Below are 144,179 nucleotides of genomic sequence, written 5' to 3'. Positions count from 1 at the left end.
GAAAGGGTCCCGATGCCTGCACCCTCAGACCCAGGAAAGGGTCCCGATGCCTGCACCCTCAGACCCAGGAAAGGGTCCCGATGCCTGCACCCTCAGACCCAAAAAAGGGTCCCGATGCCTGCACCCTCAGACCCAGGGAAGGGTCCCGATGCCTGCACCCTCAGACCCAGGGAAGGGTCCCGATGCCTGCACCCTCAGACCCAAAAAAGGGTCCCGATGCCTGCACCCTCAGACCCAAAAAAGGGTCCCGATGCCTGCACCCTCAGACCCAGGGAAGGGTCCCGATGCCTGCACCCTCAGACCCAGGGAAGGGTCCCGATGCCTGCACCCTCAGACCCAAAAAAGGGTCCCGATGCCTGCACCCTCAGACCCAGGGAAGGGTCCCGATGCCTGCACCCTCAGACCCAGGGAAGGGTCCCGATGCCTGCACCCTCAGACCCAAAAAAGGGTCCCGATGCCTGCACCCTCAGACCCAAAAAAGGGTCCCGATGCCTGCACCCTCAGACCCAGGGAAGGGTCCCGATGCCTGCACCCTCAGACCCAGGGAAGGGTCCCGATGCCTGCACCCTCAGACCCAGGGAAGGGTCCCGATGCCTGAACCCTCAGACCCAGGGAAGGGTCCCGATGCCTGCACCCTCAGACCCAGGGAAGGGTCCCGATGCCTGCACCCTCAGACCCAGGGAAGGGTCCCGATGCCTGCACGCTCAGACCCAGGGAAGGGTCCCGATGCCTGCACCCTCAGACCCAGGGAAGGGTCCCGATGCCTGCACCCTCAGACCCAGGGAAGGGTCCCGATGCCTGCACCCTCAGACCCAGGGAAGGGTCCCGATGCCTGCACCCTCAGACCCAGGGAAGGGTCCCGATGCCTGCACCCTCAGACCCAGGGAAGGGTCCCGATGCCTGCACCCTCAGACCCAGGGAAGGGTCCCGATGCCTGCACGCTCAGACCCAGGGAAGGGTCCCGATGCCTGCACGCTCAGACCCCGGGAAGGGTCCCGATGCCTGCACGCTCAGACCCCGGGAAGGGTCCCGATGCCTGCACCCTCAGACCCAAGGTGGGTCCCCCGATGCCTGCACCCTCAATCCCAAGGTGGGTCCCGATGCCTGCACCCTCAGACCCAAGGTGGGTCCCGATGCCTGCACCCTCAGACCCAAGGTGGGTCCCGATGCCTGCACCCTCAGACCCAAAAAAGGGTCCCGATGCCTGCACCCTCAGACCCAGGGAAAGGGTCCCGATGCCTGCACCCTCAGACCCCGGGAAGGGTCCCGATGCCTGCACCCTCAGACCCCGGGAAGGGTCCCGATGCCTGCACCCTCAGACCCCGGGAAGGATCCCGATGCCTGCACCCTCAGACCCAAGGTGGGTCCCGATGCCTGCACCCTCAGACCCAAGGTGGGTCCCGATGCCTGCACCCTCAGACCCAAGGTGGGTCCCGATGCCTGCACCCTCAGACCCAAGGTGGGTCCCGATGCCTGCACCCTCAGACCCAAGGTGGGTCCCGATGCCTGCACCCTCAGACCCAAGGTGGGTCCCGATGCCTGCACCCTCAGACCCAAGGTGGGTCCCGATGCCTGCACCCTCAGACCCAGAAAAGGGTCCCGGATGCTTGCACCCTCAGACCCAGAAAAGGGTCCCGATGCCTGCACCCTCAGACCCAAAAAAGGGTCCCGATGCCTGCACCCTCAGACCCAACGTGGGTCCCGATGCCTGCACCCTCAGACCCCGGGAAGGGTCCCGATGCCTGCACCCTCAGACCCGGGAAAGGATCCCGATGCCTGCACCCTCAAACCCAAAAAAGGGTCCCGATGCCTGCACCCTCAGACCCAGGGAAGGGTCCCGATGCCTGCACCCTCAGACCCAGGGAAGGGTCCCGATGCCTGCACCCTCAGACCCAGGGAAGGGTCCCGATGCCTGCACCCTCAGACCCAGGGAAGGGTCCCGATGCCTGCACCCTCAGACCCAGGGAAGGGTCCCGATGCCTGCACCCTCAGACCCAGGGAAGGGTCCCGATGCCTGCACCCTCAGACCCAGGGAAGGGTCCCGATGCCTGCACCCTCAGACCCAGGGAAGGGTCCCGATGCCTGCACCCTCAGACCCAGGGAAGGGTCCCGATGCCTGCACCCTCAGACCCAGGGAAGGGTCCCGATGCCTGCACCCTCAGACCCAGGGAAGGGTCCCGATGCCTGCACCCTCAGACCCAGGGAAGGGTCCCGATGCCTGCACCCTCAGACCCAGGGAAGGGTCCCGATGCCTGCACCCTCAGACCCAGGGAAGGGTCCCGATGCCTGCACCCTCAGACCCAGGGAAGGGTCCCGATGCCTGCACCCTCAGACCAAGGGAAGGGTCCCGATGCCTGCACCCTCAGACCCAGGGAAGGGTCCCGATGCCTGCACCCTCAGACCCAGGGAAGGGTCACGATGCCTGCACCCTCAGACCCAGGGAAGGTTCCCGATGCCTGCACCCTCAGACCCAAGGTGGGTCCCGGAGCCTGCACCCTCAGACCCGGGAAAGGGTCCCGATGGCAGCACCCTCAGACCCGGGAAAGGGTCCCGATGGCAGCACCCTCAGACCCGGGAAAGGGTCCCGATGGCAGCACCCTCAGACCCGGGAAAGGGTCCCGATGCCAGCACCCTCAGACCCGGGAAAGGGTCCCGATGCCTGCACCCTCAGACCCGGGAAAGGGTCCCGATGCCTGCACCCTCAGACCCAGGGAAGGGTCCCGATGCCTGCACCCTCAGACCAAGGGAAGGGTCCCGATGCCTGCAACCTCAGACCCAGGAAAGGGTCCCGATGCCTGCACCCTCAAACCAGGGAAAGGGTCCCGATGCCTGCACCCTCAGACCCAAAAAAGGGTCCCGATGCCTGCACCCTCAGACCCGGGAAAGGGTGCCGATGGCAGCACCCTCAGACCCGGGAAAGGGTCCCGATGGCAGCACCCTCAGACCCGGGAAAGGGTCCCGATGGCAGCACCCTCAGACCCTGGAAAGGGTCCCGATGGCAGCACCCTCAGACCCTGGAAAGGGTCCCGATGCCTGCACCCTCAGACCCTGGAAAGGGTCCCGATGCCTGCACCCTCAGACCCGGGAAAGGGTCCCGATGCCTGCACCCTCAGACCCGGGAAAGGGTCCCGATGCCTGCACCCTCAGACCCGGGAAAGGGTCCCGATGCCTGCACCCTCAGACCCGGGAAAGGGTCCCGATGCCTGAACCCTCAGACCCGGGAAAGGGTCCCGATGCCTGCACCCTCAGACCCGGGAAAGGGTCCCGATGCCTGCACCCTCAGACCCGGGAAAGGGTCCCGATGCCTGCACCCTCAGACCCGGGAAAGGGTCCCGATGCCTGCACCCTCAGACCCGGGAAAGGGTCCCGATGCCTGCACCCTCAGACCCAGGGAAGGGTCCCGATGCCTGCACCCTCAGACCCAGGGAAGGGTCCCGATGCCTGCACCCTCAGACCCAGTGAAGGGTCCCGATGCCTGCACCCTCAGACCCAGGGAAGGGTCCCGATGCCTGCACCCTAAGACCCAGGGAAGGGTCCCGATGCCTGCACCCTCAGACCCAGGGAAGGGTCCCGATGCCTGCACCCTCAGACCCAGGGAAGGGTCCCGATGCCTGCACCCTCAGACCCAGGGAAGGGTCCCGATGCCTGCACCCTAAGACCCAAGGTGGGTCCCGATGCCTGCACCCTCAGACCCAAGGTGGGTCCCGATGCCTGCACCCTCAGACCCAAGGTGGGTCCCGATGCCTGCACCCTCACACCCGGGAAAGAGTCCCGATGCCTGCAACCTCAGACCCGGGAAAGGGTCCCGATGCCTGCAACCTCAGACCCAAAAAAGGGTCCCAATGCCTGCACCCTCAGACCCAACGTGGGTCCCGATGCCTGCACCCTCAGACCCCGGGAAGGGTCCCGATGCCTGCACCCTCAGACCCGGGAAAGGATCCCGATGCCTGCACCCTCAGACCCAGGGAAGGGTCCCGATGCCTGCACCCTCAGACCCAGGGAAGGGTCCCGATGCCTGCACCCTCAGACCCAGGGAAGGGTCCCGATGCCTGCACCCTCAGACCCAGGGAAGGGTCCCGATGCCTGCACCCTCAGACCCAGGGAAGGGACCCGATGCCTGCACCCTCAGACCCAGGGAAGGGTCCCGATGCCTGCACCCTCAGACCCAGGGAAGGGTCCCGATGCCTGCACCCTCAGATCCAGGGAAGGGTCCCGATGCCTGCACCCTCAGACCCAGGGAAGGGTCCCGATGCCTGCACCCTCAGACCCAGGGAAGGGTCCCGATGCCTGCACCCTCAGACCCAGGGAAGGGTCCCGATGCCTGCACCCTCAGACCCAGGGAAGGGTCCCGATGCCTGCACCCTCAGACCCAGGGAAGGGTCCCGATGCCTGCACCCTCAGACCCAGGGAAGGGTCCTGAAGCCTGAACCCTCAGACCCAGGGAAGGGTCCCGATGCCTGCACCCTCAGACCCAAGGTGGGTCCCGATGCCTGCACCCTCAGACCCGGGAAAGGGTCCCGATGCCAGCACCCTCAGACCCGGGAAAGGGTCCCGATGCCAGCACCCTCAGACCCGGGAAAGGGTCCCGATGCCAGCACCCTCAGACCCGGGAAAGGGTCCCGATGCCTGCACCCTCAGACCTCGGGAAGGGTCCCGATGCCTGCACCCTCAGACCCCGGGAAAGGGTCCCGATGGCAGCACCCTCAGACCCGGGAAAGGGTCCCGATGGCAGCACCCTCAGACCCGGGAAAGGGTCCCGATGGCAGCACCCTCAGACCCGGGAAAGGGTCCCGATGCCTGCACCCTCAGACCCGGGAAAGGGTCCCGATGCCTGCACCCTCAGACCCGGGAAAGGGTCCCGATGCCTGAACCCTCAGACCCGGGAAAGGGTCCCGATGCCTGCACCCTCAGACCCGGGAAAGGGTCCCGATGCCTGCACCCTCAGACCCGGGAAAGGGTCCCGATGCCTGCACCCTCAGACCCGGGAAAGGGTCCCGATGCCTGCACCCTCAGACCCGGGAAAGGGTCCCGATGCCTGCACCCTCAGACCCGGGAAAGGGTCCCGATGCCTGCACCCTCAGACCCAGGGAAGGGTCCCGATGCCTGCACCCTCAGACCCAGGGAAGGGTCCCGATGCCTGCACCCTCAGACCCAGGGAAGGGTCCCGATGCCTGCACCCTCAGACCCAGGGAAGGGTCCCGATGCCTGCACCCTCAGACCCAGGGAAGGGTCCCGATGCCTGCACCCTCAGACCCAGGGAAGGGTCCCGATGCCTGCACCCTAAGACCCAGGGAAGGGTCCCGATGCCTGCACCCTCAGACCCAGGAAAGGGTCCCGATTCCTGCACCCTCAGACCCAGGGAAGGGTCCCGATGCCTGCACCCTCAGACCCAAGGTGGGTCCCGATGCCTGCACCCTCAGACCCAGGGAAAGGGTCCCGATGCCTGCACCCTCAAACCCGGGAAAGGGTCCCGATGCCTGCAACCTCAGACCCGGGAAAGGGTCCCGATGCCTGCAACCTCAGACCCAAAAAAGGGTCCCAATGCCTGCACCCTCAGACCCAACGTGGGTCCCGATGCCTGCACCCTCAGACCCCGGGAAGGGTCCCGATGCCTGCACCCTCAGACCCCGGGAAAGGATCACGATGCCTGCACCCTCAGACCCAGGGAAGGGTCCCGATGCCTGCACCCTCAGACCCAGGGAAGGGTCCCGATGCCTGCACCCTCAGACCCAGGGAAGGGTCCCGATGCCTGCACCCTCAGACCCAGGGAAGGGTCCCGATGCCTGCACCCTCAGACCCAGGGAAGGGTCCCGATGCCTGCACCCTCAGACCAAGGGAAGGGTCCCGATGCCTGCAACCTCAGACCCAGGAAAGGGTCCCGATGCCTGCACCCTCAAACCAGGGAAAGGGTCCCGATGCCTGCACCCTCAGACCCAAAAAAGGGTCCCGATGCCTGCACCCTCAGACCCGGGAAAGGGTGCCGATGGCAGCACCCTCAGACCCGGGAAAAGGTGCCGATGGCAGCACCCTCAGACCCGGGAAAGGGTCCCAATGGCAGCACCCTCAGACCCTGGAAAGGGTCCCGATGCCTGCACCCTCAGACCCGGGAAAGGGTCCCGATGCCTGCACCCTCAGACCCGGGAAAGGGTCCCGATGCCTGCACCCTCAGACCCGGGAAAGGGTCCCGATGCCTGAACCCTCAGACCCCGGGAAAGGATCCCGATGCCTGCACCCTCAGACCCAGGGAAGGGTCCCGATGCCTGCACCCTCAGACCCAGGGAAGGGTCCCGATGCCTGCACCCTCAGACCCAGGGAAGGGTCCCGATGCCTGCACCCTCAGACCAAGGGAAGGGTCCCGATGCCTGCAACCTCAGACCCAGGAAAGGGTCCCGATGCCTGCACCCTCAAACCAGGGAAAGGGTCCCGATGCCTGCACCCTCAGACCCAAAAAAGGGTCCGGATGCCTGCACCCTCAGACCCGGGAAAGGGTGCCGATGGCAGCACCCTCAGTCCCGGGAAAGGGTCCCGATGGCAGCACCCTCAGACCCGGGAAAGGGTCCCAATGGCAGCACCCTCAGACCCTGGAAAGGGTCCCGATGCCTGCACCCTCAGACCCGGGAAAGGGTCCCGATGCCTGCACCCTCAGACCCGGGAAAGGGTCCCGATGCCTGCACCCTCAGACCCGGGAAAGGGTCCCGATGCCTGCACCCTCAGACCCAGGGAAGGGTCACGATGCCTGCACCCTCAGACCCAGGGAAGGTTCCCGATGCCTGCACCCTCAGACCCAAGGTGGGTCCCGATGCCTGCACCCTCAAACCCGGGAAAGGGTCCCGATGCCTGCAACCTCAGACCCGGGAAAGGGTCCCGATGCCTGCAACCTCAGACCCAAAAAAGGGTCCCAATGCCTGCACCCTCAGACCCAACGTGGGTCCCGATGCCTGCACCCTCAGACCCCGGGAAGGGTCCCGATGCCTGCACCCTCAGACCCGGGAAAGGATCCCGATGCCTGCACCCTCAGACCCAGGGAAGGGTCCCGATGCCTGCACCCTCAGACCCAGGGAAGGGTCCCGATGCCTGCACCCTCAGACCCAGGGAAGGGTCCCGATGCCTGCACCCTCAGACCCAGGGAAGGGTCCCGATGCCTGCACCCTCAGACCCAGGGAAGGGTCCCGATGCCTGCACCCTCAGACCCAGGGAAGGGTCCCGATGCCTGCACCCTCAGACCCAAGGAAGGGTCCCGATGCCTGCACCCTCAGACCCAGGGAAGGGTCCCGATGCCTGCACCCTCAGACCCAGGGAAGGGTCCCGATGCCTGCACCCTCAGACCCAGGGAAGGGTCCTGAAGCCTGCACCCTCAGACCCAGGGAAGGGTCCCGATGCCTGCACCCTCAGACCCAAGGTGGGTCCCGATGCCTGCACCCTCAAACCCGGGAAAGGGTCCCGATGCCTGCATCCTCAGACCCGGGAAAGGGTCCCGATGCCTGCAACCTCAGACCCAAAAAAGGGTCCCGATGCCTGCAACCTCAGACCCAAAAAAGGGTCCCGATGCCTGCACCCTCAGACCCAACGTGGATCCCGATGCCTGCACCCTCAGACCCAGGGAAGGGTCCCGATGCCTGCACCCTCAGACCCAGGGAAGGGTCCCGATGCCTGCACCCTCAGACCCAGGGAAGGGTCCCGATGCCTGCACCCTCAGACCCAGGGAAGGGTCCCGATGCCTGCACCCTCAGACCCAGGGAAGGGTCCCGATGCCTGCACCCTCAGACCCAGGGAAGGGTCCCGATGCCTGCACCTTCAGACCCAGGGAAGGGTCCCGATGCCTGCACCCTCAGACCCAGGGAAGGGTCCCGATGCCTGCACCCTCAGACCCAGGGAAGGGTCCCGATGCCTGCACCCTCAGACCCAGGGAAGGGTCCCGATGCCTGCACCCTCAGACCCAGGGAAGGGTCCCGAAGCCTGCACCCTCAGACCCAGGGAAGGGTCCCGATGCCTGCACCCTCAGACCCAAGGTGGGTCCCGATGCCTGCACCCTCAAACCCGGGAAAGGGTCCCGATGCCTGCAACCTCAGACCCGGGAAAGGGTCCCGATGCCTGCAACCTCAGACCCAAAAAAGGGTCCCGATGCCTGCACCCTCAGACCCAACGTGGGTCCCGATGCCTGCACCCTCAGACCCCGGGAAGGGTCCCGATGCCTGCACCCTCAGACCCCGGGAAAGGATCCCGATGCCTGCACCCTCAGACCCAGGGAAGGGTCCCGATGCCTGCACCCTCAGACCCAGGGAAGGGTCCCGATGCCTGCACCCTCAGACCCAGGGAAGGGTCCCGATGCCTGCACCCTCAGACCCAGGGAAGGGTCCCGATGCCTGCACCCTCAGACCCAGGGAAGGGTCCCGATGCCTGCACCCTCAGACCCAGGGAAGGGTCCCGATGCCTGCACCCTCAGACCCAGGGAAGGGTCCTGAAGCCTGCACCCTCAGACCCAGGGAAGGGTCCCGATGCCTGCACCCTCAGACCCAAGGTGGGTCCCGATGCCTGCACCCTCAGACCCGGGAAAGGGTCCCGATGCCAGCACCCTCAGACCCGGGAAAGGGTCCCGATGCCAGCACCCTCAGACCCGGGAAAAAGTCCCGATGCCAGCACCCTCAGACCCGGGAAAGGGTCCCGATGCCTGCACCCTCAGACCTCGGGAAGGGTCCCGATGCCTGCACCCTCAGACCCCGGGAAAGGGTCCCGATGGCAGCACCCTCAGACCCGGGAAAGGGTCCCGATGGCAGCACCCTCAGACCCGGGAAAGGGTCCCGATGCCTGCACCCTCAGACCCGGGAAAGGGTCCCGATGCCTGCACCCTCAGACCCGGGAAAGGGTCCCGATGCCTGAACCCTCAGACCCGGGAAAGGGTCCCGATGCCTGCACCCTCAGACCCGGGAAAGGGTCCCGATGCCTGCACCCTCAGACCCGGGAAAGGGTCCCGATGCCTGCACCCTCAGACCCGGGAAAGGGTCCCGATGCCTGCACCCTCAGACCCGGGAAAGGGTCCCGATGCCTGCACCCTCAGACCCGGGAAAGGGTCCCGATGCCTGCACCCTCAGACCCAGGGAAGGGTCCCGATGCCTGCACCCTCAGACCCAGGGAAGGGTCCCGATGCCTGCACCCTCAGACCCAGGGAAGGGTCCCGATGCCTGCACCCTCAGACCCAGGGAAGGGTCCCGATGCCTGCACCCTCAGACCCAGGGAAGGGTCCCGATGCCTGCACCCTCAGACCCAGGGAAGGGTCCCGATGCCTGCACCCTAAGACCCAGGGAAGGGTCCCGATGCCTGCACCCTCAGACCCAGGGAAGGGTCCCGATGCCTGCACCCTCAGACCCAGGGAAGGGTCCCGATGCCTGCACCCTAAGACCCAAGGTGGGTCCCGATGCCTGCACCCTCAGACCCAAGGTGGGTCCCGATGCCTGCACCCTCAGACCCAAGGTGGGTCCCGATGCCTGCACCCTCAGACCCAGGGAAAGGGTCCCGATGCCTGCACCCTCAGACCCAGGGAAAGGGTCCCGATGCCTGCAACCTCAGACCCGGGAAAGGGTCCCGATGCCTGCAACCTCAGACCCAAAACAGGGTCCCAATGCCTGCACCCTCAGACCCAACGTGGGTCCCGATGCCTGCACCCTCAGACCCCGGGAAGGGTCCCGATGCCTGCACCCTCAGACCCCGGGAAGGGTCCCGATGCCTGCACCCTCAGACCCGGGAAAGGATCCCGATGCCTGCACCCTCAGACCCAGGGAAGGGTCCCGATGCCTGCACCCTCAGACCCAGGGAAGGGTCCCGATGCCTGCACCCTCAGACCCAGGGAAGGGTCCCGATGCCTGCACCCTCAGACCCAGGGAAGGGTCCCGATGCCTGCACCCTCAGACCCAGGGAAGGGTCCCGATGCCTGCACCCTCAGACCCAGGGAAGGGTCCCGATGCCTGCACCCTCAGACCAAGGGAAGGGTCCCGATGCCTGCACCCTCAGACCCAGGGAAGGGTCCTGAAGCCTGCACCCTCAGACCCAGGGAAGGGTCCCGATGCCTGCACCCTCAGACCCAAGGTGGGTCCCGATGCCTGCACCCTCAGACCCGGGAAAGGGTCCCGATGCCAGCACCCTCAGACCCGGGAAAGGGTCCCGATGCCAGCACCCTCAGACCCGGGAAAGGGTCCCGATGCCTGCATCCTCAGACCCCGGAAAGGGTCCCGATGCCTGCACCCTCAGACCTCGGGAAGGGTCCCGATGCCTGCACCCTCAGACCCCGGGAAGGGTCCCGATGCCTGCACCCTCAGACCCCGGGAAGGGTCCCGATGATGCACCCTCAGACCCAAGGTGGGTCCCGATGCCTGCACCCTCAGACCAAAGGTGGGTCCCGATGCCTGCACCCTCAGACCCGGGAAAGGGTCCCGATGCCTGCACCCTCAGACAAGTGAAAGGGTCCCAATGCCTGCACCCTAAGACCCAGGGAAGGGTCCCGATGCCTGCACCCTCAGACCCAGGGAAGGGTCCCGATGCCTGCAATCTCAGACCCCGGGAAGGGTCCCGATGCCTGCACCCTCAGACCCCGGGAAGGGTCCCGATGCCTGCACCCTCAGACCCCGGGAAGGGTCCCGATGCCTGAACCCTCAGACCCCGGGAAGGGTCCCGATGCCTGCACCTTCAGACCCAGGGAAGGGTCCCGATGCCTGCAACCTCAGACCCAGGGAAGGGTCCCGATGCCTGCACCCTCAGATCCAGGGAAGGGTCCCGATGCCTGCACCCTCAGACCCAGGGAAGGGTCCCGATGCCTGCACCCTCAGACCCAGGGAAGGGTCCCGATGCCTGCACCCTCAGACCCAAGGTGGTTCCCGATGCCTGCACCCTCAGACCCCGGGAAGGGTCCCGATGCCTGCACCCTCAGACCCCGGGAAGGGTCCCGATGCCTGCACCCTCAGACCCAAAAAAGGGTCCCCATGCCTGCACCCTCAGACCCAGGGAAGGGTCCCGATGCCTGCACCCTCAGACCCAGGGAAGGGTCCCGATGCCTGCACCCTCAGACCCGGGAAAGGGTCCCGATGCCTGCACCCTCAGACCCGGGAAAGGGTCCCGATGCCAGCACCCTCAGACCCGGGAAAGGGTCCCGATGCCTGAACCCTCAGACACGGGAAAGGGTCCCGATGCCTGAACCCTCAGACACGGGAAAGGGTCCCGATGCCTGAACCCTCAGACACGGGAAAGGTTCCCGATGCCTGCACACTCAGACCCGGGAAAGGGTCCCGATGCCTGCACCCTCAGACCCGGGAAAGGGTCCCGATGCCTGCACCCTCAGACCCGGGAAAGGGTCCCGATGCCTGTACCCTCAGACCCAAGGAGGGTCCCGATGCCTGCACCCTCAGACCCAAGGTGGGTCCCGATGCCTGCACCCTCAGACCCGGGAAAGGGTCCCGATGCCTGCACCCTCAGACCCGGGAAAGGGTCCCGATGCCAACACCCTCAGACCCGGGAAAGGGTCCCGATGCCAGCACCCTCAGACCCGGGAAAGGGTCCCGATGCCAGCACCCTCAGACCCGGGAAAGGGTGCCGATGCCAGCACCCTCAGACCCGGGAAAGGGTCCCGATGCCTGCACCCTCAGACCCGGGAAAGGGTCCCGATGCCTGCACCCTCAGACCCGGGAAAGGGTCCCGATGCCTGCACCCTCAGACCCGGGAAAGGGTCCCGATGCCTGCACCCTCAGACCCGGGAAAGGTTCCCGATGCCTGCACCCTCAGACCCGGGAAAGGGTCCCGATGCCTGTACCCTCAGACCCAAGGTGGGTCCCCATGCTTGCAATCTCAGACCCAAGGTGAGTCCCGATGCCTGCACCCTCAGACCCAAAGTGGGTCCCGATGCCTGCACCCTCAGACCCGGGAAAGGGTCCCGATGCCTGCAACCTCAGACCCGGGAAAGGGTCCCGATGCCTACACCCTCAGACCCAACGTGGGTCCCGATGCCTGCACCCTCAGACCCGGGAAAGGGTCCCGATGCCTGCACCCTCAGACCACGGGAAGGGTCCCGATGCCTGCACCTTCAGACCCCGGGAAGGGTCCCGATGCCTGCACCCTCAGACCCAAAAAAGGGTCCCGATGCCTGCACCCTCAAACCCAAAAAAAGGGTCCCGATGCCTGCACCCTCAGACCCAAAAAAGGGTCCCGATGCCTGCACCCTCAGACCCAGGGAAGGGTCCCGATGCCTGCACCCTCAGACCCAGGGAAGGGTCCCGATGCCTGCACGCTCAGACCCCGGGAAGGGTCCCGATGCCTGCACCCTCAGACCCAAGGTGGGTCCCGATGCCTGCACCCTCAGACCCAGGGAAGGGTCCCGATGCCTGCACCCTCAGACCCAGGGAAGGGTCCCGATGCCTGCACCCTCAGACCCAGGGAAGGGTCCCGATGCCTGCACCCTCAGACCCAGGGAAAGGGTCCCGATGCCTGCACCCTCAGACCCAGGGAAAGGGTCCCGATGCCTGCACCCTCAGACCCAGGGAAAGGGTCCCGATGCCTGCACCCTCAGACCCAGGGAAAGGGTCCCGATGCCTGCACCCTCAGACCCAGGGAAAGGGTCCCGATGCCTGCACCCTCAGACCCAGGGAAAGGGTCCCGATGCCTGCACCCTCAGACCCAGGGAAAGGGTCCCGATGCCTGCACCCTCAGACCCAGGGAAAGGGTCCCGATGCCTGCACCCTCAGACCCCGGGAAAGGGTCCCGATGCCTGCACCCTCAGACCCCGGGAAGGGTCCCGATGCCTGCACCCTCAGACCCCGGGAAGGGTCCCGATGCCTGCACCCTCAGACCTAAGGTGGGTCACGATGCCTGCACCCTCAGACCCAAGATGGGTCACGATGCCTGCACCCTCAGACCCAAGATGGGTCCCGATGCCTGCACCCGCAGACCCAGGGAAAGGGTCCCGATGCCTGCACCCGCAGACCCAGGGAAAGGGTCCCGATGCTTGCACCCGCAGACCCAGGGAAAGGGTCCCGATGCCTGCACCCTCAGACCCAGGGAAAGGGTCCCGATGCCTGCACCCTCAGACCCAGGGAAAGGGTCCCGATGCCTGCACCCTCAGACCCAGGGAAAGGGTCCCGATGCCTGCACCCTCAGACCCAGGGAAAGGGTCCCGATGCCTGCACCCTCAGACCCAAGGTGGGTCCCGATGCCTGCACCCTCAGACCCAGAAAAGGGTCCCGGATGGTGGCACCCTCAGACACAGGGAAAGGGTCCCGATGCCTGCACCCTCAGACCCAGGGAAAGGGTCCCGATGCCTGCACCCTCAGACCCAGGGAAAGGGTCCCGATGCCTGCACCCTCAGACCCAGGGAAAGGGTCCCGATGCCTGCACCCTCAGACCCAGGGAAAGGGTCCCGATGCCTGCACCCTCAGACCCAGGGAAAGGGTCCCGATGCCTGCACCCTCAGACCCAGGGAAAGGGTCCCGATGCCTGCACCCTCAGACCCAGGGAAAGGGTCCCGATGCCTGCACCCTCAGACCCAGGGAAAGGGTCCCGATGCCTGCACCCTCAGACCCAGGGAAAGGGTCCCGATGCCTGCACCCTCAGACCCAGGGAAAGGGTCCCGATGCCTGCACCCTCAGACCCAAGCTGGGTCCCGATGCCTGCACCCTCAGACCCAAGCTGGGTCCCGATGCCTGCACCCTCAGACCCAAGCTGGGTCCCGATGCCTGCACCCTCAGACCCAAGCTGGGTCCCGATGCCTGCACCCTCAGACCCAAGCTGGGTCCCGATGCCTGCACCCTCAGACCCAAGCTGGGTCCCGATGCCTGCACCCTCAGACCCAAGCTGGGTCCCGATGCCTGCACCCTCAGACCCAAGCTGGGTCCCGATGCCTGCACCCTCAGACCCAAGCTGGGTCCCGATGCCTGCACCCTCAAATCCAAAAAAGGGTCCCGATGCCTGCACCCTCAGACCCAGGGAAGGGTCCCGATGCCTGCACCCTCAGACCCAGGGAAGGGTCCCGATGCCTGCACCCTCAGACCCAGGGAAGGGTCCCGATGCCTGCACCCTCAGACCCAGGGAAGGGTCCCGATGCCTGCACCCTCAGACCCAGGGGAGGGTCCCGATGCCTGCACCCTCAGACCCAGGGAAGGTTCCCGATGCCTGCACCCTCAGACCCAAGGTGGGTCCCGGTGCCTGCACCCTCAGACCCGGGAAAGGGTCCCGATGCCAGCACCCTCAGACCCGGGAAAGGGTCCCGATGCCAGCACCCTCAGACCCGGGAAAGGGTCCCGATGCCAGCACCCTCAGACCCGGGAAAGGGTCCCGATGCCAGCACCCTCAGACCCGGGAAAGGGTCCCGATGCCAGCACCCTCAGACCCGGGAAATGGTCCCGATGCCAGCACCCTCAGACCCGGGAAAGGGTCCCGATGCCTACACCCTCAGACCCGGGAAAGGGTCCCGATGCCAGCACCCTCAGACCCGGGAAAGGGTACCGATGGCAGCACCCTCAGACCCGGGAAAGGGTCCCGATGCCTGCACCCTCAGACCCGGGAAAGGGTCCCGATGCCTGCACCCTCAGACCCGGGAAAGGGTCCCGATGCCTGCACCCTCAGACCCGGGAAAGGGTCCCGATGCCTGCACCCTCAGACCCGGGGAAGGGTCCCGATGGCTGCACCCTCAGACCCGGGGAAGGGTCCCGATGCCTGCACCCTCAGACCCGGGGAAGGGTCCCGATGCCTGCACCCTCAGACCCGGGGAAGGGTCCCGATGCCTGCACCCTCAGACCCGGGGAAGGGTCCCGATGCCTGCACCCTCAGACCCAGGGAAGGGTCCCGATGCCTGCACCCTCAGACCCAAGGAAGGGTCCCGATGCCTGCACCCTCAGACCCAAGGAGGGTGCCGATGCCTGCAACCTCAGACCCGGGAAAGGGTCCCGATGCCTGCACCCTCAAACCCGGGAAAGGGTCACGATGCCTGCACCCTCAGACCCAAGATGGGTCCCGATGCCTGCAGCCTCAGACCCAGGGAAAGGGTCCCGATGCCTGCACCCGCAGACCCAGGGAAAGGGTCCCGATGCCTACACCCGCAGACCCAGGGAAAGGGTCCCGATGCCTGCACCCTCAGACCCAGGGAAAGGGTCCCGATGCCTGCACCCTCAGACCCAGGGAAAGGGTCCCGATGCCTGCACCCTCAGACCCAAAGTGGGTCCCGATGCCTGCACCCTCAGACCCAGAAAAGGGTCCCGGATGGTGGCACCCTCAGACCCAGGGAAAGGGTCCCGATGCCTGCACCCTCAGACCCAGGGAAAGGGTCCCGATGCCTGCACCCTCAGACCCAGGGAAAGGGTCCCGATGCCTGCACCCTCAGACCCAGGGAAAGGGTCCCGATGCCTGCACCCTCAGACCCAGGGAAAGGGTCCCGATGCCTGCACCCTCAGACCCAGGGAAAGGGTCCCGATGCCTGCACCCTCAGACCCAGGGAAAGGGTCCCGATGCCTGCACCCACAGACCCAGGGAAAGGGTCCCGATGCCTGCACCCTCAGACCCAGGGAAAGGGTCCCGATGCCTGCACCCTCAGACCCAGGGAAAGGGTCCCGATGCCTGCACCCTCAGACCCAGGGAAAGGGTCCCGATGCCTGCACCCTCAGACCCAGGGAAAGGGTCCCGATGCCTGCACCCTCAGACCCAGGGAAAGGGTCCCGATGCCTGCACCCTCAGACCCAGGGAAAGGGTCCCGATGCCTGCACCCTCAGACCCAGGGAAAGGGTCCCGATGCCTGCACCCTCAGACCCAGGGAAAGGGTCCCGATGCCTGCACCCTCAGACCCAAGCTTGGTCCCGATGCCTGCAACCTCAGACCCAAGCTGGGTCCCGATGCCTGCACCCTCAGACCCAAGCTGGGTCCCGATGCCTGCACCCTCAGACCCAAGCTGGGTCCCGATGCCTGCACCCTCAGACCCAAGCTGGGTCCCGATGCCTGCACCCTCAGACCCAAGCTGGGTCCCGATGCCTGCACCCTCAGACCCAAGCTGGGTCCCGATGCCTGCACCCTCAAATCCAAAAAAGGGTCCCGATGCCTGCACCCTCAGACCCAGGGAAGGGTCCCGATGCCTGCACCCTCAGACCCAGGGAAGGGTCCCGATGCCTGCACCCTCAGACCCAGGGAAGGGTCCCGATGCCTGCACCCTCAGACCCAGGGAAGGGTCCCGATGCCTGCACCCTCAGACCCAGGGGAGGGTCCCGATGCCTGCACCCTCAGACCAAGGGAAGGTTCCCGATGCCTGCCCCCTCAGACCCAAGGTGGGTCCCGGTGCCTGCACCCTCAGACCCGGGAAAGGGTCCCGATGCCAGCACCCTCAGACCCGGGAAAGGGTCCCGATGCCAGCACCCTCAGACCCGGGAAAGGGTCCCGATGCCAGCACCCTCAGACCCGGGAAAGGGTCCCGATGCCAGCACCCTCAGACCCGGGAAAGGGTCCCGATGCCAGCACCCTCAGACCCGGGAAAGGGTCCCGATGCCAGCACCCTCAGACCCGGGAAAGGGTCCCGATGCCAGCACCCTCAGACCCGGGAAATGGTCCCGATGCCAGCACCCTCAGACCCGGGAAAGGGTCCCGATGCCTACACCCTCAGACCCGGGAAAGGGTCCCGATGCCAGCACCCTCAGACCCGGGAAAAGGTACCGATGGCTGCACCCTCAGACCCGGGAAAGGGTCCCGATGCCTGCACCCTCAGACCCGGGAAAGGGTCCCGATGCCTGCACCCTCAGACCCGGGAAAGGGTCCCGATGCCTGCACCCTCAGACCCGGGAAAGGGTCCCGATGCCTGCACCCTCAGACCCGGGAAAGGGTCCCGATGCCTGCACCCTCAGACCCGGGAAAGGGTCCCGATGCCTGCACCCTCAGACCCGGGAAAGGGTCCCGATGCCTGCACCCTCAGACCCGGGAAAGGGTCCCGATGCCTGCACCCTCAGACCCGGGAAAGGGTCCCGATGCCTGCACCCTCAGACCCGGGGAAGGGTCCCGATGCCTGCACCCTCAGACCCGGGGAAGGGTCCCGATGCCTGCACCCTCAGACCCGGGGAAGGGTCCCGATGCCTGCACCCTCAGACCCAAGGAAGGGTCCCGATGCCTGCACCCTCAGACCCAAGGAAGGGTCCCGATGCCTGCACCCTCAGACCCAAGGAGGGTGCCGATGCCTGCAACCTCAGACCCAAGGAGGGTGCCGATGCCTGCACCCTCAGACCCGGGAAAGGGTCCCGATGGCTGCACCCTCAGACCCGGGAAAGGGTCCCGATGCCTGCACCCTCAGACCCGGGAAAGGGTCCCGATGCCTGCACCCTCAGACCCGGGAAAGGGTCCCGATGCCTGCACCCTCAGACCCGGGAAAGGGTCCCGATGCCTGCACCCTCAGACCCGGGAAAGGGTCCCGATGCCTGCACCCTCAGACCCGGGAAAGGGTCCCGATGCCTGCACCCTCAGACCCGGGGAAGGGTCCCGATGCCTGCACCCTCAGACCCGGGGAAGGGTCCCGATGCCTGCACCCTCAGACCCGGGGAAGGGTCCCGATGCCTGCACCCTCAGACCCAGGGAAGGGTCCCGATGCCTGCACCCTCAGACCCAGGGAAGGGTCCCGATGCCTGCACCCTCAGACCCAGGGAAGGGTCCCGATGCCTGCACCCTCAGACCCAGGGAAGGGTCCCGATGCCTGCACCCTCAGACCCAGGGAAGGGTCCCGATGCCTGCACCCTCAGACCCAGGGAAGGGTCCCGATGCCTGCACCCTCAGACCCAGGGAAGGGTCCCGATGCTTGCACCCTCAGACCCAGGGAAGGGTCCCGATGCCTGCACCCTCAGACCCAAGGTGGGTCCCGATGCCTGCACCCTCAGACCCAAGGTGGGTCCCGATGCCTGCACCCTCAGACCCAAGGTGGGTCCCGATGCCTGCACCCTCAGACCCGGGAAAGGGTCCCGATGCCTGCACCCTCAAACCCGGGAAAGGGTCCCGATGCCTGCAACCTCAGACCCGGGAAAGGGTCCCAATGCCTGCACCCTCAGACCCAACGTGGGTCCCGATGCCTGCACCCTCAGACCCCGGGAAGGGTCCCGATGCCTGCACCCTCAGACCCGGGAAAGGATCCCGATACCTGCACCCTCAGACCCAGGGAAGGATCCCGATGCCTGCACCCTCAGACCCAGGGAAGGGTCCCGATGCCTGCACCCTCAGACCCAGGGAAGGGTCCCGATGCCTGCACCCTCAGACCCGGGGAAGGGTCCCGATGCCTGCACCCTCAGACCCGGGGAAGGGTCCCGATGCCTGCACCCTCAGACCCGGGGAAGGGTCCCGATGCCTGCACCCTCAGACCCGGGAAAGGATCCCGATGCCTGCACCCTCAGACCCAGGGAAGGGTCCCGATGCCTGCACCCTCAGACCCAGGGAAGGGTCCCGATGCCTGCACCCTCAGACCCAGGGAAGGGTCCCGATGCCTGCACCCTCAGACCCAGGGAAGGGTCCCGATGCCTGCACCCTCAGACCCAAGGTGGGTCCCGATGCCTGCACCCTCAGACCCGGGAAAGGGTCCCGATGCCAGCACCCTCAGACCCGGGAAAGGGTCCCGATACCTGCACCCTCAGACCCCGGGAAGGGTCCCGATGCCTGCACCCTCAGACCCCGGGAAGGGTCCCGATGCCTGCACCCTCAGACCCCGGGAAGGGTCCCGATGCCTGCACCCTCAGACCCCGGGAAGGGTCCCGATGATGCACCCTCAGACCCAAGGTGGGTCCCGATGCCTGCACCCTCAGACCAAAGGTGGGTCCCGATGCCTGCACCCTCAGACCCGGGAAAGGGTCCCGATGCCTGCACCCTCAGACACGGGAAAGGGTCCCGATGCCTGCACCCTCAGACCCAGGGAAGGGTCCCGATGCCTGCACCCTCAGACCCCGGGAAGGGTCCCGATGCCTGCACTCTCAGACCCAGGGAAGGGTCCCGATGCCTGCACCCTCAGTCCCAAGGTGGGTCCCGATGCCTGCACCCTCAGACCCGGGAAAGGGTCCCGATGCCAGCACCCTCAGACCCGGGAAAGGGTCCCGATGCCTGCACCCTCAGACCCGGGGAAGGGTCCCGATGCCTGCACCCTCAGACCCGGGGAAGGGTCCCGATGCCTGCACCCTCAGACCCGGGAAAGGATCCCGATGCCTGCACCCTCAGACCCGGGAAAGGATCCCGATGCCTGCACCCTCAGACCCAGGGAAGGGTCCCGATGCCTGCACCCTCAGACCCAGGGAAGGGTCCCGATGCCTGCACCCTCAGACCCAGGGAAGGGTCCCGATGCCTGCACCCTCAGACCCAGGGAAGGGTCCCGATGCCTGCACCCTCAGACCCAGGGAAGGGTCCCGATGCCTGCACCCTCAGACCCAGGGAAGGGTCCCGATGCCTGCACCCTCAGACCCAGGGAAGGGTCCCGATGCCTGCACCCTCAGACCCAGGGAAGGGTCCCGATGCCTGCACCCTCAGACCCAGGGAAGGGTCCCGATGCCTGCACCCTCAGACCCAGGGAAGGGTCCCGATGCCTGCACCCTCAGACCCAGGGAAGGGTCCCGATGCCTGCACCCTCAGTCCCAAGGTGGGTCCCGATGCCTGCACCCTCAGACCCGGGAAAGGGTCCCGATGCCAGCACCCTCAGACCCGGGAAAGGGTCCCGATGCCTGCACCCTCAGACCCGGGGAAGGGTCCCGATGCCTGCACCCTCAGACCCGGGGAAGGGTCCCGATGCCTGCACCCTCAGACCCGGGAAAGGTTCCCGATGCCTGCACCCTCAGACCCGGGAAAGGATCCCGATGCCTGCACCCTCAGACCCAGGGAAGGGTCCCGATGCCTGCACCCTCAGACCCAGGGAAGGGTCCCGATGCCTGCACCCTCAGACCCAGGGAAGGGTCCCGATGCCTGCACCCTCAGACCCAGGGAAGGGTCCCGATGCCTGCACCCTCAGACCCAGGGAAGGGTCCCGATGCCTGCACCCTCAGACCCAGGGAAGGGTCCCGATGCCTGCACCCTCAGACCCAGGGAAGGGTCCCGATGCCTGCACCCTCAGACCCAGGGAAGGGTCCCGATGCCTGCACCCTCAGACCCAGGGAAGGGTCCCGATGCCTGCACCCTCAGACCCAGGGAAGGGTCCCGATGCCTGCACCCTCAGACCCAGGGAAGGGTCCCGATGCCTGCACCCTCAGACCCAGGGAAGGGTCCCGATGCCTGCACCCTCAGACCCAGGGAAGGGTCCCGATGCCTGCACCCTCAGACCCAGGGAAGGGTCCCGATGCCTGCACCCTCAGACCCAAGGTGGGTCCCGATGCCTGCACCCTCAGACCCGGGAAAGGGTCCCGATGCCAGCACCCTCAGACCCGGGAAAGGGTCCCGATGCCTGCACCCTCAGACCCGGGAAAGGGTCCCGATGCCTGCACCCTCAGACCCGGGAAAGGGTCCCGATGCCTGCACCCTCAGACCCGGGAAAGGGTCCCGATGCCTGCACCCTCAGACCCCGGGAAGGGTCCCGATGCCTGCACCCTCAGACCCCGGGAAGGGTCCCGATGCCTGCACCCTCAGACCCCGGGAAGGGTCCCGATGCCTGCACCCTCAGACCCCGGGAAGGGTCCCGATGCCTGCACCCTCAGACCCCGGGAAGGGTCCCGATGCCTGCACCCTCAGACCCCGGGAAGGGTCCCGATGCCTGCACCCTCAGACCCCGGGAAGGGTCCCGATGCCTGCACCCTCAGACCCCGGGAAGGGTCCCGATGCCTGCACCCTCAGACCCCGGGAAGGGTCCCGATGCCTGCACCCTCTGACCCCGGGAAGGGTCCCGATGCCTGCACCCTCAGACCAAAGGTGGGTCCCGATGCCTGCACCCTCAGACCCGGGAAAGGGTCCCGATGCCTGCACCCTCAGACACGGGAAAGGGTCCCGATGCCTGCACCCTCAGACACGGGAAAGGGTCCCGATGCCTGCACCCTCAGACCCCGGGAAGGGTCCCGATGCCTGCACCCTCAGACCCCGGGAAGGGTCCCGATGCCTGCACCCTCAGACCCCGGGAAGGGTCCCGATGCCTGCACTCTCAGACCCCGGGAAGGGTCCCGATGCCTGCACCCTCAGACCCCGGGAAGGGTCCCGATGCCTGAACCCTCAGACCCCGAGAAGGGTCCCGATGATGCACCCTCAGACCCAAGGTGGGTCCCGATGCCTGCACCCTCAGACCCAAGGTGGGTCCCGATGCCTGCACCCTCAGACGCGGAAAAGGGTCCCGATGCCTGCACCCTCAGACCCGTGAAAGGGTCCCGATGCCTGCACCTTCAGACCCAGGGAAGGGTCCCGATGCCTGCACCCTCAGACCCAGGGAAGGGTCCCGATGCCTGCACCCTCAGACCCCGGGAAGGGTCCCGATGCCTGCACCCTCAGACCCAAGGTGGGTCCCGATGCCTGCACCCTCAGACCGAAGGTGGGTCCCGATGCCTGCACCCTCAAACCCGGGAAAGGGTCCCGATGCCTGCACCCTCAGACCAAAAAAAAGGTCCCAATACCTGCACCCTCAGACCCAACGTGGGTCCCGATGCCTGCACCCTCAGACCCCGGGAAGGGTCCCGATGCCTGCACCCTCAGACCCCGGGAAGGGTCCCGATGCCTGCACCCTCAGACCCCGGGAAGGGTCCCGATGCCTGCACCCTCAGACCCCGGGAAAGGATCCCGATGCCTGCACCCTCAGACCCAAAAAAGGGTCCCGATGCCTGCACCCTCAGACCACGGAAAGGGTCCCGATGCCTGCACCCTCAGACCCCGGGAAGGGTCCCGATGCCTGCACCCTCAGACCCCGGGAAGGGTCCCGATGCCTGCACCCTCAGACCCCGGGAAGGGTCCCGATGCCTGCACCCTCAGACCCCGGGAAGGGTCCCGATGCCTGCACCCTCAGACCCCGGGAAGGGTCCCGATGCCTGCACCCTCAGACCCCGGGAAGGGTCCCGATGCCTGCACCCTCAGACCCCGGGAAGGGTCCCGATGCCTGCACCCTCAGACCCCGGGAAGGGTCCCGATGCCTGCACCCTCAGACCCCGGGAAGGGTCCCGATGCCTGCACCCTCAGACCCCGGGAAGGGTCCCGATGCCTGCACCCTCAGACCCCGGGAAGGGTCCCGATGCCTGCACCCTCAGACCCCGGGAAGGGTCCCGATGCCTGCACCCTCAGACCCCGGGAAGGGTCCCGATGCCTGCACCCTCAGACCCCGGGAAGGGTCCCGATGCCTGCACCCTCAGACCCCGGGAAGGGTCCCGATGCCTGCACCCTCAGACCCCGGGAAGGGTCCCGATGCCTGCACCCTCAGACCCCGGGAAGGGTCCCGATGCCTGCACCCTCAGACCCCGGGAAGGGTCCCGATGCCTGCACCCTCAGACCCCGGGAAGGGTCCCGATGCCTGCACCCTCAGACCCCGGGAAGGGTCCCGATGCCTGAACCCTCAGACCCCGGGAAGGGTCCCGATGCCTGAACCCTCAGACCCCGGGAAGGGTCCCGATGCCTGCACCCTCAGACCCAAGGTGGGTCCCGATGCCTGCACCCTCAGACCAAAGGTGGGTCCCGATGCCTGCACCCTCAGACCCGGGAAAGGGTCCCGATGCCTGCACCCTCAGACCCGGGAAAGGGTCCCGATGCCTGCACCCTCAGACCCAAGGTGGGTCCCGATGCCTGCACCCTCAGACCCAAGGTGGGTCCCGATGCCTGCACCCTCAGACCCAAGGTGGGTCCCGATGCCTGCACCTTCAGATCCAAGGTGGGTCCCGATGCCTGCACCCTCAGACCCAAGGTGGGTCCCGATGCCTGCACCCTCAGACCCAAAAAAGGGTCCCGATGCCAGCACCCTCAGACCCAAAAAAGGGTCCCGATGCCAGCACCCTCAGACCCAAAAAAGGGTCCCGATGCCTGCACCCTCAGACCCAAAAAAGGGTCCCGATGCCTGCACCCTCAGACCCAAAAAAGGGTCCCGATGCTTGCACCCTCAGACCCAAAAAAGGGTCCCGATGCCTGCACCCTCAGACCCAAAAAAGGGTCCCGATGCCTGCACCCTCAGACCCAAAAAAGGGTCCCGATGCCTGCACCCTCAGACCCGGGAAAGGGTCCCGATGCCTGCACCCTCAGACCCAAAAAAGGGTCCCGATGCCTGCACCCTCAGACCCAAGGTGGGTCCCGATGCCTGCACCCTCAGACCCGGGAAAGGGTCCCGATGCCTGCACCCTCAGACCCGGGAAAGAGTCCCGATGCCTGCACCCTCAGACCCAAGGTGGGTCCCGATGCCTGCACCCTCAGACCCAAAAAAGGGTCCCGATGCCTGCATCCTCAGACCCGGGAAAGGGTCCCGATGCCTGCACCCTCAGACCCGGGAAAGGGTCCCGATGCCTGCACCCTCAGACCCGGGAAAGGGTCCCGATGCCTGCACCCTCAGACCCAAAAAAGGGTCCCGATGCCTGCACCCTCAGACCCAAAAAAGGGTCCCGATGCCTGCACCCTCAGACCCAAAAAAGGGTCCCGATGCCTGCACCCTCAGACCCAAAAAAGGGTCCCGATGCCTGCACCCTCAGACCCAAAAAAGGGTCCCGATGCCTGCACCCTCAGACCCAAAAAAGGGTCCCGATGCCTGCACCGTCAGACCCAAAAAAGGGTCCCGATGCCTGCACCCTCAGACCCAAAAAAGGGTCCCGATGCCTGCACCCTCAGACCCAAAAAAGGGTCCCGATGCCTGCACCCTCAGACCCAAAAAAGGGTCCCGATGCCTGCACCCTCAGACCCAAGGTGGGTCCCGATGCCTGCACCCTCAGACCCGGGAAAGGGTCCCGATGCCTGCACCCTCAGACCCGGGAAAGGGTCCCGATGCCTGCACCCTCAGACCCGGGAAAGGGTCCCGATGCCTGCACCCTCAGACCCGGGAAAGGGTCCCGATGCCTGCACCCTCAGACCCAAGGTGGGTCCCGATGCCTGCACCCTCAGACCCAAGGTGGGTCCCGATGCCTGCACCCTCAGACCCAAGAAAGGGTCCCGATGCCTGCACCCTCAGACCCCGGGAAGGGTCCCGATGCCTGCACCCTCAGACCCAAACTGGGTCTCGATGCCTGCACCCTCAGACCCAAGGTGGGTCCCGATGCCTGCACCCTCAGACCCGGGAAAGGGTCCCGATGCCTGCACCCTCAGACCCGGGAAAGGGTCCCGATGCCTGCACCCTCAGACCCGGGAAAGGGTCCCGATGCCTGCACCCTCAGACCCAAAAAAGGGTCCCGATGCCTGCACCCTCAGACCCAAAAAAGGGTCCCGATGCCTGCACCCTCAGACCCAAAAAAGGGTCCCGATGCCTGCACCCTCAGACCCGGGAAAGGGTCCCGATGCCTGCACCCTCAGACCCGGGAAAGGGTCCCGATGCCTGCACCCTCAGACCCGGGAAAGGGTCCCGATGCCTGCACCCTCAGACCCGGGAAAGGGTCCCGATGCCTGCACCCTCAGACCCGGGAAAGGGTCCCGATGCCTGCACCCTCAGACCCGGGAAAGGGTCCCGATGCCTGCACCCTCAGACCCGGGAAAGGGTCCCGATGCCTGCACCCTCAGACCCGGGAAAGGGTCCGGATGCCTGCACCCTCAGACCCGGGAAAGGGTCCCGATGCCTGCACCCTCAGACCCGGGAAAGGGTCCCGATGCCTGCACCCTCAGACCCGGGAAAGGGTCCCGATGCCTGCACCCTCAGACCCGGGAAAGGGTCCCGATGCCTGCACCCTCAGACCCAAAAAAGGGTCCCGATGCCTGCACCCTCAGACCCAAAAAAGGGTCCCGATGCCTGCACCCTCAGACCCAAAAAAGGGTCCCGATGCCTGCACCCTCAGACCCAAAAAAGGGTCCCGATGCCTGCACCCTCAGACCCAAAAAAGGGTCCCGATGCCTGCACCCTCAGACCCAAAAAAGGGTCCCGATGCCTGCACCCTCAGACCCAAAAAAGGGTCCCGATGCCTGCACCCTCAGACCCGGGAAAGGGTCCCGATGCCTGCACCCTAAGACCCGGGAAAAGGTCCCGATGCCTGCACCCTCAGACCACAGGAGGGGTCCCGATGCTTGCACCCTCAGACCCAAGCTGGGTCCCGATGCCTGCACCCTCAGACCCAAGGTGGGTCCCGATGCCTGCACCCTCAGACCCGGGAAAGGGTCCCGATGCCTGCACCCTCAGACCCGGGAAAGGGTCCCGATGCCTGCACCCTCAGACCCGGGAAAGGGTCCCGATGCCTGCACCCTCAGACCCAAGGTGGGTCCCGATGCCTGCACCCTCAGACCCAAGGTGGGTCCCGATGCCTGCACCCTCAGACCCAAGGTGGGTCCCGATGCCTGCACCGTCAGACCCAAGAAAGGGTCCCGATGCCTGCACCCTCAGACCCCGGGAAGGGTCCCGATGCCTGCACCCTCAGACCCAAACTGGGTCTCGATGCCTGCACCCTCAGACCCAAGGTGGGTCCCGATGCCTGCACCCTCAGACCCGGGAAAGGGTCCCGATGCCTGCACCCTCAGACCCGGGAAAGGGTCCCGATGCCTGCACCCTCAGACCCGGGAAAGGGTCCCGATGCCTGCACCCTCAGACCCGGGAAAGGGTCCCGATGCCTGCACCCTCAGACCCGGGAAAGGGTCCCGATGCCTGCACCCTCAGACCCGGGAAAGGGTCCCGATGCCTGCACCCTCAGACCCGGGAAAGAGTCCCGATGCCTGCACCCTCAGACCCGGGAAAGGGTCCCGATGCCTGCACCCTCAGACCCGGGAAAGGGTCCCGATGCCTGCACCCTCAGACCCAAGGTGGGTCCCGATGCCTGCACCCTCAGACCCAAGGTGGGTCCCGATGCCTGCACCCTCAGACCCAAGAAAGGGTCCCGATGCCTGCACCCTCAGTCCCCGGGAAGGGTCCCGATGCCTGCACCCTCAGACCCAAACTGGGTCTCGATGCCTGCACCCTCAGACCCAAGGTGGGTCCCGATGCCTGCACCCTCAGACCCGGGAAAGGGTCCCGATGCCTGCACCCTCAGACCCAAAAAAGGGTCCCGATGCCTGCACCCTCAGACCCAAAAAAGGGTCCCGATGCCTGCACCCTCAGACCCAAAAAAGGGTCCCGATGCCTGCACCCTCAGACCCAAAAAAGGGTCCCGATGCCTGCACCCTCAGACCCAAAAAAGGGTCCCGATGCCTGCACCCTCAGACCCAAAAAAGGGTCCCGATGCCTGCACCCTCAGACCCAAAAAAGGGTCCCGATGCCTGCACCCTCAGACCCAAAAAAGGGTCCCGATGCCTGCACCCTCAGACCCAAAAAAGGGTCCCGATGCCTGCACCCTCAGACCCAAAAAAGGGTCCCGATGCCTGCACCCTCAGACCCGGGAAAGGGCTCCGATGCCTGCACCCTCAGACCCGGGAAAGGGCTCCGATGCCTGCACCCTCAGACCCGGGAAAAGGTCCCGATGCATGCACCCTCAGACCCGGGAAAGGGTCCCGATGCCTGCACCCTCAGACCCGGGAAAGGGTCCCGATGCCTGCACCCTCAGACCCGGGAAAGGGTCCCGATGCCTGCACCCTCAGACCCGGGAAAGGGTCCCGATGCCTGCACCCTCAGACCCGGGAAAGGGTCCCGATGCCTGCACCCTCAGACCCGGGAAAGGGTCCCGATGCCTGCACCCTCAGACCCGGGAAAGGGTCCCGATGCCTGCACCCTCAGACCCGGGAAAGGGTCCCGATGCCTGCACCCTCAGACCCGGGAAAGGGTCCCGATGCCTGCACCCTCAGACCCGGGAAAGGGTCCCGATGCCTGCACCCTCAGACCCGGGAAAGGGTCCCGATGCCTGCACCCTCAGACCCGGGAAAGGGTCCCGATGCCTGCACCCTCAGACCCGGGAAAGGGTCCCGATGCCTGCACCCTCAGACCCGGGAAAGGGTCCCGATGCCTGCACCCTCAGACCCGGGAAAGGGTCCCGATGCCTGCACCCTCAGACCCGGGAAAGGGTCCCGATGCCTGCACCCTCAGACCCGGGAAAGGGTCCCGATGCCTGCACCCTCAGACCCGGGGAAGGGTCCCGATGCCTGCACCCGCAGGCCCCGTGCGGGGTCCCGCCGATGCCTGCACCCGCAGGCCCCGAGAGGGGTCTGTGCGATGCCTGCACCCGCAGGCCCCGAGCGGGGTCTGTGCGATGCCTGCACCCGCAGGCCCCGAGCGGGGTCTGTGCGATGCCTGCACCCGCAGGCCCCGTGTGGGGTCTGTGCGATGCCTGCACCCGCAGGCCCCGAGAGGGGTCTGTGCGATGCCTGCACCCGCAGGCCCCGTGCGGGGTCCCGCCGATGCCTGCACCCGCAGGCCCCGTGCGCGGTCTGTGCGATGCCTGCACCCACAGGCCCCGTGCGCGGTCTGTGCGATGCCTGCACCCACAGGCCCCGTGCGCGGTCTGTGCGATGCCTGCACCCACAGGCCCCGTGCGCGGTCTGAGCGATGCCTGCACCCACAGGCCCCGTGCGCGGTCTGAGCGATGCCTGCACCCACAGGCCCCGTGCGCGGTCTGAGCGATGCCTGCACCCACAGGCCCCGTGCGCGGTCTGTGCGATGCCTGCACCCACAGGCCCCGTGCGCGGTCTGTGCGATGCCTGCACCCACAGGCCCCGTGCGCGGTCTGTGCGATGCCTGCACCCACAGGCCCCGTGCGCGGTCTGTGCGATGCCTGCACCCACAGGCCCCGTGCGCGGTCTGTGCGATGCCTGCACCCACAGGCCCCGTGCGCGGTCTGTGCGATGCCTGCACCCACAGGCCCCGTGCGCGGTCTGTGCGATGCCTGCACCCACAGGCCCCGTGCGCGGTCTGTGCGATGCCTGCAACCACAGGCCCCGTGCGCGGTCTGTGCGATGCCTGCACCCACAGGCCCCGTGCGCGGTCTGTGCGATGCCTGCACACACAGGCCCCGTGCGCGGTCTGTGCGATGCCTGCACACACAGGCCCCGAGCGCGGTCTGTGCGATGCCTGCACACACAGGCCCCGAGCGCGGTCTGTGCGATGCCTGCACACACAGGCCCCGAGCGCGGTCTGTGCGATGCCTGCACCCACAGGCCCCGAGCGCGGTCTGTGCGATGCCTGCACCCACAGGCCCCGTGCGGGGTCTGTGCGATGCCTGCACCCACAGGCCCCGTGCGGGGTCTGTGCGATGCCTGCACCCACAGGCCCCGTGCGGGGTCTGTGCGATGCCTGCACCCACAGGCCCCGAGAGTGGTCTGTGCGATGCCTGCACCCACAGGCCCCGAGAGTGGTCTGTGCGATGCCTGCACCCACAGGCCCCGAGAAGGGTCCCGCCGATGCCTGCACCAACAGGCCCCGAGAGGGTCCTGAAGCCTGCACCCTCAGGCCCCGAGAGGGTCCTGAAGCCTGCACCCTCAGGCCCCGAGAGGGTCCTGAAGCCTGCACCCTCAGGCCCCGAGAGGGTCCTGAAGCCTGCACCCTCAGGCCCCGAGAGGGTCCTGAAGCCTGCACCCTCAGGCCCCGAGAGGGTCCTGAAGCCTGCACCCTCAGGCCCCGAGAGGGTCCTCTGCGATGCCTGCACCCACAGGCCCCGAGAGGATCCTCTGCGATGCCTGCACCCACAGGCCCCGAGAGGGTCCTCTGCGATGCCTGCACCCACAGGCCCCGAGAGGGTCCTCTGCGATGCCTGCACCCACAGGCCCCGAGAGGGTCCTCTGCGATGCCTGCACCCACAGGCCCCGAGAGGGTCCTCTGCGATGCCTGCACCCACAGGCCCCGAGAGGGTCCTCTGCGATGCCTGCACCCACAGGCCCCGAGAGGGTCCTCTGCGATGCCTGCACCCACAGGCCCCGAGAGGGTCCTCTGCGATGCCTGCACCCACAGGCCCCGAGAGGGTCCTCTGCGATGCCTGCACCCACAGGCCCCGAGAGGGTCCTCTGCGATGCCTGCACCCACAGGCCCCGAGAGGGTCCTCTGCGATGCCTGCACCCACAGGCCCCGAGAGGGTCCTCTGCGATGCCTGCACCCACAGGCCCCGAGAGGGTCCTCTGCGATGCCTGCACCCACAGGCCCCGAGAGGGTCCTCTGCGATGCCTGCACCCACAGGCCCCGAGAGGGTCCTCTGCGATGCCTGCACCCACAGGCCCCGAGAGGGTCCTCTGCGATGCCTGCACCCACAGGCCCCGAGAGGGGTCTGTGCCATGCCTGAACCCACAGGCCCCGAGAGGGGTCTGTGCCATGCCTGCTGCCTTAGAGATCATGTGGGTCCCAATGCCGTTGTAACGGCAAGAGGAGTTCCCCCACGAAGATGTGTGTCTCTGATACATCTGCGCATGTCACGGTTTTCGGCAGCAGTAGATGATCGCCGATCACCATCCAATGCACAGAACTGCCACATTTAACCACTTGCCGCCCAGCCACTGTAGATATACGGCGGCACTCGCAGGCAAAACCACGTTTTAAAATGTGTGTTTTGTAAACAAATACGCGAGGCGCACCGCCGCCCTATCTGTCCCGCCGATCACCGCCGCAGATGTGAGTCGCTGGGTCACAGCCGGTCCTTAGCGGCTGTTTCCCGGCGATCGGCGGCAAACAGTGACAGACAGCACAGCTGCAGTAGCTGTGCTGTCTGTCACTTCCCTGTCAGCTCGAGGATGTGCTGATCGAGAAAGAACAGTTTCTCTTTCCCCATCAGCCTTGTCCAGTCCAGCACACACCCCCGCCCCCTAGTAAAACACTCCGCCTCACTCCTATAACCCTTCCCTGCAAAATAAAGTTAACCCCTTCCTCCCCATTGCCATTAGTACAGTGTCAGTGGTTTTTTTTGCACTGATCACTGTATTAGTGTTTTTGGGGATGTCAGTGACCCCAAGTCAGTACCCCCTAATGTCAGAATGTCCGCCGCAGTCCCGCCATAAGTCGCTGCCATAAGTCCCTGATCGCCGCCATAAATCGCTGATCGGCGCCATTATTAGTATAAAAAAACCTAAAAATCCCAGTATCTTTCCCGCCATTTTTAAACGCTATAACTTTCACGTAAACCAATTAATTTACAGGTATTGGGTTTTTTTTTTTAGCAAAGACATGTCGCAGAATGCATTTTGGCAGAAATTTATGACTAAATTTGATTTTTGCATTTTTTTTTTTACTGGACATGTTTTATAGCAAAAAGTCCAAAATATTGTTTTTTTTTCCTCAAAATTGTCAGCCTTTTTTATAGCGCAAAAAATAAAAACAGCACAGGCGATCAAATACCACCGAAAGAAAGCTCAATTTGTGGGGGAAAAAAAGATGTAAATTTAATTTATGTACCATATTGCATGACCGCGCAATTGTCCGTTAAACTAGCACAGCGCTGTATAGCAGAAAAATGGCGTAAATTGCAGTATATACCAGTTTGTAGACGCTATAACTTCCACACAAAGCAATCAATATACACTTATTGGGATTTTTCTTACCAAAAACATGGAGCAGAATACATTTTGGCCTAAATTTATAACGAACTTTGAGTTTACTATATATTTCTTATAGCTGAAAGTAAAAAAATATTGTTTTTCTTCAAAATTTTTGGCCTTTTTTTTGTTTATAGCGTGAAAAATAAAAAGCGCACAGGTGATAAAATTACACCGAAAGAAAGCTCTATTTGTGTGAAAAAAGGACGTAAATTTCGTTTGGGTGCAGCATTGCATGACCGCGCTATTATCAGTTGAATTAGTCCAGCGCCGAGTAGCAAAAAAAGGCCTGGTCATTAAGGGGGGTAAATCCTCTGGAGCTCAAGTGGTTAAGAAATTATTAGACCCCAGTGGTGGAGGTGGGGCTTAGTGTTGTGGTAGGTGTGGCAAAGCAGCAAGTCAGAATGAAGTCAAAGCCATATGCCCAGCCTGGTGCTGGGATATCTACTACCGATTACATTGTACTAGGCCCCACAGTCGGCTTGTCTATGGACATCGGCGATTTGACAGCTTTGGTCAATAGGTGATTTATTAACCAATCACTGCACTATGGCAGATATATTGCTACAGGGCGGCTGCTCTGCGCAAAATCACATGAATAGACGCGATTTTGCAGTTCTGGGTACAGAACAGCCCCGTCCGAATCGCCAGCTCTCATCTTCTGCAGGGAGAACCATACAGGGCGCTCCCAGTAATTCTACTGTCTTTTTCCACCTCCGCTCCCATCCACCCAGAGACTAGATCAACCCCGCTCATATGTTCGTGGCTCCTCCTACCTGTGCAGGCTTCGTAGTCCATTGGTCTGTCTGTATGACACTCCACTGCGCCACATACGTGTTGATCCCAGCAGTGACAGCACTCCACTGAGAGAAAGCGACGCAGAGCGCTGAAAGACACTGATTGGTTGCTAGGGACGCGGCGTCCTTAGCAACCCATGCCACGCCCCTTTCCAAACGTAAAGCCACGCCCCTGCCGAGTGTATTAGGCCACGCCCCTTACCCTTGCTTGCCCGTTTGTGCTGACTATCTGTAAAATCATTGTAATTGTAGATGATCAGTGTGTCACCAATAGTGCCGCTGATCTGAGTAGGAGGGAGGTACTGCTAATGAGTTGTTCCTCCTCCTTTTCAGTCAGCACAGCACTGTAACCCGCCCCTTTCTCAGCCCGCCATATTTGACTCTAAAGACGCTGGCCTCCAAAGTGGGGCTGGAGGGAGAGTAGACAGGAAGTGCAGGCCCCCTAGAAGGAGTAAACGAATCACATCACTGTACACAAGGAGCTCTGCACAGGCAGCTGACAATCATCATCAACACACTGACATGTTACCTGCAGCATCTTCAAGAAGGCCACTGATCAGTGTGTTCCCGCTTCCAGCCTGCACTGTGCAGCTCAGGTAATGATCACTGATTAGGGAACAACTCCCCTGGCTCTTGTCCCGCTGGGTTCCTTGTTTCTGTGTGTACTCTAGCACTGCACTCCGGAGGGGGACTACCGATCAGGAGACTTGTAGAAGACGCTGCAGCTGGCATTCCATGTGAGGGGGTCACACATCTCTACTGATGACTTTCAGCTGTTTATGTCCTGTGTGAGCCCTCCATGATTTATTTCATGCTTTCCTTTATGTTGCCTTTGCACCATTTAGACTGGTCAGGCTGGCAGCTTCACAGACGTGTTAACCATTTACTGCCCTCCAAAATGTGCTTGAGCAATTGACTGGAAGATAGAAATTTCAACTGCTGCAGATTTCTGCCACTTTCTTATATTTTGTAAAACTCTGTCCACATATGTGCTGACTGGTGCAGTCTGTAGCATGTCCGCGGCCCCTGGCAGTCTCCCGCGCCGTGTCCGCAGCCCCTGGCAGTCTCCCGCGCCGTGTCCGCGGCCCCTGGCGGTCTCCCGCGCCGTGTCCGCAGCCCCTGGCAGTCTCCCGCGCCGTGTCCGCAGCCCCTGGCAGTCTCCCGCGCCGTGTCCGCGGCATCTGAATGTCTCCCGCACCGTGTCCTCGGCATCTGAATGTCTCCCGCACCGTGTCCGCAGCATCTGTCTCCTATACTGTAACATGTCCGTAGTCCCTGACCATTTCTTGTACCATGTCCGCAGCCTCTGAATGTCTCCTATATCACAGTATGTTGCAGTTCTGACCTGTGAAACGCCTAGGTCGGATCGCCAGCGCAGTAGCCAGCTATATACTGTGCAGAAAGTGGCTGTGTAAGGGAATCCAATTTCAGCTATCTGCTTTGTAGGGAGGAGGAGATCTGTTGCATATACTCTGGCTCTGCCCTGTCACCAGTGACCCCTGTTCGTGACTCTGATGAACCCTGTACACTGCTCTTCTGAACACAGTCCTCTGCCCTATGGGCCCCTGTACATTGCCCTACTGATTCCTATACACTCTTCTGCTGACTTCCCATCCTTTGCCCTTCTGCCCCATCCTCTGCCCTGCTGACCCCTGTACAGTAACCTGCAAACTGCTGACCCTATCTTCTGCCCTGCTAACATTTTTTACTGCACCCCCACATCAGACCAGCTACATCCGGCCCTGCTGCAGACTGGAGCTCCACTTCACAGGAAACTTGGCTTCTTGTTTTTTACGTTATTTAAAAAATGTTGGAATGGAGGTCATGTTGAGTGGAGCTCCAGTCTGCAGCCATTGGTTGTTTGTTACATTAAAGTTCTTTAAAAAAAAAAAGTGGACTGGAGGTCACGTGTTTCCTGTTGAAAGTGGAGCGCCAGTCTGCAGTCAGAGCCTCTTGGGTGAACGAAAACGTACACTAGTCGCTACACGTGTGAGCTTCAGGGACACCACTTCCGGGGTAGCTGTGCTTTTCTGGTTTTGACTTGTGCTGTTTACATGGAGACGGAAAGGATGCTGTACAGGGGCTCAGAGAAGAAGAGCCCAACATCCCATATATCCAGTCTAGAATACCATTGCAGACATCTGCCTGAGCCTCTCATTCACGTTAGGATCCATTCACACTTCATCATGTTAATGACTGCAGGTCTCCGGGTTATGATTCTGAGGCATAGAAATAACATTGACTTACTGAGGATGCAGTTGCTTTGTTCCTTCGCTGTCATCCAGTTTAACCACTTGCCTGCCGGGCACTTCTGGGTCAATCAAAGGGTTAACTATGTGCTGTTTTACTATGCGTGCTGTGTGTTTTACTAGGGAAGCATGCTGCTTTGTATTGCTCTGCTATGCTATGCAGAGCAATACAAAGCAGCATGTTTGTGCTGACGGGTGAGACCTGTGTTGTTTACATAAAGACCTCTCGCCTGTCAGTGTTTCTTGGTGATCGCCAGGTGCTGGTGGGGAATCTCCGTCCAGGACCCGGTGATCGACAACTGTAGCTGCCAATGACGGCGCGGGTAGGGTGTGGCGCACGTGCATGCCCCCTACCCGGAAATTCAAAATCACGTCTATATACGTGATTTTGCGCAGCCCTGCAGCAGCAGTTTTGCTTTAGGGTGGCGGGGAAGCAGTTAACAGACCCTCATCAAATGTATGAGGTTTCTTTTGATATTTCCAATTTAATGAATAGATATGCTCCACTATAACCATCAAAAACCATTCCTTTGGTAAAGCAAAAGGAGAATATTTATGAAGCACCCTAAGACAGATATAAGTATATAGGTTAGGGGTCAATGTAGTAAAATAAAGGTGATGTGTTGTCCCAAGTGAATGGCAGTAGTGTTTTCTAATTTCCATGTGTGTAACTTGAAATTTATCATCCAGAATGTTTCTGTGGCCAACTGATGTTACAATCATTTCTACAGACTGCATTATACTGAACACGTTTATGGTTTTCAATGTCATGGAAGGACAATCCCACAAGGTTTGGAAAAGAGTGTGTGAAGAACATCTCAGGTAAGACTTTAAGAATGAAGACAGGTAAGTATGTAGCCTACGTAAGATCACCGAGCCAATCATTTTTATTTGCAGCAGATTGTGGTAAATGTCATCTCCAGCAATTGCCACCCAGAATAGCATTTTAATCTTCCGTTAACATATACCTCTATGAATCTCCACCAACTCTAAACCACCTTGAGGACCAATACCAAAATGTCAGCAGTTTCCATCAGTCACCAGAAAAAATGTCAGTATCCTTAACATCTGCCAGCAATCAGCAACAACATTTTAGCATCTTTAACATTTTCCAGCAGTCTCCATCAGTCACCAGCAAAATCTCTGCATCCTTAACATCTTCCAGTAGTCTCCATCAGTCACCAGCAAAATCTCTGCATTGTTAACATCTGCCAGCAGTCTCCAACCATTGCCAGCAAAATGTTCAGCATCCTTAACATCTTCCAGCAGTCATCAGTCACCAGCAAAATCTCAGTATCCATAACATCTTGGCAACCTCTGGGAACATGCCAGCACCCACAAAAACTCTAAGCAACATCTGAATAGTCCCTAAAAATCCTATGTCAACACAGCACTGCTTCTAGGGACAAGCCAGCAACAATTTTATACATGTTAGTGATTACATCAACAATTTACTGGCTGCCTGGCTGTGTAGAGTAACGTAGTATAGTATAGTGTAGCAATGTAATGTGTAGAACAGAGCATAGTAATGAAATGTAGTGTAGTATACTGTAAAGGAGTAGAGTAGTGTGGTACAGTTGTGTAGAATAAAGTAGAGTTGTGTAGAGTATTACAGAATAGAGTATTTGCAGTATAGTGTAGAGTTGTATGGAGAAGAGAAGTGTAAAGTAGAGTAGTAAAGAGTAGAGCAGAGTATTGTAGTGTAGAGTAATGTAAAGTAGTGTAGGACCTGGCCAGAAAGGGATTACTTTGACGCAGTAGGCCAGCTTAAATATGTATTGCAATGCATGCAAACTAAAAATCCCCGTTTGTATTCAGAAGTTACTAGAAAGGGCATATATTGGTGTCTATTGTATGGTGCAGCTCTGTGACCAGATCTGAACCTGTAGCTCTCCTACACTATATCCAGTGAAGTACACTATAAGTAAGTATTTTGAATTGTGCAGAACAGATTAAGGACTGGGCAGAAAGGGATTACTGTGATGCATTTGGTCATCTTAAACATGTATGGCAATGTATGTGAACTAAAAATCCCTGTTTTTATACATAGTTTGATAGGGTGTATAGCAGTGTTCAGTGGGTGCTTTAAAAATGTTTAGTGTTAACATGTAGTCGCATCCTTTTAGCGTCTGATTTGAGAAAATGTCTATCTTATTTTTATTGTATGGATTTCCTAGGGGGCAGCACACTTAGTTTGTCTGCATGAGGTACCCAAGTAAACTTCATACTGGACTCAAAGCATCCGGTATGGATTTTGGGTGGACTTTTATGCAAATGGTTTATCATGCTTGCCATAGAACATGCTACAGCTAAAGTGACATTTACAAGAAAATAAATGGTACAGTTCAAATTGCTGGCATTTTCCTTTTAAAGAAAATAACACAGCGCACAAACCACTCCAAAGTTCCCCATAATACTTAACAGACCCTAAAGGGTCTATGTACAGTGAAGGAAATAAGTATTTGATCCCCTGTTGATTTTGAATGTTTGCCCACTCACAAAGAAATGATCAGTTTAAAAATCGAATGGTAGGTGTATTGTAACACTGAGAGACAGAATAGCAACAAAAAAATTCAAAAGAAATGCATGTCTAACAAATTATGCACCGATTTGCATGTTCATGAGGGAAATAAGTATTTAACCCCCTACCATTCAACAGGATTTCAGGCTACCAGGTGTCTTTCATAGAGGTAACAAGCTGAGATTAGAAGCAGTCTCTTAAAAGGAGTGTTGCTAATCTCATTTTGTTGCCTGTATAAAAGACACCTGTCCACAGGAGCAATCAAACAATCAGATTCCAAACTCTCCACCATGGCAAAGACCAAAGAGCTGTCCAAGGATGTCAGGGACAAGATTGTAGACCTACACAAGGCTGGACAGGGCTACCAAATTATCGCCAAGCAGCTTAGTGAGAAGGTGACAACAGTTGGTGCAATCATTCGCAAATGGAAGGAACACAAAACAACTGTCAGTCTCCCTAGATCTGGTGCACCATACAAGATCTCGCCTCGTGGAGTGTCAATGATCATGGGAACAGTGAGGAATCATCCCAGAACTGCACGTGAGGATCTTGATCTCCAGGCAGCTGGGACCAAAGTCACCAAGAAAACAATTAGTAACACAATACGCCGACAAGGATTGAAATCCTGCAGTGCCCGCAAGGTCCATCTGCTCAAGAAAGCACATGTCCAGGCCCATCTGAAGTTTTCCACTGAACATCTGAATGATGCAGAACAGGACTGGTTGAAAGTGTTGTGGTCAGACGAGACCAAAATCGAGCATCAACTCGACTCGCCGTGTTTGGAGGAGGAGGAATGCTGCCTATGACTCCAAGAAAACCATCCCAACTGTCAAACATGGTGGTAGAAACATTCTGCTTTGGAGGTGTTTTTCTGCTAAGAGGACAGGACAACTATACCACATCAAAGGGACAAGGCAATGTACCGTCAAATCTTGGGTGAGAACCTTCTTCCCTCAGCCAGGGCATTGAAAATGGGTCGTGGATGGGTGTTCCAGCATGACAATGACTCAAAACACACATCCAAGGCAACAAAAGAGTGGCTCAAGAAGAACCACATTAAGGTCCTGGAGTGGCCTAGCCAGTCTCCAGACTTTAATCTGATTGAAAATCTGTGGAGGGAGCTGAAAGTTTGAGTTGCCAAACATCAGCCACCAAACCTTAAGGACTTGGAGAGGATCTGCTAAGAGGAGTGGGCCAAAATCCTTCCTGAGATGTGTGCAAACCTGGTGGCCAACTACAGGAAACGTCTGGCCTCTGTGATTGCCAACAAGGGATTTGCCACCAAGTACTAAGTCATGTTTTGTGAAGGGGATCAAATACTTATTTCCCTCATGAACATGCAAATCAGTGCATAATTTGTTAGATATGCATTTCTTTTGAATTTTTTGCTTTTCTGTTACAATACACTTCCCATTCAATTTTTCGATTTTTAGACTGATTTTTTTGTGAGTGGGCAAACTTCAAAATCAGGGCTTTTTTTTCTCAGAGAATAGGTGCAGGAATTCCCCACCTTTTGAGTCACCCCTTGTCTCCACTCCCAAGAACCAAGTATAATTTTTTTGGTGCTACGTAATTTGAATGTAATGTGTCAATGATAACAAGAAAAGCTGTAAAATACAGTAGACCCCTTGCAGCCAGCAACAATTAATCCCCCACTCAATAGACACCCCCCCCCCCCCCCCGCAACAATGGACCCCCCACAACAAAATACCACCCCAGTAATTATAGACCCCCCCACAACAACAACAGATCTCCCAGCAGCTAGCAACAATAGACTCCTCCCTCAACAGGAGATTTCACCCAGCAACAACAGACACTCCAGCACACCTCAGCACTCCTTGCCATTACATACATTCAGTGCTGGAACTGTGTTCCCGCTTAAAAAAGCCCTGTTTACCTGTTAAGGCCAGTTGTGGCAGAAGTGTGTGAAAATACAAGTCCCAGCTGACACTCATGACTTAGATCAGGGGATTAGACCTCCAGGCGTCAGATGTTTGTTTACATGTTTAGGCAAGTTGTGGCTGGAGAGTGTGGGACTACAAGTCCCAGGCCGTACTCAGTACTCTGATCAGGGGATTACACCTACAATAGCAGGTGTTTACATATATAGGCCGCCTGTGGCTGGAGAGTGTGGGACTACAAGTCCCAGCCAGGACTCACTACTTACTGGCCTCCAGGGTGTGCAGCTCCGGTGTCTCAGCAGTGGTGAGATCTTTGGCTCGTAGATTGACCAAACAGATTTTGGCTGGTAAGTTCATCAGGATCACCCAAGTGCTGTGACGTGTGAGGGGTTGGCTGATTGTGTATAACTGATCAGTTATCCAGGTCCTCACTCTGTGTGTTGGTACATTTATCAGACAAATACAAATCTGTATTACCAATTTTAAGATCTGTAACACTTTTTCATCAGCTATTACCAACTTTACATGACAGTTTTTAAAGCCTATTCACAGTAATTTTTTAGTTTTGGACATAATAGGGAAAGTTAAAGTGTATCTACTGCCAATCTTTATTTTTTCTAGTTGGAATAGAGTGGAGAAGGTTAGATTCCCTGTCAGGTTTTTACTGCTGTCTGGGGCTCCACTAGAGAGATTTCCCTTCCTGTCCTGGGGACACCTTCTTCCTCTTCTTCTTTTTCCTCTTCCTCTTCTTTTTCCTTTTTTTTTTTTTTTTTTTTTTTTACTAGACAGGAAGTGAGGGAAAATCTACAACATGGAAACAGACAGCAATACAAATCTGACAGGGGTTCTAGCATTCTCCTACGTAATAAAAAAAAAAAAAATTTTTGCTACTGTCTATTTGGCTAGCTCTCACTTCCTCACACAGTAAACTGTGTCACCTGAATAGTAGGTGAGGGGAAGTCTCTCCAACAGTGGCCCATATAGCAGTAAGTCATCGGTCATACCGTTGCGATTTGTGTGCAATTTCAGCACCATTTCTGAAGACTTTATTGCTACTTTTGCAACAATTTCTTGCAATTAGCAGTGCAATTTCCATTATATTCTATGTATGTGAAATCTCAACAAAACTGTAGAAAAAGTAATGCAAGAACTACTTTAGAAATTGCACTGCAGCAAATCGCAAACATTAAGACACTGACATTCTCTAGATGCGATTTCAATTCCCAAATCACACCGGTATGTCTGGGCACTAAGGTGAGCGTGCACACCTGATGGTGAAGGAGCACAGTGGTGTAGTATACTGAAGATATATTGAGAAGTGGGATTATCTTATGCACTTGGATCCAACACATAGGAATGGACTCACTGTCTTTGGACTTTTTTATTATTTATTTCAGGTACTTATATAGCGCCGTCAATTTACACAGCACTTTACATATATATTGTACATTCACATCAGTCCCTAACCCTCAAGGGGTGTACAATCTAAGGTCCCTAACTTACATTCATACATATACTAGGGCCAATTTAGATAAGAGCCAAGTAACCTACCAGCATGTCTTTGGAGTGTAGGGGGAAACCGGTGTACCCAGAGGAAACCCACGCAAGCACAGGGAGAACATGCAAACTCCAGGCAGGTGGTGCCGTGGTTGGGATTTGAACCAGCAACTCTAGCACTGCCAGGCAGAAATGCTAACCATTTAGCCACTGTGTTGCCCCTTTTTTTAACTATATGTGCTATATACATTTATTTTCTACTTATTCTAGCACACCTTTTGTTTTTATTTGCATGTGTGTTAGTAGGACAGCACGTGTGTATTTGTGTCTTTGATTTACGTATACACACGTATGCTTTATATTGTAGGGTGGCACTATGTTGATATACATACTTTTGCATAACTGGTATTAGTGATTATATTGTGTCACATTGTTATACTGTGCTAGTAGGGCAGCAAGTTGTTTGTGTTTTATTTATGCCTTAGAGATCCTGTTGGTACTGTGTTTAATATATTTATTTTGCATAATTTTATATCTTCGATCACATTTTTATTGGGGAATGTATTAGCAGTGCAGCATTGTTTTGATTCATTTTTGCCATTTTTCGATGTGGGAATACATTTGGGTGCGTGCACAGCTTAAATTGGCAATTATTATCATTTAGATATTTTTTTGGCATGGGATTAAATGCTTTTTTTCTTAGGCTCACATCATTGCTTGTCCCAGCTTGATACTCTACACTAGTGTTCTCCAAACTGCAGCCCTTTTCTTGCTTTTATCAGTCCCTTGGGCACTATTCCTCCCACTGATACCAACAATGGAGCGTTATTCTTCCCACTGACATCAGTGATGGGGCACTATGTCAATGTATGTGAAATCTCAACAAAACTGTAGAAAAAGTAATGCACGAACTACTTTAGATATCACGGTGCAGCAAATTGCAAATGTCTGACATTCACATTCATTAGATGCAATTTCAGGTGCAATTTCAATTCACAAATCGCACCGGTTTGACTGGGCATTAAAACAAGAGTTCTATTTCTTCCCCACTCCATCCAAAGCTAGAAAAAAGGCTATAGATACAATCACATTTTTATCAGGTCTTTATTTTTGATCGTCATGCCAGTACAAGGAATGGGGTTGTCACCAGAACAGGAAGGCACAAATAGCAATGAAAACATTGTCAGAAGTTCTGACCCCTTCTCACTTTATAGAAAGTGTCCCTGTTTGAAAAGTTTCCCATCACTTCCTGTCCTGACTAAAAAAAGAGGAAAAAACCCCCAGCAGAGACGCAGGCAGCAGTAAACCATTTCCAGAGGCTGTATCCCTCTCTTGCACTGTGATAAAACTAAAAGGCTTTGTCCTGTAGTTGGGATATGTGATACAGACACATGAGAGCTGCTATTGCTGGCCTCCTCCTAACAGATTAGTTACATGGGTTATAGTGCCGCTGTACTGCAGGAACAAGGTACACTTCATTATAACCTAAAGCTGGCCATACACTATACAATCAGATTGTCAATCTCCTTTAGACTGAACAAAACTATGTAACATGGGGCAAACCTTAAACAACTCATTGAACTTGTATCAAATCAGGCCGGCATTTGCACTGCATGGTTGATGGTAGATCTAATAGGTATTATACAATCAGATTGTATTGTGTATGGTCACCGTAACAGTTTTACTACAAAGTCCAGTCTTAGACTTGTCTAGTAGAAGACGCTTCAGTGGGAGGATTGTACATTGTAGTGCAACATGGACCCTTAGCAATATCCTGCATATATGTTTAGTTGCTGCCATGGATCCTAAACCAGAAGAGAAAGATGAAGTCATGGACCATTTTATAGATAAATTCCACAACCACAAATACAAGGGAGCCTTTAATGAAGAACAATGGGAGGAGGTAAGATTCGGGGTTTTGTTTGATAACGAGGAGGTGTACTAAAGGAAAGAAGCCAATGACAAATCTTCTTCCTATGTTCCTGCTGCCCAAGTAATAATGAAATCTGATTGGCTATTATTTGCAGAGAAACTCTTCGTTTGGAGGATTTCTAATAAGTAAGCAGTGTAGAGGCACAAATATGATTTACACCTTGTATGCTGTGTTATAGACAAGTCTGTATGGCATGGCTAAAGCTGAATTTCAGGTATGGCTTATTTTGCATAGTTACATTGGCCCAGCTTGGACCAATGTACGTATGGGTTGTGCCAATACGTAGCTAACCACTGGAGTAGGCACCGCTACCTCAATGATGTTCCACTAGCTTTCAGGTCCCATGCCAAGTGGCTGCCCTGCTGCATTGTGAACATGGGTTGCTAGCTCGGCATCGACCCAGGTTCCACAGGGATTGGCCAGGTATGGCACCTACCTACTTACATTGTTCCTGGCTGGATCAATGTAACTGTGGAAATAATAGCCATACATGGAGCTCAGCTTTAAAGAGGAACTCTCCAAAAAAATAATCCAGATATGAATTCCGTACATAAATCTTAAATGATGCTTTCAAAGGGTAAGTTCACCCTTTTCAGTAAAAATTAAAGGGTGAACGAACACCCCCACACCCTTCAGATCAGAGCAATTCTCTGTGCTGGCCCTGAGCAGTCAGAATCACTCTGATCCATTGCAGAAGCCCTGCAGAGAGAAGGGGAAGAAGAGCAGCTGCATGGGCACTGGCAGCTCATCACCTCTAAAGGGGGAACCCTTTACCAAATGGGTGTCAAAATCACCTGTATGTGTCTTAAGCTGGCCATACTCTACAAGAATTTTGTTCATCAACTTGTTTCAGGAACTCTCATTTGATTTTCAAATTCTTAGTGGGTTCAAATTGATTTTCATTTTCAACCCCAGTTGATTTGAAGGAGCAGTGAATGTCATTTTCAATCAGGAAATTGCATTCATTCCAAAATCGAATGTTACAAGCAAAAATGAGAAGTACGTTTGAATGGCATCTGTCAGGTCATTGAATGTACTGATGAGAATTTTTTTGTAAAGCTGTTCATACAAACATTTGTTCGGAAATGTACTGGTGCATGGCCAACTTTGCTATTGTCCTAATTTCTTGGGTAGCAGGACTACTTCTGGGAAGGAAAAAGGCAGCTGTGTCATTCAGTCTGTACATCAGCCTTTCCTAAATGTTTAACATGTGGAGAGATTTAAGCCAGGCATACATGGGTCGAATTCCAAAAGAATTTTCTTTAGAAAGTCATTTCTAAGAATTTTTGTTCGAATATCGCACTATTAGTAGGGCCACAGCAATGGGCGATTTTCAAGTGACCATCGAATTTGAGTGACTGGGTGTGTTGAAAATTTTTTGAAAAACTAACAAATTTCTAATCAATGATGGGAGAATCATGCAAGAAATGTAATTGAAAAAGAAATGAGCGTGAGCTGTGATCTGGATAGAAAAGAAGATTCCCAGCCACGAAAATTCTTATCTGTAGCAACATGAGGTAAAATTAAAGGCTTGGTTGGCTGAATTTCAAATCAATGGTGGCACCATCTGATTACAAAACGCAAAAATTTCCGATTTTCTAAAGAAAATTCTTTCGGAATTCGACCCATGTATGGCCTGCATTACTGAAACTGGTGCACACAGAATCTGGTGCAGCTGTGCATAGTAACCAATCAGCTGCTAACTTCAGCTTGTTCAATTAAGCTTTGGCAATGAAACCTAGAAGCTGATTGATTACTATGCACAGTTGCACCTCTTTCTGTGTGCACTAGTTTTAGTAAATCTCCCCCATGGTGTTTCCAGTGCCAGGGAACCCCTTTTATGGATTACTCTATCTACAACCTGCAGACCGAACAAAAGAAATCTAACCGAATCCTCCATCCCTGCTAAATGACATGGATAGACAAATCCCCTGCTATGGACTATTTTATTCTTACAGCCAGTGTCAGAATACCTAAACAGTGACTGCATCTGATTGGATGCAGCTGCTGTTCATCCACCAATTTTCCACTCTGCTCCTTCAAACAAAAATTGTGGACATTTCAGCAGAAATTGGTGGAGCTGTGTATGGCAGCCAGAGAGGTCATTGAATACATAAATATAAATAAAGTAATAAATATTCTATATAATATAAATCTATTCTATAATGGCATAAAGTGCTTTACTGTGGGATTTATGAGTGTTTTCTGCATTCCTGGAAGGAATTTGATAAGATGCCCATATTCATGAAGAAGGCTCCTGATGAAGTCAATGGAGAGAAAACGCTGGAGCTGGCTTGTCTGCAGTCAGTTTTGACTGACAATCCTGAAGGTAGTATAATAAGTTTAAGAGGCATTTACCTTAACCAATTCAATACCGGGCACTTTTACCCCCTTCCTGCCCAGGCCATTTTTCAGGTTTCAGCGCTCACACTTTGAATGACAATTGCGCGGTCATACAACATTGTACCAAAACTAAAATTTTATCATTTTCTTCACACTAGAGCTTTATTTTGGTGGTATTTAATCACTGCTGGGATTTTAATTTTTTGCTAAATTGACAAAAAATGACCGAATATTTTTTTTTAAAAAAAACACGTTTTTCTTTGTTTCTGTTATAAAAGTTTGCAAATAAATAATTTTTCTTCATAAATTTAGGCCGAGATGTATTCTGCTACATGTCTTTGAAAATAACCCAAATTAGGATGTATTTTTTAGTTTGTAGGAAAGTTATAGAGTTCACAAACTATGGGATAGATCTGAATATTGATCAATCCTGAAGTACTGACAGCCAATCTAATTTCTTGAGGTCCAAGAATGTCAGAACAGTACAGATATCCCCCAAATGACCACTTTTTGCAAAGTAGACAGTCCGACGTACTTCATAAGAGGCATGGCAAGTTTTTTGAAGTTGTATTTTTTTTGTCATAATTTTTTGGAATATTAAAAAATTTATAAAATAATTTTCACTTTTATTTATTTATTTTTTTTTTTTACATACTGTCACCAGTGCAGTACAGCGTCATCATATAACTGGCATGGCGGTGATCAGGGACACTGACAGTATAAAAAAAAATATAATTTTTTTTTTTTTAAGACTTTTTTTCATATTTCACTATGTCCAAAGTAGTACAATGTTACCATAGTAATATTGTACTACTTTGGGAAAGTGTGTAAAAAAAAAAAAAAAATCAATTTGCTTATAGCAAAGATTTACTTTGCTATAAGCAAGCATTTACCTGAATGACATCGATTCATTCAGGGTTTGTTTTTTTTTTTTGTTTGTTTTTTTTTTGGTGCTTAGCTGTGATTTGGCCACAGCTAATCACATGACATGTGCATGTGATCACTCTGACCATTCACAGCTAGACACTAGTATACAATGGATGGCATGAATGAAGCCATCCATTGTATACAACTGTCATGTGACCTGCTGTGATTGGTCACAGCAGGTCACATGGTACCGTCAACGGGGGCCGGTACTCAGATCTGTCATCGGCCGTGTCTGAGGTAAACTGCTGGTGACAGATCGTGCCGCTGTGCGGCTCTGCAAGCGCGAAAACTGCGCTTGCCTGGGAGGACGCCTGTCAGGAATGGACTTGCCAATAATGGTGGGACTCACCTGCCTTGTGGGCTGCAGTACCAGGGCTGGCCAGCGGGTGCTCTCAGCAATCAGAGACTCAACCCTGCAGTCAGCCAAACACCTGAAGCTGAATACACGGAGGTGTATTTAAGGGATGGCCAGACCTACAGTCTGGGCCTTGGTGTGTGTTTTTCCATGGGCCCCTGTATCTTGTTACCTGCATTCCTGTTTCTGTTCCTGTTCCTGCCTGACTGACTCGTTGCCGACCCTGCCTGATCCTGACCTCTGCTGACTTCTCCTGTTTGATCCCTGACTTGTGACCCCGACCATTCTCTGCCTGACCCCCTGTACCTACCTGTCCGTTAGTTGCTGTACCCGGCTCGTGACCTGACTACTCTCTGCCTGCTCCTCCTGTTCCTACCTGCCCGATTGTTATTGACCCGGCCTGCCTGACTACGCTTGCATCGTATGTATTGTTATCTGTGGGTGGTTTGGTTCGTTTGCACTGTGTTTATGTTTTAGTATTGCACTGCGTTTTGTATTGTTAGTATTAATAAATTATATTGTTTATAACATATCTGAAGCCTGTGTTTCCCTGCGTCAGTTCACATACCTCTGGTCATACCCGGAGCCCTGACAACGCCATTTGGCATCCACCCCGGAAATCTAGAGCATTTTGCCGGCTGCCAAATGGCTATTGGCCGGGCATCTTTTGGTTAAAGACAGCCTGCCATCAACCTAAAATACATTACAGAAAATTCAAGTATTTTAAATGCTTACTTGCAGCAGTTTCCTTTCCTTAAAGCGGAGCTCCACCCAAAAGGGGAAGTTACACTTTAAGGCTTTGTCTCCCGCTCCCTGTTAAGGATTGGCACTTTTGGGGAGTGAGGGGGGGAAGAGGGTACCCAAATTTGACAGGTGTTGGCTCCCACTTCCACTGCGATCGCCTAGGCAATCAGAAGTGGAAGTTGTCCTCCTCCCTCCCTCCCTGTTATCTTCTGGGACATGTGACAGGTCCCTGAAGACTACTGGACCATTCACAAAGCTCAGTGCTACTCGTGCATACGCAGTGGAAACCAGGTTATGAAGCCGCAACTGCCCACACTGAAGATGCTGGGGATACAGGATAGCTGGTGAACCCGGCTGGTGTGAACACACACACACCGCTGGATTGAAGGATAGGTGAGTGTCTGTGTTTTTTTATTTTGACTGTAGCTCTGCTATAAATTATTTTTTATTAAAGAGGAATTCCAGGTATGGATATTTTATACATAGTTACATTGGTCCAGCTCTAATGTGACCTGTAAACTGTACAGCTCAATTGAAAAACAAACTGAAATCTTTGGGGGGGAGTAAACAAAAAAAATGATGTGGTTGCATAAGTGTGCACACCCTCTAACTGGAGATGTAGCTGTGTTCAGAATTAAGCAATCGCATTCAAAATCATGTTAAATAGGAGTCAGTACACATCTGCCATCATTTAAAGTGCCTCTGATTAACCCCAAATAAAGTTCAGCTGTTCTAGTAGGTCTTTCCAGACATTTTCTTAGTCTCATCCTACAGCAGAGGGATCTCATTGTTAAAAGGTATCAGTCAGGAGTAGAATATCCAAGGCATTAGATATACCATGGAACACATTGAAGAAAGTCATCAAGTGTAGAAAATATGGTGCAACAGTGACATTACCAAGAACTGGATGTCCCTCCAAAATTGATGAAAAGACCAGAAGAAAACTGGTCTGGAAGGCTGCCAAGATGCCTACAGCAAAATTTAAGGAGCTGCAGGAATATCTGGCAAGTACTGGCTGTGTGGTACATGTGACAACAATCTCCTGTATTCTTTATAAGTCTGGGCTATGGGGTAGAGTGGCAAGACGGAAGTCTTTTCCTACAAAGAAAAACATTCATTTCTGGCTAAATTTTGCAAAAACATCTGAAGTCTCCCAAAAGCATGTGAGAAAATGTGTTCTGATCTGATGAAACCAAGGTTTAACTTTTTGGCCATAATTCCAAAAGATATATGTTTGGCGCAAAAACAACACTGCACATCACCAATAGAACACCATACCCACAGAGAAGCATGGTGGTGGCAGCATCATGCTTTGGGGCTCTTTTTCTTCAGCTGGAACTGGGGCCTTAGTCAAGGTAGAGGGAATTATGAACAGTTTTAAATACCAGTCAATATTAACACAAAACCTTCAGGCTTCTGCTAGAAAGGTGAACATGAAGAGGAACATCATCTTTCAGCATGACGACCCAAAGCATACATCCAAATCAACAAAGGAATGGCTTCACCAGAAGAAGATTAAAGTTTTGGAATGGCCCAGCTAGAGCCCAGACCTGAATCTGATCGAAAAGCTGTGGGGTCAGGGATGTGCAATTCCTATCACCTGGCGCCCAGGACATGTAGTTCCGGGCGTCGGGCAGGTAGTTTTTTTTTTGGCCTTTAGCCCTGCTGCAGGCAAGCAGCAGGATCCACCTGTCAGGTGAAGCAATCGGTGGCAGCACTGCTGCTGATTGCTTTCACACAGTGCCAGCCTCTCCATACCCCCGGCGTGAGGTTTCCCGGGCTCCGCTTGCTCATCTGCAAACCCGGGAAACCTCATGCCGGGGGCACGGAGAGGCTGGCACTGTGTATTGCTTTTTGTGCCCTAAATCTAACTTGAGTGTATTTTTTTACTGAAACCTTTGTGATAATATCGTGACATAAAAAATTGGAATTACCACTATTTTATTCTCTAGGATCTCCTGATTTCAGAAAATAGATCATGTTTTGGGGTTTTGTGTAATCTTCAGGCCTAAAATGATTTTTTAAACGTGTGCAAATAATGCAAAAACAGCTCTGGCAGTGAAATGGATAAAGGATAAGTCGGACACTCCCCTTTCCTGACGAGCAGCAATCGGTGCTCATTACACTGCAAGGTCTCTCCTCTCCCTGCTAGTCCCCGGGGGGCGGGGCTGGAGACAGGCAGGGAGATGAGGAGGAGATAAACAGTGCAATGTTAAAAATATTAAATGTTTAAGTCGCCATAAAGCCCCTTTTTTGTTTTTAAGAGCCCCAGACATTACTTAAAGCAGATTTAAATACAGTTTTGGTTAAATTTATGTTTTTTTTTATCAGGACAAGTAGATTGTCATGAGGGACAAGCAGACTGGAACACCAATTTAGCCCCTGAACAAGTAGTTTTTTCAAAAATTTCCACACCCCTGGGGGTGATCTGACGAGGGCTGTGCACAGGAGATGCCCTCACAATCTGACAGATTTGGAGTGGGCAAATATTGCCAAGTCAAGATGTGCCATGCTGATAGACTCATACCCAAAAATATTGAGTGCTGTAATAAAATCAAAAGGTGCTTCAACAAAGTTATAGTTTAAGGGTGTGCACACTTATGCAACCATATCATTTTAGTTTTATATTTTTACTTCCCTCCAACTAAAAGATTTCAGTGTGTTGTTCAACTGAGTTGTACAGTTTATAGATCACATTAAAGTTGGAAAAAGGTCTGAAATGATTTACCTTTTGTCTCATTTTTTTCACATCACAGAAACCTGACATTTTAACAGGGGTGTGTAGACTTTTTATATCCACTGTAACTGTGTAAATATACCTGGCCGAGGCTCCTGTAAACTGGAAATCAGTGAAGTAGACATTGCTACTCCAGTGATCTCCTCTAACTTCTAGGTCCTGGGCCGAGCAGCTGGCCTGCTGCGGTCTAAACACAGGAGGTCAAATGCTCGGCACAGTTGATGAATGACGCGGCTGCGTGGGTTGAGCCTCGTACAGCTTCACTGTTTTTAAATTCTGACAACAGGTGTAGGGAGAAGATTCCCTGCCCACTGTCACAAGGAGGGGGAATCGGGGAGAACGGTGGCAGGAGGTGGAACATGTTACATGTTCCAAAGGTGAACTTATCCTTTAAGCCTTATCCCCCTTGCTTCTAACCTATAATAAAGTAATAAATGGTCTTATATACTTTTTCGACCCGCTTGGTTCACTAATATACTGATATAACTGTTTGAATTTAGAGGCACAGGCTAGCTGCTTAGGCAAAGAATGCCTGCCACAGTCCCGCTATATGTAGCTGATCGCTGCCATTACTAGTATAAAAAATAATAAAGATAAAAATTCCAGTATATATACCGCCATTTGTAAACACTATAACTTTCATGTAAACAAATTAATTTACACGTATTGGGATTTTAATTTAGCAAAGACATGTAGCAGAATACATTTTGGCCTAAATTCATGAAGAAATTAGATTTTTTTTTTTATTGGATATGTTTTATAGCAAAAAATAAAAAGGTTCTTTTTTCAAAATTGTCGGTCTTTTTTTTGTCTATAACGCAAAAAATAAAAAATGCAGAGGTGATCAAATACCACAGAAAGAAAGCTCTATTTGTGGGAAATAAAAAAGGACATACGTGTCATTTATGTACAACATTGCATGACCGTGCAATTGTCAGCTAAAGTAGCTCAGCGCCGTATCACAAAAAATGGCCTGGTCAGGAAAGGGGGTGTCATGGAAATTTTGTATTGTTGGTTGAACTTTAAATGTGTCATACAGTCAGGTCCATAAATATTGGGACATCGACACAATTCTAACATTTTTGGTTCTATACAACACCACAATGGATTTGAAATGAAAGGAACAAGATGTGCTTTAACTGTAGACTGTCAGCTTTAATTTGAGGGTATTTACATCCAAATCAGGTGAACGGTGTAGGAATTACAACAGTTTGCATATGTGCCTCCCACTTTTTAGGGGACCAAAACTAATGGGACAATTGGCTTCTCAGCTGTTCCATGGCCAGGTGTGTGTTATTCCCTCATTATCCTAATTACAATGAGCAGATAAAAGGTCCAGAGTTCATTTCAAGTGCGCTATTTGCATTTGGAATCTGTTGCTGTCAACTCTCAAGATGAGATCCAAAGAGCTGTCACTATCAGTGAAGCAAGCCATCATTAGGCTGAAAAAACAAAACAAACCCATCAGAGAGATAGCAAAAACATTAGGCGTGGCCAAAACAACTGTTTGGAACATTCTTAAAAAGAAGGAATGCACCGGTGAGCTCAGCAACACCAAAAGACCCGGAAGACCACGGAAAACAACAGTGGTGGATGACCGAAGAATTCTTTCCCTGGTGAAGAAAACACTCTTCACAACAGTTGGCCAAATCAAGAACACTCTCCAGGAGGTAGGTGTATGTGTGTCAAAGTCAACAATCAAAAGAAGACTTCACCAGAGTGAATACAGAGGGTTCACCACAAGATGTAAACCATTGGTGAGCCTCAAAAACAGGAAGACCAGATTAGAGTTTGCCAAACGACATCTAAAAAAAGCCTTCACAATTCTGGAATAACATCCTATGGACAGATGAGTCCAAGATCAACTTGTACCAGAGTGATGGGAAGAGAAGAGTATGGAGAAAGAAAGGAACTGCTCATGATCCTAAGCATACCACCTCATCAGTGAAGCATGGTGGTGGTAGTGTCATGGCGTGGGCATGTATGGCTGCCAATGGAACTGGTTCTCTTGTATTTATTGATGATGTGACTGCTGAAAAAAGCAGCAGGATGGATTCTGAAGTGTTTCGGGCAACATTATCTGCTCATATTTAGCCAAATGCTTCAGAACTCATTGGACGCCGCTTCACAGTGCAGATGGACAATGACCCAAAGCATACTGCAAAAGCATCCAAAGAGTTTTTTAAGGGAAAGAAGTGGAATGTTATGCAATGGCCAAGTCAATCACCTGACCTGAATCTGATTTGAGCATGCATTTCACTTGCTGAAGACAAAACTGAAGGGATAATGCCCCAAGAACAAGCAGGAACTGAAGACAGTTGCAGTAGAGGCCTGGCAGAGCATCACCAGGGATGAAACCCAGCGTCTGGTGATGTCTATGCGTTCCAGACTTCAGGCTGTAATTTACTGCAAAGGATTTGCAACCAAGTATTAAAAAGTGAAAGTTTGATTTCTGAATATTATTCTGTCCCATTACTTTTGGTACCTTAACAAGTGGGAGGCACATATGCAAACTGTTGTAATTCCTACACCGTTCACCTGATTTGGATGTAAATACCCTCAAATTAAAGCTGACAGTCTGCAGTTAAAGCACATCTTGTTCATTTCATTTCAAATCCATTGTGGTGGTGTATAGAGCCAAAAATGTTAGAATGTCCCAATATTTATGGACCTGACTGTATGAGTGTTATTCATATGTCTCTCGTGTGGCTTAATTAAAGCTCTGAAGGCTGCAATTGGGCCATGCGCATGTACAATGTATATATTACAGTACTCAGCTCAGTAATGGATGAGATAGCAGATCTGCACTTATAGACCGGCGTGTATACCACCACGGCATTCGATGCGAATGCCGCCGGCCTGTATCCACATATCAGCAGCATAGTACCACATGGACTTCATAACGCAAGGCGCCAAGCGGTGTGAACTCCGCGTGTAGGCTTATGCATATCTTACAACCCATTACCGACCTGAAACTGTATCTGTGTCAGAGCCTGGAATCGAACCTGGGCCTTCTGCAGTGGGAGACAGTGTTTCTTCTCACTGAGCCACCTGGAATGCTGGACAGCTCCCTTGACAATTCTTTGGATGATCCTGCCTTTTCCCTGTTTTGTCTTGAACCTTGAACTCCTTGCTCCTCCCATGAACTTCCTATAAAAGCCATGTCTCTGCACTTCCTGGTTGCCAGATTATTGTGCCTTACCAGCCAATATCCCGCTTACTGTTCCTGCTGCTGTCTTCATCTACGTTACCGACCTTTGGCTTGCTACTGACTACGATTCTGCCTCATCCTATCTACTACCATTGGTGACCGACCCTTGGCTTGTGACTGACTCTGCTTCTGTTTGATCCCTGAACTGTTTGATCCGCTTTTGGTTTCCAGCCTACTCATTCCCTGGTGGGGTGATCCTGAGATCTGCGACCTGGCATTCACACGCAGCCAAATCCATCTCCACCATTAGGAGCTCTGGGGAAGACCGGTGGATGCTTAGACCCCGCACCTCAGGTGAGCCTGCGTCATTCCCAGGGTGGGCCGCTGGTGTACCAATCCTGCTGGTTTCAGGTAAGCCTTACAACTGCTGTAGCAACTGGTCTCTGAACCTGACCTTATATTGTGACAATCTGGATGGATGTGTTTTAATAAAGATCGTATCGGGCCCATCCAGGTACAGACTGGTGTTTCTAGGGAATGCTTGTACAAAGAATTTACATACCAATGGGAGCTACTAGGACAGGAAGTATGCTCTCCATAGAGGGCTCATGGGGGGAAGGGGAGGAAGTCTGCTGACCTCAGAGGGCTCATGGGGGAGGACCAGTGGTAGATAATAGGAAAGGCTATGCTCCAATCGGAATGTACATCCTGTGTATAGGCACTCCTCATGCATTGTTCTGTGGGAGGGGATTGACCTTATTCATGTGGGGGGGCGTGTGCTTGTAAATAAAAATCGGAGGCTGGAGTTGGACCCGCCTCTTGGTGCATTCGAACAACAACCTGAGAGTGTCGCCTGATCATTCTTGGGTAACGGAGCTCCATTCCCCACATCTCAACAGAGCTAAAGTAGTTGGAGGGGTAGGAATCTTGGGGCTAAGCTGCAGTCGTGGTAAGCGAGATTCGCACAGCTTTATGTGGGATTTCTGTGCATCCAACTGCGAGTACTCACGGTAAGGAGAAATTCGTTAAAGCGAATTTCCAAGACAGTTTGGCGAGCCAGTGGATACTAACGCTAATTCTGGGATAGCTAACCGAGTACGAGGGGGGAATGAGCCATCATGAACTAGCAAAAAGTATGCCGGCACATTTCAGGTCTCTCTGCCATTAAGAGGATCGCTTTTTGCGCGTTCGTGTGGCTGATTTCACTCTCTGTTAGCTAACGTGATTTCCGCTTAGCAAGGACCTATTTTGTCCTAAAATCTTGATTTGTGGGTGAAAGACAAGGGTTTTTCTCTGCTGAGAGCAGCAGAGGGGTGGGTTTGGTTGGCTGGATTTGGTCAAGTTTAAAAATCTTCCAACCAAAAATTAAACGGGTATATGTTTTAGCGGGTAAAAGTTGTTGCATAGTGTTAGGTAAGTATTTGCGGGTTGTAGGTACTGTGGTGATTGCTCTACCCCCCTCCACGTGAGGTAATTATTACAGTGCTGAAAGGTTTAGATTAATTAACTGTTGTAAGATCTTTGTGTGTATGTAGTCTGTGCAGTGTTTTGTCAGTACTCTGTTACATGTGCATGTTAGTGTGATATGTTGGTGTTTTATGTCTGTTCTGTGATTGTGCCAAATTGTGTTGTATGTGTACTGTATATTGTGTAATTGTCCAGTGTATGTTCTGTCCAAAAGTCTGTTTTATGTAAGAGGTTAGAGGCAATTTTGAGGTTAGTGTTGCCATGTGCTTCCCTGTGGGGGGGCCACTTTAGTTTCTGCCATGTGCTTCTCTGTGGGGGGCCATTTTCTTGACTAACCACATGTGCTGCTTTGTTTGGCAACCAGTTGTGACTGCCATGTGGCTTCTCCACCATTCCTTTTTCCAAGTTTCGCTTTGAGTTTCAATTATCTCTATGCAATGTGTATGCAGCTTTCTATATGCATTTGACCCATATTGTGTTTTTAATCCAAATTTTTTACTGTTTAATTTGTTTGCTTTTAGCTTTAAATTTGCGTATTGCCAGCCAATTTAAAGTGTGTTAAGCGAGTTTTTCCCTCACGTGTTCCACATTTAGTGAGCGTGGTGAAGTTTGGGTTTTTGCACATAGATTTCTTGTATAGTGATTGTGTTTTTCTTGTTAAAAGTAGTTCCTTATTGTAAAGCGGGTTTGTTTTAAAGCTGCTGCGTTGCGTGTTTCGCGTCCAGCAGACTTTTTGTGTAAACGCTTTTAGGTGGTTGCAGCGAAGATCGCAGGTGTAGTGCAGATCGTTTAGCGGTGCTGGTAGGAGCGATTTTCACGTCAGCAACCGGGGTTATTTTTGGCGCAGTTTTTCAGTTTACCTCTGTGTAATTGTTTTACTGCGAAACGTCCCGTGTTTTTCCTAAGGATCCACTTTGTCCTTTTTAATGGTTTTTCAGGTTGAAAAGGGGTTTTTCTGTGTGTATTAGGAAAGTTTTTTTCTTTACACAAATTTCCTAAAGGTCAGTTAGCAGGTTTCCGGCCAACCAGTGACCCCTAAGTAACATCCAAGAACCCCTCTTTTTGGTTTGACTTGTGTTAGCTACTGTGTGCAGGGAGAGAAAAGCCACTTTCATCATTGTGCGGTGTGGCCTGCCAAACACAGTGGGTGATGAGAACCACATAAATTACGCTGTGCGAGTGGGCGGTCCAGGGAAGTGTAACGCTTAGCCTGGTTACCACAAACACTTCGGGTGGTCAGGATCACATAAATTGCGCTGTGGGAGTGGGAGGTGTGCTCTCAGTCTGACCGCCACTTGATGCGCTACCGGTGATCGATAAGAATCACATAAATTACGCTGTGCTGGGAAAGTGGTGGAATCAGGCCTCTCGGTAGGATCCCACCGAGTGCTCCAGGGGGTAAACAGGTACCCGGACGCGGGATATATACCAGTGACTAGTCACGATGGGCAGTAGTCAGTCCATGAAGAGAGAGGGGGAACCAGCCTTCTTCAGGGTAAGGACAGCTGCACAACTGATGAAGGTAAGTTTGGGGGGGGAAGTCTACAGAACCCCTCAAAAGGTGGAATAAATGGTCGAAGGGTACCAGATGGGAAATTCCCCGGGAAGGTACATTTGACGCATGGAGGTGGGAAAAATTCATCTCTGAATTTGGAGCACGGATGCAGGCGTCAGAACTAGAGTTCGCACAGCTATGGCTTCACAGGTCAATCCAATTAGGGAAGCAGGGCATACATAAACTGGTGTCTGTCTGGAAGAACCAGGTGATGTATACCTGGCCTCCAGAGGGAATAAAACAGGAGGATCCGGTGTCAGAGGTGGAGGAAGCTCTTTCAGGGCTGACTCTACTAAGGCAGGCAGGATCAGGGTCTGCTGGGGTTCCCGAACAACCAACAGTGGCTGAGATAAGTATAACTGCACCTGTCTCTTCTGTTAGTGACGTCACTCTTGATGTACCTTCCGTGTCTTCTATATCTATGCCTCAGCCTCTACCTCTACCTGCTTCACCCCAGCTCCTTCCGTTTCCAACTACGAGGTCTTCTCAACAACCGATTTGCAGACTATCTGTGAATCAAGGGGAATAGACACCCGGTTAAGAAACAGGGCGGATTGCATCAAAGCGCTACGAACCACTGATCAGACCCCTGCCCCCAGCTATACCCTGATCTGAGGGAACTCAAACCTGAAGGTGCAGTAAGCGAGGTGGTTAATCTAAGCCCACCAATGAAGCTAGGCCAGCCCTTGCACTCTTCCCGGACCGAGGCCTATCCAGTCAGGGTGCAGCAATTTGAAGGTCCTCCCAATGCACAGGGGGAGCGGACTTTAGGGGAACGGGTAGTTTGGCATGTCCCCTTCACCCCGGCAGAGATCCGCACTATTCTGGCTGAGCTCCCGGACTATCGAGTCAATCCGACTGGATTTGCTCGAATGTTTGGACAAAACCAGTTCAGCTATGGTATGAGCGGGTCAGATTGTGCGCAGATCCTGCGGGCAAAGGTGGGCATGGAAGTGGCCAGTACAGTGATTGCAGGGTGCTCTATAACCACTCATGAGGAGATGACTTCAGGGGGCAAAGAGTTCTGTGCACAGCTAAAGGCAAAGCTTCCAGAAATGTATGGTGCTACCTCTACTACGGACATGATGAAGCTCACCCAGGGTCCTAATGAGGAAAGCGCCTGCTTCTGGCGCCGTCTCAAGCAGACGGCACTGGATGCGGATCTGGAAGTTGGACCTGATGCTCCAACTGAAGGGGTAAGGTGACCGCGACGCACATTTTGTTGCGGGCCAAATTTTTGGAAGGCATCAATATTAAAATTCGGGATAGGCTGGTTCTGGACCGACCCGAATATAATGAGATGTCTATCCCTGCTATCCTTTCCACTCTTGCGGCAATAGAGAGGGAAATGGATAGAAGAAAACAGGACAAGGCCAAAGTTCTTATGTCCCAGACCCCACATGAAAAACCAAGGGATCTGGGTCACAGGAAGGATAGGCCCCCACCCAGGTGCTTCCAGTGCCACCAAACGGGGCACATGAGGAGGAGCTGTCCCCAATTACATAAAGGTCGGTGGCAGTTCATTCCTGATGAGTCCTCCGCCCCTGTGACCACCATGGTAAGTAATTCCTATGAATTCTCATAGGAAGTTGGCAAATCAGTGTCGGCCCAGGTCCATATTTTTCTAGAGGAATTAAAATATCCCCTCCCTTGCCTCACCGACACCAGTGCAGCAAGAACGGTCTTGCGAAAACAGGACATCCAAGGCAAGGTACCCCTCTCAGGGGAAAGCCCTCCTAACCCCTACTAACCTCACTATCAAACGATGCACTATTCTTAACCCAGCTTCTCTTCTTCCTGTGTTGGAAGATGAGAAGGGGGGGGGGGGGGAGGACAGCAATGACAGTGCTGAATTTTGCAACCCGACTAACAATACTAACACCTCTTCTGCTAACATGTTTTCTTTGTCCACTACTAATCTCTCTTCCAAAGGACACGACTGCATTTCTTTGGTGGAACTGGAGCCAGCAGCGACACACCCCGTATCACCCCGAGAGTAGCGGTAAGGTTGAACGTCTCAACGGAATCCTTAAAAACAGGATCTCCAAAATCATGGCCGATATCCAAAAACCTTGGCCTGAGTGTCTCCCCATTGCCCTCTATTCCATCCGGAATGCCCCTCGGCAACCACATGGGCTGTCACCCTACGAGGTGTTGTTTGGGGGACCTCCCAAAACAGGGTTGTACTTTCCTCAACAGTTGTCGTCTTTGCATTCACAGTTTACAGCTTACGTGCAATCTCTGCAACGGGAGCTGCAGAAGATACACCATCGGGTTCGCGAATCGCTCCCCGATCCAAATGCAATAACAGGTGTTCTTTCTATTGAGCCAGGTGATTGGGTCGTCCTAAAGAAACATCAAAGAACCGGACTCGAGCCACGGTTCACCGTACCATACCAAGTCCAGCTGACGACACCTACCTCACTCAAGCTCGAGGGACGAGACAACTGGGTGCACGCAAGCCACTGCAAGAAGCTTTTCAGCTACACCAGAGAATGAGGGGCGTCATTTTCCTTTTTCTTTTTGTTTGTATGTCTTACATGTGTGTGAACGGAGGAAAAGACGGCAGATACCCCAACCTTTTATTTAAAATGCATCTGCGTTTAGCCAGAACCGCCAACAAAACCAACTGTTGGGTATGCTCTAAGCCCCCACCCAGTCATCACATGTCCGCAGTGGCCGCTGTTCATTCCCTATATGACATCCGCATCGGCATGAAAAAGCAAGGGACCCCTGGTCAGCCCCGACGTAGACATTTGTCGGTAGAACTTAATGACACAGGTAACATCAGCTAGGCATCCTCTTTTGGGCCCCCCCCCCCCCCGGATGTTGCTGACCCTTCCCCCATGCCAAATGCACTTGTGCATGCTCACCCCTGAGCCGGCTCTGTGTGTCCATTGACACACAGTGTGGCTCAGCCCTGTCCCTGCTCTTTCTTCACTGGCTGTGATTGACAGCACTAGGAGCCAATGGCTCCAGCTGCTGTCTATCTGTCCAATGAGCAGAGAGAGCCTCAGCCCTCCTGCACATTGCTGGATTGAGATCAGGCTCAGGTAAACATAATGGGGGCAGGGGCAGGTCTTTACAACTACTTTAAAAGGTACAAAAACCATAGAGGATTGGCAACAAAGATGGTCTAAGGTTGTCTAATACTCTATTATTATTACCTCAGCATTACAAATTTAACATGGTGGTATGTGGTCTCATCCAGATTGGCACATCTTCCACCTCTCTCTCACCAATACATGTTTTAGAGGCTATAATGTTGTGGGTGATACATTGATCATCTGGTGGACCTGACCAATGTTGAACAGATTTTGGTAAAATGTGTCCAAGCTCTTACAAACTTTATTTAATAGCCCCTTCCCAAAAGTTTCTTGGCTTCTGCCTCTCCATCTCAAATCTTCCTTCCTCATTAAGCCTCAATTTAATTTAACTACAGATGTAGTATTAGCTGCCAAACCTTTGCAAGGGCTTGGCTGAAGCAATTTACACACCTTGCACCACGTCACCACCCTGGTGTCTTCTTTGTGTCTCTCATTCATTCTTTCAGTCAGTCTTCTTCCTCTCTCTATCCCCTCTCCATTCCATTAGGTCTCCTTCTATTTCTATTTTTTTTTTTTTAACTTTTCCTCTATATTTTACAGAGCTTTGATGAAGAACCGGGTCTGCAGAGAATGCTTCCACCTTAACTTCATTATACTTTCCATTCCCTTGCACATCTTTTCTGCATTATGGGCTTGAGTCTTTTATGGTTATCCTTGTCATATATAGAATACGTACATGTACACAGTATTGTCAATTTCTACTGTATGACAGTTGTGTACTGATCGATTATATGAACCTCTCAATGATTTCCTGTAAAAATTTAAATTAAAAAAAAAATCTATTGAAAGTGAGGCAGCTGTAATCGTCTAATCAGTTGCTGTATTCCAGGGCCAAGCTGTATACTGGATATAAAAATCTTTTGTCCTTGCCACTAATCTCACTCTAATCATTCAACAGACCAAACGCTAGAACCTCACTGGCTAGTGAATACTCTGGCAGCAGACTGTATAACATGAGCGGGGCTTAGTATCAGCTTGGTCAAAAGTCAAAACCAATCATCCAAGAATTCCACAGACTGCATGTCTGTACTTCAGTGCTTACCTTCAGGTATAACTTAAGGCAAAATTTTTTTTGGATTTGAATTGATGAATTGGATAGAGGGGACAGGAATTTCAACATCTGTGCAGGTTTTTTCCCTGTCCCTATTAGGGAGATTCATCCACTCAATTTGTCCTGTTTACTGTTATAACCAAAACTGAAAGAAAATCCTAATATTTGGCTTGTCACCAGAACAAGAATAGAGGGGAAATCGTCTAATGGGAACACTAGTGCTTGTGACAACCAGGAATTCACTGTTTTTGAAGGAATTTCCTCTCACTTCCTCCCTTCTATGTTTATTATAGTATAGCATTTTATTTAGTTTTTTAATTTGTTCTATTTCAATTCATGTTATTGTATATATTAATTGGTGGTTAGTGGTGATTTATGTTATGTTTGTTTTGTGTTTTAGTTTTGTTTGATGTTGTGTTTTGCGCTGTTCTTCGTTGTATCTTAAAAATGTCCTTTCAGAATTAATAGAGTATTCTGAATCTGAACTTCCTGTTTTGCCTATGGGTCAGGAAGTGAAGGGTAATCTCCCCAATAAGACATAAATTGCAAAAATAACAAAAACAAAAAACTTAGACCTAGTTCACACTAGCTTTTAACCACTTGCCTCCTGGAACTTATACCCCCTTCGTGACTAGGCCAATTTTCAGCTTTCATTGCTGTCGCACTTTGAATGACATTTGCGTGGTCATGCAACATTGTACCCATATGAAATTTTTATAACTTTTTTCACACAAATAGAGCTTTCTTTTGTTGGTATTTAATCGCCGCTAGGTGTTTTATTTTTTTGTGCTATAAACAAAAAAAGAACAAAACATTTGAAAAAAAGGTTTTCTTTGTTTGTATTATAAAATTTTGCAAACAGGTCATTTTTCTCCTTCACGGATGTGCGTTGATGAGGCTGCTCTGATAGGCAGCACTGATGAGCATTGATAGGCTGCACTGATGAGGTGGCACTAGTGGGCATTGATGAGGAGGCACTGATGATGCTGCACTGATAGATGGCACTGACGAGTGACGCTGACTGACAGAACTGACTTATCGCACTGCTGGGCACTCATAGGTGGCACTGCTGGGGGCACTGATAATCAGTGCCGTGATGATTAGTGCCGATCTCCTCTGTGACAGCTGCCGGTTATCGGCAGAACTTTCCTCATGCAGCGTGAGGAAAGTGCTGCCGTTAGCCGGCAACTGTATTTACTCTTTGATCTGCTGTGTCATTGGACACAGCTGATCACGTGGCAAAAGGCTTATGTGATTGGCCTCAGGACACAGCGATCACGGAGATCGCCGGGTGCGCACCCGTGGGGGCGCGCAGGAGGGCGCATTCTGGGAAGACGTCATATAACACCCTTCCAGAACTGGGCAACCGCGCTGTAGCCATCATTATTTACGCCATAATACTATGGGCAGCACACAGTGCCGTTCACATTATCAAAACATGAAGCATAAGCGTCACCTTGCTTCAAAATTGAAGCCTCATGTCGAGTCAGGAGGAGTTTGAGGCCTTTCAACGGCTTCCATTCAAGTCTATGGTGACGCTCCTCAAACGCACTGACAGGCGTTTGCGAGGCAGTTGAAGAGCATTAATAACATTACAGTTTATTTAGTTTGTGGTGTGGGTTTAACGCTTGTCAAATGCTTATGAAACGCTTCAAAAGTGCACAAAGGTTGTTTGGGGAGCATTTTTAACACTTGTAAGAAGCCGGTCTAAAGCTCATTAATGCCTCTACTAAAGCTCATTAATGCCTGTCTAACACCTATACTAAAGCTATAGGAGCATTTGGCAAGAGTTAGAAATTTAGTCAAGTATGAACAAGGCTGAAAAACAAAAAAAAAACCACAGGGGTTATAACCCTTGCTTACAATCCAAAATGAAAGTACAAATTTTGCCTTTATTTCCTATAAAATACTGTAGCTGCTGACTTTTATTAAACACACACTTACCAATTGTGGGATCCATTGCTCCGAACTGGATCTTTGCTGGTCTTTGTATTCCAGGCACCACCCTCTTGCTTGTGTGAAGCCGGCTGTGACTTCCTGTGGCTTCACAGCCGGCTCCACACTGCGCATGCCCAGTTTTTAGGACTTGACAGATTTACTTTAAGGCCACATAGCTGGGATGTTCAAGGAACATGCTTTCCACCACATGCTCCAACAGTTATTTGAAGCTGTATCACTTTTGAGTGAACTTTCACTGAAGAATGTAGCTTCTCTGTGTGATCTTTTACTTTGCAAACCTTTCCTAAATCTATATATACACAATTAGATAATAATTATTTTTTTTAATAGGATGAATACAAATGTGCATGGTATCCATCTAAATAAATTTTAAATGTGTATAAAGGTTAAAATATATTTTTACCTTAATACATTCCTTGCTTTAAGGTAAAAATTGTTTAGGCATCCCCCTTCCCCCTTTACTTACCCGAGCCCTCATTTGATCCAGCGCTGTGCTCGTCTTCAACTCTTCTCTTCCTGGTCTCACTGACTTTGCTGACCCATTGGCTCCCACTGCTGTCAATCTAAACGAGTGATGTGGCAGGGGGTAGGGCTGAGTCCCAATGTCTGTCTTTAGATGCAGACAGCAAGGCTCAGGAGCGAGCTGGCATGAGTGCTCCCATTGCACGTGGCTTTCTGTGGGGGCACTTGACAAAGGGGAGGTGCTAGGAGCACCGGCGGGGGACCCAAAAGGAGGAGGTTAGGGGCCGCTCTGTGCAATTCCATTCCAGCAGGTAAGTATGAACCTATTTAGTTTTAAAAAAAAAAAACTATGCATTTACAATCACTTTATTGGAACACATGGAACTCTCCTCCTCCTCTTTCAGTTATGTCCCTGTTGCACAAATCAAAAATGGTAGAGAAGCGCTCTGTCTGATGAATTGCAGAAAAGTTTAGCAAAGCATAACTTGTCCCTTTTGAGAATGACAGTCTAACTGAAGGAAATTAAATTTGCTGCTGGTTGGTGAATCCAACCAATCAGTGCAGCATCAGTTCTATAGACACTTGTGTAGTCATATGTTTGGTTGTTCACGCCATTTTATTACACTTCAGCTGTGCCTTTAAAGAGGGCAAGTAGAAATCTGAAATGCAATCTTAGAAGAGTCACTGCAAGTAGGCCAAAAAGTCCATAAAATCACAACCTGCCATCACTTTTGTACCTCCATTTATTTGAGGTATGGCATTGGCAATTAAATGCCACATGTCATATGTCATAAAATATTAATTTCAACTCAAGTTCATGCGCACAACATTTCTGATTACCTCTCAGACTGAAATCAAAATAGAAAGCTGTAAAATGCCAGAAAGTCATTTGCATTGCCCCCATGTGTCATGCTTTTCTTTTTTGCATGCCATGCTGCAATGTGCAGAGACTTCACAAATAATCCTTTCCTTTGCCATAAACAGTTTTATGAAGTATTCTTGTTCTGCATGCCGATTCCTTGACATTCTATGATGTAGCTATCGGTGTTGGTTTCATCACATTTTGTCACTGTAAACTTAGCCTGTTGGGAAGTAAAGATGTAAAACATGTTATTTATAAAAAAAAACATACAACACTGAGAAATTATTCTTGAATGACATGCCAACTGATCACTCATGGCTGACCAGCAATAGGCATCAAACCAATGGATTTAAACTAACATGCAAAATATTAACAATATGAACGGACGCCTCTACACAGTCCTGCAGACTAGGCTTTCCACATTTTTTACAAAAACTACCTCACATTTTAACAAGTGTATATACATTTATGGATGTATCAATAGTCTGATAACTCCACTAAACTAGAAGCCACCATAGCTCCTACATGACATCGATCTGTCATTCCGCAATCATGCTTCCTTACAGGATAAGTTCCCCTATACAAAATAATAAATGCTTGTTTTTGCAGGTAAAACAAAAATGTGCATTTTGTGTCCGTTTACACCCGCCTACCTCTGATCCGAAGAGGATCCATTCTCCTCTGTCCATGCAGATCGGAGGGCAGTCGGGTTTAAACAGACAGTGGAGATTTTTTACACCCCACCACCCATAGAGCAGAGCAGGCTCAGTCCGTGTCACAGTATGATACGGACCTAGATGTGGACCTGTCATCTGCCTGCTCTGCTCTAACTAGCAGATGATCAGCGGACAGATTCCTTGCTGATCTAAAAGGAGTTCACCACATGTGAAAGGGGCCTAAATATGGGTGTGGCTTTTAAATGTCATGACTGTCTCTCAACTGTATCCAATGGGTATCTTTTATTCTCTCCCACTTAAAACTAATTTGGAAGACCAAAGGGAAGCAAATGAATGTTCATTTATAGTCCATTGTTACACAGTCCAGGTTTACAAACACTTCAAACATCTCACAAAAAGTATTTGTAAATAAAGAGATTGCAGTGTAGTCGGGTATTTAAGAATTTTTTTTTTCAGTTAGTTCCTTTTGCTGAATAAGACAAACCCGCCATATGCTTTATTCTAGAGATCTACAGTATGTGGCAACAGAAGAGGTCTGTGAAGATCTCCACAAGATGGGGATGTGACTGTGCTTTTGCACATTTGTTCTGGCCTGATATCCAAAATTTCTTATCAGATTTGTTGAACCTTCCTTTAGTAAAAGATCTATACAGTAAATGTGGATATTATTCAGGGGAAATATTAAGAAGACACATTGTGCAGGGTAATTCTTTAATATGCCTGTAAAGCCATAGCATTTCACTGGAAATCTGCTACTGTTCTCAAGCTCTTGTACCAAGAAAAGCGAATTAACCTACCTCTTCCTTTGTACAAATGTACTTAGATATTAGCAAACTTATCTGCACACTGTCCAAGACCACTGGAGAGATTGGGGTTGATTTACTAAAGCCAAATAGACTGTGCACTTTGCAAGTGCAGACAAATTTATTTTGACTGCTGATTTCCATCATCCAATCATGCACAAGCAAAAATACAGTTTTTTTTTTAAATTGTCCTTGCACCTGATTGGGTATTCCTTACAAAGTGGAGCTTCACCACAGTAAACCAGTTAACCTCTGAGGAAATTGAGTTTGGCTGCACTTGCAAAGTGCACAGTTTATTTGCCTTTAGTAAACCAACCCCAGTGTCTTTCAACTGTTGAGGGTCCAAATTACATGATGGTTAATTTACTACCTTGTTTATTCATTTAACACAACTATCATAAGGGCCTTCAGTAATTAATTCATATGTGTAAATTATGTTTCTTACAGTAAATTAAAAAAAATCAATAACTAACTGTATCTTGCTGACTTTTGGTGATCTTAGCTTTCACAGGTTCACATGGACAAATGATTGCTGAAAGGTTGCATGGGTTACAGCGCCTTACACATAGATCTTTGTTTTGATCGGGACTTACCTTTGTTAATTGCTCTGTGAAGTGTATGGCTGTTTGAGTATGCAGGGTAAGAGGACCTGTCTTAATCTGAGAGACTCCATCTGCCAGAGCCATGAAAATAATCAACTGTAGAGATAAGAAAATAATAATATTCAACATTGCAGTTGCTTTGATACAAACTGACACAGCCATTGGAACATTTTCTATGTGGCATGAATCAACTAAAATTTGAGCCATGTATGGCAGCCTTAGGTATGTTCACCATCCATATCCCAACATCTTTATGATAACATTTTTGAAGTCCTAGTCAGACATTATGGCTCATTCACACAGGCATATTGATACGTACACCCCTGTGAAGGGGGGGGGGCATCTTCATCTGTGCAGGATGCAGACCCATGCAGGTAGACTGATAGAATGAATCATAGGTTACCAGCTGAACAGACTTGCATGGATCTGCACGTTCATCGTGGAGGGTACATCTTCATACATGTTATCTCATGAGTACTTCAACAGTATAGTTTTTAGCAAAATTAATTTATACTCTGCATGGTATATGTAATGCATTTTTAGGCATTATTTATATATATTTTTTTAAATTACAGTGTGCAGGAGCTAACAGGGAAGAGATCTGTTTATACACAGGTCTTTCCCTCTGTCAAAGACACTCGGTGATCACCAAGTGCCGCCGAGTAATCACCGTCCGGGACCCGGTGATTGACAGCTGAGGCCGCGAATGGCGGCACGGATAGGGCGCGTGCGTCCCCTACCCGGAACTGCAAAATTACGTATATATTTATTTTTTTAATATATTATTACCATTAATTTTCAATATATCACACTACACTATCATAATTTTGAGACATACAACAATACACAATTCCCTTATACCTCTTCATTCTAATGAAAAGAAAAAAAAAAAAAAAAAACACCCACCCACCTGCTCTCACCCCTTTTCCCCCTTCTGCTCCCTAATATTTTTCCCTCTCATCTCCTCACTCCTTCTCTTTTCTCTTCACTCTATAGGCACCCTTCTCTTTATAATCTCCTCTCTATTTTTTCTTTAAATTGCTCTTTGAACTTATCCCATCTTTGTCTGAATCTCTCCATTCCATCTTCTTCCTGTTGGTAGAGTTCCTCCATTATATTTATATATATATATATATATATATATATATATATATATATACAGTCATGGCCGAAATTGTTGGCACCCTTGATATTTCTCCAGGAAATCATGTATTTCTCACGAAACGTATTGCATTAACACATGTTTTGCTATACACATGTTTATTCCCTTTGTGTGTATTGGGACAAAACAAAAAAAGGGAGGAAAGAAAGCAAATTCGACATAATGTCACACAAACCTCCAAAAATGGGCTGGACAAAAGTATTGGCACCCTTTCACAACTGCGGATAAATAAGAATGTTACAAGCATGTGATGCTCCTGTAAACTCACCTGGGGCAAGTAACAGGTGTGGGCAATATAGAAATCACACCTGAAAGCAGATAAAAAGGAGAGACGTTCACTTAACCTTTGCATTGTGTGTCTGTCTGTGCCACACTAAGCATGGACAACAGAAAGAGGAGACGAGAACTGTCTGAGGACCTGAGAACCAAAATTGTGGCAAAATATCAACAATTTCAAGGTTACAAGTCCATCTCCAGAGAACTAGATTTGCCTTTGTCCACAGTGCGCAACATTATCAAGAAGTTTGCAACCCATGGCACTGTAGCTAATCTCCCTGGTCGTGGACGGATGAGGAAAATTGATGAAAGATTGCAACGCAGAATAGTCCGGATGGTGGATAAGCAGCCCCAAACATGTTCCAAAGACATTCAAGCTGTCCTGCAGGCTCAGGGAGCATCAGTGTCAGCGCGAACTATCCGTCGACATTTAAATGAAATGAAACGCTATGGCAGGAGACCCAGGAGGACCCCACTGCTGACACAGAGACATAAAAAAGCAAGACTACAGTTTGCCAAAATGTACTTGAGTAAGCCAAAAGCCTTCTGGGAAAACGTCTTGTGGACAGATGAGACCAAGATAGAGCTTTTCGGTAAAGCACATCATTCTACTGTTTACCGAAAACGGAATGAGGCCTACAAAGAACAAAACACAGTACCTACGGTAAAATATGGTGGAGGTTCAATGATGTTTTGGGGTTGTTTTGCTGCCTCTGGCACTGGGTGCCTTGACTGTGTGCAAGGCATCATGAAATCTGAGGATTACCAAAGGATTTTGGGTCGCACTGTAGGGCCCAGTGTCAGAAAGCTGGGTTTGCGTCCAAGATCCTGGGTCTTCCAGCAGGACAATGACCCCAAACATACGTCAAAAAGCACTCAGAAATGGATGGCAAAGAAGCGCTGGAGAGTTCTGAAGTGGCCAGCAATGAGCCCAGATCTAAATCCCATTGAACACCTGTGGAGAGATCTTAAAATTGCTGTTGGGAAAAGGTGTCCTTCCAATAAGAGAGACCTGGAGCTGTTTGCAAAGGAAGAGTGGTCCAAAATTCCGGGTGAGAGGTGTCAGAAGCTTATTGATGGTTATAGGAAGCGACTGATTTCAGTTATGTTTTCCAAAGGGTGTGCAACCAAATATTAAGTTAAGGGTGCCAATACTTTTGTCCAGCCCATTTTTGGGGTTTTGTGTGACATTATGTCATATTTGCTTTTCTGCCTCTGTTTTATATTTGTTCCAATACATACAAAGGGAATAAACATGTGTATAGCAAAACATGTGTTAATGCAATACCTTTTTTGTGTGAAATACTTGATTTTCAGGAAAAATATCAAGGGTGCCAACAATTTCGGCCATGACTGTATATATATAGTAAACCCTACTTATCCAATCTTTATTTTTTGGCGTTTCCTGCTCTTGCCAAAATTTAGTTATCAACCCCTTTGCTGCATTCATCAAATGAAATGCCAGTGAGTTTTTCTACTATAGTCTCAGTTTTATGGAATAAGCATGTGCCTGGATATTTTGGGACCTCAACCCCCATTATCTCCTGAATGAAATAAATTATTTCTTCCTAATACTTCTGAATACAGTGTATACGTGATTTTTGTTGGAAAATCACGCATATATATACACACATGATTTTGTGCACCTGTGCCACGCTGTAGCAGAACCGGCGCGGAACCAGTTAATAAGTAGTAGTACATATACTCATATGAATATATCTGACAGAGTACAACAGTTATATTCAGGTAATGTCAGAATCTTGACCTTCAAGCTTTTTCTCTTAAAACCTCAGGTCATACCTGGTCCTGGAGATACTCATCGACACAGCCTCCATGACGCAGGTTACGGAGAAGGATTTCTGCAGCTTCAGCCCCTACACGGTCTGCAGTTACTCCTGAATTTCACAGAACAATTGAGTGAACAATGGAAGTAAAATGCACAGATAAAATTGCACCACAAACACATGACAATTTCAAAACAATCCTGTAAATTAATTCAAGCTGAAGAGTATGCAACAAAGTGGTGAAATGTCCAATGATTAAGTGCAAACTACACAACCCATAGTAACTCATCAGAATTTACATGACTATTATCAAACTAGTAAAAAAATGAAATAGGACTGATTACAATGGCTTAATGAACTTTGTAAATAATTTATTCATGGAACTGGATAGTCGATCACATCACATCCCAAACTCAACTGTTATGCCAAATCTTATATAAAAATGAAAAGTATATATAAGATTTGGCATTACTGCACTTTTTGCTATATAATAAATTAAGACTGATAATCATAGTGTATTTTGCATGTAGTAGATGTATGCTTTCAGCACCTTGTTTTTCACTTGCAGAGAAGATGGGCTGGTAGCAAATGATAGCAGAAACACATTGCATGCTCTCCTTCTGCACATCATAGTTTTGCATGATGATGATTATGGACAGTTTAACCCCTGGTTCACATATTCGCATTCCTGAGGACCGCGTTTTGCGCGAGCACGAGAGCCCATTCATTTGAATGGACTCCCGTGCCCCAGGACACGCAGGGAAGAAGTCCCTGCACTTCTTCTGAATCCGCAGCCCGCACAGGAACCTTGGTTCCCAGTAGGGTTGTGATTTCTAGTGCGGGCAGCGTGCTATTAGAATTAATGGCACCCGCCCGTGGGTCCGCATTCCTCTGTGCGGGTGGTGAGGCTGCATGGATTTTTGTGCAGATCTGCAGCGGCACCATCTGCACATATGTGAACCTATCCTTAAGGCATGTACTGTATACCTTCCTACCTGCACAAGATGTGCATTGATCATCTAGTCAATGATATCACGTGTTGCCCTGTATGCACAGCCTATAGTAGAATATATCTTCACATTACAGAGTTGACAGTTTGTGCTAAAACATGAGTTATTCAGCATAGCACTGCACAGGTTAATGGATGACCTTTGTCAGTAGTACAAGACCTGACACTTCCTGGGAAGAAACTATATATCCCACAATCCCTGGGTCTCCCAGTCTAGTATTCATGTAGATGGGAGCTACACAGTAAATTAGATCTGACACAGACACAAGCATTCACAGATACACAGAGAGCTCACTGAGCTGGGAGATTATGTACTTCCCCACAAGTTTCAGCTCTCATACAGAGCAATACTTGCTCCCAACCTCAGCCATTCATTAAATGCCTTGTATTTGATTAACAGAATACAAGGCATTATGTGATTGACAAGGGGGGTCCTGGCATTCATCAGCCCTGCCTCTCTTCTTGTCAGATCACAGAGGACTTTGTATTCTGTAAATAGAATACAAGTAGTTTTTTTTGAATGGAGGAGTTGGGAAGCGAGGTGTGCTGTTCATGACAATACAAGAGACAGAACTTTTATTTACAGATCTGGAGCTTCAGTGCTTACAGTAGTGTTCAAGCTGAATGAAACTAAAAGTCTTACCTAACGCAACAGCCAGCCTCACATGTGAGAGGTACTTTACCTCAAACAGTCAAGAAGACTGTCCATTTGTCTATTCATACATTGCCTTATATTGTAATGAATAAGGGAGAAGCAGAGCAAATGAATGTCAAGACCTCCCCCTGTCCAATCACAGAATGCCTTGTATTCTACCAATAAAGTACAAGAAAGTTTATGAAGCAGCTGAGACCAAGTGATGCTCTCCTTGACTGCATGAGTGACAGAACTTTGATTTAAAGCTCCGGAAGTTCAGTACTTGTTGGGGCTGAATGAATCTCAGAGTTTTAACTAATGCAGCAGCCAACCTCATATGAGACACCCATCATTACAGGTAATTTTGTTGGTACATAGCAAATATCCAAAAATAGTTTCAAAGAAGAACTCCAGCTAAAGAGAATATTAAAAGATGGAATAACAAAACCAACTATTTGCTGAGCTATTTAGCTTCAATCCAAAAATTAGTCCCACCGTCTTTGTTTTCTAGTTGTCCTCAGTGAGATGATCAGCATCATTCAACCCATTTCCTCTGAGATGGACCTTGTCCAGGACCCACCCGAGCCAGTCAAAGGAGAAGCAGCACAGTGATTTGATGAAAAGATAGCGGAGAATCACATGTGGCTCCTAAATCACAGTGTACTATTGTGGTTTCCCATCAGCAATAACTGACAATTTCAGTTTTGATCTGAGGTGTGTATTCAGGTCATTAGACGTGCTATAGTAATAAAACCGTACAGCTCTGTCATTACATTTGTCTTTTTAATTACAGCAATGCAGGCTCCTTGGGACTCCAAGAAAATTCTGTGCTGGAGTCCTATGCCTATTAATTCGTTTTTTTTCTAGGACTTTCTGTACAATTAAAACAAACACATTTACCCAGTATTAATACAATAAATATCATGAGGATCATAATAATGAAAGAGCTCAATAAAAGGGACTAAAATTTACAAAAGCCAGAGCAAATTTAGAGCTGCTGCCACTAGCAATTAATGGGCTGACACATGAGAGAGATGAAACCGTATTTTCTTCTGTTGAATAAACTATTATGAATCTGGGCTTTTTCTATTGTTCATCTATAAGTGAAACAGTATGACAGACAGAAAGCATTGCAAGCCATACTCAATATTTGGCAATGCCTTTTCAAATTCAAAAATGGAAATCATTTTAAATTGAAGTGCGGGCTCTTAAAAAAAACAAACACACATGCTCACCTATGTGGATGCGGCATTGGTCTGATGCTGCATCTGTCCTCCGCCGCCTCCAAGACTGAGAACTGAGTGATCAAACACCACTGATTGGTCTGTTCTCGGTCTTGAGTGAGCACAGAGATGGTGACTATCAGTCATTAACTCTCTGCTCTGACCCCCCAATGTTCACTGGAGCACTGGGCTGTGAAGATGACAGGAGTAGCTGGCTCAGGCTGTCAGTGGTTTGCTGAGAGCTGCCAGTCAGGCATCTGGGAGGATCCCGACATTATTGTCAGGATCCCTACAAAACCTAGACAAGCTCTGTAACATCAGCCAACATCTGGCTAACGAAGTGCACTCCTGTGATCCCCAAGAGATGGATGGCCAAAAGAGCTTTGGCCAGTATAATTCTTTACTAAACAAATGCGCTGTCAACTTTAATAAAATGCAGTATAATGCATGCAGAGACTGATAGTTTGTCACTTATATTGACAAATAAATAATGACCCAAATAAACAGAAATATATGAATAAATAGTGATCCAAATAAATACCTTAAAAACATGTAATAAAATTCACGAAGGTTCAAAAATATTATTCAAAAAACAAGCCAGGTGTTGTGAAGAATAAACGTGCTCAATCTGTGCACACAGTAGAAGTAGTGATCTAGTGCTTCCAATCCTCACCTCCATGCATACCACCAAGAGAGATAAAAAGTCTCTTACCAGAAGACAAGACCTCTAAATAGAAGGTCTGACAGCGCTTTGGGAGAAAGCCCACTTAAAATAGTTACTAAACCCAGAACCCTGCATCCACTATATCCTGTCTCCCACAGTACACGGAACATGGAAATGCAATTATTTTAGTAAATATAAACTGCTAAATACCTTTTCTCATCAGCAGTTAGAGCAGTCTTGTGACAACTATCAGTGTTCATCCAAGCACATGTTAAAGCTTGTAGGAGGAGTTTTCATTCTGTTGTAGGAGGATGCAGGACCCCTGACCTCTGTCTGGACAGTGCTGATTGGCCCTGTGCTGATCACATGCACTCTCCAAAGAAAAAAAAAACCCTCTCTAGCCATACACACCAAACTGAGCATGTGCAGAGTGACTCCACACAATATATCTTATCGTGAGATAAGAGGGGGGCACTGGAAGAAGGGAGCATCAGAGAAGACAGGATCAAACAGCGTTTTGACACAGTGCAGAGGATTAACACCTTAGGTTCCACAGTGACTATAACAAGCATGCTTTACTGCATATACAGACTGATTTTACTGCTGTGGGTTTAGTAACACTTTAAATCAATAAATTTAGTTCTGCTTTAATAGTGCATACTACTCCTCAACAGAATGGGTCCACTGTATTATAAAATGTCCTTGACCCTGTACTGCAGTGAACAATGATTTTGTGGTGGAATAGGTTTATGTAGAGCAAGAACTGCATGTGCTGGGGAATATACTGTGACAGACACTTTAAGGATGGATGGATGGGTGGGTATGCACTAAGACCAGTCCAGTGGGTCCAGTGGCAGTCAGCCAACTAGTGCAGTAAATACTGACCTCTCTCCTGATACTGCCGTCATGCACCAAGCAAAACTCTGGAAAAGATCATTCAACAGAGCCACCTCTTGCAGTCCTGAACAGATTTTCCAAGGAAGCACACACACACTCTCCTGTAGGATCTTTCTGAAGAAACTGCTTCTTGCTTCACCATGTCCATCATAATCCTGCCATTATCTAAAACCAAGACTTTGCTGCTATTTATCTACAATATAGTGCTGATCTGTACTGCGATTTATCCCACCATATATTGCTGAGCATTAAAGCTTCACTTTTTACCATGAAATAATAAAGCATGAGGTCTTTAAAATATACTTTCTCGAACTAAAGCTGCTATTTGACTTTTTGCTAAGTAGCATATACTGAAAAGGGCTTAGGGTAAATGGACAATTTCAGAGTCTTCAAGTCCCTTCTTGCGTGAACAAGAGCCAAAGCAATTCATCAAACCCTATAGGAAGAATTTACAAAGTACATTCCAGCAATATATCTATGGGTCACAGCAGCAGAAAGAAACTGAATAATAATGGGGCAGCACAGTGGCTAAATGGTTAGCACTTCCACCTGGCAGTACTAGGGTCGTTGGTTCGATTCTGCCATGGCACCACCTGCCTGGAGTTTGCATGTTCTCCCTGTGCCTGCGTGGGTTTTCTCCGGGTACTCCGGTTTCCTCCCACACTCCAAAGACATGCTGGTAGGTTAATTGGCTCCTGTCTAAATTGGCCCTAGTATGTGTATGTATGAATGTGAGTTAGGGACCTTAGATTGTGCACCCCTTGAGGATTAGGGACTGATGTGAATGTACAATATATATGTAAAGTGCAACATAAATTGACTGCGCTATATAGGTACCTTAAACAAATAAATAAATAAGCAAACGGGTGTCATTACATTTGGGCTGTTGAGCTGCAGCCCTGAATGGTAGTGCAACGGTTGGATGAAGGGGCACACATGCCAGGTTGACAACACTTTTACTATTGTCAGTCTGGCACAGAAGTGCTGCAACGTGCAGAATCTCTAGATAAGAAACGATGCAAAAGATAATAAAAAATTATTTGTTTGAGAAAACTGTATACCATGAAGCCAAAAATACTAAAAAGTAGATTAAGTTAAGGTTACGATAAAAAAAAAAAAAGAAGTCATCAAAATGGGAAATTACATAAAGCAGTGTGCTGATATGTTTACATACCATATTTCAACATCAGTGAGTAAAGTTGAGCATAGTTTGGTGTCAAGGTATCACAGTACGGTGAATACTTTGATTGCTAGCAAAGAGATTCACATATATGTTCATATGATGTTGTAATTCTTGGTTGCTTGTCAACTCTTAAAATGGAATGAAAAATCTTCTGTGGTGCTTATGGAGTAAATGTTTTACGGTTTCTGTTTGGTTACGTTTTTGCTTTACTTGACTTTTATAAAGTATGTATTCTACAATTTTCATAGACAAGGTGCTCTCACTGTGCTGCAAATTGTGTTTGTTGAAAATAAAAAGCTTTTGAACCAAAATGTATCCGACTACAAATAAAAGGGAAATCATACACCATCAATCATCATCAGATTAAAATTTGTGTGAGGACCATTAGTATTGATACTTGACATGAAGCTTGCTGCATGGTCAGTGGGGAATCTCTCATATAGTCCAGTATCTTAAGCAATTCAAATAGAGCAGTATTACCTTTCTTCCCTAGTGAGGATCCTGCAAATATACAACCTGTGGAAGACTCAGCAACGATTCTGCAAAAGAAATAATTATTATTATTATTATTATTACATCGAGTTTATATAGCGCCAAAGGGTTTGCTCAGCGCTGTACAATAGGGGGGACAATACATGGCACAGTACAACAAAAACAGACAGCGTACGAGGGTTAAGAGGGCCCTACTCTTTCAAGCTTACAATCTAGGAGGGAGGGGGTAATGGTACAGTAGGAAGTGGCTGAGGGGAATGAAGTGGTGGGAGGAATGAGGGAGAATGGCAGTTAGGTGAGGGTGGGGTAGGCTTCCCTGAAGAGATGGGTTTTGAGGGAGCGCCTGAATGTGGGGAGGGAAGGCGACAGTCGGATGGATTGGGGCAGTGAGTTCCAGAGGATAGGGGAGGACCTGGAGAAGTCCTGCAGTCGTGCATGGGAGGAGGAGACCAGGGAGCAGGATAGAAGGAGGTCCTGTGAGGAGCGAAGGGTACGGGTAGGGTGGTACTTGGGGATCAGGTTGGTGAGGTAGTCAGGGGCAGTGTTGTGAACGGCTTTGTAGGTCAGGATTAGAAGTTTAAATTTGATGCGTTGGGCAATCGGGAGCCAGTGGAGGGAGAGGCAGAGGGGGGTGGCAGAGGTGGAGCGGGTGGTGAGGTGGATGAGTCTGGCCGCTGAGTTCAGGATGGTCTGGAGCGGGGAGAGCCTGCACTTGGGTAGGCCAATGAGAAGAGAGTTGCAGTAGTCAAGGCGTGAGATGATGAGGGAGTGTACAAGAAGTTTGGTGGTGTCTGGGGTGAGGAAGGCACGTATCTTGGCAATATTGCGGAGATGGAGCCTGCAGGTGTTTGTAAGTGATTTGACATGAGGGAGGAAGGAGACGTTCGAGTCAAGAATGACGCCAAGGACTTTGGCTTGCGGGGCGGGAATGATAGTGGTGTTGGTGGTGGTGATGGATAGGCTGGGGGGGGGGGTGTGGGCAGGGGGAAAGACGAGGAGTTTGGTTTTGGAGAGGTTAAGCTTGAGGAAATGGAGCGACATCCAGTCTGAGATGTCGTTTAGGAGGTGAGTGATGCGGGCGGAGATAGTGGGGGTGAGGAGAGGGGTGGAGAGGTAGATTTGGGTGTCGTCAGCATAGAGGTAATAATTGAAGCCATGGGAGTGTATGAGTGTGCCCAGGGAGGAGGTGTAGATGGAGGAGAGAAGGGGTCCAAGGACAGAGCCTTGGGGGACCCCAACAGAGAGGGGGAGGTGGTACCATTGTAGGTGACGCTGAAGGAGCGTCGGGATAGGTAGGATGAGAACCAGGAGAGAGCGGTATCTCTGATGCCAAGGGCCATAATACAAACATAATAATCATTAACAGATAATAAAGTAGATATTTTTTAAAAGATGTTAACCACTTGCCCTCCAGAGGATTTATCCCCCTTCCAGACCAGGCCATTTTTTGCGATACAGGGCTGCGTTAATTTAACTGACAATTGTGCAGTCATACAACGCTACACCCAAATGAAATTTGCGTCCTTTTTCCCCCACAAATAGAGCTTTCTTTCAGTGGTATTTGATCACCTGTGCATTTATTTTTTGTGCTGTGAACAAAAAAAGACCGACAATTTTGAGAAAAAAAAAACAATATTTTTGACTTTTTGCTATTAAACATGCCCAGGAAAAAAAAAAAATTTAAATCAAATTTCGGCATAAATGTAGGCCAAAATGTATTCTGCTACATCTCTTTGCTAAAAAAAAAAATTCCAATACATGTAGATTGCAGGAGTGCAGACTCCAGTGTGCTCCAGTGTGCAGGAGCTTACAGGGGAGAGACCTGTGTCTCTCCCGTCAGAGATACTTGGTGATCACCGGGTGCCGGCGAGTAATCACTGGCCGGGACCTGGTGATCGACAGCCGAGGTCACAAAAGGCCTACCTGGAAAAGCAAAATCACGCATATATATGTGATTTTGCGCACCCGTGCCGCCCTGTAGCAGTAGGTCTGCTATAGGGCGGTGCGGAAGCGGTTAAATTTATACTGCAACAACAATCATGCCTACCTTCATACAAGTCATAAAGCATTCTGTGTTTACAGACAACTGTGTATCATCCATACAGTCTCATGCATACACTAGTGTTCCCCCAAAGGTCTTCATACAACCCATAGACATAGACCCAGACAACACTTACATAATCCCACTACCGTTTCCCACTGCTTTGTCTGCAGGCTCTTGGACACCTTGAATATTAACATACAGATCCCTCAACTCCCGTCTTATGCAGCGTACTGCTGCTGAAATCATGTCCTTCACCATCTTGCAGAGAGATCAAAGAAAAATTATGGTTATATTAGGTTTTTTAAAGAAAATTAAATTAATTTGATATAACGCACTCTATTTTTGCTGAAATCTGAGTGAAATATGTAAATTATATTTTTAGAACAAATGTTATGCATAATTTCTTCAGCCAGGGATGTTACAGTATGTAAATTAATAAAATAAAGCCTGACTATGAAAATGCTACTAAAATGAGAAAGACGAGTAATGCAGGGGAGGCGGTTGCCATTTGTTAATATTTGTAGTCTAGTCCTATCTCCAGCTTTATTATGCTAATTGCATTGATATTGGGCAAGATAACTGTTAAGACAGCACTAAAAAGCTCAGCAGATTTAGACACATCTCTATACACAGAGTTAAACCACAATGGTAGAAATAATGCTAGCCATACACTAGTAGAATTTTGTTTGAAAGTTTTCATTTTAAGATTGCGTGCTCAATTTTCTAATTGTTAGTGGGGTCAAACCGCTGTTCCTTTTTTTGGCCACAGTCAAGAGAAGAAATTGCGAAGGAGCAGGATGGCAAATTTTCCTTGAGGCCCAGTTCATACCATGAATCTCCCAGGAAAGTGTTGTACATTCCTATGTGAATCACATGCAATCCGGGTGCAGTGCGATTTCAGCCCAGTCATTTAAATGGGGTGAAACAACATTGGACCGCGCCAAAAGTAGTGCATGCATTACTGTATAAAACACACAGCAACCGCATTGTGTTTGCGACCTGAGTTTCGGGTGTCATGTTAACACTCGCTGCAGATCACAACTTCAGTGCATTTCAAAAACGGTGCGGGAAATGCAGGTTTCTTGCACCACGTTCTTATGTGAACTGGCCCTGAATGATCAAGTGGTTTGTGGTTTTTATTTGGGAAAGTCCATTTACTCCAAAATCAAAATGTTAAAGGCAAATGTTTTTTGAAGTACTTTCAACTGACATTTGTCAAAATGATCGAATGTACAATATTTGCACAAATGTTTGTAAGAAAATCTACTACTGTATGGCCAGCTTAAGAGTAGTCCCAAAAATGGGTAAAGCAGCTAAAATCGCAAAGGGTGATTTTTAGTAGTTCAATCAGGCTTCCAAAATTGTGCACAACAAACCAAGAGTAGAGATCGATCTCCCACTGATGGAACATATTTCTCCCCATGACGATAACGGCTACAAAGTAGAATGTAATAGTGGTTATTTGCCCACAACTGCTGTATTATGCTACCATGTGTGATTAATTGTTGCTGTAGATGTATATAACTGTCCTATTAGAGACACAAGTGCATTCTCAGAATGTGGGCACCTTATGTAGCTGTGCCAAGATCCCAGTCAGACTTTCTTCTATTCTGATAAGCTGTTCTCATTCATTTATTTATGTAGCCTGGCAATAGCAGCTTTGGCTGGACAAGAAGATAAATAAATCAGATGGACCAATTAACTATTTGCTGAACTGAACATCTTTTATATACCTTTAGTTTTTTTTGTTTTTGTTTTTTTAATTTGGGGCTAGTCATTCCTTGAAAAAAACATTTCTGTGAAGAACATATAGACCTCCTATTAGCGTCAAAAGGTGCTTATTACACCAAGACAATTTTTTCCACCATGTAATGAGTTCTCAAAAGAAAAAAAAACAACCTTAAAATAACATGCTTAACTGCAACTGCATGTTATATCCTCTGCAGGCATACCAAGACCATCTTAGAGCAAGTAACACAACTGATTTGGAAATGTTGGAAGTCCACTTTTCTCACTGCCTTTTGTGGTGCAATTTGAATTATTATTATTATTATTCAGAATTTACATGGAGCCAACAGTTTGCACAGTGCAGTTCCAATACAATTCAAGGCAAATGAGTTAAGGAGGCCCTGCTCATGAGAGCTTACAATCTAAAGGAATGGCAATGATTGACATGACTGCATTTACACAAAAACTATATAGGAAATGCACAAACTGACCTTGTAAGGAAGAACTCCAGCCACATAGGCCCGTCCATAGATTTTTGTGATGGTACCTCGGTCTGTTAGGTTGATAGGCTTCAAATATTTTATAGGAGATACTCTGACTAGGATTTCCCCTCCTCCACGTGGGTAGTAACCCCTGCAACAAAAAATAGTGGTTAGCACCAGATAAGAAATGCTCAACACATTATGCCAGCCAATATGTTGTTTTTCATTTTGTAAACAGATCATTATAAATATCTTCGCTAAGTAACTATATACAATATATAAGACATAAAATCTAATTAGCTTTATAGGACTGATCTGCATTGTAGGTTTTCTAATTGTTAGTGGGGTCAAATCGATGTTCCTTTTCGACAGCAGTGACGGGAAATTTCGAAGGGGCAGGAAGGAAAACTTTTCTAGATCAAACAAATTTTCGGCCAGTGTATGTAGTTATCGTTCAGAAATTACATTCATTTTAAAGTTGAATGTTAAAAGCAAAAGACAATTTGCTAACGACATTTATCCATTCGTTGAATGTTCAAAGAATTTTCATACAACTTTTCTTACGAATATTCTCATCCAAAAATCTACACGTATATGGCCAGCCTTAAACCACATGCTCTGGATCCCTCTGCCTGCCTTGCTCACCAAAAAAACCATGCCCTCTCACCTAAGAGTGGGAGAGAAAAGGAAGGCTGGTAACCCTACAGGTTCTGCTCATGCAGAGATGTATGTGAGCTGGTTGCAAACAGTTCAAATCCCATATACCAGGTCTGAACTGGCAGGGATCAGCAGCAGTTTTCTATACTGCAAACTGCCAAGATCCCTTTTGTTAACTGGATGCAAAACCCACCCCAGGTCTATCTGCTTTGGTAATGTGGTGCACACCACGTGTTCCAGTTTGTTAATTCCCCCAATTGACCCCGTTTTACTAAAGGGGTTGAGAATGTTTACTCAGACAAAAAAACAAACATTCACTTCAATTAACGAATCATCTAAAAAGCAAAACTCTATTTATTTAGTCATCACATTGGATAATTGAAGTGGATCTTTTTTTTAATTCTTAACTCCTTACATAAATCAGCCACAAAAATACAAATTACATTAGATTATATATAGCAATACAATGTTTCATTTCATTTTTATTTGTTACAAATTGGTTTACCTTTTCCTAATGTCACAATCCAGTTTAAAACCAAAACGCTCTGCAGCAGGTTTAAACACCTGAATTAAACAGATTAAGAAACATTTGATAAGTATTAGTCAGACTACGTTATGAATGTACAATTCTAGTATTTATCTATTAGTGCCCTTGTACTCAGGCATTTGGCTGCATTGCTACATTTTCCACGTATTTAATGTTGATATCTAATAAGATACAACCCCCCCCCCTATAATCTCATGTATTCATGAGAAAGTGAAATGATTTTTTACATATAACTAGCATTAGCACCTGAATCTATGAATTGTTGTAAACATTTATTTTTTATATAAAATAACAGGTTATACCTACCTGCTCTCTGCAATGGTTTTGCACAGAGCAGCCCCATCTTCCTCTTCTTGGGTCCCCCTCCAGCTCTCCTGGCTTCACCACCAATGGCTCCCGCAAGGGAGAGAGCCTGGAGAGCCACGATTCTCATGCATATTGCTGGTTTGAATCAAACTTAGGTGTGGGGGGGGGGGGGGGTGAGAGCTGCATTCAAAAGGTTTTTCACCTTAATCAGCCTTTAGAACCACTTTAAATGAGTCTCCATAATCCCCTGCCCAAACGGTTTAAACTGGCAGTGTGAGAGGTAGTGCTCTCAGCCAGGCAGTGCTCTACTGCTTTGCACATTGCTGGCAGTAAGGAGCTTATGGACACCAGCTAGCTCACGTTAAGGATGCGCATAAAGCAATGCATTATGTCCACATCTAACTTTTTTCAGGCACACCAGTGCTGCACATTGGTGTGAACTGAAGCAAAATGATACAAGATAAATTGCTTTGGCTATATGTTGACAATGCTGCCCAGTGCCATTTAATGGGGCTGTTGTGAACAAGCCGCAAACAACATGCCCCCAGAAGGTGATAGAACATGGATGGCTTGATTTGTGTGCTCCTACACTATTCAATCACTTATCCTTGGTGTGTGTTCTGGACCAACGCTGTCCAATGTAACTCAACATGGCTGGTGTGAACAAGCCCAAAGGAACATGCTTACAGAAGGTGAGAGAACAAAGATGACTTAATCCGTGTGCTCCTGCTCCTACATTGTCCAATCACTTGTCTTTGGGGTGTGTCCTGGACCAAGCTGTATCTCTCAAATACAGTAAAGTCTGCACACAAGTCCAGCTGTACTGCAGGGGTGCTTGATCACAACTGTAGCTTAAGGTGCTACCCTATATATTTATTTTCTATTTGTGTGTTCACATACAGTATGTGTATTTTACAAATCCTAGTCTGCATCATTTTCATGCGCTTCTTGCATCTGAAGTACCTGGTTGATCCTGACAGTCACCTTTTTTCTTTGTTTTAAACTAATCACACAATGCACAGAAGCTGATCGGTGCATGTGTGGTCAGTTTACATCCTTTGTCTGGCCAATCGGAGGTGCAGGACACTGTGCAGACACACAGCATGCCTGTATTGAGTAGTTTGTTCGACCACCATGTCCCCCCCCACCAATCACAGCTTGCCTCTGGCACACACCCCCTCCCAATCACAGCCTGCATCTTGACTCTTTGCACAGTGTCCTGTAATCCCGCCCCCACTATCAGGAAGAAGAGATGTATGGTCACATAACAGAACTTTTTAACCTTGAGAAAAAAGTAAGTATAATTTCTGAAACCAAGCAAAAGCAGTTACGGAGCCTGCATAGTTATAACTGCATTAGAAAGTGCCTATAACATTGTATGTTCACAGCTAAGCCTACAAATCTGTTGGCAGGTAAAATAGATCATATGTACAGTATGTATTTAAAATGTGTATTTAGCCATTTGCCTGGAGTGTTAATGTCCACTGTGGCCAGAAGATAGATATGTAGTCAGTGGACATAGTCTTCATTGTTCTTTATAGTAAACACAAGCTACAAATAAGGCTGAATCAGCACACCGCAAATCTCAGCAAGTGGAGAAATGCAAGCAGGCTCATGCATAATAAATGCAACCATTTGTCTGTATGGAAAGGCTCTAACATAGGTCCAATATAAGCTACACACTAAACAATTTTCATTAGTGATGTGACAGGCACCAGGGTTGTATAGTTCAACAAATGAGCAGTACACAGTATGTAGAAGAATATCTTTCAACACGCTTTCAAATTTCTGCACAGGCCATTATGAAAAAAAAAACAATCAAGAATGAATCATCTATCCCCCAAAAAAAAACTTACATCCCAAAGCTGTCATGCACCCAGTATGGACGAATGCATAATTTTATATAACAAATGGCAACATACTGGGCTGCAGTTAAACACTGAAAGCAAATAATACATCTTGTTGCAGTAGTACTACTTTGTCTGCTGTAATCCATAAGGAAAAACAGAATAGTTTACTTTGGCATTAAATTCGTAGATTAACATAATAACTGATGAATTAAAATGACAAAAAACAATAGCTGTTCTATATGCGTTCTGCAGAGAAAAGGGAACAACTGCTGAAAGAAAACAGAAAATTTTCAAAAACAGTATGGTAATGAGAGCTTCTAGTGCTCATTATCATTCTGTGGATAAAGGGTAACTGTACTGAAAGAACTATGTAAGCTGCCATTGCCGATTTCTAGAAAAGCTAGTTGTAAGTAATCACATTCAAATGGATTTGTTCTGTAATGTTAAAAATGTTTTGTAGCTTATCACAGCCATTTCTTCAGTTGTAATTACGTAGCATCAGGAATATACTGTAGCATTTATAACCACTCAGGTAGTATATAAATCTTAATCCAATAACCATGGAAAGGCAGATATTATTGTCCAAGATCAGGATGGAAGATGTGAAAGTTGTGGAGCCATCCTCTTCCAATTACACAATCCCAGTATTTTTGGCAGGTTTCATAGATTCGATTTCCAGGTGTAAATTGTTGTGAAAACGCTAGATTAGAGGTGTTAAATCAGCATTTTATTTGGAAGACAGATGGTGTTGTAAGGCCCCTACCCCTTTTTAAGGATGGTTGTTTCAGCTGGATGTAGATAACTTCTTTCAAGCCTCGTGAACCAGTTGTACTCTCTGTCCAAAAGGTGCACCTCAATATCCTCAAAAAGATTTTCTTTTTTTTTTAATGTGTAGGAAAACTGCTGAGTCCTGACCTGTAAAACTTGCCCTCCTATATTGGGCCATTCATTTTTTTAAAGGTTGTTTCATAGCCACACTGTCTTTGCATATACCAAGTTAATTGTTGTTTAGGTGTTGGATCCCTTGGATGTGGAAGCATTTGGCCTAATGCATTGCTGGGCTTGAGAGACACAGAGATGCAATGTTTATTATCCAGTTCCTGCCGGAGGTACGCATATATGCGCCCAATCAGCGGGTGGGCTTTAATACTGAGAGACCTCATATAGGCGTCCATTAGTAAACATTTTCCTGTTTGTCACAACCATTGTCATAGGGTTCTATGGTTTTGAGTGGTTGGATTTTACATGCTAATGATTTCTTCTGATCTGTAAGGGAGTTGATGGTGTGGGTGTTTGTGTTTGATGTATGTGTTTGGCTGTGTGTTTGTATGTTTCTGACTGCTTAAGCCCCATACACACGATGAGAATATCAGACGAATGATCGCCCGTTTTTTTTGCCTGTTAGTCTCACATTGAAAGTGAAAAGGTCATTAAAGATATGAAAATTCTCCTATGAAAGAAAGAATTTCGAAAGTGATGTCATGTATTGTATTTTCGGACGACTACTGTACTGATTAAACAAAAATCGTATGATCTGGTATTGTACCAGAAAAATTTTTGCGTTTGTCCCTTTGGATATTGTCACACAAATTGTCGTGATCGGCTCTCGTAAGTTGTATACTAACGATCTGATTATCAGATGGACGATCGGTCCTCGTACAATATTCTTATAGTGTGTACAAGGCATTACCAGTTATGTTATTATTTTTGTTTTGTGATTCTTTCTTGTTATATGTATGGGGTTTCTGGCCTACAATAATTTGTTGTTTGTTTTTTGATCCCCTTTTATGTACCCTTACTTTTTGATTTTAGTTTTGAGTTTCTATTATTATTTGTCTTTTTCTTGTTCTGTTATTATTTGTGTTTTATAAATGCAAAATAAACACCTTTTTAAAAAAACAAAAACATTTTCCTGTGCTGAGTGCGCTCTCAGCACAACAACCGGCAGATACTGGAAAGCGCCCAGGAATTTTCCGATCATGTGACCACTGTGACTACCAATCACAGCTGCCACATGATTAGAATCCCAACCTCTGCCTCCTGACATTTAGAACCTCTTAAAAGGGCTGGGAGCTGGTGGGAAGGGGTTACAAACACTGCAGCTACATACAAGAGGACTATATATTACTCTGTGTGTTCTGATGTTTTAGAGAAAGCCCAGTCTGTGTAGCCACAAACTTTCGGAGCACTCCCGAGATGCCGGTGTTCCTTGTTTTTAAGTTCTGTGTTTGTAGGGTATTAGAATTTCTGCAATATCAGGCTGAGATTGTAACAACAGTCTGTGTTCTATTGGGTGGTGGAAATCAAATGGGGATACCGGTCTGTGTGGGTGGGTTTCCTGTAGACTCGTATGTCCAAGTTACCCCCTCCTTGACATGCAACACACAGTCCAAAAAGTGTGATTTGTTATGTGGTGTCTCTTCCCATGTAAACTTGATGTCTGTGCCCACAGAGTTTGTGTTCGCTAAACGCCTATAGGTAAAATGAAGATGAATGTTTACGCACTCAGCATCATATATCCTCCCATTCAGGGAAACAACTGTGCACACAAAGGCTCCTGTATGCCTTGTGTCATAGGGGAAGATGAATGTTCCTGCACATGTTCCAAAATTAGACGTTTATTCTTCTACAGACAAACAGTAAACACAAAATAAAGTCTTCTAATGGTACATTCACACGGACAAGTAGTGCCGCTGAGAATGACAGTTGTTCCCAACACCTGTGAGTGGCTAGCTGTGGTCGCTGAGTCCTATATTCAGCTATGATTAAGGTTGTACGTAGCTAAAACGTGCGGCTAGCATGTGCTTGTGTAAGATAAGTTACTACAAGTCAATGTGGGATGAGTTTAGTAGCACTGCTGAAAAAAAACTACATCTCCCATAAACAATCCCTTGTCCTGTCAAACTGTGAACAAGGAGGTTGGGGATGGGATGGCCAAACACTGATTGTCAAACTATAGACTTGGCAAGTAGCAGTGACAATCCTGCTAGCCATGCCAGGCATCAGAACATTCTGCTACTGTAATGGCAAGCACTGTGAATTTGCAAGAACCGGCTGAGCACTGTCACCTGAAAGTAAGAAGTGGAAACCTAGTGGTTCTACTGGCAACAGGGATTTACACAGCATTACAGGCGATGCTTGGAAAAAAAGAGAGGGCATTCTTTCCTATTTAAGGGGAATGCATATCATATGCAATTTTACCGTTTACCCATAGTTCTCTTTTCGCTGATTTTAATGCTTACTGAGCCATTGGCCTGAAAATAGCATGCAGATTAGAAGTTCTGACTTTTCTCCGACTTCGCAGTGACTTAAAGCATTCAATCTGGTGACAGTTAGGCAAGTACAATTCTCAGGAGGAAGTGGCCAATGACAGCCCCCACATTTCTCTCCATGCTGCGATTTTTCATACAGATTTTATAACCAATTTTGCTGTTCAAGGATGCATTTCTGGCTTTGACTGATGCTACAGGATTGTGCTGTTGAATACTACAATACATGAGTAGACCTCCCATTTAGGGCTCATGTACACAGGCGTTTGGAAAACTCTTCTGAACAATGGAAACTGTTGGAAAATGTAGGTTAAAAAAAAACATCAGTTTAGCCGCGTTTGCAAGCGTTTTTAAAAAATAACCTCAGACCTTCCCAAATGCCCAGAATGCACTGAAAAATAGTAAATATTTAACAATTTCAGACATTTTGAGAGAAATAGAGAGAGCAGAAGCAGAGGGATCAGTATGTGTTTAGATTACCTATCTTTTCTGGTTATATTCACTATGGATCCCATCATGAGCATAATGCAGCACGTTCTACTATTTTTTCCTTCACGTGAAACCTGCAACTGACTGCGCTGGTGTACTAGGTCCACCTGAATACATGGAAAATGCTTTGCATGCATTTCTGATGATGAAAACAAGCTCTGGACAGCATCAGGATATGGAACAGTTAAAAAACGCTTATAAACGCAAATGCTTATAAATGCAGTTAACCGTGTTTACAAGCATTTTGAACGCTGGTAAAATTTACTCCTGAACGCAAGTTTAGTGCGTTAAAAAAAAAAAAACCCTGTAAATGACTAGTGTACATGGACACATAGGAAAACATTAGGGAGAGTTCAGGGGCTGCTGAAAAAATGCTCAACAGCTCCTGAACGTCAGTTTAGCAGCTGCAAAGTACATGAGCCCTAAGAATGATGTGTGGGGTGAAAATCCAGCCAGTATTCCTCAGGGATCTGTCATTGCTTTCATACTCAATTCAAATTACATTCCCAAGATCCCCATCAATGGTGTTAATTCCCTTTTTGTACAGGCTGACAAGCAAAAATGTATTTTATATACGGTAACCAGCACAGCAGATAGTTGCAACAAGTGATTGTTACTGTTAGTGAGTTAACTCATGTAGGTCTCATTTTTGTAAGAGATGCTTGAATATGTTGTCTCATTAAAAGAAAGTTATACTGATAGAGTATAAGGGCTGGCATTACTGACCTAAAAATGGTGGTTGCTATCTATCATGCTGATCGGTAGCTAAATTCACTCTGATTTTTAAACTGCATGCTTGCTCCAAGTCAGTGACTCTAAAATTAAAGAATGCAAATAGAGCCAGACAACCAGTATTTTGAGAAGAAGGTCAGCAATAACAGGCACCATGATACAGGCTTCTGTTAAAAGACAATCCTTTATCCTGTCTACTCAAAGCGTATAAAAAGACAGTTCGCTGTTGTATGCCCTATGCTGCCCATGTATCATATTATCTGTGATTCACTGAACATTTTATATGGTTTAGGTGATAAATCATACTCACCATTGTAGTATAGTCAATCTGTGGTGCCATCTCAGCATTTGTACCACCTTTGAAGATGAGTTCAGAGGGGGACTCAGCAAAGAGGACGCAGGGGAGTGAGACTTGAAGCAGTAAGCACACACTCCTATAGGGGACAGAGAAGGAGAGAATATAGCGAACAGGTGATTTCCTTCTGATATGTGAATAGCAATATAAGTAAAATAGAGGCCATAAAGTCTCCCCATTCTCTTAGTCAGAGATAAGCTCAGGCATGTTCAGATGCAGCAGACTCCCAGACAACCATAAGGCAAACTTCATTAGAGAGGCAGACCCATAAGTTCCAAAAAGGTGACTGTGGCATTTCATTAGGGCAGGAGACCCAGAGTACCTATAAGTAGTGGTATTCCTTCAGTACATCACACCCACAGATTCGCATAACGCAAATCTGGTGTTCCACTATGGCAATAGACCCAGCAAGTCCCATAAGGCAAATACTGCATTCCAATAGGGCAGCAGACTGAGTAATCCCCATAAAGTGACTATAGAATGCCATTAGGGTGGCAAATTAATAATCCCCATAAGGCAAATACGGAATTTCATTAAAGCAGCAGACCAATGGAATATGAACTTCTGATCTACAGGCATTTTGTTCAATGCCTATAAGACTATGATATTTGAAACAAGCATGTTGGGCGACAATGCTTCTCCTGCATAGATACACTGCAGTGTTGTAACCCTGGGACAGAAAGTGTGTTACAGCAGGATCCCCAGGTAAAAATAAAGGAAAATGCCTGGAAAAATCTAAATGCAGCCACCATATCAAAAGACGGATAAACTTCAATAAATTTTTGTTCTTGGGTTTACATGCACTAACCACACTTGAAGTACTTTTTATTTAGCATTGATGGAGTGGAGAGGGATTAGGACACCTGTCAGTTTTCATTGCTGTCTGTGCACCCTTTAGTGAGATTTACCCTATTTGTCCTGTTTACCATTATCATTGAAGGTAAAAGAAACCCCAAATATTGGGTAGTCCCCAGAAAAGTAATAGAGGGGAACTTTTCCAATGGGAACACTAGTTCTGGTGACCTGGAGTCACCAAGGAATTCCCTTAATTTGAAGGGATTTCCTCTCACTTCCTATTTTGGCTATGGGACAGGAAGTGAAGGTAAATCTCCCCAATAGGACACAGATGGTAAAAAAAATAAACTGATGGAGTTATAATCCTCCCTTACTCTTTCCAAAATGAAAAAAAAAAAAGTTTTGCCTATAGTTCTACTTTAATTTGAAGACACGCATTCAATTTAGACAAACATCCCATACTCTATACAAACTAACCCAGCTGTCTTCGTATCAGCAGTCAGTGCTCCTCCTTTTATCCTTCCAGGTGCAAAGTTGATCTCTGTTGATCCAATTTCAGCTTTTTCCAACTGCCCACAACACAAATCCCGAACAGTCTCCAGTCCAGATAAGTGCTGTGGCCTAGGGAGAAAACAGGACATTTTAGGCATAGTAATAACAATATTAGTAATAATAGTAATAACAAATAGTAGTAATTTTTGTTCTGCATTGAAAATCAGGAAATATTATGCCCAATTGGAAATAGTTTGTCAAAATAAAACTTTTAGTTAATACTATTAAGTTTACTTTACAAAATATATATTTTGATGTGAATTCAACATTTTTACAGCCATCTGTATTAATCTATTGTTAAATTCTACTGGCCAAATCAGAACTTTGATTATAGATCTGGGACTGAGATAAAATGATTAAAGTCTAATCACTGCACTGCACCACAAAACAGGGGTCACAGCATGTACATTTAGGGCAGGTCATAGACAGTGAGAATTTATTTCCTGTAACCACTGGCTGCAGGAAATAAATTCACTCGACTCCCCTGTTGACGGGGGAATTCCTCCGGCCGAGTTATTGTGTTCTCCTAGTGGGGAAGCCCTCCCTACCAGAAGAAGACAATGACTACTGCTAGTGGCTAGAACAGCTGCTACCAATAAATTGCTTGTAAAATCCGGCAGGCTGGTTGTATCCAAGTTGATCAATCAATCACTTGTGTATATTCAGCCTGCCCATAGATGGTTTGAATCTCATCCAATTCCTGCTGGACCGGCTGAGATTCGAACAATCTATGAATGGCTTAAAGGTGACACTAATTTACATCCAATTAAAAGATATAAAGGTTTTTAAAAACATTGGCACGTGTTGATATGACTTTTAACATTAGGCTGTTACATAGACATGTCAAACATTTTAACAGAAAATTGCTCCCAGTTTCTAAATTTAGGAAAATAGTGCCAGCTATCACCTTAGGACCAGGGACGGACTGACCATTTGGAAACTCGGGCACTGCCCGAGGGCCCGGGGTCAGTAGGGGGCCCCATGAGATGCTCCTTGTACCTTTTTCATAGGCTTTTTTGAGTTTGGGCAAAGACACAGGGGCCCCATGAACCCCTATTGCCCGGGGACCCCATGAGTTGTCAGTCCGCCCCTGCTTAGGACTGAGATGGGGGGGGGGGGCTGTGGGGAGATGAGCAGTGTGCTGCAGTAGAGACGAAAGCCTCTCCTGCCTCCACAACACTAGAACCCCCCCCCCAATCTCCTGAACTGTGCAGTTATCAGTGTGACAGCTGTGTCAAGTATGCTGGCAGTATTTTTACAAAATAGAGCACAGCTGACTTTTTTTTTCTAAAACTTTAGGGCAGGGGTCTCCAAACTTTCTAAACAAAGGGCCAGTTTACTCTTCTTTAAAATCTAGGGTGGCCAGACTGTGGTCAATGGAAGTAGAAAAGGTCCAGATGTCAGAGGGAAAAAACATTGACACTGTCCTTGGTGTCAGCAGGAGGAAACGTGCCGTGTTGTTGGTGTCATTGGGAGAAATTGTGTCCCCGCATTGTTGTCACTGAGAAGAATTTGGTATCAGTGTGGGGGGAAATATGACCCATTGTTGGTATAAGTGGATGAAATAGTGCCCCAAGGGCCAGATAGAGGCAAGCAAAAGGCTTCAACTGGCCCTCGGACCACAGTTTGGAGGCCACTGGTTTAGCATATTATTAACCCAAGCCCAATTGTATTTTATTTTAATTATCTTATTTTCCCCTTTTTCCTCAGCATTTTTCAGCTGATTTATTTTTACAATTTTATTTATTCTAGTACCCCCATAAAATTAATTCTTTGTGTAAGAAACATAATTTGCACTTTTGATAAAACTATTTTAGTTCCTAAACAGCAAAACAAATTGTGGTTACAATCATGTTAAAGAAACCTGGCACTGTTTTAACATGCCACTTATAACTGAATCACACTGGTATAACCACATCACGTATGAATACACGTATTCATCCCATTTTGGCCTTAGGTGCTAAAAAAGACTTTATCCTGGCACTGCCTGAAGGTGCCTACTATAAGGACCTGTGGACACATTGCCAGGTAAGGTGAGGTTTATTTTAGCTTTCATGTTTTCCAAGGTGTATGATGACAGCAGACCACAGTGAGCCTGCCTCGAGAGAGGTAAAAACTCCCATCCCACCAACGAACTAACCTCCCATGTATTTCAAATAAAGGAAGAAAAAAATCAACTCTAAGCTTGAGATGGGAGTGCGCCTCTGCTGTCTAGTGGTTTAGCACATGCTCCGAAACGTGTCACTTTGCATGATGGTCTCTCCCACGTCATCACGCGGACTTTGCACTCCAAGGTGCACTCTAGACGCCATCTTCAGAGACTTCACATGCCGGGCGGCTTCTTGTGACATCCAGTCTCCCTTAGCGTGGAGGCGGCTATACCTTACTTACCTTTTTCACCATGCGAGTGCTTTTACATTACTCCCTAATAAATGTTTTGACATACTGCACTTAGAGATGCTTTTTTCTTCCGTTATCTTCACACAGAGCCTGCTACAGCTATAAGAGCTTGCCCTAGTGCTACATGGACTTATTTTGCATTATATGACTTTGGACTTTATGAATGTTTATTTTGTGTCCCTTGACATTAGGATCTGGGAATTCTGTATACGCAAATTTTTTGTTTTTTTGTTTCTTTAGCTTCATGTATTTCAAATACCCAAACAGAACTACTATAATAAATAACATAAAATGAAAATAATTGAGGTGCTGTTAACTCAGGGAAGCTGCAATAATGGGAAATCTGAACCTGAAAAATATGGAAACTATCTTTGCCATAGTCACCTGAAAAGAATTATTGGCCAGTGGCCATTGTTTTGAATTAACGGTTTCATTGCTTTGTGAATAATGGACCTAAAACAAGTATGTATCAGAACTTCAACACAGGTGCACTAACATGTTTCAAGGCTTCCTCTGAGTCTTTTAGTAAGAGTCGGAGTCTCTAACATGATGACAGAGTCTTCCTCAACATCTGTCCCTTACTTCCATCACAGGAGGCTGTTCATTTTGTGCAGCAAGGCCTATTTGTTTTGCTTAGCTGGCGGCTAACCTGATATTTATTCCCTTAGGTCTTTTATAGCCTTCACATACAGGCTCTCTGTGTTTTTTCTTTTTTACATCTACTCCTGGAAATTGCTGACGTTTGTTATGTGCCTGACATTTAACTGCAGAATGTAAGTGCAGTTATTTTCTTTATAATTTTATTAACTCCTTGCTGACACCTTCCAGCAGCCCTATAAATGGGTCTTAATGCTGGGTGGCAGAGGTGAAGTTACTGATCATGTGAGCACCGTGAGATTAGCTGTCAAAGCAGTCACATGTTTAGGAACCTGTCCCACTGGCTACTGATCATAGACAATGACAGGAGATTATTGATGACAGCTTGATCAGAGTGCTGGAAGAGAATTCTCAGTACATAACAGCAGAGTCAGTGCCCCATGTTTGAACGATCCAAAAAAGGCACTGCCCTGAAATTTTGCTTGCCCTTCTCAGTTACAGGTTTGCCAGGCACTGGCCAAAAGGAGCCCTTTTCGGCTCTGAGCACCATTGCTACATCATATACAATGCCGCACTCTGATGATGTCATTCTTCAACAAAACAAGTTATATTCGGCCAGAACAGACATTTTGAAAATATCCACCTACTGATCCAACCTTTCTGACGCATTTCACCCTTATACATTTAATCTCTACGATTAAGCCCATAAGACTGAAACATGTCAAAGGGGTGGTCCCTCAGCAGGGACTCTCAAAGTTTCTGTTCTTGCTAAAGAAGATTTTTTTTTTTTTTTTTTACGAGTGACATCATCAGTGTGTGGCCTTGTGTTTGATGTAGCAGAGCCCCGTGGATGCATATATATGACAGCCGTGCACTAACGTGAACCAACCTTGCTGCTGGATGTGTGGTACGCCAGCGGGTACAAGTTAAGGAATGTTTGGTGTGTGCGGTTTTCCTTTTTTTTTGGTTAGATCAGGAATTCTGACTTCCTTCTAAACGTACCCGATGCACATGTTTTTTTTCTGGCTCAGTGACTCAGAACATTGAATTAACCTAACAACCAGGCAACTGACATTTTCAGAAATTCAGCAATGAAAGCCTTCTAAATCTTCTAGTACAGATTTCCTTTACAGCTAAAGACTGTGAAAGGTGAGGTGGCCAAAGCTAATGGTGGTTCTGCAAAACTAGTCAATGAAAACGGTAGCCTTTTTAGCCCAGTAGCCAACTATAGATGGCCTTGTCCTCTTATATAAAACTGCATGGGAAAGAAATGAGTTCTCACCTCAGTCCTGGAGTGCTTCTTCCTGCTCGGATCTTCATTACACGCACACGTAATCCAAGAAGGCAGCTTAGAGCAGTGCAAATACGCAAGATCTGTCCTCCCTATGTTTCCAGAAAAACATAATGACTATAAATTTCACAGATACAAAACAATCTGGGCATGTACTTCATAAAGTGGTTGTAAACCTCTGACTTGACTATATGAGCAAAGCATATCCCTCTATATTGTGTACTTCTGTCAATCCAGAGCACTAAGTGTCATTTCTGTCTGCTGCCTTGTTCCTTTGCTGTCTGCATGAGTTACTTCTGACAAATTTTCCTGACACCAAGAGATAAAAAGGTGACATGGGTGCTCTAGCACACGGTCTGTGATTGACACCCTCAGCTCTGTTCCTGTATGCTGTGTAAAGGGAATTGATGTAATCCTTCACTCCAATCAGCTCTCCTCACTGAGTGTTACTTCAGCTCCTCTTGTTGGTGATGTGATCTTGAAAGAGTGAGTATTCTGAATGCAAAGCACATAGTATGTGTTTATACTGTCAATCAAACAGGCCCCACTACATAGAAGTGTGGCTTATGCATGAAACAATTGATAAGAAGAAAATGTGCTGTTGCCCATAACAAGCAGTCAACTTCCAACTGTCATTTCCACCGTGCAGAACTTAAAGTGGAACTAAACCCTCCTATCATTATCAGCCAAGGAAGCTACCATCTTAGCCTCGGTTTGAACTTCAACTGCCACAATGCTGCAAGTGATCAGTTATGACACCAGGCATTTGATGGCATGACAGTTTGGTTGGGAGCACAAGAAAATGTGACAGTTAGATTCCTCTCACATTCCGGGAATGTAACTGTTTTCTGAAACTGTTAAATAGAGTTTAGTTTCTTTAAAACAATCAACCATAGTAATGAATGGCTGTATGTGTTTGTATGCGGGTTTACACTGCTACTTGGTAAACCCATACATGGGTACGGGCATACTACCCAGGGTGATGACAGTCTGTGTCCAAAGGCGGACGGCTTTATGCATATGTGAGTTTACGCACGTTGGGACATAAACAGGCATACAGCCACACACAGCCAACAATTACTATGGTCAGTTGTACATAGCAACAGTGTTTCCCGTGCTCAAATCAGTTCCAGGCCCAAATAATTGATTGTAATTTTAGAAACTGTCTGCTGGGATTTAGACTCTAGATATAACAAAACAAAAAAAAAAAAATGAATTGAGGTTCACCCTAACCACATTCTTAGCAACTTCCATTAAAGACCAACTCTGGGCATAATACGCTTACCAGGATTAATTCAGCTACACATTCTGTAGCCTCAAACCACAATGCCGTCGTCATGCAGGATTCTTTTACATTACACAGATCTGCTGGAGGAAATACAGCTTCAGCTCTACTTCAGACCTGCTCAGGTGAAAGTGCTGCAGGTCACATAGACCCCAACGCTATGGTCGTCTCCCCATCTCCTGCTCATTCAGGCCATTCACAACATATGTACAGCCCCAGGTTTAAATTAGATTGGTCTTATGTAGAAGAAAGCCTGTATGGCAGCGAATGAGGTTTAAAGTACTGGAACGTATAACTGAATGAACCCTGGTGAGTTTATTGTGCCCCAAGTTGGGCTTTAAAAAATACTACTTATTTAGGCTCTAAACATAAAGGCGCTGTTTAATCATGTTATAAATGCAGCCTAAATGCATCGGCTGTAGATTTAAACAAGCTTTAAGAAGGTGTCAGCAAGCTAAATGCCTGCTGAAGTGTGTTTAAAGTTACAGCCAGTACTACTACTACGATTTGTATTCAATAGGGCAAATTTACCTGGGGCTTTAACTGTTGGTTGTGTGCAAACACAAAGCAACTGTGTTGGTGCATGCATACTCAAAGCAACTGTGGTGGAGCGCGCAGAAACAAACCAACTGTGTCAGTGCGGTCAGATGGGAAGCAACTGTGTTGGTAGGCCCAGAAACCAAGCAACTGTGATGGTAGGCCCAGAAACCAAGCAACTGTGATGGTAGGCCCAGAAACCAAGCAACTGTGTTGGTGTGCACAGAAACCAAGCAACTGCGTCGGTGCGGTCAGATGGAAAGCAACTGCGTCGGTGGGCCCAGCAGCCAAGCAACTGCGTCGGTGGGCCCAGCAGCCAAGCAACTGCGTCGGTGGGCCCAGCAGCCAAGCAACTGCGTCGGTGGGCCCAGCAGCCAAGCAACTGCGTCGGTGGGCCCAGCAGCCAAGCAACTGCGTCGGTGGGCCCAGCAGCCAAGCAACTGCGTCGGTGGGCCCAGAAGCCAAGCAACTGCGTTGGTGGGCCCAGAAGCCAAGCAGGACAGGATGCATTTTAAAGCAGCATAGAGTGTTGTGATGCACTACACTGTTTTACAACATCCTGCAATAAAGTATCATTTTGTGACATCTCAATATAGATCAAAAATGAAAGAAAAAAGGTAAACAGTGCAATGCATTATAGGAAAGCATCAAGCCACCTCTACACAGTGCACACAAGCGGATGTGCATAATACAGAGCATAACAATTGCCCACTGTGTGTGTGATTGGGCCCTAAGCAAGTATGCCCTCCACCACACAATGCATGTATAACCCATTGCCTTCCCAAAGCCTATACAGATACTGACCTTCACTTTCTGGGAAGCAGAAGCAGTGACATCAAGATCATTATAGCAACACTGCAGGTATGCTTGTGCACTTTATACAGTCAGGTCCATAAATATTGGGACATCGACACAATTCTAACATTTTTGGCTCTATACACCACCACAATGGATTTGAAATGAAACTAACAAGATATGCTTTAACTGCAGACTGTCAGCTTTAATTTGAGGGTATTTACATTCAAATCATGTGAACGGTGTAGGAATTACAACAGTGTGCATATGTGCCTCCCACTTGTTAGGGGACCAAAAGTAATGGGACAATTGGCTTCTCAGCTGTTCCATGGCCAGGTGTGTGTTATTCCCTCATTATCCCAATTACAATGAGCAGATAAAAGGTTCAGAGTTCATTTCAAGTGTGCGATTTGCATTTGGAATCTGTTGCTGTCAACTTTCAAGATGAGATCCAAAGAGCTGTCACTATCAGTGAAGCAAGCCATCATTAGGCTGAAAAAACAAAACAAACCCATCAGAGAGATAGCAAAAACATTAGTCGTGGCCAAAACAACTGTTTGGAACATTCTTAAAAAGAAGGAACACACCGGTGAGCTCAGAAACACCAAAAGAATCGGAAGACCACGGAAAACAACTGTGGTGGATGACTGAAGAATTCTTTCCCTGGTGAAGAAAACACCCTTCACAACAGTTGGTCAGATCAAGAACACTCTCCAGGAGGTAGGTGTATGTGTGTCAAAGTCAACAATCAAGAGAAGACTTCACCAGAGTGAATACAGAGGGTTCACCACAAGATGTAAACCATTGGTGAGCCTCAAAAACAGGAAGGCCAGATTAGAGTTTGCCAAACGACATCTAAAAAAGCCTTCACAGTTCTGGAACAACATCCTATGGACAGATGAGACCAAGATCAACTTGTACCAGAGTGATGGGAAGAGAAGAGTATGGAGAAGGAAAGGAACTGCTCATGATCCTAAGCATACCACCTCATCAGTAAAGCATGGTGGTGGTAGTGTCATGGCATGGGCATGTATGGCTGCCAATGGAACTGGTTCTCTTGTATTTATTGATGATGTGACTGCTGACAAAAGCAGCAGGATGAATTCTGAAGTGTTTAGGGCAATATTATCTGCTCATATTCAGCCAAATGCTTCAGAACTCATTGGACGCCGCTTCACAGTGCAGATGGACAATGACCCAAAGCATACTGCAAAAGCAGCCAAAGAGTTTTTTAAGGGAAAGAAGTGGAATGTTATGCAATGGCCAAGTCAATCACCTGACCTGAATCCGATTGAGCATGCATTTCACTTACTGAAGAGAAAATGCCCCAAGAACAAGCAGGAACTGAAGACAGTTGCAGTAGAGACCTGGCAGAGCATCACCAGGGATGAAATCCAGCGTCTGGTGATGTCTATGCGTTCCAGACTTCAGGCTGTAATTGACTGCAATGGATTTGCAACCAAGTATTAAAAAGTGAAAGTTTGATTTATGATTATTATTCTGTCCCATTACTTTTGGTTCCTTAACAAGTGGGAAGCACATATGCAAACTGTTGTAATTCCTACACCGTTCACCTGATTTGGAGGTAAATACCCTCAAATTAAAGCTGACAGTCTGCAGTTAAAGCACATCTTGTTCGTTTCATTTCAAATTCATTGTGGCGGTGTATAGAGCCAAAAATGTTAGAATTGTGTCGATGTCCCAATATTTATGAACCTTACTGTAGTTCATAATATTGATATTAGCTGACTACTTCTCTATTAAATATCAGAAAGCTGATCACACACAGAGCATTCTCATGATTCGATCACATTGATCAACAAAATGTAATAACTTTTTAATGTGAGCAATAATGTGAGCTCATACTACACAGATTAAATCTGAACACTGGTGTGTACCCAGCATCACTGTCCTGGCTACACAGAGGACAGCCAGTAACAATATAGATTACTTACACCCTCCATGATGCTGCCGTCAATGTCTATAGTTGACCCTTCTTCTGCCATGTTGCCAGCCTCTTGTGCTTCACTAGTAACTCCTAAAACATAATAGGAAAAAAAGATAAAAACTACATAATTCTGTCTTGCAGCACTGGGGTCCTCGGTTCCAGTCTCAGCCAGGACATTATCTGCACAGAGGGTTAGAAAACGGGTCCAAACCTACTTTAGCTCTTAATCCAGCAATATGTCAAAGCCAACAACCAATTAGAGGTGGCAGAGGCATTCTCTGCTCCACAGCTGCACATATACAAGGGGCATGTAAAAGTGTGACTACGGGGCAGGGAAAACCTCCGCGGGCTATGATTGGCTGTTGGTTTTGATAGCTTCCTGGCACGATAGCTCAGGCGGGTTTTCACTTTTGTATTCATATGAGGTAGAGACTTTAGCCCCTGGTCACATCAAAGCCGATTTTGAAATTGTGCGACTTACAGTAAAGTCACACGATTTCAAAATAGGGTGACCTGATGATTTCATTGTGATTTGCAAGATATCTGACACAGATGTCTACGCAAATCGCAACAAAAGTAGAGCATGTACTACTTTAGAAATCATTGCGGCTCCGACCAAGTCAGAACCGCACCGATATGACCGCTCTAATAGCGGACAATAAAGTGCGACTTGGCATACGATTTGCAAGTCGCGTGCCTAATCACACCCGATGTGACCGGGGTGTTAAAGTATAACTAAAAGCAACGCTTCTTTTTTCTTTAGTTTTGGATAGAGTGGAGAGGGATTAGAACCAATGTCAGGTTTTTACTGTTGTCTGTGTCCCTGTTAGGTAAATTCACCCTCTATATTTGCCCTGTTCACTATTATCGCCAAAAGTGAAAGTTAAAGAAAATCCAAAATTTTAGGTTGTCATCAGAACAGTAAAGAAGGAAATCTTTGAATGGGGACCCTAGTTCTGGTGTCAGTCAGGGATTTACTCTCGCTTCTTGTTTTGGCTTTGGAAAAGGTGAAGGGAAATCTCCTCAATGGGACACAGATGGCAAAAAAACTGACAGGGGATATATCCCTTCCTCACCGATCAACCATAAAATTATGACCACCTGCCATAATGTGACCACCCACCTAATATTGAATTTTGCCAGCAAACAGCCCTGACCCTTCGAGGAATGGACTCCACTAGACCTCTGAAGGTATGCTGTGGTATCTGGCACCAAGCCATCAGTAGCAGATCCTGTAAGTTGTGAAGTGGGGCCTCCATGGATCAGACTTGTTTTTCCAGCACATCCCATGGATGCTTGATGGATTGAGATCTGAAGAATTTGAAGGCCAAGTCAAAATCTCGAAGACGCCTTCTTCCATTGCTTTGTGGTCCAGTTCTGATGCTCCCGTGCCCATTGTAGCCACTTTTATCTGTGGACCCGGGTCAGCATGGGCACCCTGACTGATCTGTGGCTACGCAGCCCCAATACACAACAAACTGCGATGCCCTGTGTAGTCTGACATCTCTCTATCAAAAGCAGCAACTTTTTCATCAATTTGAACTACAGTAGTTCTTCTACTGGATCAGACGACACAGGCCAGCCTTTGTTCTCCCACATTCATCAATAGATCTTGGCCTCCCAGGACTCAGATTTTTCCTTCCTTGGACCACTTTTGGTCGGTCCTGACCACTGCAGACCGGGAACATCCCACAACAGCTGCAGTCTTGGATATGATCTGACCCTGTGATCGAACCCTAGCATTCCGACCCTTGTCAAAGCCGCTCAGATCCTTACGTTTGCCCATTGTATCTGCTTTCAACCCATCAGCTTCAGGGACAACATGTTCACCTGGTGCTTTATATATCCCACCCACTTTCAGATGTCAGTGTAACAATATGATCAATGTGATTCACTTTACCTGTCAGTGGTCATAAAGGTACGGCTGATCGGTGAATATACTCACATATGAATGGAAAGCTGCGATTCTGGCTGCACAACCCATATCCTGAGCTTGACAGCTCTGCATACATTCCTACTCTAGCAGCCACCCTGTACATGATCTACAGTATAGATGGTGTGTATGATGAAAGCCCCAGCACCCACCAGTCCCCGATCAGTCGGCCCCGTCCAATGTATAGCAGATCTGTGAGTGTGCCGGCTACACCGGCTCCTGCCACCCTGTGCCCGCCCCTTCCTGTCACTCATTTAACCCTGCCACTGCCAGGGGAAATCGTACTCTGCACTCTTCTTCTGAACTAAAACAAAATCTGTCCATATGGTGACAGACAAATAAAGTTAGTTAACTAATAAACACGGACACCACACAATAAAATGTTTACTATAAATACTTACACTTATTATTACCCAGTTTTATGTTTTACCCCGATCCAGATTATTCATACAAGCCATGATTCCGGCATAGTCGCTGTAAAAGCCTCATTAAATGCAATTTGTAATATTGATCCCGGTCTTCTGATCTATTTCTAACCAGGAAAATGGCAGCTCACATTGACAGCGACACATTCACAAAAGGGTCGCTTACAGGTTTGTCCAAGCGGCCTGGCGCCCCGCCCCCTTCTCTGACAGCAGAGCAGGGGCTTATTCGTGCTCTGATTGGCTGTCGGCCCCTCACACCCCCCTCCCTCCCCCATCTCCTTGGCATTGACACAATTGTTCCTGCTCTTGTCTTCTGGTTGGACGGGAGAAGCAGCTCTGTGATGTGATTGGTTCTCAGGGCTTTTCCGGGTAACATGGCGGCTGTGAGAGCATTGAGGAGCTGTAACCGGTCATTGGTCCGTCTGGTGAGAGAAGCTGTAGTGTGTTTCTCTGGGTGCGGGGTAAAGTCTGGGGGACCCTCCCGGGTCTAGTCTGGGGAAGGTGACGGTCACACTGCCCTGCCTTTTCTTATCAGGAGAATGGTGTCACTGAGCTGTACACTGCAAGGACTGAGAGATGGAGTCCTCCAGAACATTGGCAGGATAGACCAGGGCTGTGGATAAGGGGGACCACCAGTCCTCCTGTATGGGGCCCAGGCAGTTGAGTTAATCGGATGTGGACAGGGAGGGTGACTTGCGTAGTGGTGGGGGGTGAGATGTTAATTATTGGAACCGATCCCCTGTATGGTTCTCTCTGCAGCTGCTGAAAGTTGGCTACTTCTCCTCTCCCTCCCGCTCTGCCTTTTAGCTGCTGCAGAGAGAGCCATACCGGGGATCGGTTCCAGTAATTGCCCCCTCCCAATGAAAGAACCCAATCACTCATTGGGTTCATTCATAAATGAAGCATAGTAAACTGTGCTTTTGTTTGGGGAGGAGGGCCCCGTTATGTTGGCTGTATGGGACCCTGTAGTTTCTAACAGCAGCCCTGGGCTAGAGACCGCTAGAGCTAAATGTCTGTTCCTTCAGAGATCACCGCCTTTCTTCCCTGCAGATCTGCGTTCACTCTCTACTAGGCATGATCCACATGGAGTTTGTTGCCTTTTGTTAGCATTAGTGTTCCCCAAGTGCCCTGCTTTTTACCAGAAGCATACTGCTGGCTTTGGCTAAATGTACTGTGTGTGTAGCAATACCATTAGAGTGCAAGCTCCTCTGCAGCATTTAGATTTTATATATTACAGCATTGATCTAGTGCTGAGGATGTACACAGTGCTTTACATCCACAGCAGTCCCTGCTTCCAAGGAGCTTACTATCTAATACCCCTACTTCCCATACATACCTACACATAGTAGGGTCAATTCAGCTGTAATTAGCAATAAAGATCCGCACACTGCTAATAACGACACCATTCAGCAACCAGCAATAGATTAACACCCTGGTCACCTTGGGTGTGACTTGGTATGTGAATTGCAAATCGTATGCCAAGTCCCACCCTATTGTCCGCTATTAGAGCGGTTATATCGGTGCAGTTCTGACTTGGTCGGAGCCGCACTGATTTCTAAAGTAGTGCATGCACTACTTTTGTTGCAATTTGCATAAACATCTGTGTCAGATGTCATGCAAATCGCACCTCAAATCGGCATGTCACCCGACTGTGAAACCGCGCGACTTCACGTTAAGTCGCACAATTTCAAAATCGGCTTTGATGTGACCAGGGTGTAAAGTGGAACTGCACTGCATCTGAGCACCACAAACCAAAAATACCATGGAATTCATTTTTAGGTTTCAATGTTTTTAACCACTTGCCCTCCAGAGGATTTACCCCTTTCCTGACCAGGCCTTTTTTTTTTGCGATACAGCGCTGCGTTACATTGACAATTGCGCGGTCATACAACGCTGTACATAAATCAAATTTATGTCCCTTGCTATAAAACATGTCCAATAAAAAAACTAAAAAAATCAAATTTATTCATAAATTCAGAACAAAATGTAATCTGCTACATGACTGCTTAAAAAAAAAAAAAAAATCCCAATACGTGTAAATTTAGTGGTTTACGTGAAAGTTATAAGTTATACGCGTCTACAAATAGTGGTGTGTGTGTATATATATATATATTTATATAGTAATTATTTTTTTTTAATACTATTAATGGTGGTGATCAGCGACTTATAGCGGGCGGACTGCGGCGGGCATTCTGACACTGGGTGGGAATTAACTGCCACTGACATCCCCAGTGACACTAATACAGTGATCGGTGCTAATGAAAAGCACTGACACTGTTCTACTGACAGTGGGCAGGAAGGGGTTAACATCTGGGGCGATCAAAGGGTTAACCGTGTGCTGTGTTTTACTAGGGAGACATGTTGTGCAGAGAGATACAGAATGTCCATGCTAACAGGAGAGAGACCTGTGTTGTTTACACACAATTCTCTCCCCTGTCAGCTTTCCTCTATGATCGTCAAGTGCCAGCTGGGACCTGGTAATTGACATCCCTAGCCAGCAATAGCAGCGCGGGTAGGGCAGTGAGCACACCCCCTACCCAGAAATGCAAATCACGTCTATATATACACGTGATTTTGCGCAGTACTTCTGCTATAGGGCGGCAGGCAAGTGATTTCAACAGTACAGATCATTCGTTCTACATATGTTTCAGATACACATTGAACATAAAACATGTCCCACTTATAGAAAAAGTGGTGCAATATACAAATGTTGACAACAGTTTTGTGATTTGAAAATGATTAGAAAATGCACCTTGTGAACAACTCAAACAACACTTTAGCGGGAGTATCCGTCACAGTGCATGTCAGAAATCCACTGAAAACATCAAAACCTAACAGAGCTATTTGAATAACAAAGTGAAGAAGTATGATGTTCCTATTCACAAAGGAGGGAAAGAAAGAGAGGGGAGGGTGTCCCAGTGGCCTAGTAGAGTAAGGTGTTAGTCCACAGGAGAGATGTATTGAATCCAAGGTTCCCACGTTTTCTGAAATTTAGTAGTGTTATGGAGGGTACTGGTGAATTTATCATTCACCATAATCCAGTTTAATTTATGTTTAACATAATCTAAGAGCACCACTACTGTGTTCCAACAATGCACTATTGCAATTCTTGCCGCCAAGAGCATAGAAATTATAAGCCTTGTAGGCCATTTTGGGATATCGGGATCTAATTTCTGGAACAAGGCTATTTCTGGGGCCCGAGTAGGGTTGAAGGATAAGTTCACCTTTTAGACAAAAATAATAAATGCACATTTTTTTGCAGGTAAAAAAATGTGCATTTATTATTTTTGTCTACAGGCGCCTGGAAAGCATTGCACCAGTGATCACTAGATAACTGATGCCATGCAGGTCTCCTGCAGACCTGTCAGAATATCTGCTTGCCGTACGGGATGTACAGCTAAACAGATATACTGACGGGAAGCTTCGATGAATGAACAGCACCGTGGTAGTTAATTGAAAACTACAAGCCGCCAGCTGCTAAGGCTGTTGGGACTTGCAGTTCATTCATTCAAGGAAGTCTGTGAATAAATGATGCGGCCGTGTGGGCGAAGCCTTGCATGGCTGCACTGTTTTCAAATTTGACAGATCGTACGGGGAGACTTCTCTATCTGTCAGCAGGAGAGGGGGCAGCGGCTGGCAGCTGTGACTTTGGGAACATGTTATATGTTCCACCCTAAAAACAGGTGGCACATGCAACATGTTCCCAAGGTGAATTTATCCTTTAACATCTGTGACCGAGTGTATGAGGTTAAAAATTTGTTTCGTTTTTAATGTTTAAGGCAATCTCCCTCATCCATCCTGTCTCCATACTTTATTTTGCTGAGAATTAATTTTGAAAAACACCCCCTAGTATTTCTAGCAGTGGCCATCTTGAGTAAGGGCAGATGAATAATGTATCATATAGTTCCTGGAATCCATCTTTCCTTAGCTCAGGCATAGACTGAGCTGAGAACTAAAAAAAGACAAAACACATACTTCTCTTTTAAGTGTGAGTCCAAATACTTGACCCAAGATTCAATAATCCTCTACCCTGCTGCTAATTATCTTTTTACAGAAGACTGCTACAGTGTATATGTGCACACAGTAATTTACATGCCCACTATGTGGTTTGATGGTGATGTGATTTCGAAAGAGTCTTGAGTATTCTGAATGCAAACCACATAATATGTTTTCATGCTGTCAGTAAAACACGCCCCACTACATATACAGTAAGGGCCAGTTCACACCAAAAAATGCACTCCAGATGTGTTTTTGCTCACAGTTCGCGCCACACTCCATTCCGGTGCCTTTTTGATATGTTTTGCTGCGTTCCAGTACAGTTCTGTGCAGATAAAATGCAGCACGTTCTACTTTTCTTTCCTGCACATGGCATGGAACCGACTGCACTGGTGTGAACTAGGGCCATTGGAATACATTGAAAACACTGTGCATGCATTTTGTTGCAGAAAAAAACGCACTGGACTGCATCTGGTGTGAACCAGCCCTAAGGGTGGCTTATGTACAACATGAAAAATTTGCTAAGAAGAAGATGTGCCCATAACAGGCAATCAACTTCCAATGGTCATTTCCACAGTGCAGAACTTAAAGCGGAACTAAACCCATCGATTTTTAACAGTTTCAAAAAGCAGCAACATTCCCAGCATCCACGGAACGCTAACTGTCACATTTGTTTGTGCTTCCAACCAAACTTCCAACCATCAACTGGCTGGTGTTATAACTGATCTCATGTGCAGCACCATGGCAGTTGCAGATCAAACAAAGGCTAAGATGGCAGCTTCTTGGCTTAAAACAATAGGAGGGTTTAGTTCCACTTTAAAATGGAACGAAGTCTTTGACTAAGTATATGGTCCAGCCAACTGCCATCTCTTAGATTGTAAGCTCCGAGGAGCGGGGCCCTCCTAACCCTCCTGAATTGAGTTGTATTGTTGCTGTATTGTCCCCCTTTATATTGTAAAGCGCTGAGCAAACTGTTGGCGCTATATAAATCCTGTATTATAATCATAATGTACACATTGCCTCATGCATACAAGTTCATAAATAACATGAACTGTGGGTGTTTTTCTGCCCCTGGGATACACAGAGCCATGTACAACCAACCATAGTAATGAATGGCTATACGCGGGTTTACTCCCCGACTTAGTAAACCCGTGTGTAGCAAACCTGTTCATTAGAGTGGAAGCGGAGTTCTTCTTTCTCTTGTTCTTTTCTGTTATTTAAGGTATTCCTCAATCATTCCTCACATCCCCCCTTTCCAGCCCTGAGAGGCCCTTATCTCCTGACAGATGGTAGGGGTCAGCCCAGGAGAAACATTCCTGGTGGGGCCAGCAGGCTGGGAAAACTGTCACCTTTCTCACCTACGTCTGATAAGGCCACATTTCTCAGAGGGCTGGGAAGAATTGACCCAAAACGGCATAAGCCCACACATTATCAAACTGACCAGAGTAATTGAACATTCCTCGGGGTCAACCGTATGTTTAATGTCATGTATTATGAAGCTATAGTTAATTCAGTTTCCCACTGACCACTCCCAAAACGTGTAGTCCGAGCCCCCCCCCCCTCCCCTTTGAGAGGAACGTTTAAGAGAGACAAGTGAGTTAGACACACACACAGACACACAGAGATCTCCGAGGTAACATCGTAACAGAGGAGATCAAAGAACCTTTCTGCTCTGCACTTGGATCTGCAAACCCAGGCATAAGGGCAAGTAACTTAACCCTGTAATCTTCTTCCTAATTATCTCTTTGCTGTGTCTTTATATATATATATATATATATATATATATATATATATATATATATATATATATATATATATATTTTTTTTTTTTTTTTTTTTTGTGACATCTCTTTGTAAATATTTTATTGCATCTGTCTGACGCTTTTAGTAATAAATCTTTCTTTCTGAAAGTGTTAAACTGTTTCTAAGCGCTTACTTGCAATTCACGAATTCCTGCCTTTTGAAGAGACGCTACTGTTTGTTATATCTCTGTATAGCAGGTCCGCGGGTCGTGCTATATAGATCAATATTTCAATCATTATAGTGTATATTTGATAATGGGAGTTTCCCAGTCTCCGACAAAAGTGGTGGTGGCAGTAGAAGGGTTAGTTGCGTAATTAACCCGACCCAGTAACAAGCGCATTCAGGCTGCAGGCACAGATTGTGGACCATTAGCTGGACAATCGCTGTGCAGGGTGCAGCTGGGCGGGGCCTTGTTACGCGTGTCACACCGCGGTTTTAGATCGGCCGGCCCTTCAGTCACGAGTTTGGTGAGAAGGTCTGGGGTCTGACGCCGTGGGCGTGACGTATTACTGTTAGTCGCGGTCGTGCGATTGTCGCCCTGTTGGTGGTGGCAACCGCGGGCCGTGACACTGTGCATGGGTACAGGCATACTACCCTGGTTGAAGACAGTCTGTGTGTAGGGGTGAATAGCTTTACGCATATGTGGGTTTACACAAGTAGAAATATAAACCTCCTAGATTGTAAGCTCGAAAGAGCAGGGCCCTTGACCCCCTCGTGTTTTGTTTTGTTACTGTATTGTCTCATGTTCTGTCCCCCACTATAATGTACAGCGCTGAGCAAACCTTTTAGCTCTATATAAATACTGTATAATAATAGTAAACAGGCATACGGCCACATACAGCCAACAGTAACTATGGTTGGTTGTACACTGCAACTATGTTTCCTGGCCTCAGAAATACAGCAACAATTTATGGCCTTATGCGTCTCTGTGCATCATTTCCAGTCCCAAATAGTTGATTGCAATTTTAGAAACTCTTTTTCTGCTAGGATTAGACTCTAGATATATAAAATGAATGTAGGTCTACCCTAACCACATTCTTAGCAACTTCCATTAAAGCCCAACTCTGGGCATAATAAGCTCAACAGGGTTTATTCAGCTATATATTCACAAAACATTCACAAAACTCACAGCCCCATGTTTCAATCAGATGTGTTTTATGTAGAAGAGAGCCTGTATGATGGAGGATGAGTTTGAGGCACTGGAACGTTTAACTGAATGAACCCTGTTAAGTTTATTGTGCTCCAAGTTGGGCTTTAAAAATACTACTCATTTAGGCTCTAAACGTAAAGGTGCTGTTTAATCGTGTTATAAATGCAGCCTAAATGCATCGGCTGTAGATTTAAACAAACTTTAATAAGGGGTTAGCAAACTGGAAGCTTACTAAATGTCTGCTAAAGCGTGTTTAAAGTTAGACAGTACTACTACTATGATTTGTATTCAATAGGGCAGGGTAAAGCAGAACAGCAATCAACAATAGGTTATTATTTAGGGTGCTTAAACCTCTCCACAGTGTATCAATCTCTTCTTAGTACAGTGGTCTCCAGATTGTGACTGGGGACCGGATATGGCCATTTGTTTGCTTTTATCTGGCCCTTGGGGTATTATAACCCCCACTGTCATCAACAGTGGGGCAAAGTTCCTGCCACTTACACCAACAATGGGACACTATTCCACCCACTGATACCAATGATGGGGCAATATTCCTCCCACTGATGCCAATGATGGGGCAATATTCCTCCCACTGATGCCAATGATGGGGCACTATTCCTCCCACTGATGCCAATGATGGGGCACTATTCCTCCCACTAATAACAATGATGGGGCACTATTCCCCCCACTGATACCAATGATGGGGCACTATTCCTCCCACTGATACCAATGATGGGGCACTATTCCTCCCACTGATACCAATGATGGGGCACAATTTCTCCCACTGATACTAATGATGGGGCACTATTTCTCCCACCGATACCGATGATGGGGCACTATTTCTCCCACCGATACCGATGATGGGGCACTATTTCTCCCACCGATACCGATGATGGGGCACTATTTCTCCCACCGATACCGATGATGGGGCACTATTTCTCCCACCGATACCGATGATGGGGCACTATTTCTCCCACCGATACCGATGATGGGGCACTATTTCTCCCACCGATACCGATGATGGGGCACTATTTCTCCCACCGATACCGATGATGGGGCACTATTTCTCCCACCGATACCGATGATGGGGCACTATTTCTCCCACCGATACCGATGATGGGGCACTATTTCTCCCACCGATACCGATGATGGGGCACTATTTCTCCCACCGATACCGATGATGGGGCACTATTTCTCCCACCGATACCGATGATGGGGCACTATTTCTCCCACCGATACCGATGATGGGGCACTATTTCTCCCACCGATACCGATGATGGGGCACTATTTCTCCCACCGATACCGATGATGGGGCACTATTTCTCCCACCGATACCGATGATGGGGCACTATTTCTCCCACCGATACCGATGATGGGGCACTATTTCTCCCACCGATACCGATGATGGGGCACTATTCCTCCCACCGATACCGATGATGGGGCACTATTCCTCCCACCGATACCGATGATGGGGCATTGTTTCCTCCCACTGATGCCAGAACCCCCTTTCTCAAGAACCTCCACATTCATATATACACATAGTAGGGCCAATTCAGACCGGAGCCAATTAACCTACCAGCATGTCTTTGGAGTGTGTGTGGGGGGGGGGGGGGACTGGAATACCTGGAGGAAACCCACATAAGTACTGAAAGAACATGCAAACTCCATGCACACTTTGTCCTGTTAGTGATTTAAACTAAGAACCTCATTGCTGCACGGCAGAAATACCAACCAGTAAGCTAAAGCATTGCTTAAGGCAAAACTATTTTTCTCACTTTGCATAAAATCAGGGAGAGTTTCCCTTCACTTCCTGTCACATAGGCAAAACAGGAAGTGAAAGGAAATCCCTCCAAAGTGAGGGAATCTCACGGTGTCCCCATTGGAAGATTCCTGTTCTGATGATAACTCAAAATCTGGGATTTTCTTTTACTTTTACATTACTTTTTGATGATAACAGTAAACCGGACAAACAGCATGAATCTCCCTCATGGGGCACAGGCAGCAATATCCAAAACGAAAAAAAAAATATGTTTTCCTTTAGTGATACTTTAAAGTAGAAATAAAGGCAGATTTTTTTTTTTCATTTTGGATAAAATAAAGGTAGGGTTCTAACCTGTAATTTTTTTTTTTTTTTGCCATCTGTACTATTGTGGAGATTTCTCTGCGGCTCACAATACAGTGAACAAAGAGTACTCATCCAACATTTTTCATTGCAGCTCATTGACATTTGATAGTGCTGTGATCTTGATGATTGCTCTACCATATTACTCATGCAACATTGTACCTGTACATGAATTTTTATCATTTTTTTACACAAATAGAGCTTTCTTTTGGTGGTATTTAAACACTGGGTTATTTATTTTTTGCACTATAAATGAAAAAAGACTCAAAACTTTGGAAAAAAAGGTTTTCTTTGTTTCTACTATAAAATTTTGCAGACTGGTAACTTTTCTCCACTGATGCACTTAAAAATGCAGCAGAGATTTTTTTTTGCAGCACAGGGGTTTATTTACTAAAGCTGGTTCACTCAGAATCTCGTTCACCTGTGTATGGTAGCCAATCAATTTCTAACCTCAGCTTGTTCAATTAAGCTTTCGCAATAAAACCTGGAAGCTGGTTTCCATACAAAAGTGCACGAGGTTCTGAATGAACCAGCTTTAGTAAATACCTCAGTGTGTACAGAGGTCCATGGCTTTCTGCATTTCCCTGCAATTCAACTGTGTTGCAAAATGCAGGGTAACACAAGCAGTCTGAGCGGCCTCCTGGAAAACCACATTCTTTAGCCTTGTATTGATCACATGTTTCCACTAATTGCTCTTTTGCTCTTATTCCCCCTAGGCCAGTTTTAGACAGCTGACCTCATGTAACCGGTTTTTGCTGATAAAATCATGCAAACAACAACCTCGTTCTTCACATCTGCAAACTGCACAGTTCAGATACTTCAGAACTATTTCAGGTAAGCATTGAGAGTTCCATTTCTAAAGGTATAATGATCATTACTTGCTGGGCCAGATGCAAGGGTCTTCATGATTATTCTCAAGGGTTTGGGATCTCATTCCACAGTTACCTGTTCTCATTAACGGTATTGATGGAAACTTCCACATGCACTTGTTAAATATAATAGCAGATTCAAGTACACTGAAAACATTGAAACCAAACTCCAGCTAACACTTTATAAGAAGTTACAGGAAACATTTTTTTTCCTTTTGGGATTAAGGTTTTACATAAAAGCTGATCACTGTAAGCACCTCTGTCAGTGTTAAAGTGGTTTTAAACCCTCTCATAAACTCAGGGAAGTGAATAGCCTCAGATAGTACACAGAGGTGAAACAAATCCTCCTACATAAGTTTTCCTTTTTTATTTTGCAGTTTTCTCTTGTGTACATCCCTGTAAAAGTGCTGATTTCTCAGTATCACAGAGGAGGGGGCAGGGAGCTGCAGCTAGAGCTGTTTGAAGGAAAGGGGCACACACCCCTCCACACAGCACACAGGAGCTGTGTTCTGAATAGACAAGCTGTCTGCTGAGCTCTCCCTCCCCCTCCCTTTGACACAAATTTATGTCATGTAGAAGTGACAGATGCTGAAAACAGAGGAACAAGGCACCAGAGAGAAAGGACACTTAGAGCTTTGGAGAGAGACAAGTAAACACTACAGATAGCTGTGCTCTGTTCAGATTTCATGACTGAGGTTTATAACCACTTTAACCGGTTCAGCTCCGCCCCATAGCAGAAATACTGCTACAGGGCAGCAACTGTGTGTAAAATCACGTGTGTGATTTTTGCATTTCTGGGTAGGGGGCGTGCGCACGGTTAGTGCTGCCAATCACCGTGTCCCAGTTGGTGATTACTCGGCGGCACCCGGTGATTGCCGTGCGTCTCCGACGGTGGAAAGAACTGTTAGTAAACAAAACAGTTTTCCTTCCTGTCAGCTCCTGCACACCGCTTTGCATGTCTGTGCACAGCACAGCCATGCAAAGCAGTGTGCTTACAGTGAAGCACAAACGCAACACACATTGTAAAACGGCACAGAGTTAACCCTTTGATCGCCCGAGATGGTAACCCCTTCATGCCCCGTGCCGTTAGTACAGTGTCAGTGCTTTTTATTAGCACTGATCACTGTATTGGTGTCACTGTGGATGTCAGTGACACCAAGTCAGTTCCCACCAGTGTCAGAATGTGTGTCGCAGTCCTACTATAAGTCACTGTTTGCAGCCATTACTAGTAAAAATGTAAAAAAAAAAAGGCCAGTATATATACCGCCATTTTTAAACAGTATAACTTTCCCATAAACCAATTAATTGACACGTATTGGGATCTTTTTTTAGCAAAGACATGTTGCAGAATACATTTTGGCTTAATTTATGACGGAATTTGATTTTTTTTTTTTTTACTGGACATGGGTAATAGCAAAAAGTCAAAAATATTGTTTTATTTTTTTCTCAAAATTGTTGGTCTTTTTTTTTTTTTATAGTGCAAAAAATACAAAACGCACAGATGATCAAATACCACTGAAAAAAGCTAAATTTTGGGGGAAAAAAGGACATAAATGTAATTTGGGTGCAGCGTTGCATGACCGTGCAGTTGTCAGTTAAAGTAACATAGCGCCGTAATGCAAAAGATGGCCTGGTCAGGAAGGAGGGTAAATCCTCTGGAGGGCAAGTGGTTAGATGTTTGTCTCATCCCTGTAACTGCAAGAAAGCTTGTTCTTTTGAAAAACAGACTTACTGGCAGGATCACTATGGGAAAATAAATGAAAGAAAGCCTAAAAAAGCAAATTAATACAGCCATTACATCTAAGAACTGGCAAGCTGCAATGTAATGTTTGCTTTTGGGTTTAATACTGCTTAAAATTGGTCCAAGCGGCAGCAATTTAAGCATGCAATAAGGATCATACCTGGAGATCAACTTTAAGCAAAATTGATGTTCTCTCTCCACAACACTGCTCAAGGCCCCCATCCATCTGTTGTGGATCTTGTCCTCTCCCTTTAAAGGAGAAGTACAGCCAAAGCTTGTTTGGCTGTACTTCTTCTGTAGGTCACAGGAGTGGAGCTTGTTCTTCATTCCTGTGACCAGTTTTCAGCTGACAGTGGGCTAAAGTCCGTCTTATGTCACTCTGCAGGTCCCGACCATTTGGTCCGGGTCCAATCAGGAGCCTGGATCGGCACCTGGATCAGCCTCCCAGCTAGCTACTAAGAGGCTCACCCAGCTGCTCCCACCCCCTCCACAGCCCAGCACTCTAGTGATCGCAGGGTCAGCAGAGCAAAGAGCCAGAGACTGACAGTCTCTGCTCTCTGGTCAGAGTGGCAGGGAGAACTGATTGCTCAGTTCTCACCCTTAGAACTAGCGGGGGACAGATGCAGCATCAGATCGATGCTGCATCCACCTAGGTAAGTATAATTTAAAGGTTCATTTTTTTTTTTGTAAAATAACAAACGTGTCTATACTTACCTACTGTGTGCATCCTCCTCTTCTTGGGTCCCCTGTCTCTCTTAGCTCTTCCTGTCTGTTGGGTGCACCATTCACGCATGGAGTTGTGACTTGGCCCCACACCCTTTCTCTCCTCATTGGCTGACTGGCTGTGATTGACAACAGCGGGAGCCAATGGCTCCTGCTTGCTGTCTCAGCCAATGAGGAGGCAGAGACCCGGGACAGCCGAGGCTGTCACTCACATCGCAGGATCGCGATGAAGGTGAAAAACCTGCAGCCTTTACAACCACTTTAACTGCTTGCAGAGAAATACAAAGCAACATGTCTCCATTATAAAACAGCACACAATGTGAAACACACACAGCACACAGTTATCCCTTTTTGATCGCCCCAGATGTTAACCCCTTCCTGCCCAGTGTCATCAGTACAGTGTCAGTGCTTTTTATTAGCACTGATCACTGTATTAGTGTCACTGGGGATGTCAGTGGCACTCAGTTCCCCCCAGTGTCAGAATGCCCCCTGCAGTCCCACTATAAGTCGCTGATCGCCGCCATTACTAGTTTAAAAATTCCAGTATATATACTGCCACTTATAGACGCTATAACATTCACTTAAACCAATTAATTTACATGTATTGGGATTTGTTTTTAGCAAAGACATGTAGCAGAATACATTTTGGCCTAAATTTATGATGAAATTTGATTTTTAAAATTTTTTTTATTGGATATGTTTTATAGCAAAAAATTCAAAATTGTCGGTCTTTTTTTTTTTTTGTTTGTTTATAGCACAAAAAATTAAAAAAGCAGAAAAAATGGCCTGGTCAGGAAGGGGGATAAATCATCTGGTGGTAAAAAATAAATCCCATACTTCTCTTTTATCACATACAGCTGCACACTGCTTCCTCCAGCATTCAATTTACTTTATTTAAAGTGGCAAAGACAACCCTTCTAGATTCCTCTCCTCTGGGATGTTTTTGCCACTGGTTTATTAAAGATTACTGAATGCTGATGGAAGTGCTGTGGCCTTCCTTATACTTATGACTGTAAGTAAGCAAAGGGTTCTCATAAGAGATGGCACCAGGATGCACTAAGGGAAGCAGGCAAGCTGGGGTAGGCAGTGTGTTGATTCAGGTAATGTTCTGCTGGAAAACCTTGGCTCCTGAAATTCATGTGGATGTTACTTGACATGCACCACCTACTTAAACATTGTTGCTGATCAGGTACATCGCTTCCTAGAAACGGTATTCCCTGATGGCAGTGACTTCTTTCAGCAGGATGTGATCTGCTACACTGCACACATAGTTTAGAAATGGTTTGAGGAACACAACAATGAGTTTGAGATGTGGACTTGGCCTCCGAATTCTGCAGATCTCAATCTAATTGAACATCTGTGAGATGTGCTGGAAAAACAAGACTGATCCATGGAGGCTCCACCCAACAACTTGTGGAATTTAAAGGATCTGCTACTGACAGCTTGGTTCCAGATACCACAGCATACCTTCAGAGGTCTAGCAGCGTTGATGCCCTGGGTGGGCATAAAATTATGGATGATCTGAGTTTCATAAATGAGGTGTCCTAATATATTTTCACTTTAAAATATGAAAAGCACAGTGCAAGATAAATGTAAACCTTAGTCTTGTTGGTATGTTTTAAAGTAATACTCTTGCCTTCTTTGTACTCTGACTCTTTGCTTGTTAATGTATGTGAATTGAATCGTTTATTTATATTCACAAAGCTGGCTATGGTTTATATTTTTACAGCACTGAATGGTCAGATCGTACAGTTCAAGTTATCAGATATTGGAGAAGGTATCACAGAGGTTACAGTGAAAGACTGGTAAGTGAATGAGAAGCGAGAAGCTGATTTCTGAAGATTGTCACATTGAAAATGAGAGGTTTTGCTCAAGCAGGCAATCAGGTTGATTTTTTTTTCTCATTTCTGTTGTAAGAGCTGCAATTGTTAAACTTGAATATACCTTTGTATGATTGGTATTTATTTTATTTTTCCACACCATAATATAAAAAAGGTTTTGTTCAGAGTCTTCTATTACAGTATACAGGCATTCATATAAAGTGTTCATATACAGTGTTCATATAAAATAGTTCTAGCTTTGAACAGAGAGTTGAAGGAACAGAACTTATTGGTTTTTTTCATAGCTGTGTCTGTGTCCATGTGTGAGATCTTCCTCACTTCTGTCAGGACAACAATTCCAATAGTGTATGATGAATAAGCAGGAGCTGCAATCAGTTAAAATTCATATCAAAACGAATACATTTTAAAAAATATACAGCTGAAGTAATATGCAAAAGATGACTTTTGTTTAACCCCACCTCCCTGGGTGGTCTTACGAACCAGATACTGGGTAGGTAGGTTTTGCTTGTGTAGGTAGCATCTACCTATTAATTTTTCCTGTATCAGCTTAAAGTGGATGTAAACCCCAGACATGAACCATGAACAAAGCAGATCCCACTATAGCACATGTGTTGAACACAAGGCCTGTGAGTCGAATCTGGCCTGCCAGGCCATTTCATGTGGCCCTTGCACCTTTCCTGCAGCTATGGCACCACCCTTGTCTCCCTCTCACCACTTTGTCTCAGCAGTTGGCAGCAGAGGAGAACAGAACTCCACTGCCAGATTGCCAGATCCTGTGCTTCTCCCTGCAGCCACGGAGAAGCTCATCTCTGCCCCCCATCTCAGCAGTTGGCAGCAGAAGGGAGGACAGAACTCCTGCTATATATTTTGCAGCCACAGCACCCCCTTGCCTAATCTGGTCACAGCATTTATTAGATCCCATCCCTTCTCTGGTCCTCCCCTAGACCTTTCTTCCCGGCAGCACAAGGTAAGGAGGGGGGGGTGCACTGTGATGTAAGAAAAGGTAGGGAACTCTTGACATCTGATGTAAGAGGGGGTGGGGTGCTGGGAATATCTGCTTATACATATTATGAGAATACTACAATTCTATGCCAGTTGAAAAGCAGGGTCATACACCGCTGGTATCATGCACTTGAAACTTGAGCAAGAACCATGTTCTGTCTGAACAGTCTCCAATAAAGTTTCTTGTGGATGTTACCATCGTTGTGCGATCCTCCTATTCAGACGTGCCTCATCTGCTAGAGTAGTGTGAGCGGGCTCTGTGTTGGTCTGCACCTGCCCTTCACATCCTAAGTCTTAAGTTAATACTAAAACAAGTAATAATCAAATGCAGAGGCAATTATTTATTATGATAAAGAGTAGATACTGTGTATAGTCTTACAGATACAACCCGCCCTTTGAGGGCAACCGTAATGCTGAAATCGAGTTTGACATCCCTGCTCTATAGTGTGTACTTGTGTCAAGTCCACTAAGTGTAATTTCTGTCTGCTGCTTCGCTCCCCTGCTATCAGCATGAATTATGTCTCATCTGATTTCCTGACACCAGGAGAAAAAAGGTGACGGGAGAGAGCTCCAGCACACAGCCTGTGATTGACAGCCTCAACTCTGTTCCTGTGTGAAGGGGGGCATGCACCTTCCCTCCAATCGGCTCTAAAAGCTCTCCTCTCTGAGCTCTGCAGTATGTAATTTCAGTTCCCCTGCCCCCTGTTTTCTGAAAGCTCACACAAGCTTTAGAAATTCTGGACTTTCATCAGATGAAGATCTGCTCTTCTGTGCTACTGACTAAACTCAGATAACTGATAACTCAGATATGTGTGTGTGTGTGTGTATATATATATATATATATATATATATATATATATATATATATATATATATATATGAGCCTGTGAACAGCTGAGATTAATTGTCACCAGGTAGGATGTGGACCTAGGTGTGGAAACTTTATTCCACCCAAAGCTCTGCAAAGCCTCTGGGCTTTTGTCTTTTCAGTACCAGCCCCCCACCACTTACTTATTTTCACATATTTTTCTGCCAGAATTGTGTGACTATTTGCTTGTAATATCTGTCTTCTCAGGTATGTGAAAGAAGGTGACACAGTGTCACAGTTTGACAGTATCTGCGAAGTACAGAGCGACAAGGCTTCAGTGACAATCACCAGCCGCTATGACGGGGTTGTTCGGAAGCTGTATTACAATGTGGATGACATAGCATTTGTGGGGAAGCCTCTGGTCGACATTGAAACTGATGTTCTGAAAGGTATGTAAGCAAGTTAATAGGATTGTGTATTTGCACCACTAAGTATTATAATACCACTTAAAGCCTGTCGAGAGAATTATGCAGGCTGCCATTGTGACCTCTTCTGGTGAATGTTATACTGATAGGCTGGCCATAAATTATACAATTTTCTCGCACAATTGTCCTCTAGATTTACCAAAAAATCATATGAGGTCAAACCTAAACACTTTCAGTTTGTATGCAATCAGGCAGGCCCTTGCACTACATAGTTGAAGGTAAATTTAACAGGAAAATTGTATAATGTATAGCCAGCTATACAATAGTTTTAGAAATCTTGTTAATAATTCCATAATAAAATGAGACCTTAACGCAGTGCAGCCATGCAGAAGCCTGACCAAGCTCCTTCACTGACTACAAAATATTTTCGGGATGGTAACAGAGAAAGTATTGACCATAGACATAGTCCGATAATGGAGGTTCACAGTTGCAAACTGCATATTTTTCTCATGACAGATTTACCAGCAGGTATGTGCTCCTTTGGGCAAAGAGGAACATGATGAGCACTGCCAGAGCCCTACAAAATGACCTCCAGCAGGCCACTGGTGTAAATGTCTGACCAAACAATCAGAAACAGACTTCATGAGGGTGGCCTTTGTGCCCAACATCCTGTAGTGGGTCCTGTGTTCATTGGCCAACACCATAGAGCTTGATTGGCATTTTCCACTGAACACCAGAATTGGCAGGTCCACCACTGGCGCCCTGTGCTTTTCACAGATAAGAGCAGGTTCACCCTGAGCACATGTGACAGACATGAAAGGGTCTGGAGAAGCAATGGAGAACGTTATGCTGCCTGTAACATCATTTAGCATGACCGTTTTGGTGGTAGGTCAGTGATGGTATGGGGAGGCATATCCATGGAGGGACGCACAGACCCTTACAGGCTAGACAATGGCACCCTGACTGCCATTAGGTATCGGGATGAAATCCTTGGACCCATTGTCAGACCCTACACTGGTACAGTGGGTCCTGGGTTCCCCCTGGTGTACGACAATGCCCGGCCTCATGTGGCGAGAGTATGCAGGCAGTTCCTGGAGGATGAAGGAATTGATACCATTGAATGGCCCCACACTCGCCTGTCCTAAATCCAAAAGAACGCCTCTGGGAAATCATATTTTGGTCCATCCGATGCCACCAGGTTGCACCTCAGACTGTCCAGGAGCTCAGTGATGCCCTGGTCCAGATTTGGGAGGAAATACCCCAGGAGACACCATCCGTTGTCTCATTAGGTGCATGCCCCGACGTTGTCCGGCAAGAATACAAGCACATAGGGGGCCATACAAACTGAGTACCATTTTGAGTTGCTGCAATGAAATTTCAGCACACTGGACTAGCCTGCTGCATAATTTTTTCACTTCGATTTTCGGGGTGTATTTGAATTCAGTCTTCTGTAGGTTGATCACTTTTATTTCCATCAAACGATGAGGCATCTTTACCTTCCTAACACATTACCCAGTTTATATCCTTATAGATATCCAGTATGATATTTTTCCCCATTGAGACCTGATGTGTTTTCAAAGTGTTCCTTTAATTTTTTTTGAGCAGTGTATAATGAATGCTCAGGGGGCACATATTCTGAGCTATTGCAGCATTTATTTTAAAGTGTTCATCTTATCCAAAAACTGCCTATGCAGGTAAGGGGCATCTATAGATAGATAGATAGAAACAAACTGTTCAGCTTTGACTAAAGTTTAATAATGCCCTTCCTATAGGTGTAGGCTATTTATGTACCTAATAAAGCCTGACTGAAAACTCCTAGGATGTTGCTAAGCATCCTAGGATGCTATTACTGTTCACCTTCACTATCACAGCAGCGACCTCTTTCTCTGATTCAAACATCCTCATATGCACTTTCCGTCCTCTGATATAGTAGCTCTAAGCTCAGAGTTTGAGAGCTCACTGCTGTGATGGTGAAGGTGAACCGTAATAGCTGTATCTCGCTTATCAAGGTCCTAAGAGTTTTGAGGTCAAGCTTCATGAGGTGTGTAATTGGCCTACACCTATAGCAAGGGCATTATTTATCTTTGGTCATAGCTGCACAGTTTGTTTTTTTTATCTATAGATGCCCCTTATCTGCATATGCATTTTTTTGGTAAAGGTGAACTAACCCTTTAAAGTAGTATTTTTGGTGTGTTGTTTTTTGTGGGTTTTTTTTTACAGTTTTACTGTATATACTAACATGATTTGATCATTTGGAAATGTTCCATTTAGTAATCACCTGTAAGGAATAAAATTTATTGTCTCTGCTTAAAGTGAAAAGGGAGACATATGTAGACTACTGTTTATGATCCTTTTTTGAAAGGAAATACACAGTATAATTTTTTTGTACAAAATTTCATTTATTTTCTCGTATTTATTATAGAACAATTTTTTATTTTATTTTTTAAATTTTGCATATTTTTTTTTTCTGCTTTTGAGCTAGCAGGTAGAGCATGTAATGATTGTATTTAACATATGAATCCCTTTTTAATGTCACATGCATATTTTGAGTATTATCATTGCCGATATTTGCCCCATATAGTTAAAATATTACAATATTTTTCATATGAGCCCTTTCACGTGAATATAATCTGATCGCTGAGAGCTGCTGTTTTTAAAAATCACGTTTCTGCATATATTTTGTAAATATATCCGGGGGGTAATTCATAAGTAAGTGTGTGTATGTGTGCGTATATATATACTGGGTGACCAGAGACTGCGGGCACAGTACAGGGGGTGACCAGAGACTGCGGGCACAGTACAGGGGGTGACCGGAGACTGCGGGCACAGTACAGGGGGTGACCGGAGACTGCGGGCACAGTACAGGGGGTGACCGGAGACTGCGGACAGTGAAGGAGATTACCAGAGACTGCGGACCTTTGGGGAGGGGAAACGGGTACCTGAATTTGACAGGTACCCGCTCCCACTTCCGCGGAGTTGTCCTTCCTTCTTCCCACGGCTTCTGTGACAGCCGGGTGCCCACTGCGCATGCGCGAGAAGTGCTGCGCTTTGTGAATGGCCCGGAGCCTTCTTGGACCTGTCATGTGTTCCAGAAGACACCGGGCCATTCACAAAGCGCAGCACTTCTCGCCCATGCACGGTGGGTACCTGGCTGTCACAGAAGCCGCCGCAGGAAGACTGGAGCGAGGAACAGGTAAGGTCCTGCTGGAGAGAAGAGCTGAGCGGCCGGCCCAATATTCTAACATGGTGGCGGCAGAAATACCGTACCGTCTGCTTTACATTCGCTCCATAGGACGCACTGACATTTTCCCCCCTTTTTTGGGGGGAAAAAAGTGCGTCTTATTGAGCGAAAAATACGGTATATACAGTTGTGTTCAAAATAATAGCAGTCAGACATCACTAACCTGATCAATCACTGTTTTTGGTAGAAATGATATTTCTACATGGCAAATAATTTACTAGCAGGTGTAGTAGAGTAATAGAAATCCAACAGACCCAACAGTCATGACATGCATGCTGCTGATTCTGTGTAATTTAATCATTAATTGAAAGGGGCATGTTCAAAATAATAGCAGTGTGGAGTTTTATTAGTGAGGTCATTCATTCTTTGAAAAACAGGTGGCAATTATTGCCCTTATTTAAGGAAGGAAGGCAGCAAATGTTGTACATGCTGGTTACAGTGCATTTCTCTCTGAAATTCTGAGGAAAATGGGTCGTCCCAGACATTGTTCAGAAGAACAGCGTACCTTAATTAAAAAGTTGATTGGAGAGGGGAAAACAAACAAAGAAGTACAGAAAATGATAGGCTGCTCAGCTAAAATGATCGCAAATGCTTTAAAATGGCAACCAAAACCTGAAAGACGTGGAAGAAAGCGAAAAACTACCATTCGAATGGATAGAAGAATAGCCAAAATGGCAAGGACTCAGCCAACAATCAGCTCCAGGAAGATCAAAGAAGGTCTAAAGTTCCCTGTGAGTACTGTTACAATTAGAAGACGCCTATGTGAAGCCAAGCTATCTGCAAGAAGCCCCCGCAAAGTCCCACTGTTGAAAAAAAGATGTGCTGAAGAGGTTACAATTTGCCAAAGAGCACATTGACTGGCCTAAAGAGAAATGGCGCAACATTTTGTGGACTGATGAAAGTAAGATTGTTCTTTTTGGGTCTAGTGGCCGGAGACAGTTTGTCAGACGACCCCCAAACACAGAATTCAAGCCACAGTACACTGTGAAGACAGTGAAGCATGGTTGCACAAGCATCATGATATGGGGATGTTTCTCATACTACGGTGTTGGGCCTATTTATCACATACCAGGGATCATAGATCAGTTTGAATACGTCAGAATACTTGAAGAGGTCATGCTACCTTATGCTGAAGAGGAAATGCCCTTGAAATGGGTGTTCCAATAAGACAAGGACCCCAAACACACCAGTAAATGTGCAACATCTTGGTTCCAGACCAACAAGATTGACGTTATGGAGTGGCCAGCCCAATCCCCGGATCTTAATCCAATACAAAACTTGTGGGGTGACATCAAAAATGCAGTTTCTGAGGCAAAACCAAGAAATAGAGAAGAACTGTGGAATGTAGTCCAATCATCCTGGGCTGGAATACCTGGTCACAGGTGCCAGAAGTTGGTTGACTCCATGCAACACAGATGTACAGCAGTTCTCAGAAACAGTTCTCAGAAACAGTGCTTATACAACAAAATATTCATTAAGTGATTCAAAAGAAAGCAAAATCTTCAAACATTTTGCAGTTTATATAGTGAATGTTTGAGTTTGTAAAGAAGAATACAAACACTGCTATTTTTTTGAACAGTCTCAATATTCACTTTTCTTCAATTTTTTTAGGGGAACAACATAAAATTTGATATATTTTTCTTCGTGTTTTGATTTGGAATAGAATGTGTAGTGTTCCCAATGCATTTGTGTGTATGGAAATAAAAAGCTATTAGAAGGATTTTGAGCTTTATTCACTTTTTTCAACACACTGCTATTATTTTGAGAGTGTGTGTGTGTGTGCATATATATATATTTTTTAATTCACATTTATTTGCAAGCCTAGTCCTCCAGCAAAAAGCTATATTACTACCTGGGAAGTTTGCAGTAACATTTCTTTTCAATGCTACCAGGTGGAGCCCTCCAGATCATTCCTTTTATGTCACAGTGGACAACTTGCATAAAAATAAAAGATCACTGTCAGCCATTTTTCATTTTTGCTGAATAGCTTGGTCTGTATGAAATATGGTATAAATATGAATAAAGGTACACAAAATAAAAAGGAATTATTACCAAATTTACTATGCGTTTCTGCCCACTTTATACATCAGGGTGTTCCCATAATTAAATAAGTAAAAAAAATCCTGGTGGTATAGTAGGGCCTCTTTTTGTTAAGACCACAGCAGGTAGGCAGATCTGTGAACTCAAGTGAAGAGATCATGCCACCAGAATTCCAAAAGAGATGCAAGTGGAATAAAGTCTCCGGCATCAACTTTTGAGTATTGTCCTTTTAAACATACAATTCAGTTAACAAGATTGTGTATGGACTTAGAGTTTTGCAGTTTCTTGCTGCTACATTTACTGTATATATTGTCAGTGATCATGTTTTTCCTGTAGATGGAGCCCCAGAAGAGGATGTTGTGGAGACTCCTGCTATATCTCAAGAGCATACACACCAGGAAATAAAGGGACACAAGACTCTAGCAACTCCAGCTGTCAGACGTCTTGCCATGGAGAACAATGTATGTTATTTTACTGGCATATAAATCTTTAAATCAATGCTATGTTGAAGGTACTGTTAGCTTTGCACTTCACCTGAATGTTCAGGTAATAAATAAACATTAAACATCTTTAACTTGTGAAATATGGTTGCTTGTGTTAGGCCAAGTAAGCCCTAATTAAATATACAAATGTGCCTTATTTAACAGCTGCTTTCAGCTTTCTGTCTCACCCAGTTTCCCCATGTTTGAGGTTGTTACCTGTGCATATTCCTGAGTAGGATGACAAATTTTATATAGCTGGGGTATATAGAGGGGTTAGAATCTCTATCAACTCTTTACTGCTGTCTGTGTAAACCTCACTTGCTGCCCCCAGTAAGCAGGAACAAAAACAGAAAGGCTTAAGCTTTCTCTTGCTACTAAAGCAGATGTTTCATTGCTGTCTGTTACCCTGTTTTTGTGTGACATTTCCCCTCATTTTCTGCCCAAGATTGCAGCTGTTACCTGAACAGAAAGTGAGATAAATCCATTGGACACCCAGATATCAGAAAAACCTGACAAAGGATCTTATTCTTCCCCAGACTATGTAAATCTAGAGTTTTGGCTAGACTTCTGCTTTTTGAGAATGCAAGGTAGACAGCTTTGTGCCACCACCATTTTGAGGAGCATCAACCACAGGATGGGTTGGAAAATTATACCAATAACCTTTTATTTTGGTGAAGAAATAATTGTTGCTGGAATTGTCCACCTCTGCATGCTTTTAGCATTATAGCTTACGTATGTGATTACTGGGGGATTCAAATATATTTTGATAGTTGAGATTGTTTCTTAGCATGCAATAAGCCTTTTTTATATTTTTAGACCTACATAATATTTATATTGCAGGTAGGTACTTCTCTGACAGAAACCCTAATTTAGTGCAAGGTGCACATTAAAATGTATACAAGGTGCTGAAGCCTGTGTGTTCTTTGATCTTGTTTTAGATAAAACTAAGTGAAGTAGTGGGCACTGGACGGGATGGCCGTATCCTAAAAGAAGACATTTTAAGCTTTCTGGCCAAACAAACAGGAGCCATATTACCACCTTCTCCACAAATAGAGATCATACCACCTCCTAAAGCAGAGATCCCCAAGACATCCCAGAAACAGATAACCCCTAGTATTCCTGTGACATTTACTAAACCCATCACGTTCTCTGGAAAGGATGTGACAGAGCCATTGAAAGGTAACACAGTGCTGACAAACAGAAACATGTGCATGTGGGTTGTTGTGTTTCTTTTGTTTTTTTTTAATACCATAACTAAGCGGTCTGATAAAATGCAGTCTATTATTCCAAAATTCAGTGACTGACTGTGTAACCATTAATTTCAGTTACATTTTATTTATTTCAGGTACTTATATAGCACCATCAGTTTACATATATGTATATTGTACATTCACATCAGTCCCTATCCCTCAAGGGGTGTACAATCTAAGGTCTCTAACTCACATTCATAAATACACATACTAGGGCCAATTTTAGACAGGAGTCAATTAACCTACCAGGATGTCTTCGGAGTGTGGAAGGAAAGCGGAGTACCCGGGGGAAACTCATGCAGGCACAGGGTGAACATGCAAACTCCAGGCAGGTGGTGCCGTGGTTGGGATTCGAACTGATGACCCTAGTACTGCCAAGCAGAAGTGCTAACCACTTAACCACTGTGCTCCCCTAAACATGCACAGCAGGTTTAATTAATAATTATTAATATACCACTTTCAGTTGCAATATGCCTCCTAATAAGCTACCAAAGATGTACATTTGTCACCTAATTTTTAACACCACTTTTGCTCAAATGGGTAAAAAAGAAAATTCACAGCCAGAAAGCCAAGTGTTGTGTCTGCCATACCCAGAAGGACAAACTAATAGTCATAGGAGGAAAGATCACAAAGCAGCATGCAGCTTCAGCCTACAGCTTGGCATCAATGGGTTACAGCAAAGGAAGACATTCAGAATATTTTGAGAGGTACAGGGCAATGTGGATGATTGGCGTATCATCAAATATATGCTACGGACAGTCTTTTCAGATGTACTTTGTAAAAGGGTAAATCCTATAACAACATTTCTAACCCACTGAGCACTTGTACAGTTTATGTGCAGAACATACAAAGGATTGTTTATAAACTAAAATAACATATACTTATTTACAATGGACCAAACGTTTGTCTCCAGTTTACTGGAAATTTACACTGTTTTCTCCATGTTAAATTTTTTGTAATGTTTTATTAACGTAGGATTCCATAAAGCCATGGTGAAGACCATGTCTGCGGCATTAAAGATTCCTCACTTTGGGTACTGTGATGAAATTGATATGACACAGGTTGCCCAGCTGAGAGAGGACCTGAAGCCTGCAGCTGAAGCACGAGGGGTTCGTCTGTCATTTATGCCCTTTTTCCTCAAGGTGAGGTTATAAAAATTCAACACTCCCCATATTTTCCTACACTGCGTTCACACCTTTTGTTTGGGAAATGGGTTTAAACCTTATAGTAACAGTATTGTTGCATAGGTTGTCAAATAGAAAATCTGTCAATGATAGTGGCGCCCATTTACTGTACATGCTATTAAACTGTCTTGGACTAACAGGTGTACTATATTTACGCCTGCAGGCAAGATTCCACTCAATGGCAAAGGGTACTTGTCAATGATGGTAACCGTTGTGAATTTCCACAAAGAATGCAAGGAACATCACAAGTGGAATTTTAGGTGTGTGTGTGTTTGTGTGTGCGAATAAGTTCACCTTTTTATAAAAAATTAAATAAATAAATGCACTTTTTTTTTTTTTTTTTCACACTGACATGAAGAATCCATGAACTACCACATCGCCATGGCAGTTCATTGAGAACTACAAGCTGACAGCTACAAAAGATGTCGGTACTTGTAGTTAATTAATTCACAAAACTCTGTAAATTAATGATTTGGCTGTGTGGGCGGAGCCACTCTCTTCTAAAAGTGACAGCTGGTAAGGGGAACTTCTCCTTACACTGCTGCCTGTCATGGAAATTTTGTATTGTTGGTCGAACTTTAAATGTGTCATATATTCGTGTTATTCATATGTCTCTCGTGTGGCTTAATTAAAGCTCTGAAGGCTGCAATTGGGCCATGCGCATGTACAATGTATGTATTACAGTACTCGGCTCGGTAATGGATGAGATGGCGGATCTGCGCTTATAGACCGGCGTGTATACCACCACGGCATTCGATGCGAATGCCGCTGGCAGTAGACCGCGGGCCTGTATCCACATATCAGCAGCATAGTACCACATGGACTTCGTGCCGCAAGGCGCCAAGCAGTACGAACTCCGCGTGTAGGCTTATGCATATCTTACAACCCATTACCAACTTGAAACTGTATCTTGGATGGATGTGTTTTAATAAAGATCGTATCGGGCCCATCCAGGTACAGACTGGTGTTTAGCTTAGGGAATGCTTGTACAAAGAATTTACATACCAATAGGAGCTAGTAGGACAGGAAGTTTGCTGACCTCAGAAGGCTCATGGGGGAGGACCAGTGATAGATAATAGGAAAGGCTATGCTCCAATCGGAATGTATATCCTGTGTATAGGCACTCCCCATTGCATTGTTCGGTGGGAGGGGATTGACTTTATTCATGTGGGGGGCATGTGTGTGCTTGTAATAAAACCGGGGGCTGAGTCTGAAGCCGGCCCTTATGTGAATTGCAACACTAGCCTTAGAGTGTCGTGTGATGATTCTAGGGTAACGGAGCTCCATCACCCACATTTCAACAGAAGCTAAAGTAGCTGGATGGGCAGGAATCGTGTAGTTTAGCTGCAGTCGTGGTAAGCGAGATTCGCACAGCTTTATGGGGGATTTCTGCGCATCCAACTGCGAGTACTCACGGTAAGGAGAAATTCGTTAAAGCGAATTTCCAAGACATGCCACACCAGGTGCTTGAATCCCTGAGCAGCTGCAAACCAGAGGAACATGTAACATGTTCCCAAAGGTGAACTTATCCTTTAAACTGTCAGATCCTAAAACCTGATGTGGAAGTATCTTGTGGTGCCTGCAAGCGCCTGTGTTAACCTTTAACGCAATCCCACTGAAGCCCCCTTGCATTCCATGTGCAGTCTGCAAAATGAGCCAGGACTTCTAAGTCAGCATTAAAACTCACCACTGCCATGCAACAGTTTAATTTTGAATCCTCTTCTCACTAATGAGGTTCTGGCACTAGACTATTGTTGAAAAAGGGGTGTAGAACTTGGTGCTGACTTGGACAAAAGTCAGGACCCTATATACATCCTGGGCCTTAAATCCAAAGGACTCTACAGGTACACAGGAGCTAAATAAAAAAACTATCCTAGGTCCTTGCTTAACCAGTTCTTAGGATGTGACAGGTTATCACCCTTCGTTAGAACACCTTCATATGAAAGTGATGTAGCTATTAAACCAAAAAGAAAAAATCAAAACATTAATGTATTGCAGCTTAAAATCCTTAAATGTGTTGGCTGAATCCGTTTTCTTTTTTTGTCTTTATTTCCTTTATTCTTACCTGGTCATCAGGCCAGTAACACACATCCTGTCTTAATGTGTCTCCACTCTGGATAGAGGAGCTGTAAGGGACCGCCTGGCGACACCACTAGCACTCCACTAATCAGGCGTCCCCAGCGCACGGAGTCTAAGTCCCAGAGTACTTGTTCACCAGAGCCCCTGATGGTGGGGATGGACTTGGAGTACCCCGGGACCAGGTCGTGCTTACTGAGGGCACCCGTCAGTGGTAGGGGTGGTCGCCAGGGGCTCCCACGGGAGAGAGCCTGATATGAGGAGGTCTGGGAACCCCGCTGAGAGGAATGGATGGATGGATGGATGAGCAAGTGCAGAGTCAGGCAAGCCGGGTCGGTAACGGGGAGGACAGCACGGTACAAGGCAGCGGGCAGAGAATAGTCGGGTCACACGCCAGGTCATCAACAGTAGATCAAATCCAATAGGGGACATACGGAAGAGAGGTCAGGCAAAGCAAGGGTCTGGGCAGGAGAATTCAGCAGTGGTCAGGTACAATCCGGGTCAGCAACTTACAGGTTCAGGTTCAGATACAGGATACAGGATACAGGGCAAGGACAAGACCAGAAGGCACTGAATGACAGCTCAGGGCCGTTTAAATATCGCGCCCTGCGCTGCCATTGGTGCCCAGCGGGCGGCCGCGGCTCCTATTGCGCATGCGCGAACTCACGCGCCGCGGCCGGCCCGGACCTAGAGCCCGCGTCCCTGCACAGGGCGGCATACTGCGCCTGCGCCGGGACCATCGCGGCGGGGATCGAGGGGATCCCTGACATTGCCCCCCCCCTACGGGCAACCTCCGGATGCCCACCCGATCTCTCCACCACGGGTGGTCACGAAGAAACCCCCGGACAAGTCTGGGTGCATGGACATTATGGGCTGGTTCCCAAGAATTGTCCTCGGGGCCATAGCCCTTCCATTTTATAAGAAATTGGGTCTGGCCCCCCCTTCTTCGGCACTTCAGGATCGTTTCCACCTCATATTCTTCTTGTCCCTCCACCGTTATGGCCTCCGGAGGTCTGGATTCACGTTCTGGGAAGGCATCCGGGATCACAGGTTTAAGTAAGGACACGTGGAAAACAGGATGAATTCTGAATGTTTCAGGGAGGGTAAGTTCATATGCCACCTCGTTGACCATTCGCTTCACACAAAAAGGCCCCACGAATTTAGGTCCCAATTTCTTTGAGGGACAAAGCATTCTCAAGTTGGTTGTTGCCAACCAGACCTTATCCCCAGGCTTCAGCACCAGATTCCCTCTTCGTTTCTTGTTATATGCATTCTTGTTATCCTCCTGGGCCCGAGCGATGGCTTCCTGTAGTACTTTGTTGTTCGAAGAGAAGAAGTTTAATGCGTCTTGCGTTGCCGGAACTGGGCACTCAGAGACCAAATCAGGAAGAAAGACAGGGTGAAATCCGTAATTAGAGAAGAACGGAGATTGCCCTGTCGCTGAATGGCTTGCGTTGTTATATGCAAATTCCGCTAAAGGTAACAGTGGTAACCAATTATCTTGAAGGAAGGATGTGTAGCAACGCAAGTATTGTTCTAGGGTCTGGTTTGTCCTCTCGGTCTGTCCGTTGGTCTGAGGGTGGAAAGCAGAGGAGAGGGACAACTTGATATCCAGGGCCTTGCACAGGGCCCTCCAAAATCTAGATGTAAATTGGACCCCGCGATCCGAGACGATGTCCTCCGGGATTCCATGTAACCTTACGATTTCCTGGATGAATATTCGCGCAGTCTCAGACGCAGACGGAGTCCTCCTCAATGGTACAAAGTGAGCCATTTTCGATAATCGATCGATGACCACGAAGATCGCGGTGTGTTCTTGGGACGGTGGGAGCTCGACTATAAAGTCCATTGCGATCCCTTGCCACGGTCGTTCAGGAATCGGCAAGGGACGCAGCAGTCCCCAAGCCTTGTTCCTCGATGGCTTGTTTTTCTGGCAGACGGTACAGGATCTCACATAGAGTTTACAATCCTTGGCCATACTTGGCCACCAAAAAGAGCGTTGGAGAAGCTCCAGGGTCTTGGCTGGGCCAAAGTGTCCCGCCATCGGGTGGTCATGGCAATGTCCCAGGACAAGGGTCCGGACCTCTTCAGGGACCATGACCAACCCATCCTTCCATAGGAGTCCCCCCTTGTTCTGGAGGGACACACCAACTGGGACTGACGCGGCCGTGGATGCCTCCAATAGTTTGGACCGAAGGTCCGTCTGGAGCGCCAAGAAATTTCCTGCAGACAGAATCGTATCAGGTACCGGATCTTCTTTGGAGTCTTCAAACATGCGAGATAGTGCATCAGGTTTCGTATTTTTAGATCCGGGCCTATACGTGATGTGAAAAATGAACCTGGAGAAGAACAATGCCCATCTTGCCTGCCGTGGGCGTAAGCGTTTGGCGGTCCTTAGGTACTCGAGATTCTTGTGATCAGTGAAGATCAAGATGGGGTGCGAGGCACCTTCCAGCAGGTACCTCCATTCTTCGAGAGCTGTTTTGATGGCCAACAACTCTCGATCGCCGATATCGTAGTTCTTTTCTGCTGGGGTAAGTTTCCTTGAGAAGAACGCTACAGGATGGAGCAACTCTTTGGTGCCCTTTCGCTGGGACAGGATGGACCCGCATTCTCTGAAGCGTCTACTTCCAAGATGTATGGCAGGGCAGCGTCCGGGTGGCCCAGAATGGGTGCCGAGGTAAAGAGTTTCTTCAAGGCCTCAAAGGCTTCCTGAGCCTCCGGCGTCCATCTGAACCGGGTTCCAAGCTTGGTCAACTGAGTTATGGGGGAGACCAGACCCGAGAAGTTCTTAATGAACTTCCGGTAGAAATTCGCAAAACCGATAAACCGCTGGACGCCCTTCTTGTCCGCGGGTACCGGCCACTCCAAAATCGCCGAGACTTTCTGAGGGTCCATTGCGACCCCCGCGGTGGAGATAATCAACCCCAGGAACGTAATGCTAGGTTGCTCAAAGCAACACTTATCTGCCTTGGCGTATAACCCATGCTGACGTAACCGCCCCAACACCCTTGCCACATGTATCCTGTGATCCTTCAGGGAGGATGAGAAAATCAGTATATCGTCCAGGTAAACGATAACGAAAATGTCCAGGTAATCCCTAAAAATATCGTTTACGAAATGCTGAAATGTGGCTGGTGCATTGCACAGACCAAATGGCATGACCAGGTATTCAAAGTGCCCAAATCGTGTACGGAGCGCGGTTTTCCACTCGTCCCCCTCCCTTATGCGAACTAGGTTGTACGCCCCCCTTAGATCAAGTTTAGTAAATATGACCGCAGTCTTCAGGCTCTGAAATAACTCTGGCACTAACGGTAATGGGTAACGATTTTTAATCGTGACCCTGTTCAGCTCCCGGTAGTCTATACATGGTCTCAGAGATTTGTCTTTTTTTTCCACGAAGAAGATCCCCGCCCCTGCTGGCGAAGTGGAGGGACGGATGAACCCCTTCTGGAGACTGTCCTCAATGTATTCCTTCAGGGCCCTCAATTCGAGTTCCGATAGGGGAAAAATTCGCCCAAAAGGAATCTCAGAGCCGGGTAACAGGTCAATGGGACAGTCATACGGGCGGTGGGGGGGCAGGGCATCTGCTCCCCGTTTACTGAACACGTCCAGGAATTCATGATATTCTGTGGGAATAACCTGTTTCAGATCAGAATCCCCCTCGGAGCATAGGAGGACCTGGGGGCCTGCCGGGCCTGAAGTGCGGCAGTGTTCCTGACAGTATGGGGAAGGGAACAAGATTGACCCGGTTTCCCAGTCAATTTGGGGGTTATGGGCCCGTAACCAAGGGAGCCCCAAAATGACTGGGAACAGAGGTGACGCAATGGCATCCAGGCGGAGGAATTCCCGGTGTTGGTTGGCAATGGTAGTGGCAATGGGGGGAGTTTCCTGATTAACCACTCCTGATTTTATCTGGGAACCATCGGCCAAAAATATGTTAAAACCCCTCTTTCTGGGTTGGAGGGGAATTTTCTGCTGACGAGCAAAGTCTAAATCCAGAAAACAACTGCATGCCCCCGAATCAATTATGGCTGTCACTTCCACGGTCCTTTCGGGGAGCTGAAAGGAGAGGGGTACAACTAAGTATTGGGAAGGACTGACATTGCCAATAGACAAGGAAGAAAAAGAGGTACACTTACTCATTTTCTGAGGGCAGGATCGTACCATATGACCGGCTTCCCCGCAGTAGAGGCAGAGGTTCTGCGAGCGTCTCCGCTGGTGTTCTTCTGGCGATAATTTGGGTCGAGCCAGGCCTAGTTGCATGGGTTCTGGAACATCTCCTGGGAGTGGATTCTGGATACTTGGTCTAGGTGGTTGGCTGGGGCCTAGGAATGGACCCCAGTTGTTTCCACGACCCTGGCCGGACCTCTCAAACCTGCGTTCCCGCAGTCGTCGGTCAATCTTTATCGTCAGGGCAATTAGGTCCTCTAATGACTCAGGAACCTCTACCCGGGCCAGCTCATCCTTTAGGGGTTCTGATAGCCCCATGCGGAACTGGTGCAACAAAGCAAACTCGTTCCAGCGAGTGTCCCCCATCCAGCGCCTAAAATCTGAGGCGTATTCCTCGGCCGCCCGACGGCCCTGTCGGAGTGTGTATAAGATTGCTTCGGCAGAAGCAGCCCGCTGCGGGTCATCATATAGGATGGCCATCGCCTCAAAGAAGTCCTTGACTGTTCCTAGGTGTGGGTCATTGTTTCCCCTTAACCGATGGGCCCAATCTTGGGGTTCGCCCTGCAACAGTGAGATTATAAATCCCACCTTCACTGATTCGGTCAAAAAGGTACGGGGTTGAAGTTCAAAAAATAGGAGGCAGGACTCACGGAATGACCTGAAGCGTGTGCGGTCCCCGTGAAAACGCTCCGGTAGGGGTACCCGGGGTTCCGCCATAGGTAGCGGGGCGGAGGCCCCTGATGCTGGCTCAAGAGCAGCTGGGGGTGCAGAAACTGGGGCCTGTGGGGCTGGGTCAGATAGGGAGCAGGTCTGGAAGCGGTGCTCCAGCTGCATGCATTTATCCTGCAGGGCTGCTACGGCCTGCGTCAGGTTAGATAGATGCCTGCAAATTTCTTCCAGCGGGGAGGGCCCTCCTCTAGGCTCAGTCATGGCCTTCTGGTACTGTAAGGGACCGCCTGGCGACACCACTAGCACTCCACTAATCAGGCGTCCCCAGCGCACGGAGTCTAAGTCCCAGAGTACTTGTTCACCAGAGCCCCTGATGGTGGGGATGGACTTGGAGTACCCCGGGACCAGGTCGTGCTTACTGAGGGCACCCGTCAGTGGTAGGGGTGGTCGCCAGGGGCTCCCACGGGAGAGAGCCTGATATGAGGAGGTCTGGGAACCCCGCTGAGAGGAATGGATGCATGGATGGATGGATGAGCAAGTGCAGAGTCAGGCAAGCCGGGTCGGTAACGGGGAGGACAGCACGGTACAAGGCAGCGGGCAGAGAATAGTCGGGTCACACGCCAGGTCATCAACAGTAGGTCAAATCCAATAGGGGACATACGGAAGAGAGGTCAGGCAAAGCAAGGGTCTGGGCAGGAGAATTCAGCAGTGGTCAGGTACAATCCGGGTCAGCAACTTACAGGTTCAGGTTCAGATACAGGATACAGGGCAAGGACAAGACCAGAAGGCACTGAATGACAGCTCAGGGCCGTTTAAATATCGCGCCCTGCGCTGCCATTGGTGCCCAGCGGGCGGCCGCGGCTCCTATTGCGCATGCGCGAACTCACGCGCCGCGGCCGGCCCGGACCTAGAGCCCGCGTCCCTGCACAGGGCGGCATACTGCGCCTGCGCCGGGACCATCGCGGCGGGGATCGAGGGGATCCCTGACAGGAGCAATGGAGACACCTTTTGGACAGCAATATTTTTTTTTTTCTCAACTGCTATTGTGAGGTTTAGATGGTATTCGGTAATGGCCTCTAGTAGATAAGTTTACCCTTACTGAATCTTGCCCTTGGGCTTGGGCGTGTGTGGGGGCAAGGGGGGGAAGCACCTTCATTCCATCATTCTCCCTAGCCCCCCCTCTTTCCTGTTACATCTCCATGTAACTATTCTCATGAGTGTTTGGAGTCAATGCCGGTCTCCTGCTTCTGATTCTTCTCGAACATACACTTGAGTCATTTTTTATTTATTTTTTTCTTACTAAACTTTAAGCCATCCCATGTTTTGTCAGGTCATTCTCATCTATATGTACATAAAGACTGTTTGTTTTTCTTGGGGGCCATGCTATGAGCAAGTGTATATACAGTACCTTTTTGTCTATACTGTGTTATGTTGAATCTTTCAATGTGTGTAAATTTTGTTGTCAACAGACATGTTCTGTCTCCCTTACAAGACAGAGACAAGCTGAAACACTGTTTTGACGTTGCGATTTACTTCATTGTTAATATGTTTTCCTCTTCCTTTTTTTTTAGGCAGCCAGTCTGGGTTTACTGCAGTATCCAATCCTAAATGCCTCCGTGGATGAAAACTGCCAAAATATCACGTATAAGGTCTGTATTGTCAAAGCTGCAGTGCAGCATAAAACTACACGGTCACTGAGAGGACAGCTAAAGATAATGTGAACAAAACAGACATTAGTTAAAGGGTCAGCTCACCCTAAAGTGATATTTTGTATATTAAATGTTTTTATTTTAGGGTTAGCAAACAGGAACAAGGATGATATCCCAGGAATATAACAAACAAACATGTCAAGTACAGATGTGTGCAAGTCATATAGTGATATATTTTAATTATACAGTTGCAAGAAAAAGTATGTGAACCCCTTGGGATTACGCAGAGTTTTGCATGAATTGGGCATAAAATGTGCTCTGAACGTCATCTAAGTCACAACAATAGAAGAACACAGTCTGCTGAACATAATACTACACAAACATTAGATGTTGCCATGGTTTAATTGCACATAACATGTAAACATTCACAGTGCAGGGAGGAAAAATGATGTGAGGCCCTAGCTTAATGACTTCTCCCAGAGCTAATTGGAGCCAGGTATGAGCCAACCTTGACTCCAATCAGTGTGATGATATTGGATGTGTTGCTGACAGCTGTCCTGCCCTTAAAAAATACACACCTGTTTTGGGTTTACTGGTTTCAAGAAGCACTGTCTGATGTGAACCATGCCTCGCAGAAAAGAGCTCTCAGAAGACCTACGATCAAGAATTGTTGACTTGCATGAAGCTGGAAAGGGTTCCAAAAGTATCTCCAAAAGCCTTGATGTTCATGTGTCCACGGTAAGACAGAATGTCTACAAATGGAGAAAGTTTAGCACTGTTGCTACTCTCCCTAGGCGTGGTCGTGCTGTAAAAATGACCGCAAGAGCACAGCGCAGAATGCTGCATGAGGTAAAGAAGAATCCCAGAGTGTCAGCTAAAGACCTACAGAAATCTCTGACACATGCTAACATTTTTGTTGACACATCTACAATAAGGAAAACATTAAACAAGAATGGAGTACATGGGAGGACACCACGGAGGAAGCCATTGCTGTCCAAAAAGAATATTGCAGCACGTTTGAAGTTTGCAAAAGAGCACCTGGATGTTCCACAGCACTACTGGCAAAATATACTGTGGACAGATGAAACCAAGATTGAGTTGTTTGGGAAGAACACACAACACTATGTGTGGAGAAAAAAAGGCACAGCACACCAACATCAAAACCTCATCCCCACTGTAAAACATGGCGGAGGGAGCATCATGGTTTAGGGCTGCTTTGCTGCCTCAGGGCCTGGATGGATTGTTGTCATTGATGGGAAAATGAATTCCAGAGTTTATCAAGACATTTTGCAGGAAAACGTACGACCATCTGTCCGCCAACTGAAGCTCCGCAGAGGATGGGTGATGCAACAGGACAATGATCCAAAGCATTCAAGTAATTCAACAAAACAATGGCTGCAACAGCACAGAATACGCCTTCTGGAGTGGCCCAGTCAGAGTCCTGACCTTAACCCGATTGAAATGCTGTAGCATGACCTTAAAAGAGCGATTCACACCAGACATCCCAAGAATATTGCTACACTGAAACAGTTTTGTGAAGAGGAGTGGTCCAAAATGACTCCAGATCGTTGTGCAGGTCTGATCTGCAACTACAGGAAACGTTTGGTTGAGGTTATTGCTGCCAAAGGAGGGTCAACCAGTTATTAAGTCCAAAGGTTCACATACTTTTTCCTCTCTGCACTGTGAATGTTTACATGTTATGTGCAATTAAACCATGGCAACATCTAATGTTTGTGTAGTATTATGTTCAGCAGACTGTGTTCTATTGTTGTGACTTAGATGATGTTCAGAGCACGTTTTGTGCCCAATTCATGCAAAACTCCACGTAATCCCAAGGGGTTCACATACTTTTTCTTGCAACTGTAAGTGAAGGAATGTGAGCCAATTTGCTAGCTGGATATTTTTATCCATCAGGGACTCCCTTGTCATACTGTCTGGCCAGACTGCCCACTTCTGTCCCTCATTTTCCCAACAGACAAAGAATCTCTCATCTTCTGCTGCAGTCTTTACAGTGTTATACAAATGAGAATTCTTTCAGTAAAACCTTGTAATGGATGTTCCTGCAGCTTTATGTGCAAAGATCTTTCCATAATGCCAGCATACGTATGAAAAGCTAATAGGTGAAGGAAGCTGCTAAAAGGTGTAATATCCATTTCGAGTGGACTGACCATTTAAGACAAATGCTTTACCCTTTATAGAAGCATGTTTTGACGTGTCTTTTCTAGGCTGCTCACAACATTGGGATTGCTATGGATACGCATCAAGGTCTGATTGTCCCAAATGTGAAGAATGTACAAGTACGGAGTATATTTGAAATTGCTGCTGAACTTAACCGACTTCAGACCCTGGGTACCTCAGGGCAGCTGGGGGCTTCCGAATTGACAGGAGGAACTTTTACACTATCCAACATTGGTTCTGTAAGTGATCGTGGCATAGTGTGTGTGAACACCTAAAGAGCCATCTGCTTAGTTTACTGACCTCTTCTATATTCATTTTTAGATTGGGGGTACTTATGCCAAGCCTGTTATATTACCACCAGAAGTGGCTATTGGTGCTATTGGAAAATTGCAGGTTGGTTATTTTTCATAAAAACTTGTAGAAAGAAAATGTATTCCCACACCAAAGGATTGTTGCCACTTGTGAAATATGTCTTGGGATCTGATAGTTCCACACTTACACAGACACTGTTACTGAATTATGCACATACACCTGTACATTGTCTGTATATTCTCTTAGCCATGTCAATTTGCTTACATTAAAACCGTTTTATATTTTTAAATATAGACTTTATTCACAAAGATAACACACCAGGATTAATGATACTTTATTTTCATAAACAATGTTTTTTATTGGAAATCAAGTTTCACACAAACCTCAATAGGAGAAATGTATACATTCTGATCTTCCAGGTCTGCTAAAAAATATAAAACTGTTTTAATGTACAGAAAACAAAAAAACGGTGTGTTTAACCAGGGTTAAAAGGGAGGATAGGCAGGTTTAAAAGGAGAGGGAGTAGTGGTGATTACCCCAGAGGTATGGAGCAGGGAAAGACTCATGTCTAAGCTCTGAGTGGCGAGGTATATTTGGACAGGGGCAGATAGGTGCATTAGGGTTCCAGTGGGCGTGATCAAAGCTTGGTGGTAAGCATTTGTCTATCCGGGGCTGTCACAGCATGTTGTGCCTATCCATCTGGTCTGCCAATGAATCCTAAATCATGGGCCGTGTAACTCCGTTTTTGCTTTCAAGAAAAAGTCTCTAGTGGGTTTCCTTAAACCTTAGCTATTGTCTGTTTAGACTCTGTAAGTGAAGATTAAACTGAGAATTAATGATATCAGGTGAGCATTTATTTAGGAGTGCCACAGTTAGTTCAGGGTGTATGTTGAAGCCTAGGAGACCTGAGACTGTTTAGGAAATTTTGGCCCAAAAGGTGGCAACTATTGAGCAGGTCCACCAAATGTGAAAAATTGTTTCAGGCATAGCACAGCCTTTGAAGCAGGAGGATGAGTAGCTGGGGACAAACTTACCTATTTATCTTAGCCAGAACCAGGTACCAGCGAGATGGCAATTTAGCGTTTGTTTCAACCTACAAGGATACTTTATTTTCAAACAAGTGACAGGTATTTTAAAGTAGAACTAAAGTGAAGAATACTCACCTATTCTCCAGTGGTCTGAGACCCCCTAGGTCCCTCGCCTACATCTTCTCTCTGGCTTCTTCTGGGTGCAAGTCTTCAGCCAACTTGATTAGCTGGTGCAGAATTACATCACTCCACGCATGTGCAGGAGTCAGTCATCTTGAATCACTGGCATGCTCAGCTCTGTGTACATTCTGCAGGGCAATGCAAACAGGCAGGTAAGTATATTTTATTGCAGAGGAGACATTGCATGTCTCTTCTGTAGTAAAGAGCCTGCCTTTTCACAATTTATTATTAGCCTTTAGTTCTGCTTTTAAAGTGTATCAAAAGAGATTTCAAAATTAGTCACTTGGCTAAAATGAAGATACTTATTCACGTGTTAAAGCTTTATGAATTGAGCTTTGTGTCCATATACTACATACAGCAAAGATTGTGGTTTACCTGTTCACTGGTGGGATCTTGGGACAGCTTTGAGATTTATGCAAACACAGCAGTGTTCTCTGAAATATCTTCTGCATAATAGCTCTTTTGCTACAGGCAAGTATAAATCTAGCAGTGCCCTGTGAAAAGCAGTGCTGTAATGCCTGCCTCTCCTCTCCTCCTCCCTCCAAACACATGAGCACAATGTTCAGCTGAGTTGCCTGTTCTTTTTTCTGCATGTGCCTGAGGGCAGATTATCCATGTTCATCCAACCTCCCTTTGGAGGTTAATGGGGAACCATAGGTCAGATTGAGGAGAGTCCTTCTTTGTACACCATATTTATATTAAAGTCCAATGAGCATCACTGTTGATTGAAGCAGTATTTAGGGGGATGTGTCAGATCTTTGGAGTGCCAGGCTTCTGCATGTGTATGAGAGCAGTGGTCCAGCTCTCCAGTATGCTGCCAGCACAGGGTATTAAAAAAAAAAAACCCATATATTTAGTACTACATATATATGTTGACTGCATTATAATAGAACTAGTGAGGGATTGATTGGATCTTTAATAATCCTACTGGATCCCTTTTATAATGGATTATAATATAATGTGTCCCCATAGAATGGATCACAAATCAAATTTTATTGGATCTCTTTTATAATGGATCCTGATATGTGTCCCCATAGAATGGATCCCCCATAGAATTCCATGCTTTATTTATTTGAAACAGAAGTCAAGGTACCAAAACATACACCCATACATACATTGAAATGTTGCCCTTACAAAATAAACTGTGAAAATGAAAGATCAACTTCTAAACTTTAATCAGGTGATCTTGCTGGTGTGCTTTCTATTTGCTCTGCAAAGTTCTCAGAAGGCATGACACATGGAGCTACTGTGCTGTCAATTAACTTCCATGGCCGGGGTAGAGGTGGAGAGGCATGATGGCACTGGAAATGACAGAATTACTGCCACTTTAATGTGATGTTGCCAATACAGCCCATAAAAACGGTTACGTAGATTGTGACTGAGACTTACTACTTGGTGTATCGTGAAGGCTGGCTGCATAGCAGTAATGTCAAAGCACATTGATTAGGTGTAAGGATTGCAGCAGACTAAAACAGATTTTCCTTTTACTTCCACCTTCATCCCGCAGAAGCAGACAGGGCCTACATGAGAGTGGCAACTCTGCTGTGAATTCATCAACTGAACAGTATTGTTGCCACCCCATTGCAGGAAGCTGCATTAGGTGGACTTCAATGGTGTAACAAGTGTTTATAGGATTTTGCAGGGGGGCTAAGAGAAAACTGTAAATGCAGGCCCTCCTTTCTTCATTCCACTCCCACCCTCTCCTATCTAACAATTGCATATTTGTTTACTTTTTCTTTCTTAATATCTTTTTCTGAGAACACATCCCTGCACTTCCTGGATTCTTGCATTTTCAAGAATGACTTGCCCGTTGCCTGCAACCTCCCGGGAAACCTACATTATGCATCACAGAAGGCCTTGGGGTACTCTATGGCTCATGCTCTATAGTGCGTCATTGGGGATTGCGGTCTCTTCCTGGTTCCCGCAGTTGGCCTCCTGATGGTGCATCAGTGCACATCACCTCATCCGAAGGTTGGCTGCAAGAACCTGGAAGAAACAGGTGGCTCCCAATGACATCACAGATGAAAATAGAACCATATGACTGGGTGTGCAGTTTCAGAGCAGCAGATCCCTACAGAACACTGCTGGAGTATAGGAGGCATAACTCAGCACAAAGTGTAACACCCAGGTCACATCGGGTGCGACTTGGCATGCGATTTGCATGATATGCGACTTGAAAATTGCATGCCAAGTCGCACCCTACTGTCCAATATTACAGCGGTCATATCGGTGCGGTTCCGACTTGGTCGGAGCCGCACTGATTTCTAAAGTACTTTCATGTACTACTTTTGGTGTGATTTCCATAGACATCTGTGTCAGATGTCTTGCAAATCGCACCTGAAATCGTCATGTCCCCCGACTTTGAAATCGTTCACTGTAAGTCGCACGATTTCAAAGTCAGGCTTGATGTGACTGTGGTGTAAGTCGGGGAGGGGAAGCTTCTCTTTAAGTGCTGCGGCACATTTTATTTAATTTACTGTATAGTATGTATATAAAAATGTTTAACCATTTATATGCCAACTGTTTGCTAGTGTCAATTAGAAAATGAAACCCACATTTGTTAGAACACAAATCATAAGTTTAGGAATAGTTCCACAGTGCTGGAATTGCTCTGCATTTCTTTTAAAAAAAAAAAGGAGGACCTTCTGTAGTTTAATATAAATTCTTTCTCTAGTCTCCCACTTTTTGACATCATGTAGATTCTGTAAACATGCTGGGAAAAATACTCCACCTTGTTTGTGCCTGTGAGACAGTAGTGACATCTTTCCCTTAAAATGCCTATGACATGTGAATCAGAACTTTTCCGATGTTTGTGGAAACTGCTGGTTGCAAGTGATGTTTGTGCGGTCATTAATAACTAGGAATTCTACATCTGTCAAATCAGTAACTATGACTTATAAAGGCCAGGTACAGCATTTAAATGGACATTACACCCAAAAGTGGTGCTTTGCTTTTTACAGATGCCGTTTTGTAAAACCACCGGTTTCTTATATCTATCAGAATTCTGGTTTTGAGCTCTTAAGTTGGGTTTCCAGCTCTGCACACCTGCTACAACCATTACGATGGGATCACATGGTTCCAGTTGTGGTTTTATTTTAAATTATGGAAACTGCTGGAGTAGGAACATCAATCTCCAAGACAGAAATAATGACAGGGACCCCAAAAGATTTTTTTAAATTAAAATCATTAGACTCTGTATATAACCAAAGTTACAATTTTTTGGTGGATTGGACCATTTTAATGCAAACCCGTTCTTGCTTATACAGATAAAAGCAACAGGTTCACTTAAAGTATAACTAAAGGAGAAATGATTCACCCTCCCCATTTTTCCTGTTTACCATTATCATTTAAAGTGAAAATAAAAGAAAATCCCAAATTTTGGGTTATCTCCAGAAAAGTAATAGAGGGTAAATCTTTCAATGGGGACACTAGTTCTGGTGACCTGGGGGTCCCCAAGAGATTCCCATAATTTGCATGGTTTAATTTCCTATCACTTTCTGGTTTGGTTATAGGACAGGAACCAAAAGTAAATCTCCCTACTGGGACAAAGAGAGCAAAAATAAATCATACAGAGTTATATGCCTCCAGTACTCTATGCAAAATGAAAAATATTTTGCCTATAGTTATTTTAACTGTCTGCCCCCTGTTATCCTCGCTTCCTCAGCATACTTGCCTACCCTTGAGTTCTCCTCCTAACCAAATGGTTGTCAATATGAAATCTGTGTGGATCCTACTGAATAGTCTACATGCCCTAGGAGATGGCGTTTTTGTCTATTGTACTCTAAGAGACATTTCAAACAAGGATATGTGATTATGAGAATTATTTTTCAATGGAACTTTCACATAATTGTACTTTTTGATGGACTAAAGAGCTGGACTCCTTACTCCTTGTTATTGATTCTAATTTTTCCATCTTGATAGTTTGTGCATGTTTAGGCATGCTGAAGTGGCAATATCCTCCCTTTGCATGCTTGAAGTGGAAGTCCAGTCAAAACCTAACTAAGCTTAAACCTGCTCCCACCCCCATTCTAAGCCCTATACTAACTACCCTGTAAAGGAAAGATGTGTATAGTAATCTAATCCAGGGTTCAAAATTTCAAAGCGGAGTTCCAGACGTTTTTGTGTTTTATTAAAAGTCAGCAGCTACAAAAACTGTAGCTGCTGACTTTTAATAAACACACACTTACCTGTCCCAGGGTCCAGCGATGTACTCACCCGTGCCATCGCTTCTCTCCTCCACGGCGCTGGTATCTCAACTGTGGGCAACAGCTTGCGGCTTCACAGCCTGGTACTGACTGCGCATGCACAAGTTGCGCTGCGCTTCCTGATTGGTCCAGCAGTCTTCTGGGATCTGTGAAAGTTCCCAGAAGACAGCGGGAGGAAGGAGGGGGCCGAACTTCCAGCTCACTTTGCCGTGGCGAAGTGAGCCGGAAGTGGGAGCAGGTACCGATCAAAACCAGCTTCCCGCTCCCCCCAAAAGGTGCCAAATATGGCAGTGGAGGGGGGAGGAGGCAAACAATCAGAGCTTTTACTTTTGGGTGGAACTCCATTTTAAGCTACTAGCTCAGGAATAACCCCTACCCTGCCCCACCCCTAATTCCACCCCTAAACACGCCCTCATAAATTATGTCATTTAATGACACTGTCTTATGCAGAATAAAGGTACAAAAATATTAATAACATAAACTTTAACAATATTAACATAAAGCAATGTAAACCTATAAAAGGAAAATGAGCGCTTTACATTAATGGAAAAACAAAATGGCGCACAGTGCAGGGGCCAGCAGTATGACACATAGTGCAGGGAGAGGAGTATGGAGTTTAGGTAGGAAGGAAGGAAAGGGAGGGAAAGAAGAGAGAGGGGAGGGAAGTAAGGAAGGAAGAAATGGACAGAAGAAAAGGCAGGAAGGAAAGAGAGGGATGAAAGGAAGGAGGGAAGGAATGGAGGAAAGGAAGGTTGGAATCGCATGGATGGTTCTCGGCTCACTGGCTCAGTCAGGAGCATCACAGAGCTGCCAGCTGCTCTGTATACAAATTCCAGCCCACACATTCCCTTCTGAGAAGCTGTATGGACTGGAGTGTGGGCGAGCACGGGGGGACAGAGCATATCCAGCCTCTCTCCTCTCCTATTGGTGCAGAGGATGGAAGGAGGGGCTGGGCACTGAGGAGCACAGAGGGGGGGGGGGGGGAGCCCAGAAAGAAAGAGAAATCAGATGGACGATCAGGGATGATGGGTGCAGTGGTGGGGGCAGTTACAAGCACTGATATCCCTGTATGGCTTTCAATGAAGCAGCTGAAAGATGTGGAAGGCAGAGGAGGCAAAGCAGCTTCCAGCTGCTTTGTTGAAAGCCATACAGGGAGATCGGTGCTTGTAACTGCCCCCACCCCTAGTGCTGGCCCTGCTCTCCCCCATTTTATTTCCACTCGCCAAATGCGAGCAGGCGGGTGGACATTTTGAGGGCTGATCTAATCCAAGGGCACGCCAGTCCGTTCACATGATCAGCTTCCAGCGCCGGATTCAGGGGAGAGGAGGAACAGTGGACAATGGATGTCTCATAGTAAGTCTATGGGTGACCACCGCCCAGGCATTGTAGCCATTGTCATTGCTCTCTCCTCTCATATAAAGCCAGTGGCTGGGGTGGTCATATGACCGGACTAGAGCGCCCTTAGATTAGGTAACTATACACAGTATGTATTTTTACAGGGTGGTTAGTATAGAGCTTAGAGTGGGGGCAGGAGTAGGTTCCAGTTTAGATTTTGGACTAGACTTCCGCTAAAGTTCTGTTTATAGATTTTTAAATCTGAATCAGTGAACTGCTGTCACCTAATCGAAGTAGCAATAGCATATTTTTACACTTGTTAGAAAACTCTACATATTGCTGAACCCAGTGGTGCTCAGCTACCATATTTTGAGGAACTGACAGGCTATGAAATTCTTCTCTGAGCCACATCTTCGAGGCTTGAAGCATCTGTGTTCTTTACTTTGCCACTGCATGTAATTTATACATTTACATGTCTTGCATTACAGGTTTATGTTGTTCCATCCTGTAACCACAATGACAAAAGAGATTAGTCACATAATGTGTAATTAAAATATTGCATAACAAATTGTGGTCACTAGCTGTCTGATCTCTCCTGTCATACAGGTAGTTCCACGGTTTGATTCAAGAGGGCAGATTGTGAAAGCTCAAATCATCAACATTAGCTGGTCTGCAGACCACAGGATTATCGATGGCGCAACCATGTCCAGATTCTCCAATCTATGGAAATCTTACCTAGAGAACCCATCTTTCATGCTCCTGGATCTAAAATGAAATCAATGAAGAGAAGTATTATATTTTCTGCCATAACAGGAACAACCCGCTCTCCCCACTAAAAACCTCAACAGGATTTCCCTTTACTGTGGGAGGCACTTCAGCCTGGCTGTGTTCTCAATGTGCTATGGACAAATGTGCTAAATAATAAAGCACAAGTTACAGACCGACTATCCAGTTCAAAGATTTTGCTCTTTAATACTGTTTAGAATTTTAACTTTTTAGATACAAATGCCTGGAACTATTTTACAAGGTACTGTCAGCCCATCAATCTGTGAATGGCTTTAAGTGGATCCTGGAAACACATTTATATATCGGGCCTTACTGAATAAATAAATTGCATAAAGGAGAAAGTGAGTATGTTTTTAAATGCCACTCATATTCTGCCTTTCAATCATAAGATTCACAATGGGAGGAGAAGAGGAAGAATCGGGTTGCTATTGACAACAAAAACAGTTTATCCTTCAAACACTTCAAAAAACAAGGTTAGCTTGTATAATTTCAGAGTTCCTTTTGTGGTGTCTCTTGACAAATGCTCTCTGCCCTAGAAATGGATCTGGCCTTTTTTGTAAGATTCAGGAACATGATTATTGTCTGATCCAACTGTTTTGTCTAGACAACATCATATGCTAAAAATATGTTTTGTGTTGGTTATTGACTGGTCAGTGAAATGAAACTGGGTCTGTCAAGCAAAAAAAAATACTTGACTGTTACACTACATAAGGATCAAATTAAACATACAACTGTGCTGATTACTGTGTGTGTTTGCTGTAATTAGAGAAATATGTAAGATGGTTTTAAATTATCATAATAAGGATTAACACTCCATGCCCCCATAATGTTCAGTGTCGCTGTAATAAATAAAATGGGATTGTGGCAAAATACCTGTCTGGTTTTTTTTTTTTTGTTTGTTTTTTTTAATTAGAATGGGTCTCCTTATATTTCATATTACCAGTTATTAACTGACTTCAAATTTCAATTGTTCAGCTTAGAGATGTTTTCTATTGCGCAAAATGAGCCTGTTTTAGCCTTGTGTATATTTACATTTTGATGAAGTTAAAGATGAACTCCAGACACAACTTTTCTCAAGTAGTTGCTTCCTGTGACGTAAAACTTTTTTTGTAATCTGTAAATTTGGGTCTGACACCAAAACATGTTTGACACAGCCTTTGCATAGAACTGAGCTGTGGAAAGCTTGCTGCTGGGGGATTACCATGTCAGGTCCAGGCCATGTCTGTGACCAGGGGAAACATTTCTCATGATTCCCACCACTTGTACATGCATTACATGGGTAAAGTTTATAGGCATGACAAGCGTGTGTATTTATATAAAACACATCTTTTTTTTTTTAATTTTCGTTTTTCTATTAAAAATTATATATCTCACAAGATGCGTACATATAAGCATCTTTATGAATCTAGCAAACTGGCCATTTGCATGCCCTTCTGAAATCTAACCACTATTAGGCTTAGTTCACACTAGCTTTGAAAGCACGTGTTTGAGGAGTGTTTTTAATGCTCAAACGCCTATGGAAATGATACTATGGGCAGCACACAGTTCTATTCACATTAGCGAAACATGAAGCGTTAGTGTCGCTTTAAAATTGAAGCCTCATGTCGAGTCAGGAGGAGTTGAAGCCTTTCAACACCTCCTATTCAAGTCCATGGTGATACCATTACAATTTATTATATGCATTTGTAGTGGGATTTGAACGCTTGCAAAACTCCTAGAAAATGCCTCAAAACTGCGCATAGAGTGTTTGGGGAGCGTTTTTAACACTTGTAAACCTCCCATACGTAAGCTCATTAATGCCTGTCTAATGCTAGAGGGGCGTTTTTGAAGAGTTAGAAATGTAGTCAAGCCCTTAGATGCACACTGCACTGTCACTGCCTGGAACATAGCCTATTATCAATAGCAGTTGAAACTGCCACTGTGTTGCATAATTGCACAATCTCAGGCAGTGATGGGGCAATACCTTTACTGTATGGCATGTTATTTTGATGAATCCACAACAATTTCTGAGAATGACACTCAGCATTCAGAACAAGGAAAGTGACTGTTTAGTGTCCATACACACCGAATAAGAACAGATACTGAGAATTACATTTATCATACAGAACAAGTCAGTGATACGGTATAGCACACATACATGCAGAATAAGAACACATGCAGAGAATTACATGTGGCATACAGAATGAGAAGTGAATGCAGAGTAGCATCCATACATAAAGAAAGCAATCCAAACAAAAAAAGTTGTACAATGCATCATGTTCCACTATGACATATAACTAGCTAAAGAGCATAAAAAGAAAAAAAAATAGCATACAGGCCAAAACCAATAAGTTGCAGAAAACAAAAAATAAAGATAATTCTGCTAAGCATCACTAAGAAAAGATCTAACCAAGTACAATGCC

The 144,179-nt window shown here is 47.6% G+C and overlaps 2 protein-coding genes across 3 annotated transcripts; one reads left to right on the top strand and one right to left on the bottom strand.

Annotated features, from left to right (window-relative positions):
* Positions 1 to 61,949: 61,949 nt before the first annotated feature.
* RTCA (RNA 3'-terminal phosphate cyclase) lies at positions 61,950 to 98,605 on the bottom strand. Of its 2 annotated transcripts, none has more exons than XM_089686578.1 (12): positions 98,486 to 98,605; positions 96,159 to 96,241; positions 91,578 to 91,678; positions 87,224 to 87,367; positions 85,907 to 86,030; positions 78,909 to 78,967; positions 77,756 to 77,897; positions 75,670 to 75,794; positions 73,481 to 73,539; positions 67,407 to 67,501; positions 64,160 to 64,264; positions 61,950 to 62,306 (listed from the first exon to the last, which is right to left on the bottom strand). In XM_089686578.1, the coding sequence occupies exons 2-12, from the start codon at positions 96,207 to 96,209 to the stop codon at positions 62,211 to 62,213; spliced, it is 1,101 nt and encodes a 366-aa protein (XP_089542704.1). In that variant the 5' UTR covers positions 96,210 to 96,241; positions 98,486 to 98,605; the 3' UTR covers positions 61,950 to 62,210. The 2 variants fall into 2 exon arrangements, with proteins under 2 accessions (XP_089542704.1, XP_089542703.1); XM_089686577.1 differs by lacking the exon at positions 98,486 to 98,605 and adding an exon at positions 98,237 to 98,330.
* Positions 98,606 to 98,793: 188 nt separating this feature from the next.
* On the top strand, positions 98,794 to 142,647 carry DBT (dihydrolipoamide branched chain transacylase E2). Its single transcript, XM_089686576.1, has 11 exons — positions 98,794 to 98,934; positions 108,297 to 108,414; positions 112,643 to 112,718; positions 114,832 to 115,013; positions 120,607 to 120,731; positions 121,691 to 121,931; positions 122,978 to 123,144; positions 131,676 to 131,753; positions 133,979 to 134,170; positions 134,253 to 134,324; positions 141,598 to 142,647. Exons 1-11 carry the CDS (start codon positions 98,884 to 98,886, stop codon positions 141,763 to 141,765), a joined length of 1,470 nt encoding a protein of 489 aa, XP_089542702.1. The 5' UTR covers positions 98,794 to 98,883; the 3' UTR covers positions 141,766 to 142,647.
* Positions 142,648 to 144,179: the final 1,532 nt, after the last annotated feature.

The sequence above is a fragment of the Staurois parvus genome, unplaced genomic scaffold (genome assembly GCF_062004578.1).
Source record: "Staurois parvus isolate SC_StPar_1 unplaced genomic scaffold, SC_StPar_1.0 ptg000402l, whole genome shotgun sequence".
NCBI classification, from domain to species: Eukaryota; Metazoa; Chordata; class Amphibia; order Anura; family Ranidae; genus Staurois; species Staurois parvus.
Note: the sequence above shows the minus strand (reverse complement) of the source record. Positions and strands in the feature narration are given on the sequence as shown.

Coding starts and splice junctions, on each gene's coding strand:
- RTCA (XM_089686578.1), bottom strand. CDS start 96,209: ATGGCAGAAGAAGGGTCAACTATAGACATTGACGGCAGCATCATGGAG. Junction 64,265..67,406: donor ATGAGTATCTCCAGGACCAG/GTATGACCTGAG, acceptor TTATCTCTACAG/TTGATTATTTTCATGGCTCT. Junction 62,307..64,159: donor TCACAGAGCAATTAACAAAG/GTAAGTCCCGAT, acceptor ACTTCCCAACAG/GCTAAGTTTACAGTGACAAA.
- DBT (XM_089686576.1), top strand. CDS start 98,884: ATGGCGGCTGTGAGAGCATTGAGGAGCTGTAACCGGTCATTGGTCCGT. Junction 120,732..121,690: donor GTCTTGCCATGGAGAACAAT/GTATGTTATTTT, acceptor ATCTTGTTTTAG/ATAAAACTAAGTGAAGTAGT. Junction 131,754..133,978: donor GCCAAAATATCACGTATAAG/GTCTGTATTGTC, acceptor TGTCTTTTCTAG/GCTGCTCACAACATTGGGAT.